The sequence below is a fragment of the Conger conger genome, chromosome 8 (assembly GCF_963514075.1).
Source record: "Conger conger chromosome 8, fConCon1.1, whole genome shotgun sequence".
Taxonomy (NCBI): Eukaryota; Metazoa; Chordata; class Actinopteri; order Anguilliformes; family Congridae; genus Conger; species Conger conger.
In genome coordinates, this window is record NC_083767.1 from 26,960,832 (window position 1) to 27,105,010 (window position 144,179).

The following is a 144,179-nucleotide window of genomic DNA, read 5'->3' on the forward strand; positions in this document are numbered from 1 at the left end:
GACAACACCGCCAGTAATGTGAATGTTATTTCCATCTTCTCTTCACTGTCCGTTATATTTGCCATTTGTATTAATTAGCTGTTGTTGGAAAAACAATACTGTGGCCATTCAAGTCAGTACACCTTTTTTTTTTTTTTTTTTCAACAAAATTGCTGGGGTTGAATACTTCTGGGTTTTGCGAATACTATCTATACCTGTACACCATTTTGTAAATGCATATATTTGAACACCTTAGTATTAACAGTAGTACACCAATTTGCCACAATCACGCTCTGCATTTTCTTTAGAAAAAGCACAGCTCTAGTTATTCCCTATGGAGCATTATACGTCCTAAACCGTAAGGCACTGATACGAAACATGGTACCATGAGTCCTTTAAGCACCCACTACTCCGGTTCATGAAATAATCCAGATTGGCCCATAGGTAGCACTGTTACAAGTACTTTTAGGTTTTAGTTTGTAATTCTTCCGCAATTTTGCCTAGTACGTTCAGTGGCTCATGCAAATGGTCCCGACCATTTTAATTTGCACCTGGCTGGGGGGGGGGGGTTTAATCGTAATACCGCAACATGCAAATGTAAGAACAACCCGCTTACCTAGCCAAACTAAACATCCTGATACACAAGTAAATATCACAGAAAGGCAACAATTAAGGTTTACAGGGAGGTAGGGAGGTACTGGGAGAGGTGCAGCTTGAAGAGGTGCATCTTCAGTTTGCGCTTGAAGATGGAAAGAGATTCTACTGCTCTAACCTACACGGGGAGTTCGTTCCACCACCATGGAGCCAGAACAGACCGTAGTCGTGAGCGGGAGGTGAAAGTTCGGAGAGGGGGAGGCGCCAAGCAGCCTGTGGAGGCCGAACGAAGAGGTCTGGATTTATTGGAAGTAAACTGGGGCAGACCCCTTAACTGCTTGGAAGGCTAGCACCAATGTTTTGAATTTGATGCGAGCCATGACAGGCAGCCAGTGGAGGGAAGTAAGCGGGGGGGGTGACGTGAGTGGGAAGGTTGAAGACTGCTGCATTCTGGGTAAGTTGGAGGGGTCTGATGGCAGACACTGGGAGGCCAGCCAAGAGGGAGTTGCAGTAGTACAGGCGGGACAAAACCATCACTTGGACCAGGAGCTGGGTCGAGTAGGGGATGAGAAAGGGGCAGATTCTCCGTATGTTGTATAGGAAGAACCTGCATGACCGGGTCACCGCCGCAATGTTCTCGGAGAGGGACAGTCTGCTGTCCATCACCATGCTGAGGTTCCTTGCACAGAGTGATGGTGTCAGTTTGGTATCCCCTAGGGAAATGGAGAGATCCAGATGGGGAGAGGTACGAGCAGGAATCAAGATAATTTCAGTCTTACCTGGGTTGAGCTTTAGATGGTGGTTGTCCATCCAGCTCTGGATGTCACTCAGGCAAGCAGAGATACGGGCTGAAGCCTGTGTATCAGATGGTGGGAATGAGATGAAGAGTTGGGTATCGTTCACATAGCAGTGGTAGGATAGACCATGTGCAGTGATAACAGGGCCAAGGGAACGAGTGTAAAGAGAGAAAAGAAGTGGGCCTTGGACTGAGTCCTGGGGAACTCCTGTGGCAAGGGGCCGAGGTGTCGATACCGTACCAGCCCAGGCAACCTGGAAGGAGCAACCAGAGAGGTAGGACTCAATCCAGTCCAGTCCAGTCCAGTCCAGGGCTGTGCCACAGATCCCTGTTGCTGACTGGGAGGACAGGAGGATTGAGTGATCCAGTGTCGATGGCAGCAGAGAGATCTAGAAGAATGAGGACAGAGGATGGAGCGATTCACTGACGGAGAGGAGTGCGGTCTGTCGAGTGGCCAGATCTGAAGCCAGACTGATGCAGGTCTAGCAAATCTAAATCAACCTCAGCTAGTCTTCAGAAGCTTACCATTGTTACTTCTTACAGTGCAGCCCATAAATATTTGCACAGTGACATATTTGTTATTGTTTTTCCTCTGTACACCAGCAAACTAACAGTTGAAATAAAACAATATATAGTTAAAGCGCTTTAGTTTAAGGGTATTTACATCCATAGCTATTTGGTGAATCATCTAGAAATTATATACTTATAAAATAGATTGACGTTAATTAAGAATTATTTACATAATTTCAATTCAATTGCCTAGCTAGATCGCTACTGTACACGTATGTATCCGTTATAAATGCCGTTTGTGGCACGTTTCCGCTAAATTAAGTAAGGTTAACTAATGTCACAGGCTGTCAATTCAATTTTATTGGCACGAAAGCATTCCTTACAACGAAAAAGTGAAATAGCAATACATTAGTGTTAATAATAGATAAATAATAGAAAAGAAAAACAATATAGTGAAACTCACATATATGAAATATAGCGAGAATCGTAATAAGAGAAGCAATAACATTTTATACTACTGTAGGAAAATGTAGCCTGTCAACTGATTTTAATACTACCATAAACAGTAGAATTATCTAGATGTAGCCTACTTGAAGTATAACTGGAACAGCAACTGGCAGCGTTTTGGTCACTCACTGACAAAAAAGGCTCCTGTAATGAAACATAGCCTACTACAAGCATTAACGTGATTCGGCATGTTATGTTGCACTCGGCAACGAACTGGGTGAACCAAGTTATCACAGGGCTTTGCCTGTCCTGAGATGCATATGTTAACGTTATACATTCGCAGTTAATTTGACACTTGGTTTTCTTCTCCATCACTGTCACTTTTCCCTCAGGAGTCTGATCAGGGATCAGTGCCCAGTTGCATAAAACACCTTAAGTGTAATTTCCCCTGAAGGTTTCCCTTAAGTTTCCCTTAAATTTAAGGGAGTTGCACAACGGAACCTTAAGTGTCTCGAGCATTGACATACACATAGACATATATATAGCATAGTGGTTAACGTAAATGACTGGGACACGCAAGGTCAGTGGTTCTAATCCCGGTGTAGCCACAATAAGATCTGCACAGCCGTTGGGCCGTTGAGAAAGGCCCTTAACTCTGCATTGCTCCAGGGGAGGATTGTCTCCTGCTTAGTCTAATCAACTGTACGTCGCTCTGGATAAGAGTGTCTGCCAAATGCCAATAATGTAATACAGTGGGAGCATGAATTATTGGATCCTTTGCTGATTTTGTAGGTTTGCCCACTTACAAAGAATGGAACTGTGTATAATTGTAATCATAGGTACATTTTAACATTGAGAGACAGAATATCACAAAATAATCCACAATAACAACATTATATAAATTTTATAAGTTTATTATCGTATTTTTGCATGAAATAAGTATTTGATCCCCTACCAATCAGCAATAATTCTGGCTCCCACAGACCAGTTAGTTTTCCATTAAGAAGCACTCCTAATCTCAACTCGTTACCCAAAACACCTGTATAAAAGACACCTGTCCACACAATCAATCAGATTCCAACGTTTCCACCATGGGCAAGACAAAGAAGCTGTCTAAGGACATCAGGGACAAAATTGTAGACCTGCGCAAGGCTGGGATGGGCTACAAGAAAATAAGCAAGCAACAGAAGTTAACAACTGTTGGAGCAATTATTAGAAAATGGAAGAAACACAAAGTCACTGCCAATCTCCCTCGGTCTGGGGCTCCACGCAAGATCTCGCCTCGTGGGATATCAATGATCATGAGAAAGGTCAGGGATCAGCCCAGTACTACACATGAGGAGCTTGTTAATGACCTAAAGGCAGTTGGGACCGCAGTCACAAAGAGAACCATCAGTAACACACTACACCTTGAAGGATTAAAATCCTGCTGCGCGCGCAAGATTCCTCTGCTGAAGAAGGCACATGTACAGGCCCATCTGTAGTTTGCCAAAGAACACCTGGATGATCCAGAGGAGGCTTGGGAGAAGGTGATGTGGTCAGATGAGACCAAAATAGAGCTATTTGGCATCAGCTCGACTCGCCGTGTTTGGAGGAAGAGAAATGCTGAGTACAACCCCAAGAACACCATCCCCACTGTGAAGCATGGATGTGGAAACCTTATGCTTTGGGGGTGTTTCTCAGCTAAGGGGACAGGACAACTTCACCGTATCGAGGGGAGGATGAATGGGGCCATATACCAGGAAATTTCCCTCAGTGAGAGCACTGAAAATGGGTCGTGGATGGGTCTTCCAACATGACAATGACCCAAAACATACGGCCAAGGCAAGAAAAGAGTGGCTCAAAAAGAAGCATATGAAGGTCCTGGAGTGGCCTAGCCAGTCTCCAGACCTAAATCCCATCGAAAATCTGTGGAGGGAGCTGAAGCTTTGCATTGCCAAGTGACAGCCTCGGAACCTTAAGGATTTGGAGAGGATCTGCAAAGAGGAGTGGACCAAAATCCCTCCCAAGATCTGTGCAAACCTGGTAAAAAACTACAACAAACATCTGACCTCTGTGCTTGCCAACAAAGGTTTCTCCACCAAGTATTAAGTCCTATTGTTCTATGGATCAAATACTTATTTCATGTGAAAATATGATATTAAATTTATAAAATTTATATGATGTTGTTATTGTGGATTAATTTGTGATATGTCTCTCAATGTTAAAATGTACCTATGATTAAAATTCTACACAGTTCCATTCTTTAAGTGGGCAAACCTACAAAATCAGCAAGGGATCCAATAATTATTGCTCCCACTGTACATAGACGCCGCATCGACCGAGTCCGCCCGCTGCTGCGATGCGAGAACCTTCCTCCATATTGGTCAGGGCAAGACTGTCCTGTAAACACATACAAGTAAAGGGGGAAGTTGCGGTCTTTCTGAATAAAAAGCACTATAACGTTTACATTTCTAAACCGATTTCAATGAGTCGTTTATATATTCAAGGGTTTATGATCTACATTGCGTAGCCTACTTTTTTTCGTTCTCAGTTACTCTGTGACCAAATCTGACCGGTGTTCGTCTGCGTCGTGTGTTTCTTCATTAAAAAGGAGGACAACTTCTCCTGGTTTCAAACCATGTATTTTATCTTTTCAACAAAGAAACGTACCCATCAGGAAATGCTATCTCTTCAAAACAAGACTATAGCCACCTTTAAAGCCCCAAAGTAACAATGACAATAATACATAAAACAACATAACGGGGCTGAGTCATCTCTTTGGACCCGTCCTGTCAAAGTCCTCCGGCTTGAAGTGTTCACTGCAGAGCACTGACGACTCACTGGCTGAGAAACCTTCCCTTCTTACAGCTATTTCCCACTACCTCCTCATCTCCTTATGTTTGGGAAACCTTCAAAGTGTGAGAAAAAAGTTCTCGCTAGCAAACTATTCAGATTCATAACACGTCAGTCGCTCAGCCAAAACGATAATCTTGTCATAAAAATCGGTTTGGAGAAAAACGCCACAAGATGAAAATAGCGATATGGGCCCATTATCAATATTTTACAACTTTAGAAACCAAATAAATTTAAAGTAAATTTAGTTTATTTGATTTCTGAAGGGGCGGCACGGATGGTGCAGTGGGTAGCACTGCCGCCTCACAGCAAGGAGGTCCTGGGTTCGAATCCCCGTCGGCCGGGGCCTCTCTGTGCGGAGTTTGCATGTTCTCCCCGTGTCTGCGTGGGTTTCCTCCGGGTACTCCGGTTTCCTCCCACAGTCCAAAGACATGCACGTTAGGCTGATTGGAGAGTCTAAATTGCCCGTAGGTATGAGTGTGTGAGTGAATGGTGTGTGTGCCCTGAGATAGACTGGCGACCTGTCCAGGGTGTATTCCTGCCTTTCGCCCAATGTATGCTGGGATAGGCTCCAGCCCCCCTGCGACCCTGATCAGGATAAGCGGGTTCAGATAATGGATGGATGGATGGATGATTTCTGAAGTCTCAGCTTTCATACCTACACCTAGCGTTATCCTAACGTTAGCTATTGATAGTTTGGTGTTCAACTAGTTCGCTCTCAAAACAATGTTATAATGCCCAAATACAAACAAAAACAATTGTCGATTATTTGGGCTTCAAACGTTAATAAAAATGTATTTTAACGTTACTTGATCGAATATGGCTTACTATAGTTATCTATGGGCAGATACTTCTCACTGGTTTTGCTCGATTCTACAGAGCCCCCAGAGGGTCACGACGAGAATGATAATTTTTTGCGTTCCCTCGCAATATTTTTTGCATACCCTCGCAATATGTTTTGCATTACCTCGCAATACATTTTACGTTCCCTTGCAATATCGTCATATTATCTTAGGTGCCCTCGCGTGAAGTTGCACATATAATCTGTGGACAGGTAAACTTGTGTGGCAAATATCTAACGTAACAACCGAATGTCACCCAGCGTTGTTCTTTTTAATGATATATGTTAGCTACACGAAGTAGGCTACCGTAATGTTTGTGGAAACAAGCTAGCTAACGTTAACGACTGTTCACTAAAAGTTACAGCATTTCGCTGCAGTGGATAAGGTGAAAACTACAGCAATTGATAGCGGTTTCCGGTTAAGATATAAAAAAACTTTAGAAATGAATGTTTTATATAGGTCTTGTTGTGTTATGATAGTTTATTCATATACAGTGATATGCTGTCGCCTCCTGGTGGCCATCTGCGAGAGACATGTTTAGGGAAGTTGAATAAAGCTACGCCTACCGAATACATGTCTTTGTACCGAGCGTTCTTATTTTAAACGTAAGGCCAACCTAACGTTACATGGTGTCAGAATACTTCGGTGGATTGGGTGAATTAATCATCAAAGATGTTTCACGAGCAATAACCGGAGAGAACTCACGGGAATTCTAGTCAGTTTGTGTATTCCAAGTTCAAGCTAGCTAGGAGCTAAGCTAAATAGCTAACGAACGCGGCAGGACTAGCTAACCTAACGGCAACAATGGAGCGGTTTCAAGTTCCCCCACCACCCAAGTTCGACTTCACAAAGGAGTGGCCCAAGTGGATTCGAAGGTTTGAGAGGTTCAGGATTGCGTCTGGTCTAGAACTACAGCCAGAAGAAAATCAGGTGAACACTTTCATTTACACTATGGGTGATGAGGCGGAAGATATAATGACCTCGCTTCGCCTGTCAGAGCAGGAGGCGAGTGTATATACCAGCGTAAAAGAAAAATTTGATGGACATTTCGTTGTCAGGAGGAATGTTATTTTCGAGCGAGCAAAATTCAACCAGAGACAACAGGAACAAGGAGAGACTGTTGAAAGTTTCATAACAGCGCTTCATTGTTTGTCTGAACATTGTGGCTATGGACAGCTGCACGACGAGATGATCCGGGACAGATTAGTTGTGGGTCTGCATGACAAAAGACTGTCAGAGCAACTTCAGATGGATGCAGAGCTGACGCTGAAGAAAGCGGTCAAAGTGAAATTGTGAAAAAGCAACAAGACATGTTGAAGAGCAATTTCAAAGTAGAGGCTACAAACGTGGACAGTGTTCAAATGAAACAGGTTCAACACAGGCAAAGAAAGGCAGCAGAAGATGCAAGCTATAACTAAACACAAAAACACTCATCAGCCTCAGCCAGGTAATCAGCCAAGGTGCAAGTGGTGTGGTGGAACACCAGCACACAGCAAGATGCAGTGCCCAGCTAAAAACGCAGTATGCAACCTATGTAATAAAAGGGGACATTATGCAAAAGTGTGCAGGTCCGGGACTATTAATGAAGTCAACAGAATGATGAGCATTCCTAGGCATAGTTAGCTCAGAATCTGCAGACACACCATGGTTAATCACACTGAAAGTAGATGACTATGATGCAGTATTCAAAATAGATACAGGTGCAGACGTAACAGTGTTGTCAGATGAGGTGTTTAAGAAGGGACCATTTCAGAGCCTGGAGCAGACGAATAAAATCCTGCAGGGACCAGGTCAGACCCCCATTAGAGTGAATGGAAAATTCACAGCCACACTGAAAACAGTAAGTGCACAGTACAGGAAGTCTATGTAGTTCCGGGTCTGAAGTTTAGTCTATTGGGACGTCCAGGGGCCTCATTTATAAACGTTGCGTAGGCACAAAAGAATGCGTACGCCACTTTCTAAGCAAACTTTGGCATTTATAAAAAACGAACTTGACCGGAAAATGTGCGGTCCTCCACGGAAACTCTGACCCATGCGTACGCACATTAACTGGGGAAATGAGAAACTGTACCTTTAATGCTCGTGACGTAAGACCAGGAAAACGGGAAGTGAAACAGGATTTAAAAAGGTATAAAGATTTGCCGGGAGTTGTGGCTGGGTATGGCTGCTGTAAGGACGTGCTTCGTCCCTGTTATACTTATTAAAGTGTTGTGTTGTTGAATCTCGCTATACGGGTTCTCTCCCTTCCTAAGTGCAACACAACATTTTTCGACGAGAGAAGTCGAAAATGATATACAACAGATACCACTGTAAAATAAATCGAAATTGATTGTTGTTGATTGTACTCTTAAAGGGTTCTGATTTTCTGCATGTTTACACTAGGACTCGGAACTATACTGTCCTCTCAGGTCCTATTTGCACTTGTTCTTGTGTTTAATTTGCACTTTGTTGTATGTCGCTCTGGATAAGAGCGTCTGCTAAATGCCAGGCAATGTAATGTAATGTAATGTAATGTAATGTAATGTAATGAAATATTACCTCTCACGTATCATATACGAAGAGTTAATTTGCAAAAACGGATAAAAGCCTCTCTTACAACGAATAAACAAACAGCTGTTTGATTGATGCTCCCTGGAGTGCCCAAAAAATATGATTTAGGGTGATAAATATAAACGGAGATGTTGTAAAATAATCCCTCAAATATGTAGACGAATTGTTAAACAATACTTCATGTTATTAAATGTATTCTCATAAATAATATGGTGAACAGTCGGACAAATTGCGCTGCACTGATGCGTCAGTCGGGCAGATACGAGCATAGTTTCATATATTGTCATTATATTCATATATTACGTTTTATAATGTGTTTATTGTTATAATTTTTTTTATAACAATATTGTTCGTTTTATCTCTTAATTTTGTAACTGTGTTTTCAATGGTGCTAGACAAATGACGTGTATCATTATTATTATTATCATCGTCATCATCACATTCGTTGTGCAGAACTGTTCGTCATTTACAGGATAATTCCCACACCTGTAGCTTTTCAGAGGTAATCAAATGGCTGAAATCCCTTTACTTGGCCTTCTTTTCAGCGTTTGCCATTGTCGTCTTCGTGAAATGCATATTCATTAGGGGTGTTTCACTGCCTATTTATAGGCAACTGTGGGCGGGACATGAAGCTGGCAGAGTTGCGCCACATTTAGAGTTGATTGTGATTTATAAAGGAAAACTGGCGTGGGACGTGCGTATGCACTGTTTTATAAATCAGAATATTTTTTTGCTTACGCACGTCCTAGGTTTCATGCTTACGCAACCTTTTGATGTGAATCCTAAGCACAGTTTTATAAATGAGGCCCCAGCTATCCAAGCACTAGGTTTAGTGGCCGGAGTAGATTCTGTGTCCCTGAACTCTAGAGAGCGAGTGAAGCAGCAGTTCCCTAAACTATTCAAAGGGTTAGGAAAACTGGGGGGAGAATACAAGATTGAGCTTAAAGAAGATGCCAAGCCGTTCTCCATATCAACTCCACGACGTATCCCACTGCCTCTCATGTCCAGAGTCAGAAAAGAACTCACCCGCATGGAAGAGCTGGGTGTGATTTTGAGAGTTGGGTGACCCACAGACTGGTGTGCTGGTATGGTTCCAGTACCAAAACCAGGCAGAGATGAGGTGTGCATTTGCGTAGACTTGACCAAACTGAACCAGTCAGTCAAGAGAGAAAGACACATGCTCCCGTCAGTCGAGCACACACTTGGGCAGCTAGAGGGTGCCAAAATCTTCTCAAATCGACACAAACTCTGGGTTTTGGCAAATTCCCTTAGCCAAAGAGTCAGCCCTCCTCACGACGTTCCTCACACCTTTTGGGAGATTCTGCTTCAACCGCCTATGTTTCGGCATATCCTCTGCACCTGCACATTATCAAAGGAGAATGTCCCAGATACTGGAAGGTCTGGTTGGCGTACTATGCCAAATGGATGACGTGCTTGTGTACGGAGACACACAGGCGCAGCACGACACACGACTGTTCACAGTGTTAGAGAGACTGCAGGAGGCAGGTGTCACGCTGAGAGGAGAGAAATGTGAATTCTCAACAGACTGTGTCAAATTTCTCGGACAGATCATAGATGCAGCGGGCGTGAGAGCAGATCCCATCAAGGTGAAAGCAGTGAGAAACATGGAGCAGCCCACAGACACGGGAGGAGTGAGACGATTCCTTGGAATGGTGAATCACCTGGGCAAGTATCTCCCTCATCTTGCAGAAAAGACTCAGCCTCTCCGGGACCTGTTAAAGACAAAGAACGTGTGGATGTGGGGATACGACCAACAGAAAGCGTTCAACAGCATCAAGGAGGAGCTGAGCACCCCACCAGGGCTAGCGCTCTACAACGCATCCACATTCCACATCGAGACGGACCACAAGCCCCTGGTGCCGCTACTAGGGTCCAAAAACCTCTACGAGCTTCCGCCACGCATCCAGAGACTCAAGATGAGACTGTTGGCTTTCTGTTACTCCATCTCACATGTGGCAGGCAAGAACTTAGCCACAGCTGATGTACTGTCAAGAGCACCGTTGAGAGAGAGAGAGCAGTTGGAGCAGGAGAGAGAGGTAAATCTGTATGTGAACATGGTCCTGTCAAGCTTGCCAGCCACAGATAAAAGGCTGCAGGAAATTCAAGATCATCAAAAACGAGATGAGATACTGAGCCAAGTGAAAAGGTACTGTCTTGAGGGCTGGCCAGACAGATTCACAATAGATCAAGCTTTCCTTCCTTACATGCAGTTTGCTGGAGAGATAACAGTTGAAAACGGACTACTACTAAAAGGGTGTAGGTTAATTATTCCCAAGTCACTACAAACCGAAATCCTACACAAACTGCATGTAGGGCACCAGGGGATAGCAAAATGCTGTGAAAGAGAAAAACAGTCAGTCTGGTGGCCGGGACTGAGTGCACAGCTTCAGAAAGTGGTTGAGGACTGTGACGCATGTGCAAAGGAGAAAAGCAACTTCAAAGAGACATTACTGCCAACAGAGTTCCCAGACAGGCCATGGGCCAAGGTCGGTGCTGATTTATTTCAGTGGAGTGATGACCAGTACCTACTGGTTGTAGACTACTTCTCCCGTTTCATAGAAGTGGCTAAACTCGCATCAACAACCTCAGCAGCAGTGGTGGAACATTTCAAGTCCATCTTCGCCAGGCATGGCATAGCATCCGAGGTAATGACAGACAATGGTCCCCAGTTCTCCTCGGAGTCCTTCAGACAGTTTGCGGCACAGTGGGGATTCACACACACCACGTCTAGCCCCAGATATCCCCAGAGCAATGGGGAAGCAGAGCGTGCTGTGAGGACAGTAAAAAGCCTACTACAGAAAGACAAGGACCCTTACTTAGCACTCATGGCTTACAGAGCCACTCCTCTAGCAAATGGGTACAGTCCAGCTGAACTACTGATGGGCCGGCGGCTCAGAACAACAGTTCCTGTCACTCCATCGTCCCTGGACCCAGGTTGGACTGACATAACAAAACTCAAAGAGGAGGAACAGAACAAGAGACAGAGACAAAGTAAGAACTTCAACAAAAGACATAGGGCTCACGATCTGTCAAGACTGATTCCAGGTGATCATGTCTGGGTAAAGGACACAAAAGAAAAAGGGACTGTGATGAGACAGGCGGATGCACCAAGGTCATACATCATTGACACACCCAGAGGGACCCTACGTCGGAACCGGAACCACCTTGTCACAACGCCAGTGGCTCCAGCGACGCAGATCATCCTGCCAGAGCAACCTGCTAGTCAGCCAGCGAGTCCATGCCGACCAGAGCAGGGGCCAGCTCAGCCACACAGCCCTGAGCGTATGAAACGCTACCCTGCAAGAGAAAGAAAAGCTCCAGAGTACCTGAAAGACTTTGAGCCTAAATAACAGGTACTCCTGGTAAACTGAGTGATTTCTATGGGTCAGCATAAAACCCCACACTCAGCAGAAGGATTGGGCAGTCTACCCCACCTTCTTAGTTCAGTTTAACCAAGTTCTACTGTTCACAGGATACACATTTTGGTTAATAATAATAATTCAGTTTGAATAAGAGAAAAGTAAAAAAAAAACAGTAAACTTTAATTTAGATGAAGTTACAGTATGTACAGAAGTAAAATGTTTAAATGGTAAATAACATTTCGTTAATAGCTGAGATATCAGTACAGTTCTGTACTTAGAAAGGGGGATGTTGTGTTATGATAGTTTATTCATATACAGTGATATGCTGTCGCCTCCTGGTGGCCATCTGCGAGAGACATGTTTAGGGAAGTTGAATAAAGCTACGCCTACCGAATACATGTCTTTGTACCGAGCGTTCTTATTTTAAACATAAGGCCAACCTAACGTTACAGGTCTATATACAGGTTTCAGGTAACAAGAGGGGTCCGACTCCTTTTGGCTCTAATCATAGCACAACATTTGTGTTGTCACTCTGGCGAGATAGCGTTAGACTAAAGATCTCGTTTTAAGTTAAAGTGTTTTTGCTGCTACATGGTTGTTGATGGTCTTTCATGCCCACACTGTGGGCCACCGTATCAGTTAGTACGTTGCATATGTACGTTAGTTCTGTGTTTTTTGTACCCCAACGAACACTTGCTTCTGTGTTTCAGTGAGTAATCACATTATTGCTGCATCTGTAACCTACAGTAGCCCACAAGCATGAAAGTGTCAATTTTGGTATTAACCACTGTTAATTAGAACTTCACAGTATTGTATTGTAAATATTGTATGTATTTCAGTCATAACATAATGCTACAACCGTAATAATGTTAGCAGTGTTTGTTAAGTGGCTCTGATCCGTCTAAATGTCATACAGTCTGGACTCATTTTTGCTAACATATGCTGATAATTATATGACGTTAGCCATGCATATGGTTTGCCTTCTTTTATGAAAGATTTTGAACAGTGTGGTCCTCAACCCAGAGTGTGATTGTTTTAATTGTGTCTCAACATAGTTTTGTGTGACTTTTTAAATCTTGTGTACAGTATATGTGTACACAGTATAATGTGTTGTCAGCTTTGTCTGCCAAATAAAGTAAAGAATTTCCGCAGAACTAATAACTAACTGTTTTATGTAGACATGGAAGAGGACCTTGAGGACTTCCTTAGGTCAAGGCATGTTGCAGAAGAAGATATAAACAGAATGGACACGGTAATTATATAACTACTCTTGAGAATTACCTTTCAAATGAACAACTTATTGCCTATATTGAATATATTTTCAATATAAAAAAAATTCTGATTATTGTTGTCTGAACAATGTCTGCACCCATTTGAGTTGTACTCAATTAAAAGAAATGTAAGTAACACTACATTCACAGTGGAATATTGTACTTTTTACTCCACTACACTGATGAAGATTTTACATATAAAACCATGACCGTCTTATAAAATATAATGCAGTGTTACAGAATAAACTTCACAATAGTAGGTTAACCTCCACCTCTGTCAATTTTAAAATGCTTTTTACAAGTTTATGCATCAATAATAATCCAGTAATTTAGCAATGTTGAAGTTTGATCAAAATGCTCTTATTGAAAACCAGGAATGTTTAGAATAATGATGAAGTGTGATTTAAATGCTTTTACTAAAACTGTGAAATGGTTAGAATTGAGAATCATGTGCAAAACCTTTCCTAAATGTTTCTATATATCTATATACTATATTTTAAATGCTGTTTAGTACTACAATGATAAGCCATTAATGTTGGAAGAATCATTTTAATGCTGTTAAAATGAATAAGTCAGTCAGCATGAGTAATTAGTCTGTTCAAACACATTGAGCTGCAAAGTACAGTGCAGAGAACACTTAATCAGGTGTTTAAAAAGCCATAACATTGGATATGACCTGTTTTGACTAAGTGATGCAGGTCAAGCAATGTGAGTCTTTGCAGAGAAATGTTTTGAGTTAGTGATCACCAGCCAGTTTGCCTGCGTCATTATAGAGGCGAAAGGTTAAGACAGCTCAGCTTTCATAGAGTGACGGGTTAACGCGGGTTAAGAGAGACAATGATGTTATATGACAAATGATTGGTTAGCTATATTGTATAAAGACTAGGATACGTCCTACTGGCTACACTCTGCGTTGTGTCTTGGGTGCATAAGAAGGCAAGGACAACTGCTTTCTTGCCGGTCGTGGAGGGCATTTATTTCCTGTGTGAACACAATAATTCTCTGTACATCAACTTTCGTGGTCTCTCTGACATGCACACCTCTTCAGTAGCAGAGCGCGAACTGCGTGCGTGATACTATGGTAACTTACATGTTACTAAACCATCCAATGTTTCATGTAATAAAATAAAATACATCTAATAAAAAGTTTCTCCCCAACCATATTTTATATTCTTTTGTTTGTATAAAATGTAAAATGAACAGAAACATACATAGACATTCATACAATATAAAAAGAAAATCGAAATTATCAAACAAACAAATTCACATTAACAAAACCAAAAGGGGGAGCTCACGTACCTGTGTGAACACAATAATTCTCTGTACATCAACTTTCGTGGTCTCTCTGACATGCACAATGTCAGAGAGAGGAAACCGCATGAGAAACCGTCTCTGTGCACCAGCAAGCTAGCTTAAATGCTACAATAGTCTTATCTGGAAGCGCTAAATTAGCCGAGTCAATCCAGATACATTAAAGTGCTGTACACGACAAAATTCACACATTTACACCAGAACAAACACCATGACAATAAGAAACGTTATCTTTGACCTGTTACAAGATAAACCTGCGCCTCTGTTTAGCTATTTACACCGTTTTTACACGTTATTGAACACAGGAGCACATGTACGACCTTACCTCTTCAGTAGCAGAGCGCGAACTGAAGCGGCTGGGCGCGAACAAGAAGTAACAAAACATGCCAAAGATCACGTATCCAAATAAAAGCTGCCTAAGAAAATAATAAAAGTTCCCCAAAAGAAACGTACACAAAACCAGATATGTACATGAAAAACAACAAACAACAACAAAACATAAACAAAGAAGGAAAATGGATTATTGGTGAAATATAACCATTACATTCATATATCGGTTACATCCACCCCTCCTAGATTTCACCAAAATCTAGACCGTACCTCAGAATAATTAGTCAAAACACAGGGACAGCTGACACAATATCTGAAAACTTGGCTAGGATTTACTGTAAAACTCTAAGCTTTACCATCAGCTGTATAAGCCACCTACTATATAGGTTCAGAGAAAACATAAGGGTGATCAAGCCTTAGTCCCTCTTAGATCAATATGATGCCTTTTACACCATATAACATCCTGCCACTTGCGATCACATATCATACTACATGTGAAACACTACATAGGTCACACTGTCCCTTCGATACATTGACAGAATTACAGGTAGGCCTACAAATAAACAAAAAAACATGTTTGGCCCCTTAAAACAGCGTGAGGAGTGACTGGGACTTTCTCCTAACTGAACTTGCCAAATTATTTAAATTAAAAGGCTGTTGAACCATGGATTCAATGAATCGATTGACCCTTCTACTGACTCTGCCTGTCCGTGTCCTAACGACATGCTCTGTGTCTGCTGACAAACACATTTGTGTACCTGTGTCATGACCTGCGTCTCTTGAAGGTACCTGGGTATTATGAACGGAGTCTGCTAGTTGTGACTGTGTCTGTGTCACCATTTGTGTCTGCTGGATGTAACTGGGCGTCTGTGTGCCCTGAAAGTACATCTGACATGAGTGGTGAGTCTGAGTCAGGTTCTGCAACCAAACTGTCAAGGTCTTTGTCTCTGCTTGAGTGACTTTGGTCACTTGGAAAGCTCTGGATTTTAACATCGACAGACCGTTCCTTGTGGTCCAACTCTGGAGTACTCTGACTTGACTGGTCAGGCTCAAACTGCTCTTCACTCAGAATCTCCTGACTCTGGGTGTCGTCTGATCCACTCATTATCCACGCACTGGTTCTGTCCTCTGTATCCTCCTCCTCCAAAGAGTCCAGAGGATCAGTTGCAGACGATCCTTCCTCCGTTCCAGTGTCACACAATTCCTCCTCAGTTGCCTCCACAGGTAGAAAGCTGATGTCCAGGACCAGGTTGCGGTGTACTATCTTGGTGCCACCCTTACTGTCTTCCAGCTCGTATGTATGAGTCTGCAGGTTCCTGTCCTTGACTGTGAACACTGTGGTGTTCCATTTGTCAGCTAGCTTTTTCTTTCCTCTTTCTCACCTTTGTTTGCAATGAGTACTCTGTCCCCCAAGTTCAGATAAGTGCCTTTTACTTTTCTGTTATAGCCCTTTGCCTGCCTGTCTTGTTCTTTGACAGCATGTTTTTGTGCAATCCTGGCCGCTTCATGAAGATGTGACATGAGTGTTTTCACATAGCTTTTGTGATCAACAACCACTGGGTCGTGCAGCACTTGTTTGAACATCACATCCACAGGGAGCCTTGGGACTCGACCAAACATAAGCTGAAACGGTGCGTATCCTGTGGTCTCATGTGCTGTTGCATTATATGCAAAGGTCAGTGTTTGTATCTGTTGGGGCCACTTGTGTTTCTCTTTGAGGGGAAGAGACCGCAACATGCTTCCAAGTGTTCGATTGAATCTTGAATTTGAATTGAATTTGTGTGCTGTAGTGTGTGACTTGGAGACTGAGCAGTTCTGCTATAAGCTCACTTTCAAAATTGGCTCCCTGATCGGAGTGAACACGTTCAGGGAACCCATACGAACAGAAGACATGATCCCACAGCTTCCTAGCTACTTGTTTAGCAGTCTGATTTGTGCACGGGAAAGCGTGAGCCAACTTAGTAAAATGGTCTGTTATGACAAGAACATCCACCGAACGCTGTTTACTGTCCTCTGCACTCCAGAAGTCCAAACACACTAGTTCCATAGGGGCTGAAGTTCTAATGCTCTCAAGTGGGGCTCCAGCTGAGGGGTCTGGTGTTTTGGCCAGTATGCACCTTTGACAGCACTTAACATATTCTTTCACATCAGATTCCATCTTAGGCCAAAAGAACCGCTGTCTCGCTAGCTGCAGGGTCCTTGCCTGCCCCTGATGTCCGGCAACATCATGTATGCCATGTAACTAACGCTTTTTCTTTTAGGCTGTCAGGCAGAACGTACTCTTGTCTCTTTTGTTTACTGATGTGGTCCTTTGTGACTCGGTAGAGAACCCCATTATGAACTTTGAGTCTCTCCCACTGTTTGATGAGCGCTATAGCCTTGACGCCAAAGCCTGCCCTCTCACGCCTGGAAGGGCGCCTCTTGAGAGTGACAAATGACACAATTGTTGAAATAGTGGGATCAAGTTCCTGGCTGCGCAGGAGTTCCTCTAGTGTGAATACCGGGAGTGAGTCTTGCCCTGGCGGCAACAGATCCTGAACAGACTGAACTAGCTCCATGGCCCTTGTCTCAACAGCAACCTCCCATTGGTCATGGACATCGAGCAAAGCCTTGACAGCAGCAGCATCACAGTGACACTGGAGAGGGTCATATTGAGGTTTCACACCCCTACGGGCTGATTTTTCCACCTGGTGACACTGGGCCTTTAGTCGGAAAGTATCTTGGATGCCGTTATGACTAACACCCTCAGCTTCAGCAAGTAGGTGGTTGTACTGTTCTGTGATGACCCTGTGACTGACAGTCTTTGCAAAGGGGTCTCTGCTGAGGGCATCAGCCACGATGTTCTTGGTGCCAGCTATGTGCTTCAGGTCGAATGTGTAAGGGGCGAGCTTAGACACCCAACGCTGTTCACAAGCGTCAAGTTTGGGTTTTGTCATAATATAGGTTAAAGGGTTGTTATCAGTCCATACAGTAAAAGAATGACCTCTTAACCAGTGGCTGAACTTCTCGCACACACTCCATTTCAAGGCTAAAAACTCGAGCCGGTGGGCTGGATAATTCTTTTGAGAACTGCTCAGCGTCTTGCTGGCGAAAGCAATGGGGCGTGCTTTTTCTTCACCAGCTGGTATTTGTGACAACACAGCTCCGAGGCCATCGAGTGAAGCATCAACAGAGAGAATAAGGGGCCGAGAGAAGTATGGGTGTGAGAGGACAACACAGTTTAACAAACTTTCCTTCAAACTACACAGAGCCACCGCACATTCCTTCCGGGGCGCTGCACTGTGGCAACCTGCGGTGTTTTTCATGTTGCCGTGTTCTGTCATTTTTTGTCGTCCTTTGTGTGTTTTATGCACTTTTACTGCAGTTTTCTTTACGACTCGACCTGTTGTGTATTACCATGGCTTCGCCTGCATGGATTATCGGACTTGGCCTGCTGATTTTAAGTGCCTATTTTACTTAAGGACTAAATCACGGTAACGCTGGGGGCAGCGTTGCAATTCAATACACTAGAGACTTCCTACAACAGTGTAAATCTAAAGCTCCGGTCAACCTAAAAGTTGACTCAATACCAAGCTTTTTGCGGACTCACTTTCACACATAATCCAAACGAAAACGGGGGAAGAAAGCCGGAATCAGACAGAGACTGAAAAGAATGAAGAACAAACTTCCCCTGCCCACCTGCTTGCTGATCAACGCCCGGTCCCTGAGGGGGAAAACAGATGAATTGACAGCAAATCTCCGCCACCTCCACGAGTACCGGACTGCCTGTGTGATGGCGATCATGGAGACTTGGTTGGATAGTCAAGCCCCGTCCAGTGAGGCGGAGCCGGCCGGTTTTACCGCATACAGAATGGACCGGGACTCCAGCGTCACAGGAAAGTCATGCGGTGGTGTGTGTCTCCTCATTTGGGACGAATGGTGTGGATCAGTAGTGGTAAGGGAACGTCTTTGTACTCCTAACATCGAACTGCTCTGTGTGTCACTCCGACCATTCTATCTCCCTCGGGAGTTTCCACAACTGTTCTTCACCGTACTGTATATCCATCCCCAAGCAAACACTGCCAAAGCATCAGAGACGATCTATAATCTCTCTCAGAAACTTGAAACCATGTCTCCAGATGCTCCAAAATTTATTTTAGGTGATTTTAATAACTGCTCCTTGCGAAATAGTCTACGCACTTATTATCAATATGTGAAGTGCCACAAGAGAAAAAACAAGACCCTGGACATGTGTTATGGCACTGTAAAGGGTGCCTACTCTGCCTCCTCCCTGCCTCCACTGGGGGCATCAGATCACAATGTGGTGTACCTCCGACCAGCATATCAGAGGCTCCTGAAGAGGGAGAAACCCCAGGTCAAGACTGTAAAGATCTGGAATGAGGACAGCATCTCTTGTCTGCAGGGCTGTTTCGACTGCACCTCATGGGAGGTTTTTAACTGTCCACACTTGAACAAACAGACCGACGTGATTTCAGACTATATACAGTTTTGTGTAGATTCAGTGGTACCCACTAATACATTTAAGACATTTCTAATAATAAGCCCTGGGTATCGAAAAAACTGAAGCACCTTTTAAACAAAAAGAAACTGGCCCACACTCAAAACGATGCGACAACCATGAGAGACATACAAAGGGAAATTAAGAGACAAATTAAGATGGACAAGAACATTTACAAGCAAAAAGTGGAGGACAATATGGCCCTGAGCAACCCCAGACATGCATGGCAGGGCATCAAAGCCATGACTAGCGCTCCCCATAAGGGCAGAGGAAAGCGCCACACTGGACTGGAGGGTGTAGAGGGGCAGGACATGGCTAATCAGCTTAATGCATTCTTCTCTAGATTTGAATGTGATAGCACTGCTGAGACTGAACAGGTGAAGTCTTCCTTAATAACAGCTCATAATATCACCATCAACCAGTCAGAGGTTTTCAAACTGTTCAGAAGCTGTAATACACATAAAAGCCCAGGCCCAGACAATATCTGTGGTAACGTGTTGAAATATTGTGCAGAACAACTGTCTCCCATTTTCAGTTCTATTTTTCAGTCTTCTCTGGATCAGCATACTGTACCACTTTTATGGAAAACGTCCATCATTGTTCCCATTCCCAAGGTTCCTAAACCCTCTGAGCCCAACGACTACCACCCCATAGCACTAACTTCATTAGTGATGAAATGTTTTGAAAGAATAATTAAAAGGCATATAGTATCACACCCAACATTCACTGGACGCCTTACAATTTGCCTACCAGCCTAGTAGGGGGGTAGATGATGCCATTTTAACCCTGTTGCATCTTGTCCACTCACATCTTGAGGCTCCAAAGACGCACGTAAAAATTTTATTCGTAGATTTTTCTTCCGCCTTCAATACGATTCAGCCTCATATCCTGGCCCAGAGACTAGCGGATGAGTTTTCCCTGGATGGTGGTCTGATTCTCTGGCTGCTGGACTTTCTAAGTCAGCGAGTACAGCAGGTGAAAGTGGGCCTTGCACTGTCCAATAAAATATCTACTTTTATAGGCTCTCCTCAAGGCTGCATTTTATCTGCCTTGTTGTTGTTTTTTATACACAAACGGCTGTACCAGCTCCTTCCCTGGAAGATTTTTAGTTAAGTTTGCCGACGATACGGCACTGGTTAGCCTTCTTCAGGGTGATGAGGAGGAGCATGGCCCTGTTTTAGAGGCATTTATCAAATGGTGTGAGGACTCACATCTCCTCCTGAACACTTCTAAGACAAAAGAGATGTCTATTCATTTTAGGAAAGAGCCCACATCCTGTCTGACTAGTATTAGAGGACAGCCTATACAGTCAGTCACGGAATATAAACACCTCGGGGTTGTCTTAGATAATAAGCTGAAGTGGGACAAATATACTGAATCCATTAACAAAAAGAGCCAGCAAAGGCTTTACTTTCTTAAAAAGTTAGCCTTATTTGATGTCAATCTCACCATGCTTAAGATGTTTTACAGTGCCTTTGTTGAGAGTGTTTTAACCTTTGGCTTTATTTGCTGGTTTGGTAATGCAACAGAAGCACAGAAAAAAACCCTGAGGAAAACTGTAACCAGTGCCGGCAAATTGCTGGGCTTTAAACTGACCAGCTTAGAAGAGAGTTACAGAACCAGGTCTCTCAAGAAAGCAGAGAAAATCATCTCTGACCCCAAGCACGCTCTGTGTACAGCCTTCGACCGGTTACCTTCTGGGCGTAGGTTCCGGCAGCCAGCCTTTTCAAAAAACAGGTCCAAACATTCATTCATACCACAGGTGATTAAATCGCTGAATGGTAAGGTCTAACCCAAATATTTTATATATATATATATATATATATATATATATATATATATATATTTTTTTTAAAATATATTTATATTTATTCACTTAGTTTATCTCTGTCTAGCGGGTCCAGCCAGAGCACTACTCTTATTTTGTTATATATGTTGTAACTACCAGCATCTGCTATAGTGCACCGTGTTTTTTTTTATTTTGATTAATTTTGGACTTCAGATCTGATCTGTTGATGTTATATGTCTGTCTCTATGTGCTGTGCCTGTTTTTATGTAACGCCGCCAACAATGATTTTCTACCGAAAACCAATTTCCCCACGGGGACAATAAAGTACCTACTACTACTACTACATTCATCTGTCCAATCAGGGGGTCTGAGCTTTCCATAAGAGCCAGCGTTGGAGTTTTTTCTGACTTTCCCACGCCTCTTTTGTCAGGCAGTGAGGGCGAAAAGTGGCTTGGCTATGGATGAGCAATTTGGGATAAAGTGTTGGTAGTAAAATACCATTCCTAGAAAGGATTTTATCCTCTTCACTGATGGCATGCAGCCGTCGTCCTCCACAGATCCACTTTTGACATCTTTGAAATTACCTCTACTTTTGCTGGGTCCACAGACACTCCATTGCCATCTATAATGTGACTGAGAAACTTGACTGACGATCTCATTAAATGACATTTCTTAGGACTCAATTTCAGGTTGTGAATCTGGAGCCGCTGGAAAACCACCTCTAGCCTCTCTAAAGCCTCCTCCTCAGTGGCGGCATACACAAGTAGATCGTCAAGGTAGCACAACAGACTGCTGAAATTCAGATCTCCAAATATGCTGAGCATCATCCGCATGAATGAGGCGGGACTGTTATACAAAGACCTTGTGGCATTCTGTTGTACTCGTACAATCCCATTGGAGTCGTGAATGCAGTGTATTTCTTGTCCTCTACTGCCATTGGGATGTTATAAAAGCCTGAGGTCAAGTCCATTGTGCTGAAATAGGTGTTTCCTCCGAGGGCGGCCAGACAGTCTGACTGGTGTGGAAGTGGGTGTGCATCCTTGAGTGTTCTTGCATTTAGCCATCTGAAGTCAGTGCACAGCCCCAAACTATCCTTTTTCCACACTAGTACAAGAGGGGAGGCATACTCACTCATTGACTTCTTTATTATCTCCTGTTGTTCCATTTCAGACAGGACCTGTCGCAGTTTCTGGTAGTGAGCTGGAGGTACCTGCCGGTACGGGAGGCGGAATGGTCTGTCATCGGTGAGCCGTATGCGATGCGTGAACCCCTTCGCCTCACCGCAGTCCAGGGAATATTTGGAGAATATGTCATTGTACTTTTTCGAGCAGCTCGACCAACTTCTCTTTCCCCTCTTGGCCAGCATTGCACTTGTCAATATCAATATCAGTGAGCCCGACCTGTTGTAGTCGCTGTTTGAGATCTGTGGGCTGTGCTTTGTCATGCTCTTTCCCTTGTTTGGCTGTTTCAGGTTGGCTGGTTCCCTGGAAAACTTCAAAATCTTCCACAGCTAGACAGGGAGACACGTCCGCCAGTTTGCTGTTCCTCTTTAGGGTGATGGGCTTGTCTGACATGTTGGCAACTTTCATGGGAACCCATCTATCGCCCCACATGGGTGTGATGACACGAGCAACCATGATGTTACGAGACATAGACTTAGACGAGCTGGGCTCAACAATTACTGTGCTGCCTGGTGACATAGGGACATAATTTGGCAATTTACCCCAGACTAAATGTTGCTTTGCCAACAGGGTGACTGACTGCTGCAGCTTTACAGTCCCAATCCTGTCTGGAAACTCCACCGGGATGAATTCGCCATCAGGTCGAGAAACTGTTCACACCCTGGGAGAAGATTTCCACTGGGGACAAGACGCCAATAGTCACTGGTTATTTTCAGCTGATGCATGAGAAATCTGATGACATTTGTGCCTATGATCAAATCATCACTTTGACCGGGCACCACAAGGACGGGCACAACACAGCTCTCTCCATACAGTTTCATTTCCACTTCATATAAGCACTTAGGTTTAGTTAGTGTCCCTCCACAGCCTACCAGCACTAATTCCTGCATCAAAAGAATGGGTTCGGAGAGTACGTTCTCACTCAACATATTTTGCTCTGCTTGCTCGCTGAGTGTGCAGGCCATAGAACCAGAGTCAAGCATCCCCTGTACTTGAAATGTGTTGTTCATGTTAACAGGGATGTAAAACAGTTCATCAAAGGGACCCACTCTCTGTGTATTTTGCGCTATCACCTTAGCACCTGCTGGTGGTGCAGCGCATGCTTTTATATAGTGCTGTTCAATATCACTATTGTTGAGGGTTTCTCCATTTGTGCCCACACATCCCCTCCCTGTATGCGGACCTATGAGTTTAAAGGCCGGGAGTCTTTTGGTGAGAAGGTTCGCTGATTATGACCAGACTGGCGGTTAGGACAGCTTCTCTTTATATGGTTTGGCTGAAAGCATGCCAGGCATAGGCGTTTTTTCCTGCAGTGGGCATGGGTGGAGTGCTCCGAAGACTGGCAGACCCTGCATGAACTGTGCCGAAACTGCTCAGGGGGGATTGAGTTTTGTGCAGCCTGGTTGTTCTGTGACAGGGCGCGGTCAAAAAGACTGACTTAGCATTTTCATGCAGTTATCATTACAATGGGATCTGGGCATCGCACTGTTCTCACTCTGTGGAAGGGACTCTACTGTGTGGCATGTCACCGTATCATCAAGGGCTGGGGTCTGGGCATAAACCGTCACTGGCTTAGGGCGCTTCGATTTTCAATTTCAATTTGGTAGCGTTCAATATGCTCTTGGATCTCACTGGCTGCCCATTTATCTGGTGCTTTAAACTTGAAGACAGCAGCAAGAGTGGGATCTGGGCAATGCTTAATGAACATCATGGCTACCTCCTGACATGGATCTTCCATTCGTCGTCCTAGCCTTTTCAAACCCTCCTCTGCAGCATCAACTGCCTTATTTAGCCGAAGCCAGTACTCTACGGGGGTCTCTCCTACCACAGGGACTGTGCTGTAGAAGTCAGCCATAGGCATACATGAATATGCGACCTCACTAAAATGTCGTTTGAGGATGTCATAGATGATTTTTGGGTTCTCTTGAGGCTTCATAGATGGGCTGCTTCTCAGAGTTATCCTTACAACGTCCTTAGCCTTGCCCATTAGCTTATACATTATTTCGGCATGCTGTTCTCTCAGGGGTGTGGCTCGTTTCCTGAAGTACACTTCCATTAACTCTTCCCACTGTGACTGTGATCTTGTCAGACCCATCTCCCCTGAACACTGGAGGCTCTCTCACATCGGACTGTAGGACTAACTTTGCACCAGTCAAGTTGATATAAGAGGGGTCACTGGATGTCTGGCCTACACTGCTCTGAGCTTGTGTGCCACTAGCTTCTCTTCCCACACTTTCATCCCTTAACTGGTCTCTTATAGTCGGTCCTACTTGCTGAGCAATATGTGTTATCAGGTTATTTAAGGCTGGGTCGCTTGTGTCTGGAAGGCCCGAAAGTATAGCTCCCTGAGTAGAAAGCTGTTGAACCTACATTAGCTGTACCTCGGCTTGGAGTACGAGGTAAACCATTAATAAATGCCCCCCTTCCACTACCAAAGTTAAAATTGTTTGCTTGAACTCTGTCCTTATCCATTTTTCCAGTAACATATGTCATTTTCAACACCTCATACGACAGTTAACTCTACACAAAATATACTGAAATAACCAATTTACCCTCAAAACAGTTAGTGCAACTTTTTCCTTCTTAAAACTTTTTCATACAGTTCTACAATTCTAAAAGTACTTTAAAATGAACGTGTAACATGTGGCAACCTCTGGCGACCAAACTGATGTTGATCTACGGCCCCAGGGACGATGAGTCTGGAGCGGCGTGTAATCCGGGTCACGGCACCACTGTAGCCGGTCTGGCCTGACACTGCCTGGCTACACTCTGCGTTGTGTCTTGGGTGCATAAGAAGGCTAGGACAACTGCTTTCTTGCCGGTCGTGGAGGGCATTTATTTCCTGTGTGAACACAATAATTCTCTGTACATCAACTTTTGTGGTCTCTCTGACATGCACACACCTCTTCAGTAGCAGAGCGCGAACTGCGTGCGTGATACTATGGTAACTTACATGTTACTAAACCATCCAATGTTTCATGTAATAAAATAAAATACATCTAATAAAAAGTTTCTCCCCAACCATATTTTATATTCTTTTGTTTGTATAAAATGTAAAATGAACAGAAACATACATAGACATTCATACAATATAAAAAGAAAATCGAAATTATCAAACAAACAAATTCACATTAACAAAACCAAAAGGGGGAGCTCACGTACCTGTGTGAACACAATAATTCTCTGTACATCAACTTTCGTGGTCTCTCTGACATGCACACACCTTTAAAGGAGGAAACCGCATGAGAAACCGTCTCTGTGCACCAGCAAGCTAGCTTAAATGCTACAATAGTCTTATCTGGAAGCGCTAAATTAGCCGAGTCAATCCAGATACATTAAAGTGCTGTGCACGACAAAATTCACACATTTACACCAGAACAAACACCATGACAATAAGAAACGTTATCTTTGACCTGTTACAAGATAAACCTGCGCCTCTGTTTAGCTATTTACACCGTTTTTACATGTTATTGAACACAGGAGCACATGTACGACCTTACCTCTTCAGTAGCAGAGCGCGAACTGAAGCGGCTGGGCGCGAACAAGAAGTAACAAAACATGCCAAAGATCACGTATCCAAATAAAAGCTGCCTAAGACAATAAAAGCTCCCCAAAAGAAACGTACACAAAACCAGATATGTACATGAAAAACAACAAACAACAACAAAACATAAACAAAGAAGGAAAATGGATTATTGGTGAAATATAACCATTACATTTATACATCGGTTACACATGGAGCACACAGATTCCCCAGATTAATCTGTTTTATTTTAAACTAAAGATTTATAATGAGGAACTATTGACTCTGAATATTTCTTCAACATCATTGCTGCTTATACAACTTCACCCATGTAAAAGGGACGAGAAGGAAAAGCGACAAAAATATTTCCTCAACGGCAGCCTAGGTTATAGATAGGCTGTATCATTCTGAAAGCAGTCATTTTGTATGCTATAATGAGCATTATTTTATGTACTTTAAATAGCCTACGTCTTTCTTACAGGTAAATAATCTGAATACTTCATCCACCACGGCAATTCATGTATAACCAATCCATTTATAAAAATCTACATTTAAATTGCATGTTGAGCCATCTTGTACGCTTTTGTGGTAATTGAGTTAAGGGAATAGTTTCAACGGAAAAACAACATTTTCTAAATATCATTTTTTAGATAAGGGGTGTCAGGTTTTTAAACAACAATGACTTACACATACAGTAGCTAAAAAGAACGTGACATAGGCTTTCACATCATCTCACCTGGATTAGCCCCATACTGCACAAGGCTTTTGTCCAAAAATCAAATATACTGTCTGTCAATAGGGCTATCCAGAACTCTGTACACAGCTTTTGTAGAGATCCCCACCAGGATTCCATTCTTTGGTTGGCTGTGCTAGCCCCCTCCAAATAACTCTATTCTTTGAGCATGGTTGGACCAAAGAAGACGCTGAAAGTCCCGCATATGTCCATTTTCTGTGCCAAGGTCCCCTCTCACAACTTGCGGACATCCTTTAAGGTGCTCAACTGCTTCAACATAATACGCTCCGATTACCTGGGATCACTATTGGTAGTTGAGCCAGATGATTTTTCTGGAAAAGCCATCAATGCAGCCATTAACACAAATGCCAAAAGGCTTGAGTTTATCGTAAGAGTCAATATGCCAGATGAAATGTGGTCCCTTTAAGAAGTAATTCCGCCTCTGGAGAATTACTTATTTTCCTCAGTGAAATCCCTCTGGGATCCAGCTCTTTCATAATCAAGCGGACATCCTCTTTTCTTACTCGTAGGCCATACTTTCTACATTTAGAATACATCCATCTGTACTTTACTTTCACTAATTACATAACTGTGCCTATTGAGCAATAATTCTATATTAGCTTACTTAATGACCAGTTCAAAGTAAAATTCAATGAGCTGATCCATACTGGGGCATTGCGCTGGGAGCAGCTGAGTGGAAATAGACAAATGGCTCAGAAGGAATGGAAGAAGAAAAGTATTGCGAGAGAACACAAAACATATTGCGAGGGAACGCAAAACATATTGCGAGGGAATGCAAAAAAATAATTCTCACCATGACCTTTGGGGGCTCTGTATGATTCCCTCCTATAATTGCTCAATTCTTTTTTCTCAGATACGCATATTCTCATATTTTTTCACAACCTCCTGAATTGTTATCACGGCTATATTTCTAGCGTTAATCTAATCTGTTATTTCCTTCCACATCTTCTGTTTTTGGTCGCTGTCACAGTCGGATTGAGTTCGCTTTTTAAAATGGCTTTTATTTTCACATATTCCTCCAATAGTATACACTTCCCCTCATCCGTCCAATTTGGTTTCTTTTTTGTTTTCCGTATTTTCCATTTTCGCTAAATAAAATAAAATATAGCTAGGCTACTGTAGGTTAGGGCTTAAAACCTAATCTTATTGTATAGTCTACAGTAATTGATCATAACCGTTGAGATAATGCATCCGTGGCTATGGTCGAATTTTGCAGCAAAGCATTTAACTGTTTCCCTTACCTAAGAAAAACGTCTAAGGGTTTATATGCAACACCCTCAGGTAATTCCCTTAGCTAAGGGGAAATAATCCCTCAAGTGTCAGAGTTAAGGGAAACACTTAAGATGTTTTATGCAACCAGGCATAAATGATAGGTGGTTGCTAGGATGTTTCTAGGTGGTTTCTAAAGTGTTGTTAGGTGGTTGCTAGGGTGTTGCTAGTTGGTGCTAAGGTGTTGCTCCATGGCTGTTAAGGTTTGCTAGGCACTTGCTAATGTGTTGCTAGGTGACTGCTATGTGATTGCTAAGGTGTTTCTAGGTGGTTGCTTAGATATTGCTTTGTGGTTCCTGAGGTGTTGTTAGGTGGTTGCTAGGGTGTTGCTAGTTAGTCGCTAAGTTGTTGCTAGGTGGTTGCTATGCTGTTGCTAGGTGGTTGCTAAAGTATTGCTAGGTCGTAGCTAAACTGTTGCTAGGACGTTGCTACAGTTTTGCTAGGTGGTTGCTAATTTTTCGCTTGGTGATTGCTTGGGTGTTGCTCGGTAGTTGCTCGGTGTTTCCTAGGGTGTTGCTCGGTTGTTGCTAGGTGGTTGCTCGGGTGTTTCTTGGTGCTTGCTAATATGTTCCTTGTTGGCTGCAAAGGTATTGCTAGGTGGTTGCTAAGGTGTTTCTAGGTGGTTGCTAGGTGTTGCTACATGGCTGCTAAGGTTTTCTAGGTAGTTGTTAAGGTGTTGTTAGGTGGTTGCTATGTGGTTGATAAGGTTTGGCTAGGTGGTTGCTATGGTGTTGCTAGGTGGCTGCTAAGGTGTTGCTCGGTGATTGCTATATGGTTGATAATGTTTAGCTAGGTGGTTGCTAGGGTGTTGCTGGGTGGTTGTTATGGTGTTGCTAGGTGGTTGCTAATGTGTTGCTCGGTGGTTGCTATGGTGTTGCTAGGTGGTTGCTAATGTGTTGCTCAGTGATTGCTATGTGGTTGCTAAGGTTTGGCTAGGTGGTTGCTAAGGTGTTCCTAGGTGGTTGCTAAGGTATTGCTAGGTGGTAGCTAGGTAGTTGCGAGGGTGTTGCTAGGTGGTTGCTTGGTGTTTCCTAAGGTGTTGCTAGTTGGTTGCTAAGATGTTGCTACGTTGCTGCTAATGTTTGCTAGGTGCTTGCTAATGTGTTGCTAGGTGATTGCTATGTGATTGCTAAGGTTTGGCTAGGTGGTTGCTAAGGTATTGATAGGTGATTGCTAGGGTGTTTCTTGGTAGTTGCTAAGGTGTTGCTGGTGTTTGCTAAGGTGTTGCTAAGGTGTTTTTAGGTGGTTGCTTAGATATTGCTTTGTGGTTGCTTAGCTGTTGTTAGGTGGTTGCTCGGGTGTTGCTAGTTGGTTGCTAAGGTGTTGCTTGGTAGTTGCTATTGTGTTGCTTTGAGGTTGCTAAGGTGTTGCTTGGCTGATATCTCTACGTGGATGTCTTCCCACCACCTGAAGCTTAACCTTGCCAAGACTGAGCTTCTCTACATCTCTGCTAAGTCCTCTCCGACAATCGACCTCTCACTGATTGTTGAGGACTTTGTAGAATCCTCCTCCGATACAGCCAAGAATCTTGGGGTGACTCTTGATAACCGACTCACCCTGGCTCCACATGTATCCTCCACTGGCAGAACCTGCAGGTTCTTCCTCTACAATATACGCCGTATCCGTCATCTCCTGACGGAGAAAGCCACCCAGCTCCTAGTCCAGGTGCTCGTCATTTCCCGCCTGGATTACTGCAACTCCCTCCTAGCCGGTCTCCTAGCTTGTGCCATTAAGCCCCTCCAGCTGGTCTAGAATGCTGCAGCCTGCCTGGTCACCAGTCAGCCCAGGTCAGCTCATGTCACCCCACTCCTCATTGGCATCCACTGGCTTCCGGTTGCTGCATGAATCCGCTTCAAGGCCCTAGTGTATTTTGACGCAGACTAAAAACACACCTTTTCAAACTGTACCTTAGTCCTCCCTCCTGATCCCCCCCCCAGTTTCTGATATCCCTTTTGTCTAACTCACCCCCAAAAAAAAAAAATTGCACTTATGATGACTGTATTATTTATTTAGAATAACACTTAATGTGTATTTTACTAGTTATGGATGTGATGCTTTAACTTGTGGAAGAACCTATGCACTTGTCAGTCCCTTTGGATTAAAAGCGTCTGCCAAATTACTAAAATGTTATTAAACTAACCTTACAACTGGTTAGTTTAGACTAGAGTTTTTAAGACTGCTTTTGAAACGGGATTTACATTGAGAACAGCTGCTGATGTTGCCTTTTGTTTGCCTTACAAAACGCTCGATTGCTGATGCCATTAAAGGAATGGTCAAAGGTCACCGTGGTCAAAGTTTTGCAAAGTTACACAGTAGCCTAATATTGCTACCGGTATGCATAACTTTAAGTCGCTGGAGCCATCAGAACTCGGCAGGGGAAACAGGGCTTTGTAACGTTAGTGTAATTGTGAAGTTATAACAATTCCAACAGTCCAGTCCAAATCCAACAATTGTCATGGCTGTATTTACATTAATACGAGAGCTCTAGCTGGATTTCAGACATGCATGGGCTTTTGGTTAATTTAACTAAAATCACGTAATCAACACTCTATAATTGAATACAGCTCATTCAATGACATGTCTGAGAATAGCAATGTTGACAACGTTACAGAGCTACATATACATAACAGGAAACTAGATAACCTAGCATCACAGCTCCTGGATCCTTTCTTTTAAAGTGTTTGTGCATGGCCGTCGTGCTGCTCCACCTCTAACCCTCGCCAACTGTTCTCCATTTTCTCCTCTCTCCTCAGCACACCTCCCCCACCATCTCAGTCCTCCCTCACTGCTGATGACTTCGCAGTATTCTTTGACAAGAAGATCACAGACATCAGCAGCACCTTCACGGCCACCACCTCTGTGCCTGCCTCCCTTTCTGTACCTGCCCCCTGTTTCTCCTCTTTCTGTCCCCTTACAGATGCTGATGTGTCTCACCTCCTGCTCTCCCACCGCCTTACTACTTGTGCCCTGGACCCCATCCCCTCAAACCTCCTTCAGGCAATCACACCTGACATCCTCCCATTTGTCACCTCACTTGTTAACTCCTCTCTGTCCTCTGGCTGCTTTCCCACATCATTCAAGACGACCTACATCACCCCACTCCTAAAGAAACCCACTCTGGACCCCTCCTGCATTCTGAACTACCGTCCGGTATCTCTCCTTCCTTTTCTATCCAAATCCATTGAACGAGCTGCCTCGAACCAACTCTCTGCTGCTGGACCCCCACCGGTCCAGCTTCAGACCTGGCCACTCGACGGAGACCGCACACCTCTCCGTCGATGAGTCCCTTCAGGCTGCACAAGCAGCCTCCCTCTCCTCTGTCCTGATCCTCCTTGACCTCTCTGCAGACTTCCGTCCTCCTATCCTCCCTGGCATCTACAGGGATCTGTGGCACAGCCTTAGACTGGATTAAATCTTATCTCTCTGGCCAGTCCTGGACCTGGGCTGGAAGAGTGTCAACTCCTCACCCCCTTGTTACAGAGTCCCCCAGGGCTCAGTCCTCGGCCCCCTCCTCTTCTCCATTTACACAAGATCCCTTGGCCCAGTTATCTCTGCTGATGGCATCTCATATCATTGTTATGCCGATGACACCCAACTCTTTCTCCCCTTCCCCCCATCGGACACACAGGTCTCTACCCGTATCTCTGCCTGCCTGAGAGACATCCAGAGCTGGATGGGCAACCACCATCTAAAGCTCAACCCAGGTAAGACGGAGGTGATCTCTTCTCCGATTTTTCCATCTCACTAAGGGATACCACAGTGACCTCATCCCCTAGTGCAAGAAACCTTGGAGTGGTGATGGACAACAGGCTGTCCTTCACCGAGAACATCACTACGGTGACCCAGGCATGCAGGTTCTTCCTGTACAATATCCGGTGAATCCGACCCTCACCACCTACTCTCCTCAGCTCCTTGTCCAAGCAACGGTCCTGTCCCGCCTGGACTTTTACAATACTCTGCTGGCTGGCTTTCCAGCATCTGCCATCAGACCCCTACAACTTATCCAGAATTCTGCAGCCCGTATGGTATTCAATGTTCCCCGACATTCACATGTCACCCCCCTGCTCAGCAACCTCCACTGGCTGCCTGTTATGGCTTGCATCAAATTTAAAACTTTGGTGCTCGCGTACTAGGCAGTTAAGGGATCAGCCCCTGTATATATTCAATTACTTATCAAGACATATACACCAGCAAGACTCCTCCGTTCCGCCACTTTGTGCTGTCTGGCACCTCCCACTCGCCACACCTGCAATTCTCGCTCATGACTCCTATCTGTCCTGGCTCCACGGTGGTGGAATGACCTCCCTGTGGATGTCAAAACGGCAGTCTCTAACCTCTTTCAAACACAGACTGAAGACTCATCTCTTCAGGCTGCACCTTTCCCTCCCTACCTCACCACCATGATTAGCTTTGTATATGCCATAGACTATCATGGCACTTATATAGATATTGTTGTGTTTTGTATTAGCTATTGTATTGTTGTACTCGGGGTATTCTAGCTACCAACCATGCTATGCTAGTTTGTAAGTTAATGTATTTATGCCGCCCTTAGTCACACTCCAAAGCCCAGGTTCTTAATCACTGATGCGGGCGGCCTGTAGCGTAGTGGTTAAGGTACATGACTGGGACCCGCAAGGTTGGTGGTTCAATCCCCAGTGTAGTCACAATAAGATCTGCACAGTCGTTGGGCCCTTGAGCAAGGCCCTTAACCCTGCATTGCTCCAGGGGAGGATTGTCTCCTGCTTAGTCTAATCAACTGTACGTCGCTCTGGATAAGAGCGTCTGCCAAAATGCCATTAATGTAATGTAATGATGTTTTATTGCGCCGAAACACCGTAGAGCTAGACAAATAAACATATAACAAACAGTCAAGATAAATTCATAAACACAATGACAACTTAAAATAAAATAATAAACAAATGAAAAACATATAACATACAACTTTTGCCTGCTTGTGGACTAAGAGAGGATTGTACAGCTTGCGGTTCCTTGCGAGTATAAAGTTATTACAGCTTGCAGTTCTTGGTAACTTAAGAGAGGATATTACAGCTTGGAAGTGTAGCGTAGCAAACGCTGACAAACTAACGTGGCCATCCATTCATTCATCCCCAAACACTTGACAGGAAGTGACATATCACATGCATGACGGGAAAACAATAAAACACATCTAAATCCTTACAATTACTACATAAATTACTTCAGATAAATTACTTCATGTTTTCATACAAAGGTTATAATCAATGTATAAATGTGCAATAATTAGTCACAGTTTAATGCTATGAACCATTGCTATGCAAATTGGCTCAAGTTGCTACATAGTGGAGAAACACTGAAATATTGTGACTGCAAATACAGTATTCTTCAAGGGTTCCGATTGTATCTGTATGGTCACGCTAGAACTCGGAACCGTACTGTCCTCTCGGGTCATCTTCACACTTGTTCCTGTGTTTGATCTGCACTTCATTGTACGTCGCTCTGGATAAGAGCATCTGCTAAATGCCTTGTAATGTAATGTCATGTAATCTGCTGTGTGCAAATTACCATATTATTGAGTTTTTGCTTAAAGAATTTGGATGAACTCTCTCCCGCACTCTCAGCTGGGTTTGCCGCCGCCATGTTCAAAACAATACGACGTGTCGGTTATGAATATCTGGATCCACAAAATTACATGGTCGATGTCATCGGCGATGTCGACTAATCGTTGCAGCCCTAGTGTAATAGAAAGGCATACGTTGCTATCTCTACATAGGCTGTAGGCTACAGCTAAGCTAGCACCGGCAATACGTTTGTGAGCCAGCTTTTTTTCATTTAGAAATGCACTCTGTCTGCAAACAACTCTGTTTCACTGTTTAGATAGATAGATAGAAACCTTTATTGCAAGGAAGTCCCACTGAGACCAAGGTCTCTTTCAGGGGAGCCCTGATTACAATAAAACATTTACAGTGACAGTTTCATAAAAACAAAATTTACAGTTTGGATCCTAGGAATTCACATACACCACGCAAAATATAGGGATAAAATTTCATGGAGGATTTCCTTAAGAACCAACTGAATATCCCCCCTGATGTGGAGCTCCATATCGAAAGAGCACACCAAGGCGGAGGAGATTTTAATGTTCATTTACAGCCTAAGCTCGATGTATGAAAGAATAATTTTAGACAGGTAGGGACATTGCATAAGAAATATGCACATTGATGGGGGATACCGGCATCATGGATGTTTGGAGAGATCTCTACCCTTCTGGTCATGATTATACACACTTCTCTGCTCCATACTCGGTCTATACAAGAATAGACTATTTTTTTATAATTAACAGGGATAGACACAGGGTGAAAGACTGTGATATAGGAACAATGGACCTATCAGACCCCCAATGCCCCCTTTTATTTATCCCTACATTTAGAAAATAGGCCAAAGAATAATTTATGGAAATTAAATTCTAGCCTAATTTATGATCCAACCTTTAAAGAAAGTATGAAACAGGAAATTTGGACATATCTGGAAGAAAATGATAATGGGGAGGTGTCCCCTCCAATTTTATGGGATGCTGCAAAAGCAGTACTTAAAGGTAAAATAATCGCAACAACTCAACTCATGAGGAAAATCTAGACCCGAATATACTGAGGGAAATAAAAAAAATAAAAAATGAGATTAATATTATTTATACCCAAGAAACTGAGAAGATGTTCACTAAGCAGAGATACTATGAATCTGGCCCACGGTCTATGAAATTATTAGCAAGAAGGCTACAGAAACAACAAGCCGATAGCACAATATATAAAATAAGGGACACAAGAACAAATATACAGTGGTGTGAAAAAGTGTTTGCCCCCTTCCTGATTTCTTTTTTTTTTTTTTTGCATGTTTGTCGCACTTAAATGTTTCAGATCTTTAAATATTAGTCAAAGACAACACAAGTAAACACAAAATGCAGTTTTTAAATGAAGGTTTTTATTATTAAGGGAGAAAAAAAATCCAAACCTACATGGCCCTGTGTGAAAAAGTGATTGCCCCCTAAACCTAATAACTGGTTGGGCCACCCTTAGCAGCAACAACTGCAATCAAGCGTTTGCGATAACTTGCAATGAGTCTCTTACAGCGCTGTGGAGGAATTTTGTCCCACTCATCTTTGCAGAATTGTTGTAATTCAGCCACATTGGAGGGTTTTCAAGCATGAACCGCCTTTTTAAGGTCATGCCACAGCATCTCAATAGGATTCAGGTCAGTACTTTGACTAGGCCACTCCAAAGTCTTCATTTTGTTTTTCTTCAGCCATTCAGAGGTGGACTTGCTGGTGTGTTTTGGATCATTGTCCTGCTGCAGAACCCAAGTTCGTTTCAGCAGGTCACAAACAGATGGCCGGACATTCTCCTTCAGGATTTTTTGGTAGACAGCAGAATTCATGGTTCCATTTATCACAGCAAGTCTTCCAGGTCCTGAAGCAGCAAAACAGCTCGAGACCATCACACTACCACCACCATATTTTACTGTTGGTATGATGTTCTTTTTCTGAAATGCGGTGTTACTTTTACGCCAGATGTAATGCGACACACACCTTCCAAAAAGTTCAACTTTTGTCTCGTCAGACCACAGAGTATTTTCCCAAAAGTCTTGGGGAACATCAAGATGTTTTCTGGCAAAATTGAGACGGGCCTTAATGTTCTTTTTGCTCAGCAGTGGTTTTCGTCTTGGAACTCTGCCATGCAGGCCATTTTTGCCCAGTCTCTTTCTTATGGTGGAGTCATGAACACTGACCTTAACTGAGGCAAGTGAGGCCTGCAGTTCTTTGGATGTTGTTGTGGGGTCTTTTGTGACCTCTTGGATGAGTCGTCGCTGCGCTCTTGGGGTAATTTTGGTCGGCCGGCCACTCCTGGGAAGGTTCACCACTGTTCCATGTTTTCACCATTTGTGGATAATGGCTCTCACTGTGGTTCGCTGGAGTCCCAAAGCTTTAGAAATGGCTTTATAACCTTTTCCAGACTGATAGATCTCAAATACTTTCTTTCTCATTTGTTCCTGAATTTCTTTAGATCTCAGCATGATGTCTAGCTTTTGAGGATCATTTGGTCTACTTCACTTTGTCAGGCAGGTCCTATTTAAGTGATTTCTTGATTGAGAACAGGTGTGGCAGTAATCAGGCCTGGGTGTGGCTAGATAAATTGAATTCAGGTTTGATAAACCAGTTAAGTTATGTTTTAACAGGGGGGGCAATCACTTTTCCACACAGGGCCATGTAGGCTTGGATTTTTTTTCTCCCTTAATAATAAAAACCTTCATTTAAAAACTGCATTTTGTGTTTACTTGTGTTGTCTTTGACTATTATTTAAATTTGTTTGATGATCTTAAACATTTAAGTCTGACAAACATGCAAAAAAAATAAGAAATCAGGTATCTTCAAATGAGACACTTTTTTGACCAGCATATTAAGAATAGGGGTGATGATAACAAGAGAAATGAAATAGTGGAGACCTTCACAAAAGCTTATAAAGCAGAAAAACTATCTGGGATTATTTCAAGACTATATAGAGGACTCCTAAAATTAAAACAACATTCAACACTATATATACGGGATAAATGGGAAGGAGATGGTGAGATGGAGATCTCCGATCAGGAATGGTTGGGCATCTGTGGCTTTCAATGGGCTTCTACTAGATCCCTGACTTGGCGGGAATTCTGCTGGAAAAATGTTATGAGATATTTCACCACCCCTGTACAAAAGGCCCATTTCTCTACCAAGGCCCCAGTGTGCTGGAGACAGTGCGGCATGATTGCTGATCACCACCACTTATTTTGGTCTTGCCCCAAAATTAAAGGATACTGGGAAGAGATACTAGAAGCCCTTCAAAATATATTTATGATGAAAATACTCTTTGAAAGCAAAGCTCTATACTTAGGGAATATATCCCTTGATTTGGGGAGTAAAGATAAATATTTAATGGGCATACTTTTAGCAGCAAGTAAAAAAGCAGTGACACGGAAATAGTTACTTCCTGAAAGGCCTAATATCGATAACTGGCTAGATACTGTTATAGAAATGTATGTGATTGAAAAGATCACTTTCTCAGTAAATTTACAAATTGACAAATTTTTGAAATGTTGGGAAAGGTGGGTTGACTATGTGATCCCTTTTAGAGAAGATTTTGTACCAATATAAATGGATGGAAACTGTATGTAACCTTCTGTTTTTATTTTCACTGATTATTAACAAGATAAACGCATGTATATAAGGTAGAATGCATCGGTATTGTATGAGATATTGTATATGTTTGTACTCTCTGTCTCTGATGTGTCATTCCCTGGATGTACATAGTTGTGCAACAAATTGTGGAAAATTAATAAAGATTTAAATAATAAAAAATAAAAAAATGATGAGTGAATTTTATGGCTATAAGGAATTTAAGTATAATGACTGTGTGCAGGTTTTTACAGATGGATCAAAGGATCCAATAACAGAAAACACAGGTTCTGCATTTGCAGTTCCAAGCCAAGGTGAGATATGTAGGAGGAGCTCAAATTACCTTGGTGTATATACGGTTGAGCTGTACGCCATCTTGATGGCTCTAGAATGGATTGATCAAAACAAACCAAAGAAAGTCCTAATCTGTAATGATTCAGTCTCTGCTCAGTACAGTCTCATGTCAGGTGTATCCAGTAAACGACGGGATTTACTTTATGAAATAATGTCAGTACATGCACAAATAAGGAAACAAAGCGCTGAGGTCATATTCATTTGGATACCTGCTCATACAGGCATTTTTGGTAATGAAAGAGTGGACAAACTGGCTAAACAAGCTGTTAAAAAAGAAAACATAGATACACACGTTAGACTCTCAAAAGGACTCTCAGAAGGAAAGGGCATTGTATGGAAGGAAATCAGTAAAGAGTGGCAGCAGAAATGGGATCAGGAGATAAGAGGAAGACAGCAACATTCCATTCAAAATAGAGTTGGTAATTTGAGAAGTAGGGGAGGAAATAGAAAAGAAGAGACAATCATGACTAAGTTAAGAATAGGACACTGTAATCTAAACAGTACACTTCACATAATAGGGAAGCATACAACCGGTTATTGTGATCATTGTCAGGTACCAGAAACTGTAGAGCATGTACTGATTAGTCAGGAAATATGTATTAGGGCTAACAGGAGCAGGAGTAAAGAACATACTGAAGTGTCATGGAAGTGTACAAGGCAGAAGATGCTTGGCCAGCTTCCTAATAAGAACAGGACTGGTGAGGAAAATGTAATATACTGGACACTATAGGAGTTAACTAACTCCAGAAGATGGCAGTAGTGCAACATTAAGGATGCAAGCTGCCGTCAAAACAAAAGAAGAAGAAGAAGAGGAGTAGGGCTTCTCCACACCAGGTGGAGGCAGCAATGCGCTAACCGCGCGTGGAAGAAGAAGAAGAAGAAGAAGAAGAAGAAGAAGAAGAAGAAGAAGGTGAGTTACAAGCTATCTGGTTCCTATTGTTACCTACGTTAATGTTGTTCATATTGCTTGAATGTTTAATATTCTGTTCTGTTAACATTCAATCCTACCTGTTGAATGTTAAGTCAACGACAACATAATTCGCAGCCTGCTTGCAGTTGTCCGTTGAAAGATTGCATTTTCTGTGTTAACATAATTCAACATAACGTTGAACATAACGATACATTCGGCATGCTATTGTTTGTTAGCTAAAATAAAATTATATGAAATGTATGAATCTAGAGAGTTAGCTATGTGCACAATTTTAACTGAATGACGTGTTTGCTTGCTGCCCAAAAACGTCCAGTAAGTTAGACAGCTAGCTAGGTAACTTGGCTGTCCATTCATGCCGAATATAGTTAACTAGCTTCCGAGTTAACAGTCTAGCTAGGTCGACAAAGCTTTTTTTAAATGATATTTTAGATGTAGTCGTTATCGCTCGTTAACGTGACTTACGTTAGCATGTTTGATCGTCAGGTAGCTGACCATACCTTATTGTTCAGTGCTAAAGAAGCATGGTCAGTCGTGGCAGTATAAAGTTACTATTATTACCGGTCCTTACGTTATCATCCAACTTTAGCTAGCTAACGTAAACTCAACGTGTTCCGAACAGAACACCGGGAAGTGACGCTTCCAGCAAAAGTTAACGTCCGTTCAATTGTAGTTTTTCTCCTGAGGAATGTTGTTTATTACGGCTGCTCATTGACGTCATTATCTCAGACGCCAAAACACTTTGATTGATGTGAATAGAACCAATAGTTATAGAGAGAACGGCAAATAACTGCACACCGTCCCTGTGTTCGGAAGACAGTGTTAGCTCACGATGGTCCGAACATCGCCGTAAGCCTGCCGGTTCGTCGCCTCTGGTTAGCAACAGCTTCCCCACCACAGTGGAACACTATTACCATGTTACTGTGTGCTAAAATGAATCGCGTATGTGAGTCGTACCAAGTTTTTAATAAAACGGATTAGTATTAAATTATAGTTTACAAACACAGACATCAAAGCTGACCCGGAAGTAATTTTACTAAACGTGACTAAAGATGCGTGACCTACATATTTACCATTCAACACAAAAACTATGTTTAAACTGAGAGATAATGTCGTTCATTATCTATTTGGTTGTTGATTCAAAGAGAATATTTGATTGAATCCTCAGCAGCCTTGCCCGGTGGTATATGGTGTTTGAAGTAGACCACCATAGTTACAGTACCCATAGCACGTATTGATACATTGTGTGTTGGAAACCTTGTCAGTGCATAGGTAAAGATAATGTCCTCGGTGCTTCTGTGAATTTCCTGTCTTTTTCGGCTTTTGCCAACCATTATGACATTATCTCTCACTTTAAACATACTTTTTGTGTTGAATTTCCAGACTTTTTTTTCACCGGAAGGTAATGTAATCATATCTATATAAACAGTGGTTGCCCTGACCGATGATATCTTGTGTTATCAGAAAGTAAACCATTTCAAAATCTGCATTTTACAATATTCCACTTGCGTTCTGAATAAACTCTGCTAATTTTGCCATAATAACTTGAACTAATAATGACTAATATAATTACAATTTTTGCCCATTTAAAAAGAATAGAGAACCGTAAGTAGTTTAAGACTGTTACCTATCAAATACATAATGGCCCTTACACGTAAACGTCACAGCAGCAAGAGCTTCAATGAAGTAGCCAACAAGCCTTGAACCCCTTGAACCGCATTCTTTTCCGCCTTTTCCGGGCCGAGTCAAAAATGAAATAGTTGAAGTTACGGTACTTGTCTGGAAGCATTGCGATGGCTGATTTTGCTACACTTTCAGCTACCGTTTGGCTTGTGCCATTGCAAGTGGATTCTTTTGTTTTAAACCAACTAGTTGGCTAGGTCACTAAGCAAGTGCAAAAAGAGAAGAGATGGAAGAGATGCATTTGCTTTACTTTCTATATCTTGCAACCCAAGACCATGTAAATATTATGATAGTAACGACAACACATGCTACAGTATATGCCGAAAGCTTAGAAACGCGTCCAAATATTTCCACAGGGCCATTCTGTGTGTGTGTGTGTGGCAGCAGTTATTTCCACAGGGTCATTCGCAGTTGCTGTAGCTTCTCAAATCAGCACCTTTTAATATGACCGTTATTCTCAAAATAGGGTTTGGAACACAAGCTAAAGTGACCACTGATATAAAGATGTCTGTAATCAGTAAAAATTACACAAATCAGCCGCAACATTAAACCCACCTGCTTAAACCAGTTTATTCATGATTAAAAAACTAAAGCTGTCTATAAACACAATATTTCATTATATGATATGTGTACTTATATAAGCAGATAATCATATGTGAATTGCATTGAAGAATTACATTTCTAAATGAAAATGGAAATCTTGTGAGCTCATTGGGCCGGGGGTGCATTGTTTTGTTATTTAAATATGTTGTTAAGTAGTGGTGTTCATGATCATGTCTTAACAGGTGCTAGAATCTTAGAGAAATAAAAACCACCTGGCATATATAGAAATCTGTTTCACTGTGGCACTGCATGTGGTGAAACTTATGTAGGGTTGCATGAGCATATGAAGTTTTTTCTTTCCAGCTTGTCGTAGCAACATTGCCCGAAGTTTAAAAAAAATTAAAAACTAGAACGTAAAACTTATTTTCATTGTCCAGCATGATCGCAGACGGTTACTAGCCAGCTATGCCAATATTGCTAGCTATGATAGCTATCCATGTATTTAATGTAGTGGCAGGCAGTGAAAGAATGAACAGAGATGTCGTCATGCCTCATGCCAGGATGTGCTGGCTGTTGATAGCTGCAAATCTTGAGATAACGTTACATTAAGGCAATGTCGTTTTGTAAGCTTGGCAGTGACTAGTCTGCAGTTGTGTTGGTTTAATGTACATGCTTTACCCGACTTAATTGCATAGCTAGCTAGCTAGAAGTTGGCATTATAGCTAACTTATCCTATTTAACATTACATACCTAGCTAGCTAACGCAATTAGCTAGTAATGTTAACATTACTTTACCAGCAAGCTAAGACATAGAAGCATATAGCTAGCTAGCTATCCCAACAAGACGCACCGATAGACATCCGATGGCTAGAATAGCTACAGAGACTAACCAGAGATGCTCTTTTTTTGTGATGTGAAGTATGTTACTCAATTATCCAGGATCAGACATAATGTTCCTTAGATATTTTGTGAAATCAGATCCTAGAGCAGCTGGGCAACAAAAGCTGAAGTATTGATAGATAGATGGCTAGATAAGTAACACATTAGTTAACACAAAAAAATTTGTATTTAAGTTGACTTAATTATAGCTTTGTACAGTTGTATCGCTAGCTACTAGTAATTAACAAGATAGTTCGCTATCAATAGCTAATCAATAGCTGAGCTGATTGCCATCTTGAAAGCGGTCAGAAATAGCCTGTCATGACAACGAGTGTGTCCCACATTAGCCGGAAAGTGCATACTCCTTAACTCCACTACCACCCTCCTCCACTCTGTGCTCCGGAAATATATATATATATATGCTTTATATAACACCCAGCATTAATGATCGGTAATCTCAGTAATCGGTCATATTTTCCCTTTAAAATTCACCAGAAATGAACATTTCCTAGCTGCTCTTTTAAAAATTATGCCACTGGTTGTAGCCTACATAAAACCAGCGTGACTGTTAACAAGCAGGGCATTTATGTTATTTAAGTAGCCTACATAATTCATGCATGGACAACCAACCGTTTCCAAATGGCATATTTATTACCATTATATTTGTTACAGGTGTTAGTGGTAAATAATTGTTTACCAATGCGAACACTTGCGATAACTGATATATGATGCGCTATATGGCATAGGCCACGTTTCACAGTGAGAAACTGTAAAACGCTTTAAAAGGTTTGTAGAAGAGCGTAAAGATAACTCTTATCAAAATGCTGATATTTTCTATATATCTTTTTAATGAAAACTACCGAACGGATTTTTATGAGATTTTGTGGATTAATTGGAATAGCGCCTTACCAAAAGATGTTTCATGTATATTGGTCCCAGAACGGCGAAACGTCGAGGCTGGCGATTTTTTCGTGTTTTTTTGCATGCGAGTGTGGTTTGGACACGACCATGCCTCTGTTAATTGCTAAATTCAGTGTTGGCTATGGGGAGAATGTGTGTGAGGTAGCTGCAGTGAGGACGTATGGAGCTGGCGATCTGACTTGATCTATATTCCACAGTTCTGGTTTGATTTATATTCCCCTCGCGTCAATTTACAGTTGCTTCCGAAAGTATTCAGACCCCTTCAGTTTTTTGCACATTTTGTATTATTTAATTTTAAATGGATAAAATTTCCATTTGCCCACCAGTCTACACTCAATAACCCTTAATTTCAAAGTGAAAGCATGTTTTTAGAAATGTCTGCAAATTTATAAACTGAAATCTGTATTTGCATAAGTTTTCGGATGCTGTGGCACTTTGTGGTCAGGTACACCACACCCTGTTTGCTTTAATTATCCTTGAGATGTGGAGAATTTGATTGGAGTGCACCTGTGGCAAATTGAATTGATTGGACATAGTTTAGAAAGGCACAAACCTGTGTATATAAGGTCCCACAATTCACACACCATGTCAGGACAGAAACCAAGCCATGAAATCCGAGGAACTCTGCAATAAAATTGTTGTGAGGCATAGAGGGCAAGGGTATAAGCCATTTATACAGCTTTGAGTGTTCCCAGGAGCACAGTGGCCTCAATAATTGTGAGATGGAAGAAATTTGCCTGACAAGGTGTTTTTGCTGCTTTAATTCTGGTAGCTTTTTGCTTAATTGGATATGTTATCGCATAACAGGAGCATCATTTCAGGAAAAAACATGGGGATGGCAAGAAATGTATTCATGAATTTACGGTTGCACAAAAGCCAGCCTGTCTATAGCAGTCTATCACTGGTAATTATTCTAAACTCCAAATATTTACAAGAAGTGACACTGGCAAGGAGTGATTGCATGATTCTTGTTGCTATGAAGAAATACATATTTTTGTTGGTGAATTGCTTGCATCTATCCTTGATGGACGCTATTGTCCAATATGTCAGGCTAGTTGCAGATGAGACTGCAGATGAGATTCTTCTGTGTAGACGAATATCTGTATTTTCAGACCTAAATCAATGACCAATGTGAATCATGGTGATCTGTAAATATAATGATCCTTTTTTGCCATGTATTAGTATCCCCTCACTTAAGTAATGATATTCACTCCAGTGTTTGGGCTTCTTCTGCTTTGATCTTCATATTTCTGCTGAAACTGGTCTACAATTTTATTAACTCTTCATATGGTATTTTTGTTTGTACTGTTTGCGTAAAAAATGGAAATGGTATGTGTTATTTATATTGTGTATGCTTATATCTATATTTTTTATTACAACTGTTGGAGTATAACCAAGTATTTAACCAATTTCTGCCTGGTGCTGATATCTTGTATTTACAGTGCTCTGTTAATGTGCAATTATTTAAGTAACATTAATTGAATTAACTTATTTTGATGACTGCATAACAAAATCCAATACCTAGGGATATGGATACTGTTGACATTGTAACAATGTAGGTACAGTGTGATAACAAAAAATTACAATATTTGTTACACTGTGTTTACACAGGGCGGCCTGTAGCGTTGTGGTTAAGGTAAATGACTGGGACACGCAAAGTTGGTGGTTCTAATCCACAATAAGATCCGCTCAGCCGTTGGGCCCTTGAGCAAGGCCCTTAACCCAGCATTGCTCCAGGAGAGGACTGCCTCCTGCTTAGTCTAATCAACCGTACGTCGCTCTGGATAAGTGCATCTGCCAAATGGCATTAATGGAATGTAATACACACATATTGCGTTAGACTCAGAGCACCTGATTATTTTCTTCTCCTTGACATTTTGGCATCTTAATACTCGTTGTAATTACACAGTTACATGGTTACTACTAATATACCCATCCCCACGGCTTGATATTTTCGAAATACCAAATTTACCCAAGAATCATTTCATGATTAATGAAGGTGAGGGAGTTGACCACTCAAATTTTGCTCAGACTTTGTGTAAATCTAATCTATTTAATGGAATTGTGGCAGACTTATTGGGAGGAACCTCATCGTGCAGCAAGACAATGACTCAAAACACACTGCCAACACAACAAAAAAGTGGAAGGTTTTACACTGCCCAAGTCAATCACCTGACCTTAACCTCATTGAGCATGCATTTCACCTCCTGAAGAGGAGATTGAAGGGAAAAACTCCCTGAATCAAACCACTGAAAGTGGCTGCAGCAAAAGCCTGGAAAAGCATCACACAAAAAAAAACAACTCCAATTTCCCCCTTTTTTTCCCTCCCTATTTGGTAGCCAATTGTACCCTATCTAATCCAATTAGTGTTAGCTGGGGATACACCACTTACAACTCTGTCCCTTTGGTGGCCCAGAGGGAGAACAACACGCCTTCTTCAAGCTGTCTCGTCTCACAGCCTGCAACCATAATTCCGAGGTGCACCGGGGTGCATGCACGCCGCAATGCCTACTAGTCCCTGCTGAGTCCCTCCCTTGGAGCAGCGAGCAATTATGCCGCTCCATGCAGCCAAACTCAGCTTTGGACAGGACTGGGAATCGAACCCCGGTCGTCGGTGTGCAACTAACAAACTGATGCCTGCATCAAGGTCCGTTACTTTGTGCCACTTATTGCAAGCAAGAGATATGCTAAGTAAATAAAGTGTTTTTTACTTCAATTTATTTAAATACTTTCTGTTCCAATACTTTTGCTCACCTAATCATTGGGTGGTCTTGTATCAAAGGTGCTATTTTCTAAGTAGTTTAACATATTTAGGTGTAAATAGCAGGAAATGCAAGCAGAAATGTTGAACTCTTGTCTATTTATCTCAACCCAAAATGTATTGGGTGTATTGCAAAAACAATTGGACTTGCTGTTCCAATACTTTTGGAGGGAACTGTAAGTTTTGAAAATCAAAGTAAAAAGTATTCTGCGAAGGATGATGCTAAATTGGTGGCAAACTGGTGTAGCTTTGAGCTAGGAAGATGCGTTTTGGGATTGTGTGACGTCAACTACCGAAGCTCTGTAGGCCTATATTATGCTTATATTCTGCTAAATTGCTGACTGCGGTCTTATTTACTTTTCTTTCAGAGGTCTGTGCAGCACCAGTGGCTTTGCAGTTGTGAACAGGAGGCTTAATTGGAGAGTTCAACCAGCATTGTTCTTAGACAACATGAGTACAGTAAGTGCTGTGCAAAATGAACCCTTTTGTCTCAGAAAGCAGCTTTCTCTGCTGAAAATGGTGCAAATACTCTTGGGGTCAAGGTTCCTCCGATCGTTTTTCCTTTAATTGTGTGGTGCATTAACTTTGCATAATTATGTCCAGGGCTGAAGCGCATCAATATCACATTGCGATGTAAATGTATTGTAATGCCATATATACCTGTCATCCGGTAGTGTGCTAAACATTTGGACACCCCTGGTCAAAAATCCTTTTACAATTAAATATTCTTCAACCTCCTTGCATGTATGGCATGTTTGAGATCTTTCCACAGATTTTCAATAAATGTGGTGACTGTGGTGGCTGTTCCCTTCTTCCTTCCACTCACACAATATTTCCTGTGTCCCCAGCTTGCACACATCCCCAAAGCATAATGGATCCATGTCCATTCTTCACAGTTGACAAGGTGTTCTTCTTTACAAAGGCTTCACCCTTTTTTCTCCAAACATATCTTCTTTCGTGGTGGCCAAATAGTTCAATTATGGTTTGGTCAGTCCAAATCACATTGTTCCAGAAGGCTTCAGGCTTCTCAATGTTTTTTATTTTTTTATTTTTTATTTTTTATAAACAAAACAAACGTCTAGACCTAACTTTACACTATTCCTTTCTTTTTTTAAATAATATTTTTATTGTCAAAAACAAATTTAGATACACATTACAATTACACAAACAAAAACATATAATACTTATGAATAGAAAGGCGTGTTATCTCCGACAGTGAAGGGTCTGGGTTGCTGCATGTTCAGCTCCCACACCCAAACCCAACCCTGCGGAGTGAGTATCAGTACTATGTGAAAGCAATTAATTGTTTGTGTATATCCTAAATAAGCAAGAAGAATTGTTTTTCTTTTTTTAGAATAAATAATAATAATAGTAAAAAGTTGGCAAAGTTGTAAATAACGGTAACATCCTTCATTTATAGCGTACTTGTATCCTTACGAGCCCAAGGCCAGGTATTGATCTGCCATGCACACCCCAGCGCCACGCGCGCCACAGGCCCCCCCCCCCCCCCCCCCCCCCCAAAGCCACCGAGCCGTCAGCCAGCGGCTAAGAGAGTCCTTGAAACTAATCCTTGGTTTTTACCATATAAATTTTGAAATATGTTTGTTCAGAAATTTTTTAAAAGCTGTAGATAAGTAACATGGTAACCTTTGGAAAAGAAAATGTAATCTTGGGAGAATATTCATTCGTATAACATTTCACATTACATTAATGGCATTTGGCAGACGCTCTTATCCAGAGCGACGCACAACAAAGTGCATACCCATAACCAGGGATAAGTGCACTGAAAGACCCTAGAGGGAAGTACAATTTAAACTACTACCTGTACAACAAAGATAAGGACCAGGGCCTATTTGATTTTTTACAGTTTTTTATTATTATTTTTTTAAACAAACAAACGAACGAACAACGCATAAGTGTGAACAAACCCCTTAACTAGCTTACACTGCTTACCTAGCCAAACTAAGAATACTGATACACAGAAAGTAAATCACAGAAAGACAACAATTAAGGTTCACAGGGAGGTAGGGAGGGACGGGGAGAGATGCTGCTTGAAGAGGTGCGTCTTCAGTTTGCGCTTGAAGATGGGAAGAGATTCTACAGTTCTGACCTCAACGGGGAGTTCGTTCCACCACCGCGGAGCCAGAACAGACAGTAGTTGTGAGCGTGAGGTGGAAGTTCGGAGAGGGGGAGGTGCCAAGCGGCCTGTGGACGTCTGGCAGGGGTGTAGGGTCTGATGATTTTTTGTAGGTAAGCTGGGGAAGACCCCTTTACTGCTTGGAAGACTAGCACCAATGTTTTAAATTTGATGCGAGCCATGACAGGCAGCCAGTGGAGGGAAGTAAGCAGGGGGGTGACGTTGTGAGTATTTGGGAAGGTTGAAGACCAGACGAGCTGCTGCATTCTGATATAAGTTGGAGGGGTCTAATGGCGGACGCTGGGAGGCCAGCCAAGAGGGAATTGCAGTAGTCCAGGTGGGACAGAACCATCGCTTGGACCAGGAGCTGGGTCGAGGGGACCTGGAGAACGATAAACAACGGCAATATAAAGTTACGGGGTTAGTAATTGAGACAGCATGGTATTCAAAGGTGGATAGGGATAGGTCAATGAGGGGAAACACAGAGAATTTCCAGGAGGGGGAGATCAGCAAGCCAGTGCCACCTCCACGGCCAGATGGCCGGGGCGGGGGGGGGGGGGGTGAGAAGGAGAAGGAGGATGAGAGGGCAGCGTGTAATCCAGGTCTTGGTGAGGGCGAGGAACTGTAGGTACAGGAGGGAGGCATAACCAGTAATGAAGTCAGCCTTCCGTGTGGCAGACTGGCAATTCCATAGCCCCCCTGCAACTGTGAAGTTGTCACAGGGGGTCAGTGTGGGGTAGCAGAGGTTGTTGGGGTTTCGTCGCCGTGGAGGGCCATGTCGCTGGAAGCGCCTTCTGTAGGGGATAGAGCAGACTGTAATGGGGTACTGACACTCCATACCATACTAACTGGGAGGGAGCGATGTTAGCATTGCTCTGAGCATGCCTATATGACCTGCTAATTACCAAATGGAATCTAGCGATCTAATAATTACCCTAACAATTGCAGCCTCCAAAGTATCTAACTGATTCTGATCACCTAATCAGAATAACAGTAACGAGCGAAATTGCCGGCGGCTGGTGGAAAACACACTCGATTCACTCACTAATATCAAAATGCAACACAGCTGTTCTAACTATCACGGCAATTTGACTAACAAATCTAGCACAGCTGAGAAACTCACAAGGTTTCTTTAATATCTTAATGCTGACACGCAAAAAACTGAAACAATACTTTAGTTCTCTGGACGGTCTTCCACAACTACACGCGCCTAGTGGAAAAAATGCCCATGCAGGTTCATCTGTGTTGGGAGCGTAAACATTTAGAAAGGTAATTGGTATTCCATTGAGCCTAAAATCAAAACAGACCCACCATTTGTGTCTGTAACTGATTTTTCTAACTTGACTGGGATGGTTTTATTCATCAAAATGGCTGTTCCTCTGCAACCATCTTGCATTTCCTCAGCCTCAGCCTCTTGTCTGCTTTACACTATTCTTTACAGTCTTTAGGCTGATGCCTAAACAAATAAGCAGACTGAAGGAATTTTTTTACAGACTGATAGGTTTACAGTCAGATGCCATGTTCAACTCGTGTTTTGATTACTATGCGGAAAAGTTGAATCCCTTGATCCCTTCACCCCATCAACCATTTGAATCATGTGTATGCTGCACTAGATGCATTTAATGACCACTGACGCCCTGATATGAAAGGTGTGGTGCAGAGGGGGAGAAAAAAGGTCATCTTAGGCCATCTATTTATTATCCAACATCTGCAACGTGACCCATGTTTTTTTTAGTCTGTGTCAAAATATAGGGAGGGATTCTGCTGTCCTGACAGTGGTAGGCAAGTCATTCCCCCACTGAGGAGCCAGAACGGAAGACGGGCGTGAACGTGCAGCTCGACTGCCTGGTGTACATAATGAGGAAACCACAAGGCGAACAGAGCTGGCAGACCGGAGTGGGCTTGCTGGGGTGTAGGGAGCAATTAAAGATTAGATGTAAAGTGGGGCAGTCCCCTTAGCAGCCTGGTATGCCAACACTAGTGCTTTGAAGCGGATGTGTGCGGCAATAGGCAGCCAGTGGAGGCCAATGAGGAGTGGGGTGACATGAGCCAACCTAGGCTGACTAGTGGTCAGGTAGGCTGCAGCATTCTGGACCAGCTGGAGGGGCTTGATGGCACAAGCTGGGTGACTGGCCAGGAGGGAGTTGCAGTAATCCAGACGGGAGATGTGCGCCTGGACTGTGTGGCTTTCTCTATCAGAAGATGATGTTTACAGTTTATATTATAGAGAAAGAACCTGCAGGTTGAGAGTGAGGTGGTTATCAAGGGTCACCCCAAGATTCTTGGCCGTCTGGGAGGAGCATACTACAAAGTCCTCGACGATCAGTGAGAGGTTGATTGTCGGAGAGGATCAGGGATGTCGAGAAGCTCAGTCTTGCCAAGGTTAAGCTTCAGGTGGTGGGAAGTCATCCATGCAGAGATATCAGCCAAGCAGGCAGAGATCTTTGATGACCTGCGTATTGGGAGGGAAGGAAAGAAAGAGTTGTGAAATAAGATGACACTCAACTTCACCATTTCTTATACAAAAATGCCATCTACTGGCAAAAAGAGTTATTTGCAGTTGCTGAATGATAAATTCTTGGTAGAAATGAGTTCTCAACCAAAGGTTTTGTTTTCTAGCTAGAATGCATAAAGATGCTAGTTTGTCATTCATTTCCATTTCAACTATAGTTACGCTGTCTGAATTGCATTTCTTCAGTGAAATCTTAAGGAGAGGTCAACTGTATGCCATCAACACGGTGTTTGTATATTAAGTTCCATCTAGCTTGCGAGATTGCATGTCCTCTCATTTAATAAGAAATATTCCATATCAGCAAGGCAGTTAGCTAGCAAGCTACTTTTAACAGCCTAACTATAGGCTAGTGAATGTTAGCTAGTTAACTTGCTGGCATTAACACTGTAACTGACATTTTTCAATGTAGCTAGAGCTAGCTGGCTAACCTAGTGAGCTCACTGTTGGTTTTTATTCCTAGCCTAATAAACTAGGTAAAATAGCTGCCGATTTGCTAGTAAGTTTTTAGTAAGTTTTCTGTTTATGTATGCTGATCAAGCTGGTCTCTTTTTGGCCACCTTTGTTTTACTGTATCCAACGTGTTTTCACAAACTGAGTGCTTGCTTTCCACTTTGCACTTTGGACAGACCGTGAGACTGGCAGCTGTTTTGCTGGCAGTGTCATCGCATTGCAGCAATCTAATCTTGAGGTAACAAAAGCATGGACTAGCTTTTCTGCATCATGTAAGGACAGTATTTTCAGAATTTTGGAAATATTCCTCAAGTGATAAAAGGAAACCGCAGATAGGCCACCTGTCCTTCTGAAGATTTTGCATCCATGTGTTGAGCAGATGGAAGGGCAGACCCTATATGAGGGGTGGTAGAAGAACTTTGAATCTGGTTCCTGATTTGTTTTTTTATTATTTATTTTTATTATTCTAGTCCCTTCAGTCAGGTTGCTGACGAGGGTTGTCATCTGAAATATGTGAGGGGACATTTTCAAATTAGGACAGCTTTCTGTATCCAAGCTTAACCTTATGGCTGTGTCATCAGGAAGGAAATGGAGAGGTGGTCTCATTTCTAAATGATGAGGTAAGCTCACAAGTGGTCTTGTCGTACTTGGGGAAGAGCTGGAGTAAGGCACACTGGGGTGTGGCAATATACTTGTAAAGATCACACTAGTTCCTACATGCAATACTTTACAATGGTTCAGTAGGTGTAGAAAGAAGCAATGAATGTTTACAAGTTATAACAGATGTCGGATTTAACTCTACAGTACCTACTTACGATCTGCGTTTGCTGCTGCTACATGCAAATCTAAGTGGCTGCTGTAAACTACCAGTTTATTTTGCCACCCCCCTTTGGTAGGAAAGGTGTGCAAAAGAAAGTGGTCAAAGCTTCACCTGGGAGTCTGCCTGTGAGGAGACCACGGCTATAGATCAGTCTTATTCAAAGTCTTTTGATGGAGGTTGAACAAGACCAGATAGCTCTTTGGAGTGATTACTCAAGGCATACACACTACTGAACAAAGGTCAGAGGCTTTAGTTGTCCTCAGAAGAACTGAAGAAGCTCTCTTCAGACAAGGTATCTTCCCTATCAGAGTCATGCTGGTGACTATGAGGCTTGGGCCTACCGGGTCGGTCTTCTCTCCAATTCCGGCTGGAATCAGAGTGTGAGAAGCGACCACGGTGGCTTTTAACCGGGAACTTACTCACATGCCGTTGTTTTATGTTATTAGACTTTAATGGGGCAACTTGGAAAATGCCAGCGGGCTTGGTTGGAACAACATGCTTAGCTGTTTCCAATACCTCGTTCCTGGGCACAATCCTTAAAGTGTCCCAGACCATTTGGGCTTCATTTCTTAATTCAAGGGCTGAGTGTTGGCCCCTTGAAAACAGTGAAACATGAGTTCGGACGCAGGGGTGCAGGTTGTGCACAAAAAGCGATTTGAAAGCTTGATCTTCATCTAAGCCTGGCCCGTTTCTGCCCTGGAAAAACGCATGTTTAAGACGTTGGTAGAAGTCTTTTGGTCGTTCTGTACGGCTATGTTTAACCTCCACAGCTTTGATCATGGCTGTGGCCTGATCAAACCGTGGCAGGTACTCAGCTACCAATGCTTCACAAACCTTAGGATAGCTAGAACGAACCTTTGGTGGTAGTTGTTCCATAAATGTATGGATCTCTCTAGTTGAGGTTTTCCATACAAGTCTTACCTTTTCTCGATCGGTTGCCCTGGGCAGATCCGAGAGAAAGTAGTCAACTTCTCTCAAGTAACTCTGAATGTTAAATTCGGAATCCTTGGGGTCAAATGTGTGGACATACTTCGCCATGGCCTCTAGCTCCTCAAAGTGAAGACCATGTCAAGTTGCACTAGTCTGCCTGTTTGGGGAAGGAGAGACTGAAATCACATTTGAATGTGAACACGTTTCATGCGGAACTCGACGTCCTTGGTTTGGTTTAGGGGGCGGAGCTGCAAAACAGTCATTATTCTCACAATCGTTGGCAGAAGATGAATTGTCACTGTCAGTGTACTGTACAGAGCTGTCACCTATCCTCTCAGTTATAAAGGGAAAGCTAGTGGGATTAGCGTTGCTTTTTGTGTGCCCAATTAATAACGCAGAATCTCCTCTACCGTGTCCACGGGAGAGTTCCCTCACTGGTAAGCATAGAAGGTGCAGTCCTGTACTTGCCTGACTGTTTCTCCTTTGCGGAGATGGACCACCATTGGGATGGAGTCCCCCCTTTCCCTCTCTAGGGAAGAGGTGGACAAACCATTGCAAGGGTGGTCAACAACACTGCAATCTGAGGAGACTGAGGAGTCTCCATCAGAGCAAGCTGTGGAACCGGGATCTGACAAACCCGAATAAATTTGTGACCCCCCTTCCCCCACCTTGTGGTGTAAGGAGGAAGTGGGAGAAGCTGGAGTTGGGCAAGCCTGAGAAAGCAGGCTTACAGAAGAGTGGATGTGGTAGCTTGTGGCATCCACTCTTCAACTGAAATAATTCCTCTCTGTAGGAACAAAGATCTGATTCGGCTGAATGCAGATCACGCAAGTATTGTACTGCTTTCTTGCCAACAGTTTGAAGCTCAAGTAAAACACTGGTGTGTTGTCCTTTGAAGTATGCCATCTCTGATTCTAAGTTTTTGTTGCTCTGAAGAGCAAGACTAATCTGTCTGGCAAAATTCAAGACCAGACAACTTACAATTGGGTCTTTTGAATGGTTGGGGGAGTGACCTTTCTCATTGATAAGTGAGAACATTTCTTTCCTACAATCAGTGAGGTTCATCTGATTCAGGAACGCTATGTAGCCAGGTGCTAAACTGTGGGCTAAAAAGGAAAGGTACTCATCAATAGATATGGGTTCCATATCTCAAGCCAAATAAAGCTAAAATCTAAATCGGTAACTTAAGAGGGTACTCTTGAAGTTAACACTTTGACAAGGGCCTTGAGCTCCTTACAGTTGAATTGAATGAATAGCAATGAATAGCAATGAATTGTTTCCCAATATCACAATCCAACATACAAGTTGTGATGAAGGATAAAGAATTTAAAACGCTCTTTGAGTTGAGTATTCTCTAACTATAGTACAAGGTAGCTATAGCATCACACAGGGACTCGAGTTGCACAAGCGGTCCTGCAATGCAACAACAGCAAAATGACCGAACATATGGCTGATATTCAGACCGTTGAAATTACAATTAAATTAGAATTTAAAAGTAACATTCAATTAATTATTAAAATTACTTTGATAGAGTAATTATAATTAATAAAGTACGGCTAATAATACTATTGTTGATAATACGTATTATACCGGAAGGTAAATGCAAATCAACAAACTACCGTGTAAGATTACGAATGTAATGCCACAATGTTACACGAGGGGGCAGTGTATTGAGAAAGCGGCTCATGCAGGCTTTCAAAAATGGTACAAGGGTGACATCTAGTGGTCTTTTCAGAGAATTGCACTTGTGGCTATTTAGCTGAGAAAAGCCAAAGAATGCCGAGAATTTGTTCTGGAGTCACATGACATGATATGAGCCAAAGCTCATCTTTCTCACGCAGAGCTCCAAATTAGGAAGGGGAATTCGTTATGAAGTCACAAGACATGAAATTTGAGCCAAAGCTAGTCTTCCTCACACGGGGCGCCAAAATATGTAGGGGTCCTCGCACGGGCTCCAAAATATGTAGGGGTCCTCGCACGGGGCTCCAAAAAGATGAGTAATCAATTCACGTACATACGCGGCTAACAGAATACATTCAAATGGTAAGACGGCAAATATAGAACACCGATTCACAATATCAATCAAGTCTAAACTAAACACTGGCTATGCCTGAATGTTTGTTCTCTTACTGAGTCCATACGCATTGGATCCAAAAGATGTGCTGTCCTTATAGTAGCCGCGATGGTGCTGTGAATGCGTGTCCTGGAGAGGTGCGCAAAGCTGGGCATTCCCATCTTAGCCGCGCTTTGCTGTCTGGACCGCTCGGTTGCTGGAAGGATGTTCGCTGGTCCATTTTCCAGGTGGAAGAGTTTGTAGCTGTTGTTCTTTGGTTAGCTTTGCAGGGGTAAACTGATGTAGCGTTCCGCGTACACCAGTTTCCACTCGCTATAGGCCACAAAGTTACCGCGAGGTAACTGGGTGTGTCCGTAGGCCTGGTAGTGCGCTGTGCAGCATTCAGCCTCTGTCCGAGTCTCGGAGCAGATGAGCCGAAGCGAATGGCCAAAAAGGGTGCGTCGAGGAAGGAAATGAAGAAAGGGAAGAGAAGAGGCAGAAGAGAGATCCCAAGAACGTGTCTTGCTCTTATATGGGAAAGTTTTTTTGCTCCCGCCATTACGGGATTGGCTGAACCAAGCGAGACGTCATGCAGGGTGGACGTCGCGGAATTGTCCTGTGGGAATGTGGAAGTTGTAGTTCCTACATCATTCTCCAGGTGTTGGCGCCATTAGGCAGCAGTGATTTTACACTGGACTTGAAAATTCATATTTTTGTTCATTGTTGTAACACACACATGTTTTTGAGCTGCAAAAAGGCTGTTTTGCCTTGCCCATTCTTGCTTTGACACCTGCATCTGTACCGCCCTGCTTGTGGATGATACTCCCCAAGTAGGTAAAGGACTCTACTTCTTCAAGCCTGTTTGTGCCTTTGAGTGTGGCTGATTTATTGCTGGTTACATTCATCCTCATGATCTTTGTCTTCCCCTTGTGGATGTTGAGTCCTACTTGTCAAGATGTAGCTGCTAGTGTTGTGGTCTTATCCTGTGTCTGATAGTGGCTGTGTGGTAGCAGTGCCAGGTCATCCGATGTTGTCTCTTCCAATCTTTACATTAATATCTCCCATGAGGACAGTGACATCTTTCTCTGAGTACTCTGTGTAAAATGTTCTGAATTGTGTCTTAGAACTCATCTTTCACTTCATCTCCACTATTGTTTGTTGGTGCATAGCATTGGATTACATTCATTTTGATCTTTGTTCTGAATGATGCTGTGATGATTCTTGATCCATGGGCCTCCCATCCTATCAGTGCCCTCTGTGCAGGTCTTGATAGCAAAAGCACTACACTTTCTGTCTGTATGGCATCATCTTCTTCATGACCTGAAGACCAGCATCTCGCTGCTCATCAATCTGTCCTGTTTGTGTCCATCTTGCCTTGCTGATTCCCAGCATTGCAAGGTTGTAATTTTCAATTCCTGCTGCTACTTGGGTGGCTTTACCTGCTTGATACATGGTCTTTACATTCTGATGGTAATGTTCCTGGTTGGAAGAAGGGGTCACCGCACAACGTCATAGGTCTTCGAACTGAAGAACCTTCCTCTTCCAGGAAGTTCTCTTGTCCCTTGTCTGCGTTTCTGTAGCAAGTGAGGTTTTTACAGGACAGAGGTGCTAGCCCTACACCCAACCCTCCTTTCTCATCCAGGCTTGGGACCGGCCATGGCGGAGGTATGGTCATTGTACCAAGGTGCTAATTTCTTATGGTAGGTTTCCTCTTCTTTAACATTACGTTAATGGCATTTGGCAGACGCTCTTGTCCAGAGTGACATACAGTTGATTAGACTAAGCAGGAGACAATGCAGGGTTAAGGGCCTTGCTCAAGGGCCCAACGGCTGTGCGGATCTTCTTGTGGCTACACCGGGGATCGAGCCAGCGACCTTGCTTGTCCCAGTCATGTACCTTAACCACTATGCTACAGGCTGCCCTTCTTAAGAGGTGCAATAGTATCCAGGGTCTGCAAAGTACGTAATTTATGTTGCCTGTCAACTGATCAATTGAGTTAATGCTTGCATTTGTGTATGCGTTTTGGTTGGAGCCAAGAAAATACTCACAGTAAATATAATTTATTAAATTATATACGGCAGCAACTCCACCTCCACGACCCGTCAGACGAGGAACGTAACTGTAACTGTAACCAGGAGGGTTGGATTCATTTAGGATAATATATTCATCAATTTTAAGCCAAGTTTCAGTTAAACAAAGGATTTAAATTTGGTGATCAGTAATTAATTCATTTATAAGAGTTGCTTTAGGGGCTAGCTCTGTTTGGTTTGCTGCATTATTAGTAGAATGACAGGGTCACCCCTAATGGGCTTCTTAGCAAGGCTTAATTTAGGTCGGGCTACAGACACTCTCCGTAGCATGAAACCTGGGCAGCAGTTCTTGGGAACAAGCAGAAATCTGTGCTAAACAGAAGGTGCGACAGGAAATTTAATTTCTGAGACTATATGATAGATTTCTAGAAATGACCTACGAGGGGTAGAGAGTGACCTACCATCTCTTTTCAAAAGACTAGGCCTCCCCCAAAAGGTATTCCAATTGTCTATGAAGCCAACACCGTTTGCAGGGCGCCCAACAGTCAACCAGTGATTTTCTGGTGTCAATCTGCTGTAGATTTTGTCACCACGCCAAGACGGGATGGGGCCAGAGCAAATAACTGACCTAGACATCTGTTTTGCCAAAGCACACACCAATTAAAACTTATCTTTCGTGCCCTTGATTGCTTCAACTGGACATTGTTAGCAGTGACATAATTAACAATTTTAGAAAACTTGTTGGTTGTCCTTGCCCCAGGAATGAATTGTATTATGGTCGCTGGTGTTGCTAAATTCACATTTCACATTTCTTAAAATAGTCGGCAGAAGCAGCTATGTAAGCCCAAGTCATGACACTTCCTCAACCATGCTTCACAGATGGGCTTGTATGTTTTGGATCATGATCAGATCCACTCTTTCTCCACACATTGGCCTTTCTTTCCATCACTGTTAATCTTGTTTCAGAACTTTTGTGGCTCATCTCTGTACAAATTGTAATCTCGACTTCCAATTCTTATTACTGATGAGTGGTTTGCATCTTGTGGGATAGCCTCTCTATTGCTGCTGTTTAAGTCTTCAAACGGTTGTCCTTCACCACCGCCCTATGGAGATTGTTTGGGATGCCACTGACTGATGACAAATGCAGTCTTCTCAGGCAAAACCCAAGGCTAAAACCAAGAGTAGACATTCAGATCTATTTATTGTTTAACCAATCAATCTAACAGGACACATCTGGGGAAACAAGAAACGCATGTCAGTCACATGTTCCAGTACTTTTGCTCACCTAAAAATGGAGTCGTCTGACACAAAAGGTGATATGTTTTAAGTTGTTTTACAAATCTAGATCACAATACCAGGAAATAAACAAAGACATTTGGATGCATCATTTGACCTCAAACTTAATTGTCTTTAGTGTATAGCGTAAACAAAGGAATTGACCTTTGGCTGTTCGAATAGTTATGGAGGGGGACTGTATATTGTTATGTTTTTAAACAATCTTCTCCACCTGTTGCTATCTGATGAGAGCACAAGGAGAGGGAGAGGTAGTTGGGAGGGTGACCTCATCTCAGTGACTCAGTGTGACATAGTGTTTTTAGTAGTCTCCCAAAATATATTTCAGGCTCATTGTTTTAAAAATAAACCTGGCCAAATATCATCATAGTGTCATCATGAAAAAATTTGCTAAGGGATGTAGCCTATTTCTATCACTCTCCAAATTGATCTACAATGAAGAGCACTTTTCAAATAGGCTAAATATACACTCAGTGAGTGCTTTATTAGATATTTAGTCGACTTCTGTTTTACTCTACTACTGCTGTAGCCTATCCACTTCGAGCTATGGTGCATTGTGTGTTCAGAGATGCCCCTCTGCATACCACTGTTGAGACTAGAGACTAGTGTGTGTGAGAAAATCCCAGGAGATCAGCAGTTTCTGAGATACTCAAAACACCCTGTCTGCTAAAAAATCATTCCATGGACTAAGTCACATATATCAAAAAATGTTCCCCATTCTGATGGTTGACGTGAAAATTAACTGAAGCTCCTGACCTGTATCTACATGATTGTTTGCATTGCACTGCTGCCGCACAAATGGCTGATTAATTCATGTGAATAATTTGGTGTAATAAAGTAAAAATGTTCCTAATAAAGTGCTTGGTTGAGTATGTATTATTATTATTATTATTATTAGCTATTATTATTATTGCCTAATAAACTGAAGCTTCTTTTAATCATTTGTCACGTACGGTTACTATCAGTCCATACCGTTGGATACAGTTTTTAGAACCATTGTTCGAATGTGAACAGCTGTGCCATTGCACCGTTAATTAACAGCACTAGGTGGTGCAGTACAGAGTGATTTGTTGTAGTGGAATGATATAGTTGGCTCCCTGTCTCTGACAGACACAGAGGAAGCGCCGCACCCCAAACTCTTCTACCACCAGACGCACTGCCAGCAAGAGAAGCAGAGCCACAAACACGCCATCCCAGCGGGTTCACAGTGCCATTCAGGTCTTGGACAACAGCGGAATGAATAGTAAGTCGAGACCAGTAACCAGGATTTCTGTTCCCATCTGTACCATATTGTATGTTTATTAAGGTTCTGTGTCAGAAATGGTTGGTAATCAAAAATCCCAGTTATGTTACGGCTATTCTGTGACACAGGCCAAGGCTTCACTGTTTAAGGCATCCCTGTATTCAGCAGGCTCTCAAGCAGAAATAGATTAGCTGAAACAATCACATTTTATTTGGCAGAAGACATGGCTTAGCCTAATACTACGGTTTTTGGTAAAACACTAGCTTCATGCTTGGTTCACTGTCACACACGTTCCCTAAACTAGCTAACATTACGATTCGGTATGCTTCAAAATTCAAAATGGAGGCTGCACTGTTCCTGCCACAAGACTTGGCGGGCGTCAGTCTCACAGCCTGCAGACTGGTGTCCTGCTCACCAATCTCATGGGACGTACTAGTCCAGTCGTGATTGAAACCGGTTGCAAGTTTTCATTGATAGGCTACTGATTACAAATTGGATTCATCCGAAGTTTAGAAGTGAAAATGTAATCCCAGTTAAATCAGATTGTTAAATCACAAAGATCGGGACAGCAGATCACCTTGGACACCCCTGCCGGTGGCAGCAGGATGGTCCAAGTGGGGGAATTTCATCATTTTGAAAGAGAAAGCATTATGGGAGTTCTAGCCTCAGCAATATAAAAATAATTTGTATCAGAATCGTATTCAGCATTTTGCATTATATTTAACCCCTTCATTCAGATATAAAATCATGCAACACTCACTCATTTTTGCAGTGTTCTAATCCAGAGGTGAGCATCACAGATTTGGAAGATGGCTAAAATGAAGCAAGGCACTTGTGCCATTTACAATACTAACATCATTTAGTTTAGTTATTCCTGAATTTTGAGAATAAAGAAATTCAAAGCAATGTTGGTGAAAATGCAAAAAAAAGAACAAAAATGAAATGCTTGATTCTCAAATGTAGAACAGGTGAATCTATCCATTTTATAAATCTCCTAACTCCTTGGCCACAAGTTTGCAAAACCTGATGGCGGCACACAGAACTACTAAAGATCTATGGAGCAAAATATCAGCCGTGTACCCTTACTTCAAATCTATCCAAATTACTAAATTGTGTATTGCTGTAAATCGTGAAATATACCTCTTTTGCTAGAAATCAACTATTTTGACTGGATACGATCAAAAAAATGGGCCGGCGTGGGTGCAGGTTTTTGTTTTAACCCAGCAGTAACACACGTGATTATACTAATGAACTAATTGTGGTCTTTAATCAAGACCTTGGTGAGTAGAATCAGCTGTCTTAGTCCTGTGCTAAAACAACAACCTGCACACACACACACCGGCCCTTTCTGCATAAGATTGGACACCCCTAGTGTATGCTGATACCTAGCTAGAGTTCTTGTTTTTTTTTTCAGCAGGAGAGTCACATAGTTGCCATTACTCAACATGAAAAAACATTAGCAAACGCTAACAGTTGTATTTCACAGCCAATGCAAATAACAATTTTAAGGAAATATGACATTGCAAATAATTTAAGTATACAAGCAGGAATACAGTGATTTGGTGTTTTGCCAGGAAAAAATACTTGTGAGATTCCGACAGTTGGGGGCAGCCGCGTTTCAGCTTGTAACAGATTACCCATAGTGGTTTAAGGTTTGTTTTTTGAATAACCTCCACCAGGCGGCAAATGTGAGCACTACTCCACAGCTGTCATGAGCCCACCCTTGCCAGCGTGATGGAGTTAATATCATTCTGTATCATCTGTCCATTTGTTATTACATTTTGTTACACTGGTTAAAAAAAGGGACATTTCTCAATGCGAAATGAAAAGAAAGGAAACCAGGTGGGGTTTTTTTATTTTTTTATATTAATTTATATTAATATTAATAGTGGGTTAAACTATGATAGTGTTGACTGTCTTGGGAACATGTGGGAGGGACGAAGTGAGGTTATAGATCATATGGTATACGGAGAATGGTTTCCAACCTTGATATGCTGGATCGTAATGTTATTTTTGTTTTGCTATATTGCAAACAAATGCATAAAACGATTTTAGACTGTGGTCAACAAGTTATTAATTGATGAATGAGTAGATGCATGATCACTAAAACAAACCATTTGGTAATGAAGAATTCAAGGATAGGCTAAAGCAAATGATAATGTGACAAACCTGCATTGTGTTAACCTGCATTAGTTTAATAACAAAAAAAATAAAAATAAATCGATGAACTGAAATGTGTTAAAAAACGTAGAGGAGCCTATAGAGGAATTCGCAAAAGTATGTGAACTGGTGGGCTCCTTGTCTAAATGATGATGGTTTATTGGTGTCACAGACCCCTTTTCTGTTTGGAAGAGTGTCACCCCCTAAGCTCCCTTCCTCAGCAGAATAACATATGGAAGGAGTCCTGTTTGTTTTTTCTACTTATCTGTCTCTTATCTGTACAAAGATAAGGTGAAAACCTTACAGTTTCAGAGAGCTACAAATGCTTGTACTTCTCTCCATGATCATAAAATAAAGCTGCACCAAGATTGAAGTCCTCCTTTCCTCCACTCCAATTATCACATTTGCAGCTCATTAGAAAATGCAAGCTCAATTCCAAACAAGTTTACCTGAAAATATCTATCCTTAAATGATTATTTTGGACAGATAAAACTTTCGGCTTTTACACAAATGTTTACACAACTTGCCTATCCGATTGTATTCCATGAGTGAGAATGGAATACAAATACTAAATACTTTACGTGCTCAAAATAACTGTTCAATCACATTTTCTGGAGGGGAATGGGTGGGCTATGCTATTCAGCAACTGTGAATGGCTGACGCATTGAATCTCATTGTGCGCTAATAGCACTGTTCATTCGAAAGAGTCAGAGGGTTGCTGGTCGATTTCCCCCCCCCCCATCCTAGGTGTGTTGACGTGTCCTTGAGTAAGGCACCTAACCCCAAAGTTGTGGACTTGAGTCACATGACTTGAAATCACAAATTTAATGACTTTAGACTTGACTTGCCAAAAAGAGAAGTACTAGAAAATTGAATTGAGACTTGACATCTATGACTTGGACTTGAGCTGGATGACTCGAGACTAGTTTGAGTGTTTTCAACCAGGCCTGGTTCTACGGGGGTGCACCTTAGATTAATATTTTGCACCCTTCGTTGAATATTGTCATAAAACTTCAAAAAGCGCCACAAATGTTTGGGCAGACTATACTCACCTAATATCACACGCAGCAGGCAGAATTCATGATGGCATTTATTTGGTGTAACAGACGATTGTGACCTATGGGTGGCGCAAAGAAGTTACGATCAATTAGATTAGAGGAAGCATTTATTATAACGTTTAATAATGTTCTCAGATTAATTAATTTTGATTTCTTTAAAAATAAATACATGGTCATATACTGCGGGCGTGACTGTATCAGCATCACAAAACTTTGTTGCCATGCCAGCCAGCACAGTGTGCACTGCAGCTAGCTACTATTGCACCCCTTTGTTTCCAGTTTAATGTTTCCAAATTAGCCAAAATTATTGTTTTACTCTCTTAGTAATATTGAGTGTAAAATCAAGCGTTGTGCCATTCGGACAACAATGTCTCAGCGATCATTTTATGTAGAGACCTACAGTAAACTGCATTGTATTCAATAGGTAAATGTATTGGTGTGAAGTGTTTATTTTAATATGCCTGTGTTTCCAAGGCCCTCAACAACAGATTTTCAGTCAAAAACCTTGTGACTCATTGTATTGTGTGTATACACTGTAAATTAGAATGATTCACAGATCTAGCCTCTTTACCTCTTAAAGTGCACTAAACATAAGCAGATTGATGCATTTAACTGTTAAAATTGACTAATGCCCCCTGACCCCCATACAGGGTTGGGCGCACTACTGAATTCAATTCTGAATTCAAACTGAATTCACTCAATTCAGATGCATCCTTAGTCATTTATTTTGGAACTGGGCCTGTTCTTAGCGTTTATGCGGGATGCACCTCTCTCATATTTAATTTTAAAAAGCAGTCATTAGTCTTCATTTCCTTTTTTTTTTTCCAGATTTTTCCCTTTTTCTCCCAATTTGGTAGCCAATTGTACCTCGTCTGATTCAATTGGAGGTAGTCGTATTAGATGTACCGCCCGTACCCCGTCCCTCGGCGGCCCGAATGAGAGCGACACGCCTTCTTCAAGTCGTCTCGTCTCGTGCCCGTTGCCGTGATTCCGAGGCGCCCGAGGTGCTTATTGTGCGGCGATCTAATAACCCTGCCAAGTCCCTCCCTCTGGAGCAGCGAGCCAATTATTGCTGCCCCACGTGAGCCGGCCAAACTTGGCCTTTTGGCAGGGCCGAGAATCGAACCCCGGTCCCCGGTGTGCAACTGCAGCAAACTGCAACCGCAAGTCTGCTGCGTCTTAGCCTGTTGCGCCACCGCGGCTCCCAATTAGTCTTCATTTCCAATGCGACTTACGCACAAGCATCGCGCCGGGCCATTTAGATACTCAGCTGTAATTGGAGATATCGTCATGTTACTAAAAATACAATGGCAGTTCTACTCAACATTAGCGCCAGGATTTGGCAATCATGGCAACTGCAGCTGCAGGAACGACTCCAAATTTTGTATTGCCGTAAGTAACGATTTTCGAAGTTGTTGGGGAAGGTCTGCTATTTGCAAAATAAAAAATATCCGACAAAATTTGTGCGTCATTTGAAAAGCCACAAAAAGATGTCATTTTGTTTGCTACAGGTAGTATGTGAGTGGTCACACACACACACATGCGATCTGCCCATTTTGAATACATCAGGCTATATTGCCCAAACGTCATCCCATTCTGAAAAATAAAATTGAACATCCTATATTCTGTTTCTGAACTCCAAACAGCAAATGTTCAGTTATGTTGTCCAGTGGGCAAACGATGTCTGGCCCTCTTGGAAGCAGGGATTATGCGGCACCTGAATTAATTACCCTGTTTCCCCCTGATAGTTAATCAAACACTGTTTCAGTGTATGGTTTCACGTATGGTATTAGTCTCTCCATTGTTCAAATTAATCTAGTTAAATCTTTCCGAAGACAGTATGTCTTCATGTATACATTTACTTGTTTCATGAAACTGAAATTAATACCTATAATTTCCTATATTTTGTATTGCACAATGGCAATTGAAATAATGTTTTTAAAGAGGATCACAGTTTCATTACAATTGATTTCTTGAGTGAATGTCTTTCTGAGGACAGGTGCTCAGAGGGGTGCTCAGAGCATGACACACAGCATACTGCACCCAACACAAAACAGGCTTCGATTAGAGCCAGTGGGGGTATTTCACAAAGCTGGCCAACTGAAGTAAGCCTATTTTCTGAACGGCTCTTTTTACTTCAGTCCATGGGCGGAGCTTGTGTGAGTAGCCTCTGCCACACAGTCTGGCTATTTCAAAATAAGATGGGGAGTCTGCCCAAGGAACTGTCCAAGAACCAAAGCACCCCCATCATCTGAGAAACATGGTGGTTGTGGTGTTAGTGTTGGCATGTATGACTGCCACAAATGCTGGCTCATGTGTCTTCATTGATGATGCAGGATGAATGCTGAAGTGTACAGAAACATATTTTTTCCTGCATTCAATACCATTTCGATGAACAGGACTTTTACCTACTCCTAAACAAATGCTTGAACCTTCCCAGCCTTGAGGTATACATTACTGGACCTCTACCAGCAATCTGGAGTTCTGAACTGTTCTCTTGAGCACTGGATCTCAGTGACTGGCTTAAAAGATCTTGTTTGCTGGAAGGACTTAATTACATTGAAAACGTTGATCTTTTGTTTGCCCAGGATGGAGTACTTCATCAACATGGAGCAAAGACCTTTCTGGACCACATTGGCCATGCATTACGTCACCCCTCTTCAAGGCCAACAAGACCATGGAAAGATCCTGGCAATCAGCTGACTGTTGCCCATACCAGTGGCCTTATTTCATCCGTTATAGGGCTGTCTACACAACAGAACCTCACAGCGCCTAGGTCCGCATGCCAAGTAACATCACATTGGAGACCCTGTTCTCTGCTTCACCCTTGGCATGTCAAAATATTTATTTCACTTCTCCCTCCCACCCTCCAGCTAGCCCAACCTTCATTTCTCCCCCCCACACTGCATTTTCCAATCTCTTCAATATTTAGTCATTCTGCCTTTAGATATACAGTGGATAGAAAATGAATACACCCCCTTCAATATTTTTATGTCTTGTTGTGTCACGGGATGTAAATTTAATGGATTAAAATGGGACTTGTTTTTCCCTGACCCAAAGAACACAACATACCATATGGATGCAGTGAAATTATTTTAATTTGAAAAAAAGAGTGCATTTAATGGACAAAACTTGAAATTTCCTAATTTTCTAAGTATACACCCCCCTGAGTCAATACTTGGTGGAAGCGCCTTTGGCAGCAATTACAGCTACCAGTCTTTTTGGGTAGCTCTGCACAAGGTTGGCGCACCTGGATTTGGAGATCTTTCCCCACTCCTCTTTGCAGAACAGTTCAAGCTGGGAGAGGTTTGTTGGTTTGCGCTGATGGACAGCAACCTTCAAGTCATTCCACAAGTTTTCAATTGGATTTAGGTCAGGGCTTTGGCTTGGCCATTCCAGCACATCCACCTTGTTCTTTACAAGCCACTCAGTGGTAGCTTTGGCCTTGTTCTTTGGGTCATTGTCGTGCTGGAATATGAATTTTGGACCCATTCTCAGTCTCCTTGCAGACTTCTTCAGGCTCTTCTCCAGAATATCCCTGTATTTGACCCCATCCATCCGCCCTTCAATGTTGACAAGTTCCCCAGTCCCTTTAGATAAGAAACATCCCCATAACATTATGCTGCCACCACCATGGGGATGGTGTTTTTTTGGTGATGAGCGGTGTTGGGTTTTCGCCAAACATAGCGTTTGGCATTCATGCCAAAAAGTTATATTTTGGTTTCATCAGACCACAAAATGTTCTGCCAGTTTGTTGCAGGTTCCCCAAGGTGTTCTTTTGCAAATTTCAAGCGGGCCTCCTGGTGGACCTTTTTGAGAAATGGCTTTTTTCTTGCCACCCTTCCATACAGGCCAGATGTGTGCAATATCTTTGATATAGTTGTATGAGGCACAAGTTTCCCTCGGTTGGCCATAAAATCCTGGAGCTCTTTCAATGTTGCCATTGGATTCTTGGTAGCCTCTCTTACCAGTTGTCTTCTCTCCCAGTCATCCAGTTTAGACGGACGCCCTGATTTTGGCAGACTGTGAGTGGTGCCATGCACTTTCCATTTCTTAATTATGGTCTTAACAGTGCTCCAAGGTATCTTCAAAGCCTTAGAAATCTTCTTCTATCCCTCACCTGATGTGTACCTTTCCACAACTTTGTCAGACTTCTTTTGCGAGATCTTTGGAGCCCATGCTTCTGCCTTTCAGTGAGACTGCTCTTGCATACTAAAGGACCATGGTAAACAGCTGTTTTTATTCATGTCATCAAGTTAATTGCTGTGATTTCACACAGGTGTGGGGCAGTTAGCTATTGTTTGGTCTTGAAGGCAATTTGCCATTTCCTGAGAGTTTATGGGATGATTCAGTAAAGGGGGTGGATACTTATCAAACCAATTTATTGCAATTGTTCATTTTTAATTAATGTTAAAACAATTTTTTTAATTGGTTTATCACTTTGAAAAGGTTAAGTACTGTATGTAGATTTGTAGAAAAAACACAGATTAATTGAACTGTAATTACAGGATATATATGTCAAGTAAATCTGAAAAAATGTTCAGGGGGTGTATGCATTTTCTATCCACTGTACCTATGACGAACATGTCTGCTAAATGTAGGATCAATTATTTTATTTCTGGAATGCGATTTAGACTTTATTTCTTGTAGATATGTGGCTCAACTCTGATGGTGCTGCTGTCCTTGCTGAAGCCTGTCCCCTAACTACATTTCCTTCTACTCTGTAAGGCACATTGAGAGAGGTGGTGGTATTGCCCCTATTTTCTTAGATTAATACAACTGTACTAAGATCAGCTTTGGCGCGTTCTCCTCATTTGAGTATATTGCCTTCACTATCACAGCCCAACCAACTCTACTCATAATAACAATATACCGCCCTCCCAAACTCTGGACCGGGTTTCTCTGAGTTTTCTGTACTTATGTCACTCATTATCACTAATTATGATTGAATAGCTGTAAATGCCGATTTCAACATCCATGTAAATAACACGCCAAACCTAAATAGCCTATATTTAAATCAGCATATTACAGAGCCTACCCACTACCTTGGTAACACTCTTGATTTAGTTATCTCAAAAGGGATTACTGTCTCCGATCTACTGGTACCTGATATCAATGTGTCTGATCATTACTCTGTATTTTTCAATGTCCTAATGGGTACAATAAGGAATAATTCTGAAACCACAATTACAAAACATCATCTAGACACAACAGCGGAACTGCAGTTTGGGGAATTCATAAGCTCCCTAGATTAAGATGTATCTATTCTCTCTTCCGCTGTCACTGCCGCCAAAGCAAAATACTATCAGACACAAATTCAGAACTCCGCTTCTAACCCCCGGAAACTGTACTCCATTTTCTCCTCTCTCCTTAACGCACCGCCTCCTCCACCTCAGTCCTCCTTCGCTGCTGATGACTTTGCTGATTTTTTAGATGAGAAGGTCACAGTCATCCGCAGATCCTTTACAACCACCGCCTCCCTTACTGTGCCCCCCCCCCCCCCCCCCCTCTAGGCCCATCCCTTCCTTTTCCACTTTCTCCCCCCTTACAGACTCTGATGTTTCTCAGCTCCTGCTCTCCCACCGCCCTACAACCTGTGCCCTTGACCCTATCCCCTCTTCTCTTCTCCAGACTATCACACCTGACATTCTCCCCTTGTCAACTCCTCCCTGTCTTCCGGCTCTTTTCCAGCATCCTCCAAGAGGGCCCATATCACTCCACTGCAAAAAAAAAAAAAAGAGCCTACTCTGGATTCCTCCATCATCCAGAACTACCGCCCGGTATCTCTTCCTTTTCTTTCTAAAACCGTAGAACGAGCTGCTTCTACTCAACTTTCTTCTTTCTTTTCTCACAACAACCTGCTAGACCCCCATCAGTCTGGCTTCAGATCGGGCCACTCGACAGAGACTGCGCTCCTCTCCGTCAGTGAGTCGCTCCATGCCGCACGAGCAGCCTCCCTCTTCTCTGTCCTCATTCTTCTAGATCTCTCTGCTGCCTTCGACACTGTGGATCACTCCATCCTCCTGTCCGCCCTGTCAGCAACGGGCATCTGTGGCACAGCCCTGGACTGGATTGAGTCCTACCTCTCTGGTCGCTCCTTCCAGGTTGCCTGGGCCGGTACGGTATCGACACCTCGGCCCCTTGCCACAGGAGTTCCCCAGGGCTCAGTCCTAGGCCCGCTTCTTTTTTCTCTTTACACTCGTTCCCTTGGCCCTGTGATCACTGCACATGGGCTATCCTACCACTGCTATGCGGACGATACCCAACTCTTCATCTCATTCCCACCATCTGATGCACAGGTTTCAGCCCATATCTCTGCTTGCCTGAGTGACATCCAGAGCTGGATGGACAACCACCATCTAAAGCTCAACCCAGGTAAGACTGAAATGATATTCATCCCTGCTAATACCTCTCCCCATCTGGATCTCTCCATTTCCCTCGGGGACACCACACTCACGCCATCACCCAGTGCAAGGAACCTCGGCGTGGTGATGGACAGCAGACTGCCCCTCTCTGAGAACATTGCGGCGGTGACCCGGTCATGCAGGTTTTTCCTATACAACATATGGAGAATCCGCCCCTTTCTCACCCCCTACTCAACCCAGCTCCTGGTCCAAGCAATGGTTCTGTCCCGCCTGGACTACTGCAATTCCCTCTTGGCTGGCCTCCCAGCGTCCGCCATCAGACCCCTCCAACTTATCCAGAATGCAGCAGCTCGTCTGGTCTTCAACCTTCCCAAATACTCACACGTCACCCCCCCCTGCTTACTTCCCTCCACTGGCTGCCTGTCATGGCTCACATCAAATTCAAAACATTGGTGCTAGCCTTCCAAGCAGTTAAGGGGTCTTCCCCAGCTTACCTCCAAAAAATCATCAGACCCTACACCCCTGCCAGACCTCTTCGTTCAGCCTCCACAGGCCGCTTGGCACCTCCCCCTCTCCGAACCTCCACCTCACGCTCACGACTACTGTCTGTTCTGGCTCCACGGTGGTGGAACGAACTCCCCGTTGAGGTCAGAACTGTAGAATCTCTCCCCACCTTCAAGTGCAAACTGAAGACGCACCTCTTCAAGCAGCACCTCTCCCCATCCCTCCCCGTCTTTGTGATTTACTTTGTGTTTCGGTATTTTTAGTTGGCTAGGTAAGCAGTATTTGGATAGTTAAGTTTGGTCACTTTTGCTTTGTTGTTTGTTTGTTTGTTAAAAAAAAAAAAGAACATGGAGAAAAACTAAACTTGAGGTCCACCGTAACATTCTGAATGATAGCATAGCCACGTACACCAAAAGCTGTTCGCACCTAAAGTCATTACTGAAAATAGTGGAAACTCTCGGGTTCTATGCTTTACCATTGACAGGTTACTAAATTCATCTACCCTTGAAACAGTCAAACCTCTGTTTTGAAATGTGAAGAATTTGGAAGCTTTTTTTAAAAACAAAGTCACCTCGGTTAGAACAGGCATTGTGAGAACAACAAATAAACTTGACACACCTCATAATAACCCGCCGACTCTTAGATGCTTTATATTACGCATACTGAACTCTACAAGATTCAAACAAAAAAAATCAAACAAACCCCTCCACCTGTGTTCTTGACCCTGTCCCTAGCAAATATTTCAAGAATGTCTACAGTAGTTTGTCTCCTTCCATCCTAAAGATAATCAGCACGTCGTTAGAACCGCAGTAGTGAAGCTTCTACTAATAAAAGCCAAATCTAGCTAACATTCTTAATTATTACAGGCCTATATCCAATCTGCCATTCATGAGAAAAGTTTTAGCGTTTTTTTAACCTTCTGGGGTCCGAGGGCAAAATTAGGAAAACTGGTGACTGTGCCATGCCCTGACATTTGTGTAATTTTAACTTTATATACAGTGATTCCAAAATGTTTAATATCTTTGTTTTCAGCAGAAACTCAGCTACAATAATATGGCAACAGTAAACAGTAGTCAGAATCATACGTTGGTTGTAAATTGCTCTAGAATCACACACGTTGTAATTATTAGTTTTGAACATGTACAGGAATGCTGTAAAATCCATTTTTGGTTCACTGAAGTTTGTTCATCGAGGTCTTGAGTATCAAAAGATGACAAAATATTGTAGCAAGTCCAATTAGAAATATATAATATATTAGTTGTCACTACTATTTTTCAGCACCAGTTGACAATGGGAGGGCTAATGGCCTTTCTCCCATGAATATTTATGTGGTATGCGGTCCTGCCAGGTAAGTAGGCTTTTCAGAACTGGCCTGACCCCTCCCTACCTCTAAGGCAAAGCCTTTCTACTCAGCAATACTCAGTGAGCCATCACAATTTTGCATGCCATTTTTCAAAACCGTTCCCGTTTCGCTGCATCACACTCTTTGAGTATTCTGTTTTTTCCCCAATGTTCATTCTGCAGAGCATGCATGTCTTGCAAAAATCCAGAGGTATTATTTTGAGATGTAATTGTAATCTGCTGCCTTCGACACTGTGGATCACTCCATCCTCCTGTCTGCCCTGTCAGCAACGGGCATCTGTGGCACAGCCCTGGACTGGATTGAGTCCTACCTCTCTGGTCGCTCCTTCCAGGTTGCCTGGGCTGGTTCGGTATCGACACCTCGGCCCCTCGCCACAGGAGTTCCCCAGGGCTCAGTCCTTGGCCCGCTTCTTTTTTCTCTCTACACTCGCTCCCTTGGCCCTGTGATCACTGCACATGGGCTATCCTACCACTGCTATGCGGACGATACCCAACTCTTCGTCTCGTTCCCGCCGTCTGATACGCAGGTTTCAGCCCGTATCTCTGCTTGCCTGAGGGACATCCAGAGCTGGATGGACAACCACCATCTAAAGCTCAACCCAGGTAAAACTGAAATGATATTCATCCCTGCTAATACCTCTCCCCATCTGGATCTCTCCATTTCCCTCGGGGATACCACACTCACGCCGTCACCCAGTGCAAGGAACCTCGGCGTGGTGATGGACAGCAAACTGTCCCTTTCCGAGAACATTGCGGCGGTGACCCGGTCTTGCAGGTTCTTCCTATACAACATACGGAGAATCCGCCCCTTTCTCACCCCCTACTCGACCCAGCTCCTGGTCCAAGCGATGGTTCTGTCCCGCCTGGACTACTGCAATTCCCTCTTGGCTGGCCTCCCAGCGTCCGCCATCAGACCCCTCCAACTCATCCAGAATGCAGCAGCTCGTCTGGTCTTCAACCTTCCCAAATACTCACATGTCACCCCCCTGCTTACTTCCCTCCACTGGCTGCCTGTCATGGCTCGCATCAAATTCAAAACATTGGTGCTAGCCTTCCAAGCAGTTAAAGGGTCTTCCCCAGCTTATCTGCAAAAAATCATCAGACCCTACACCCCTGCCAGACCTCTTCGTTCAGCCTCCACAGGCCGCTTGGCACCTCCCCCTCTCAGAACCTCCACCTCACGCTCACGACTACTGTCTGTTCTGGCTCCACGGTGGTGGAACGAACTCCCCGTTGAGGTCAGAACTATAGAATCTCTCCCCACCTTCAAGCGCAAGCTGAAGACACACCTCTTCAAACAGCACCTCTCCCCATCCCTCCCTACCTCCCTGTGAACCTTAATTGTTGTCTCTGTGACTTGTGTATCGGTATTTTAGTTGGCTAGGTAAGCAGTGTTTGGATAGTTAACTTTGGTGACTTTTGCTCTGTTTGTTTGTTTGTTCAAAAAAAAAAAAAAAAAAAAAAAAAAAAAAAATGGCCCTTGTCCGTATCTTTGTTGTACAGGTAGCAGTTGAAATTGTACTTACCTCTAGGGTCTTTCAGCGAACTTATCCCTGGTTATGGGTATGCACTTTGTTGTACGTCGCTCTGGATAAGAGCGTCTGCCAAATGCCAATAATGTAATGTAATGTAATTGTTAGAATTGTTCATAAATTCAGAACAGAGTGGCAACACCTCGAACGTAGATACAGTATGCTAATATCGATTGCACGAGGATACCCCGTTTTAGAATTCTAGCTATGCCACGACTCATGGCATATGTATTATTTTGAGATACAATGGTTAGTGTGTGGGATTTTACAAACTCGCATATTGCTGAAAGTTGAAATGAAGCTGGGTAAGTTGCAGTACACACAGAAGAAATGCAGTTATTCATGACGTCCAGTCTTCAGTGCCATTTTCCGTAATGAAAGGTGTTCAGTGATGAAAAATGTTTCCCTCAAAAGAAGTGAATAGCCTGTGCTTCTGTATGTCATTGTATCGCGCTTTACATTTGGCGTTCTCGCATATGGCATCGCCCCTCCCCTGCCTGAAAATAAGTATCACATTTGAATGAGATGGACTGGAATTCGAGGTGAGTGAAACTCACATATTAATGAGTAAAGATTAATAAATCACAGTCGTCTTATTCATCTTATTTTAAACATTTTAAAACTCTTAATATTATGTGTTAATAGGTGCATTGCCAATGACCGCCGACAACACCCCAACATTTTTAAACAAGAACAATATCCTGGAAAAATTCCAATCAGGCTTCAGATCTGATCAAAGCACAGAAACCGCTCTAGTCAAAATAGTAAATGATCTTAGACTTGCTTCTGATTCAGTGTCCGTCCTCATCCTCTTAGATTTAAGCACAGCGTTTGATACCATTGATCATATCATCCTAATTGACCATCTTGCAAACTGGGTCGGGCTCTCTGAAAATGCTCTAAATTGGTTTTGAACCTCTAACTGGTAGAACATTTTTTGTTAGCCTGGGCTACCTATCTGTAAAACATGACTTACCCTTTGGTGTAGCTCAGGGAAGTTGTCTTGTTATTTTCATTGTACATGCTTCCATTAGGTCAGATCATCAACCAGTATGTCAACTTTCATAGTTATGCAGATGACACCCAATTATACATCTCTGTTGAGCCAACGGAGCCTGACCCAGATGGCCTATGCTTGCTGACTGCATGTTTGGCTGCCATAAACAAATGGATGAGCGATAACTTTCTACAACTAAATGAAGGTAAATAATTGAAGTCATTTTTGCTAGGACCAAAATTGGTGAGCGAAACCATTTTCAGAAGTTTAAAAGCCCTAGGTGTCATCTTAGATTTAAATTTTAAAGCTCATATTACAAAGATGGCCTTCTTTCATTTGAGAAATGTTGCCAAGGTACGGCTGTTTAACACAAAAGGATGCAGAGAAATTAGTTCACGCTTTCATTACCAGCAGACTAGACTACTGCAGTGCCCTCTTCACTGGGCTGCCTAAAAAGTCAGTTAAATCGGAATTCAGCTGCTAGATTTTTAACAAAGACCAAAAAGAGGGAGCATATTATGCCTGTCTTAATCACCTTACACTGGCTCCCTGTTTCCTCTAGAATTGATTTCAAGGTACTTTTACTCACCTACACAGCACCAACATACATTTCTGGCCCTCTTTCCCCAAAGTACTGCACAAAACGAGCGGGGAAGCCACTTTTTTTTGGTCACAACTCTGCCTAACCCCCAATTGCTCCCGATGAACTAGTCAGTGCCTTGTGTGGCAGCCAGTCACCGTTAGTGTGTGAATGGGTAAATGAGAGCATCAATTGTAAAGTGCTTTGGACGAAAGCAGTTTATTAAAAAAAAATTGAAATATTGTTTGAGTAGGCAATGCAAATTTGAAATGATTTTTGGGGGATTTACCGCTGTGGGTATGAGCAAATGTGTTTTACATGCTAACAGTAAGCACTGACCACAACTTATATTAAGGATAAGGTACAGTAATCCAGATGCACTGTTTATAAAAGTTAAAGCACGTTAGTTTGGGGGATGTCTTGTGCATTGCTCGATGTAGTTTTTGAGTGTTTGAAATTGGCAACAACAACTTAACCCCCTGTCACTAACTAGAGTTTAGCTGATGCTAACCATGCAGTGTCCATCTTAGTTAATGTTAATTTACCTAATGTTAACATCAATGTTAGCAACACTGTCTGTCGTCTTTAAGGTAGCCTATGTGTGTGGAAACTATGACTAGACCACATTGTTACATTTTTGTTGTCGTTGTGGTTGGCGAGAATTTCTTTAAAGGGAAAACATTAGGCTATCCAGTCATAGCACTTGATCTTGTCGAGACGGGCATTTTGACAGACAGACCACTTTTTACTGTACTGTCCGGCAGGTTATCTGTCATACCAATTATAGTATCCATACATGCTAAAAAGACTAAAGGTTTGGGAGAATCCTTTCTTTTGAGATGGCAATATAATTTTGTTGATGGGTAACGCGTTATATTGTTGTTGCTAGATAACGTTGAATTGATACCGTTATGTTCAGTTGTGAATTGAATCTTCAGAAGTGTTGAATGAGCTTGCGTGTTAATTTCTAACAGTGATAGGGCCACTTTCACTGCAGCTACTTCATAGCTGTGGATTAGTCCCATGCGTTATAGTATTTAACCAAGCTGTGGAATTATAACCTATTATTCACAATGATCCTGCTCACAAAAAAAAAAATGGATATTGGAATTTTTATTTATCTTTTGTATCAGCAGAAAAGTTAATTAAAAGATGTATTTTTGAATGAAGTATTCATCTTTATTGCCTTTATTGCCTTTATTGTGCATGCATAAAACAACCTCAAGCTAAATTTAAAAGCTAATGGCTAAATGAGCCATTGTAATTGAGCGAATAGTCGGTTTCAATAATTGATAGATTATTCAACTAATAGTCTAATAGCTAAGGGACATTTAACCAAATATCAGCATTTTGACCCAGCAGATTTGTTCACATTTTCAGAAGCAAACCGAACCAAAATTCATGAATGTTTTTGTGCTCCAATTATTCCATCACTGAAAAATGTAAGTTTATTTGAAACTATACCTCTGTTCACAGACCATTAGAGTTCCGATTCCTTGAGACATGCGAGTTGCGATCTTTCTGTACAGGTTTGGCAGCTGTGCAGAATACAGAGGTACATTTCAAATCAGTTTGGCATCCTCAAAAGCACAGTCCACAAACATGTTCGCATACAGTCCGCTCCAAAAGTATTGGAACAGCGAGGTCAATTCCTTTGCTTTTACTATACACTGAAGACAATTGAGTTTGAGGTAAAAAGATGTACTTGAGATGACATCTGAATGTTAGATTCCTATTTTTAGGTGAGAAAAAGTATTTGAATATATGACTGGCGTGTCTCTTGTTGCACAGATGTGTCCTGTTAAATTGATTGGTTAAACAATATATTGTTAATGGATGTCTCTTTTGTGTGTAATCTGTTGATCCCTGTTCTCTGTAACTAGCTGAGGATGTGGTGGACCTGACGTGCGAGGCTTCAGAGGCTGCTGTGGTCGACCTCACCAACAACGACTCTGTGGTGGTCAGTTCAAGCCCTTTCTTCCTTTGCGCATGTCCCTTAAATGTTGCATCCATGGACACATTCTCTTAACAGCTTGACTAACAACATCTTTCTGTTTTCGGTTTGCCATACCCTATCCAGCTTGTTGATGAAGGTAAGCCTCTTCTGTATTACAAAAGCCGTCTCTCTCTCTCTCTCTCTCTCTCTCTCTCTCAAAAAAAAGATGATTTAAAATAAGCACTATAGGGAGGTAAAGTGGATGTTTTGGGAACGATACTTCCGATATACTGCTCCCTATGAAATAGAGCGACCAAAGCTAAATATATACAAACTATGTAGCATTGAAGTCTGGCTTCAAAGTATGTGTTTCATGGTTTAAATATATAGCTATATGCTGAATATGATGGGATTTCGATTCATAAAAAGTCCTCAATGTTTTCCGCAGTGGTTTATAGTTAAGTTGGGGCCCCCTGAACAAAAACATTTTAATAAATAAAATCCAACTGTGTCACAAGGTGACATCGAATAGCGCAATCTGCTGGTTGAAAATAACATTGCGCACTTTGTCATTCAATCGTTGTTAAATGGGACCAACTTTGAGGTGAGTGAATTATTAAACTCCATAAAATACCAGCATAACCAGTCTAATATTTGTCTGTTTCTCGACAATTATCAGTAGATTAGGAGCTAGTTAGAGTAGGCAACCCCTGCTTGATATCATGCAAACCTCTAAACACGGAGTAATTGGGAAGAATCCAGAGTGGTAGACGGACAAAAAAATACTCTGGCTGGCTTTACAAAACTGAACATGATGAGTAGAACATTATTCATTTTCATTTCATATGATCGTGAATGAGAATGAATAGGTTACATTATAAATCATCCACAAAGACCCATTCAGATAACCACACCTGTAGGTATACTGTATTTATGTATACATGTATTTATATGTATTTTTTACTGAACTACAATGTGAATTGCTGCTATTTTACATTTAATTTTGTAATAAACCATATAGCGTTTTTTAAATGTTGCCATTGTGTTCCTTGGGATGTTTTACAGAATATGCAGAGGGTTAAACGTGGCCCATCAAATATATGGCCCATCTGAAAAGGCCATTTGTAAATGGTAAAGGAGGTCCCCTGTACAAACTACAGGCGTGATGCATTGGACTCACACATGAGTTCAAAAGCACTGAAGTCAAGTTAATTTTGTATTTGTTATTTATTTATTTTGTGTGCATGTTTGTTATATATTGCACAGAGTATACAAGTAAATATAAAAATGAAATAAATGATTTGTGCAAGTAAGAATGTGTTTGCCTCCTTCAAAAAAACACGTGCCTGCTTAACCTGTCCCTTGAGACTGGCCAGCCAAGGATAGATAACGTCATCTTTGTCGTTGCGTTTGGTACACACCGTGCGCTAGTAACCATGAACTTTTAAAAAAACTAATGAAAAGCTGCATGTCGATTATTTGCTGAGGAGATGGAGCATTTTGTGGTTGCAGAACACTGCTTCATTTGCTTATATGAAGTTGTTGCTGCTGCCGTCTATGATGAAATTTGCTAGCATAGCATTTAGCTGTATACCAGAAATGCAATTTAGCGGCACATTCTCTTTACTTCCCCATTCTACAGGAAGCTTGATGTATGTACGCCGTATGGTTCTGGTCTTTACAAATGAAAATAGACAGGAGATGACACAACCTGCAATGTTGGGTGATCAACTGCCCCATGGTGAATTGCTTATCGGTTTGTCTGTCCCCAACTGTCTGACTCAGGTCCTCAGGTCAGACGTGGGGAAGGCTGTGAGAGCTACATTCTGAGCAGTGATGAGGAGGAAGAGGTGAATGTCAGTAGCAGTGCTGCTTTCCTGTCTTCACTGGAGGCTAACAGTGCAATGAGGTTGGCCTATCCCTTGTCTGGGACATTTGTCTGTCTATGTAATATATGTGTATATGTATATTTCAATTCAATTTCAATTCAATTTTATTTGTATAGTGCTTTTTATAAAGGGCCTTTGTCACAAAGCAGCTTTACAGAATTAGAAACCGGGCCCCAAGAGGAGTACTCGGGCAACAGTGGCAAGGAAAAACTCCCTAGAAACAGGAAGAAACCTTGAGCTGCTGCATTTTGAATTAGCTGGAGCCCTTTCAGAGAGCAATTTGCACATCCAGACAATAGAGCATTGAAGCAATCTAATCTTGAGGTAACAAAAGCATGCACTAGCTTTTCTGCATTATTTAGGGACAGTATCTTCCGAGTTTTGGAGATATTCCTTAAGTGATAAAAGTCAACCCGAGAGATGTAATGTTTAATATGTGCATCAAACGCAAGATCTGGATCAAAAGTAACTCCAAGGTCTTTGATGACAGCACTTGAGGTGATGCAAATTCCATCAATGTTTGGCATTTTATCAGATAATTTACATCTCAAGGACTTGGGCCACACTACCATTATCTCAGTCTTATCTGAGTTTAGCAAAAGAAAGTTATGATTCATCCATTTCTTTGTCTTTAAGACAAGCTTCCATTTTTGACAGCTGGACAACTTCCTCAGGTTTGACTGATAAATACAACTGTGTCGTCAGCATAGCAGTGGAAGTTAATGCCATGTTTGCAAATAACTTGTCCCAGGGAAAGCATATATAGAGAGAAAAGCAAGGGCCCAAGCACAGATCCTTGTGGTACTCCGTATCTAACCCTGGATTGATAAGAGGAGTCATTGTTAAAGTGCACAAATTGATATCGATCCGATAGATACGATCTAAACCAAGAGAGCGCCTGTCCATGGAGGCCTACACGATTTTCAAGTCTATCCAACAGGATCAGGTGATCAACGGTGTCGAATGCTGCACTTAAATCTAGAAGCACAAGTACAGAGATGCAGCCACTGTCAGAAGCGAGGAGTAGGTCATTGAGTACTTTGACCAGGGCTGTTTCAGTGCTGTCGAAGGGTCTAAAACCAGATTGAAAAACTTCCAATATATGATTGGGGTGCAGAAATGAACAAAGTTGTTTTGAAATTACCTTTTCTAGTACTTTAGACAGGAACGGGAGGTTCGAAATGGGCCTGTAGTTGGACAAATCATTCACATCTAAGTTTGGCTTCTTAAGAAGTGGTTTGATGACTCCCAAGTTTAAGAGTCTGTGGTATGTGTCCAGATGCTAAAGAAGCATTGACAATAGGTAGGAGTGGTGCTCCAATCACTGGTAGTAGCTCCTTCAAAAGCTTTGTTGGGATAGGGTCTAGAAGACAAGTAGAAGATTTTGAAGAATTAACTATGATATTACATTTAAATGAGCTCTATTGGAGTAAAAGAGTTCAGATAGGCCATCGGTCGTTCCGAGGATTCTGCATATATGTGTTGAGTGGATGGAACGACAGACCCAATAGGAGGGGTGGCAGAATAACTTTGAATCTTGTCCCTGATTTTTAAAATTTTGTCATCAAAGAAATTCATGAAATCATTGCTACTAAACGATATTGAGACACAGGGATCAACATTCTTAATAACATTCTTAGTCAATCTGGCAACAGTTTTAAACGGGTGCCTAGGATTGTTTCTATTTTCATCAATTAAGGTAGAGATTAAGGTAGAGAATACGATGAACCTGCTGTGGAGAGGGCAAGTTTATAGGAGGAATACTTGCAATTTCGTAGAGCGCCATTTGCGCTCAAGTTGGCATGAAGCTTGCTTGAGAGCATGAGTATGGTCGTTGTACCAAGGTGCTAATTTCTTATGGCCAACTTTTCTTTTCTTAAGAGGTGTGATAGTATCCCAGGTTCTGCAAAGTATGTTATTTATGTTGTCAGTCAGCTGATCAATTGAGTTAATGCTCATTGTGTATGCATTTTGGCTGGAGCCAAGGAAATCCCCACAGTGTACAAATGAGTCTGGGAGCTCATTAATAAAAGCATTTGCAGTCCTGGAGGAAAGCTTACGGCTAAGGTAGGAACTGGTGACACATGAAAAACGAGTGAGATTTGAAAAGTAATTAAATAATGGTCTGATAAGACAGGGTTATTAGGCATGACTGCTATGTTTGCCATTTCTGTGTCATAGGTTAAGACCAGATAGAGAGTATGGTTATGGGAATGTGTGGACTGATGTATATGTTGATCAAAGCCAATAGATTCAGTGATGGACAGGAATGCTGATCTGAGATGATCACCTTCACTATCCATGTGAATATTAAAATCCCCTGCAATTGCAACTTTATCTGAATTAACAACGAGGCTGGAAAGGAAATCAAGTAAGAAACCACTGTATGGCCCTGGTGGCCTGTATACAATTGCAAGGACAAAACTGACTTTTTTGTACGTGCAAAACTGAGAATATGAAAAAGAATATGTGGATATATATAACATTTTAAAAAATCACTTTCATTGTAATGTCTGTGTTAACAAAAATTGGTTTAACTAACTTCATTTTATGTCCTACCAATTGCGAGCACTACAAACATGGCTTAACCCACATTCGTTAGTGCCATGGAGAGATATAGAAGTTGAATTAGTAAAACCATTTAGGCTTTAAGACATTTTGTTCTCAGGACTACCTTTGCACAAATGTGCATTAAACTTTGGGAGCATTATCACAAGTACTATCAACAATTTTAGAGCAGTTGAGAATTTTTTTTTGTATTCTAATAAATGGCACCTACACACTGCAATCTGGCGTAATTATAATATTAAATCAGGCAATAGAGCATTTATTTCTGAATCATGGACACAAAAGGGTATAAACAACTTTGCAGATATTTTGAATGATGAGGGACTTATTAGTTTTGAGAATATGAGAAGACATTTTGACATACCAGGGTCCTCCTTTTTCCTTTACCTAATCTGCACAGCCTTAAAGGCCTATGGGGTACCCTGGGGGGTCAAGTTGGGAAATCAACCTATTATTGAATGGGTGTGGAATAACCCTTCAAGAGGCCTTGTCACGTATATATTCAAAACTAATGAACTATACACACAAGAACTTAACTTGGAGAACTCTCTCCAAAGTCAGACATAAACTGGGATAGCATATGGGGGAATAGATTTCTCTCTTCAAACAATTGTAACCATCAACTGATCCATTTTGAAATATGTCATAGAACTTACTGGACACCATACAGAAGATACTCTGCTAAAATTACCAGAAATCCAAATGGTACTCTAGGCACTGGAAACACAGTTGGTACATTTATGCATATGGTGTGGGAGTGTCTGGAAGTTCATTCTTTCTGGGAAGGTATCACAGACATACTCTCAGACATTATTGGGAAGGAGATTCCTCTTGATCCAGTAATTGTTGTTCTAAATAATGATTTCAACATTCAAATCAACGAACAACAAAGGAAGATTTGGTTAGCAGGCTTAATGGCAGCAAAAAAGATGATTGTTCAAAGATGGCTGCCTTTACAGAAATGGCTGGCTTATTTTCAAGATATTGTCATGCTCAAATTAACAGCGAGAATTCACAAGGCCAAGAATAAAACGATAGAAACCTGGCTAAAAGCCAAACACAAAATTATGAGTTACTTAAACAAATGAAAGCTTAACCTTATCCAACAGGACTGTGATGCTTGCGGTTTGCCTTTCTTAGTCAGGTCCAGAATTATTTAACAAAATAATTAGCAAAAAAGACTGTAGAAATCAAATTATACCATTACTCAGAATTATAGTAATTTCCAACATGTGGAAAATATTTTACTTTATTAATGATTCAATGGAATCAACCAAAATGAAACATTTTTCAAATTATACATTTCTTTAAAAAAAAAAAATAATAATAAGGTTTCAGAATTACTGGCACCCCTTTTTTAGTACTTGGTGCAGCCTCCCCTGGCAAGGATAACAGCACTGAGCCTATTTCTATAATGTTTAATGAGGTTGGAGAGAACACATTTGGAGGGATCTTGGACCATTCCTCCATGCAGAACCTTTCAACATCCTTCATATGCTTAGGTTTGCGCTTATGGACTGCCCTCTTCAATTCAGACCACATATTTTCGATGGGGTTTATGTACGGAGACTGAGATGGCCATTGCAAAACATTGATTTTGTTTTCACGGAACCATTTCTGGTGATTTTGAAGTATGTTTGGGATCATTGTCTTGTTGGAAGGTCCACCTATGGCCAATCTCAGCTTCCTGACAGAGGCAACCAGGTTTTTGGCTAAAATGCCCTGGTACATTACAGTGGTTGGTGGTGTGTTTAACCGTTTATGTATTACCTGACTTGTGTAGGTCAACAACCATTTTGATTTGACAGTTCTTTGACTTTCCCGATGGTGATGGTGAAAGGGATTTTACATGTGTGTTACATCATTCTTATACCCTAGGGAGACAGGAAGTGATGGAAGGCCTTCCTTAAGACTGAGATTAACTTAAATATGTAGAATTTTACTGCAGATTTAACTTTGTTTGGTTTTATTTAAAATCTTTAAGGGTGCCAATAATTGGCACCTACATTTTCCATAAAAAAATAGTATTACTCAATGAAAAGAAAATAAATAAGAATAATTGTATTAGGATAAAAGTATATAGCTTTCCCATAAGTTTGGACATAAAATATAGCTAGTTATCTGTGTTGTTTATTTTATACAGCCTTTTTTGCTCATTTTCATCAAGGGTGCCAGTAATTCTGGACCTGGCTATGTATGTAATATGACTTGAACTTGGAACGTTGACCTAAGGGAGGAGAGGAGGTGACTGCCAGATGGGGAGGGGGGTGGGATAGGGTTGGAAATATATTTGTTAAATTTGAATTCTGTATTTTGAATCATAAATAAAAAATTGATCACAAAAAAATTGGTTTAACCGACCACAAAACAGACTTGAGAAAAGTGCCCAAAGTTTTCAGCCCGACCCAATATGAGCCCTGTAAGAACTGATAACTTAACAATGCGGGATAATGTAACAGCTGCAAAATGCAATAAAAGTTGTGATAACTCAATGCTAAATCTCATAAAACTGCTTTGCAGATAACGGAATAACTATTATAATAACTTGCGTAGAATAAGTTATCACATTATGAAGCTAGTAAAATATGTAATATTTTGGGTTAATAGTGTTGTAACTATTACATTATAAAGTGGGTATTTATTTAAATGAATAGTGTTATAATGATGTGTAGTTAATTACGGTTCATCCATATATACAGTCCCCTCAAAAGGTATTGGAACAGCAAGGTCAAGTCCTTTATTTTTGCAATACACTGAATACATTTGGAGTTGAGAGAGGTCAGAATTTCAGCTTTTATTTCCTGGTATTTACACCTAGATGTATTAAACTACATAGAACATTGCACCTTTTGTATCAGACCATCCAATTTTTAGGTGAGCAAAAGTGTTGGAACTTCTGACTCTCTTGTTGCCCAGACATGTCCTGTTCGTTTGATTGGTTAAACAATAAATAGTTCTGAATGTCTACTCTTGGTCTTTGCCTTGGGCTTTGCCTGTGAACTGTATTTGTGTTAGTAAAGATAAACCAACTTGAAGACCAGAGCGTTGTCTTTGGGATAAAAGCAAGCCATTTTCAAGCTTAGAAAAGAGGGGAAATCGATCAGAGTTAATTGCACAAGCATTGGGGATAACTTGTACAACAATTTGGAATGTCACGAAAAAGAAAGAAACCACTGGTGTACTGAACAGAAGACCAAGGAAAACAACAGCATTTGATGACAGAAACATTGTGAGAGCTGTGAAGAAAAACCCCAAAACCTCAGTCAGTGACATCACAATCAGTCACCAAGGCATCTCAATCAACTGTTCAAAGAAGACTTTGAGAGCAGCAATATAGACCACAAGATGCAAACCAAACCAATAATCAGAAGGCGAGATGACGATTTGCAAAGAAGTACAGAGATGAGCCACAAAAGTTCTGTGACCAAGATTAACCTCTAGCAAAGTGATGATCCACTCATAATCCAAAACATACAAGCTCATCTGTGAAGCATGGTGTGGAGGAAGTACCATGGCTTGGGCTTGCATGGCTGCTTCTGGAGTGCTCAATATTCTTTTTTGATGACGTAACTCATGATTGTAGCAGCAGGATGAATTTAGAAGTCTACAAAAACATGTCTGCCAGATTACGGAGAAATGCGTCCAACCAAATTGGGAGGAACTTCATTACATTACATTATTACATTACAGTAATGGCATTTGCCAGACGCTTTCCAGAGCGATGTACTGCAAAGTGCATACCCATAACCAGGGATAAGTGCACTCTCTTCTCCAAACTATCACACCTGACATTCTCCCATTTGTCACCTCCCTTGTCAACTCCTCCCTGTCTTCCGGCTGTTTTCCGGCATCCTCCAAGAGGGCCCACATCACTCCGCTGCTAAAAAAGCCTACCCTGGATCCCTCCATCATCCAGAACTACCGCCCGGTATCTCTTCTTCCTTTCCTTTCTAAAACTATAGAACGAGCCGCTTCTACTCAACTTTCTTCCTTCTTTTCTAACAACAACCTGCTAGACCCCCATCAGTCTGGCTTCAGATCGGGCCACTCGACAGAGACTGTGCTCCTCTCCGTCAGTGAGTCACTTCATGCCGCACGAGCAGCCTCCCTCTCCTCTGTCCTCATTCTTCTAGATCTCTCTGCTGCCTTCGACACTGTGGATCACTCCATCCTCCTGTCTGCCCTGTCAGCAACGGGCATCTGTGGCACAGCCCTGGACTGGATTGAGTCCTACCTCTCTGGTCGCTCCTTCCAGGTTGCCTGGGCTGGTTCGGTATCGACACCTCGGCCCCTCGCCACAGGAGTTCCCCAGGGCTCAGTCCTTGGCCCGCTTCTTTTTTCTCTCTACACTCGCTCCCTTGGCCCTGTGATCACTGCACATGGGCTATCCTACCACTGCTATGCGGACGATACCCAACTCTTCGTCTCGTTCCCGCCGTCTGATACGCAGGTTTCAGCCCGTATCTCTGCTTGCCTGAGGGACATCCAGAGCTGGATGGACAACCACCATCTAAAGCTCAACCCAGGTAAAACTGAAATGATATTCATCCCTGCTAATACCTCTCCCCATCTGGATCTCTCCATTTCCCTCGGGGATACCACACTCACGCCGTCACCCAGTGCAAGGAACCTCGGCGTGGTGATGGACAGCAGACTGTCCCTTTCCAAGAACATTGCGGCGGTGACCCGGTCTTGCAGGTTCTTCCTATACAACATACGGAGAATCCGCCCCTTTCTCACCCCCTACTCGACCCAGCTCCTGGTCCTCTTCAAGCAGCACCTCTCCCCATCCCTCCCTACCTCCCTGTGAACCTTAATTGTTGTCTCTGTGACTTGCTTAGTGTATCGGTATTTTTAGTTGCCTAGGTAAGCAGTGTTTGGATAGTTAACTTTGGTGACTTTTGCTCTGTTTGTTTGTCTGTTCAAAAAAAAAATAAAAAAATAAAAAAATTGGCCCTTGTCCTTATCTTTGTTGTACAGGTAGCAGTTGAAATTGTACTTACCTCTAGGGTCTTTCAGCGAACTTATCCCTGGTTATGGGTATGCACTTTGTTGTACGTCGCTCTGGATAAGAGCGTCTGCCAAATGCCAATAATGTAATGTAATGTAATGAAAGACCCTAGAGGGAAGTACAATTTCAACTGCTACCTGCACAACAAAGATAAGGACCAGGGCCTATTTGATCATCAGATTTGTAATTTTTATTTATTTATTAATTTTTTTTATCGTAATACCGCAACACGCAAATGTATGAACAAACCCCTTACCTAGCCAAACAGTGCTTACCTAGCCCAGCAAAACATCCTAATACACAAGTAAATATCATCAGAGTTGCAGTAGTCCAGGTGGGACAAAACCATCGCTTGGACCAGGAGCTGGGTCGAGTAGGGGGTGAGAAAGGGGCGGATTCTCCATATGTTGTATAGGAAAAACCTGCATGACCGGGTCACCGCCGCAATGTTCTCAGAGAGGGGCAGTCTGCTGTCCATCACCACGCCGAGGTTCCTTGCACTGGGTGATGGCGTGAGTGTGGTGTCCCCGAGGGAAATGGAGAGATCCAGATGGGGAGAGGTATTAGCAGGGATGAATATCATTTCAGTCTTACCTGGGTTGAGCTTTAGTTGGTGGTTGTCCATCCAGCTCTGGATGTCACTCAGGCAAGCAGAGATACGGGCTGAAACCTGTGTATCAGATGGTGGGAATGAGATGAAGAGTTGGGTATTGTCCGCAGACCAGTAGTAGGATAGACCATGAGCAGTGATAACAGGGCCAAGTGAATGAGTGTAAAGAGAGAAAAGAAGTGGGCCTTGGACTGAGCCCTGGGAAACTCCTGTGGCAAGGGGTCGAGGTGTCGATACTACCAGCCCAGGCAACCTGGAAGGAGTGACCAGCGTGGTAGGACTCGATCCAGTTCAGGGCTATGCCAGAGATCCCCGTTGCTGACAGGGAGGACAGGAGGATGGAGTGATCCACAGTGTCAAAGGCAGCAGAGAGATCTAGAAGAATGAGGACAGAGGAGTGGGAGGCTGATCGTGCGGCATGGAGTGATTCACTGACGGAGAGGAGTGCGGTCTCCGTCGAGTAGCCAGGTCTGAAGCCAGACCGTTGGGGGTCGAGCAGGTTGTTCTTAGAAAAAGTTGATTAGAAGCAGCTTGTTCAATTGTTTTAGAAAGATACAGGGTGGTAGTTCAGGATGATCGAGAGATCCAGGGTGGGCTTTTTCAGCAGCGGGGTGATGTGGGCCCTCTTGGAGGATGATGGAAAACAGCCAGAGGGAGGAGTTCAGAAGGGAGGTGACAAAAGGGCGAATGTCCAGTGTGATAGTCTGGAGGAGAAAAGAGGGGATAGGGTGAAGGGCACAGGTTGTAGGGCGGTGGGAGAGCAGGAGTTGAGAAACATCAGAGTCTGTAAGGGGAGAGAAAGTGGAAAAGGAAGGGATGGGCCTAGAGGGGGGGAGACGCACAGAGAGGGGGGTTGTGGTTGCAAAGGATCTGCGGATGTCTGGTCTTCTCGTCGAAAAAGATATGTGAAGTCATCAGCAACGAAGGAGGACTGAGTTGGAGGAGGCGGAATTCTGCAGAGAGAGGAAAAAATAGAGAACAGTTTCCGGGGTTTAGAAGTGGAGTTGTGAATTTGCGTTTGGGAGTGACTGGTAGGTTGTCAGGTCTGATGGGTCTCTGGATTTTTCCCCACTTCCTCTCTGCTGCAGGGAGGCTGGCCCTGGAGGTATGTAGGGTGTTGGATATCCAAGCACTGGGAGGAGATGTGCGAGGTGGCCTTGAGACAGTGGGACAAAGAGAGTCAAAGGCAAAGGAGAGATGAAAGGAGGGCGGCAGATACAGAGTCAGGGAGTTTACAGAAGGGTTCCAGAGGGGAGAGAGAAGCGGTCACAGTGGTGGCAAAGGAAGAGGCTGAGAGGGAGTTGAGGTTAAGGTGGGCTGAGGAAGTGGGGGTGGGAAGAGGGGCGGGAGGATGGGGAGAAAGGGGTAGGGAGAATGAGATGAAGTGGTGGTCATATGTATGCAGAGGGGTAACTGTGAAATTGGAGCATGAGCAGTTCCTCACGACGATGAGGTCTAGGACATTGCCCACCTTGTGGGTTGGAGGAGAGTGTTGCAGGGAGATGTCAAAGGAGTGCAGTAGTGGTTGGAAGGCAGCAGCCTGAGAGGCTTCAAGGTGGATGTTGAAGTCTCTGAGGAGAATCAGTGGGGTGCCACCCTCAGGGAAGGAGCTGAGAAGCTGAGAATGCAGCAAGACAATGACCCAAAATACACTGGCAACACAACAAAGGACTTCATGAGGGAGAAAAAGTGGAAGGTTTTAGACTGGCTAAGTCAATCACAGACCTTAACTTGATTGAGCATGCATTTCATTATTACATTATTGGTATTATTGGCATTTCACCTCCTGAAGAGGAGTTTGAAGGGAACCCCCCCCCCATCACAAAAGAAGAATGCAACAGGTTGCTGATGTTAATGGGTTGCAGGTTTGATGCGGTTATTGCAAGCAAGGACATGCTACCAAATATGAGGTGTTATTTACTGATACCATAGGTATCATCTTTTAAGTCGTTTTAACACATCTAGGTGTAAATACCAGGAAATAAAAGCTGAAATTCTGAACTCTTGTCTCATGTTCATCTTTTTATCTCAACCCCAAATGTATTCAGTGTATTGCAAAAACAAAGGAATTGGCATTGCTGTTCCAATGCTTTTGGAGGGGACTGTATATAGCCTACAATATGTACGTATATGGGTCTACACATAATTAACATTTGTCCAAAAGTAATTGACCAATTAAAGTTATGGCCAACTACTGTCAATTCACAATCACACTGATCGTTTCACCCACAAATCACTTTGATTATCTCTGTAGGAATAAATGTTATAATGTTGTAATGTAATGCATACAGTCATGTAGATATGGTTTCAGGAGCTTCAGTTAAAGTTCACATCAACCATCAGAATGGGAGAAAAATGTCAACTAACTGACTGGAATGATTGTTAGTGGCAGACAGGGTGATTTGAAATTGCTGGAAAAATTTCCACACACTAGTCTCTAGAGTTTGCAATGAATGGTGGGAAAAACAAAAAAAATCTAGTAGCCTACCTGCATAACTGAAAATTTGAAAATGAAAGCCAGTTTTAAACACCTTGTGTTCCCAGACTATTTATATTGTATGGTGCTTTTTTATGAAGGAGATGGCATTATCATTGCTTGTGAGTTTGTCAGGTAAAAATATTAAATTAGAGGCTGGTAGACTTTTATTTCTATTAAGGCGAAGTTATACTTGTATGGATGGGCGCCATGGTTTGGGATTGAATGACCATGAGAGTTCTGACTGTAGCCAGTAATTCCACCAGGCAACACTTAATATCTGGTCAGAGCAGGATTGGCGTGGATTTGCTCAGGTGGGATCAATATCTCAAAACTCTTTCTACTTCCAAATGAAACCTGTCTTAAAGGCAAGACATCTCTCTTCTCCTGCAGGGCCACCCCAGGAACCATAAGCTGCCCAGTCTGCTTGGACACATATGAAGAGGTAAGTTCTCTGTGCTAAAGCTATGCCAGTCCTTTTGTTTGGCAAAGGGATGTTGGATGTACCTGCTAATGTGTGCCTTCCTGGGTGATTGAAATACAGTGTAAAGATTGGATGGGCCTACAGTTATGATTGTAACTGCCCTTGTGGCAACTGCAGAGCAGTTTTCTTGAAAAAAGTATATGTGCCCAAGAAATAAACTCAATAAACAGTTATTCAAGTGTATTAACGATATAACTGCTCTCATTCCACAGATTGTGGGAAGTGGGAGGCTAGTGGTATCCACCCGGTGTGGCCACCTGTTCTGCAGCCAGTGCCTCCGTGATTCGCTGGCTAAGTCTCATGCCTGTCCCACCTGCAGGAAGAAGCTGAACCACAAGCAGTACCACCCTATCTACATATGAGCCCATGGCCTTGCCCCACTCCCCACCTAGATCACAGTCTGCCTATAGAGTTCTCTTGCACTTTGAGCAGACGTTTGTTTATTGCCCGACCCGATTCATACCCTTATTGCCTCTTTCCTTCTTACAAAAAAATGTTTTGACCGCATTTACTGTCCAGGCAGTGTGAAGTGCAAGAATGTCCTCTTGTAGCATCACCACATTTAAATTATATTTTGTACAGCATGTTTGCTTTCTCAAATGTTCAATTGTCACATTTCAGTTCCTGCTCTGAAGATTATCTGTAATTTCTATGCATGAACATATTTTGTATTGCTATTTGGGTTCTGTGTGGTGTGTGAATCTGAACATTGGTTTCAGTTCATTTTTAACCTGATCAAATTGGTTAAAACATACATTTGGGAATTTAGTTGAATATTTTCTATTTATTGGAAGATAACAAAAGATTTGTAATAACTAGTTTATCCACTGACGTGACACTCCTCCAGCCCAGGACACCTGGGAGGACCGGCCAGAGATAATATAATGGTAATGGTCCTTCATCAGGTTGCATAAGGAACAAATTGGTTCAAAAGCATGGCAGTGGTGTTGATGTTTGAAGTTTGGCCACACACTGTCAATTGACTGAATTGAATTTGTCAAAATCAAGCAAAATCACCATCAGAACTTGTAGATGCTGTTGAAGACCATTCTGCTGCTGTTTGAATATGACCAGATTATTACTTCAATTGGACAAGGTGACATGACACCCCTTCTGTGCTTGGTGGCTACATTTTTGTTTATAGCCTCCTGGCTAATTTAAAATGACTTGTAGTAGTAATACCTGGATTTATAGAAGGTTATTTGATGTAGGATTTTTTTTTCCTCTTGATCTCATTTGATGCTGTTATGTTTCAGTCATTTTCATAGAATGTTGCATTGAGGATGCATACACATCTCTTATTTTATCTGCTATTTGCTCCATTTATTATCACCCAAAGTGTACTGGTTTGAAGGTTTCCATAGCGGCATGTATGATATCAAGTGTCTGATATCCACAGGACTGCTTGGGTTGACTATTAATCCTGGTCATGAGCCTTGAGGGTCCCAGGTCACTCTCGAGTTGACTACCGACTGAAATTATGCTGCCTTGCCTTCACATCTGTATATATTTGTGTTTTAATTATGTACATAATGTTAATAAATTACAATAAATGTGCAAGGAAAGAACTAGAATTGGTGTAAACCTTCTTTTTCCAGATCTTGCCTTGTCTGACACACTTGGACTTGTGTTTAATATGTAGCAAATGCATTGGAAGTGTGCAGATTTTGCATTATATTTACAGAATGTAATTCTTATATTATAAGGCATCTGCTTGAAACCTGTTCACTTTGTAATGTTTCTGATGTTCTGTTCTACGGAAATAAGACTGTGCAATTAAGCTACATGGCACTAATGGTCAAGGAAATATATTCACTTTAACCCCTGTGTGCTGATGCCCTATTTGGCCAATACTTGCCCAGTTATGTTGTGTTAAATTTAAAGATTTATAACTTCAGGGACTTGGAAAATGGCTTAAATTAAACCATTAGATTGGTTGCAGTTCACGTGTGCTGTGAAATTATCGCCAAAGCTGCTGCCAAAACATTATGGACAGTACCCCTCTCCTATGACAACTGAAGTAGACTGATTTCAGAGATAGGCTTTGACATAGACCGAGAGTCCACATTGTGCTATACGAAGGACCCTATTGTTATTGGAAGGATTATTATTAGGGCCCAAGCACCGTAGGGTGCGAAGGACCCTATTGTTATTGGAAGGATTATTATTAGGGCCCAAGCAAGAACAAGTGCAAAGAGGACCTGAGAGGACAGTACAGTTCTGAGTCCTAGTGTAAACATACAGAAAATCAGAACCCTTTAAGAGTACAATCAACTTTCAAACTAGCATACAACAATTGCAGCTAGAATACAACAATACAACAACCAATAAAAAAAGAATACCTAAACAAGTAACAATAACTATACATAAGTGCCATTACAGTCTAAGGCTAATCATGGTAGTGAGTTGGGGAGGGAAAGGTGTAGCCTGAAGAGATGGGTCTTCAGTCTGCGCTTGAAGGTCAGAGACTCTGCTGTTCTGACATCCACCGGGAGGTCATTCCACCACCGTGGGACCAGGACAGACAGCAGTCGTGAGCGTGAGGTGCAGGTGTGGCGAGAAGGAGGCGCCAGACGGCACAAAGTGGCAGAACGGAGGGGTCTTGTTGGTGTATAAGTCTTGATAAGGGATTGAATATATACAGGGGCTGATCCTTTAACTGCCTGGTATGCGAGCACCAAAGTTTTAAATTTGATCCGAGCCATAACAGGCAGCCAGTGGAGGTTTCGGAGCAGGGGGGTGACGTGAATGTCTGGGAACATTAAATACCAGACGGGCTGCAGCATTCTGGATCAGTTGTAGGGGTCTGATGGCAGATGCTGGAAGGCCAGCCAGCAGAGAATTGCAATAGTCCAGGTGGGACAGGACCATTGCTTGAACAAGGAGCTGAGTGGAGTAGATGGTGACAAAAGGTTGGATTCTCCGGATGTTGTACAGGAAGAACTTGCACGCCCGGGTCACCGTAGCGATGTTCTCAGAGAAGGATAGCCTGTTGTCCATCACCACTCCAAGGTTTCTTGCACTAGGGGATGAGGTCACTGTGGTATCCCCGAGTGAGATGGAGAAATCAGAGAAGGGAGAGGTTAAAGCAGGGATGAAGATGACCTCCGTCTTACCTGGGTTGAGCTTTAGATGGTGGTTGCCCATCCAGCTCTGGATGTCTCTCAGGCAGGCGGAGATACGGGTAGAGACCTGTGTGTCTGATGGGGGGAAGGAGAGAAAGAGTTGGGTTTCATCGGCAAAACAATGATAGGAGATGCCATGAGCAGAGATAACGGGGCCAAGGGATCTCGTGTAGATGGAGAAGAGGAGGGGTCCGAGGACTGAGCCCTGGGGGACTCCTGTAACAAAGGGGCGAGGGGTTGACACTCCTCCAGCCCAGGACACCTGGGAGGACCGGCCAGAGAGATAAGATTTGATCCACTCTAAGGCTGTGCCACAGATCCCTGTAGATGCCAGGGAGGCGAAGAGGATGGAGTGGTTGACCGTGTCGAACGCCGCAGAGAGAACAAGAAGGATCAGGACAGAGGAGAGAGAGGTTGCTCGTGCAGCCTGAAGGGATTCATTGACAGAGAGGAGTGCAGTCTCCGTCGAGTGGCCAGGTGTGAAGCCAGACTGGTGGGGGTCCAGCAGGTTATTCTGTGAGAGGAAGGAAGAGAGTTGGTTGGAGGCAGCTCGTTCAATGGATTTGGATAGAAAAGGAAGGAGAGATACCGGACGGTAGTTTTGAAAGGTTATTGGAAGGATTATACGGGCCCAAGCACCGTAGGATGCGAAGGACCCTATTGTTATTGGAAGGATTATTAGGGCCCAAGCACCGTAGGGTGCGAAGGAGCCTATTGTTATTGGAAGGATTATTATTATTATTATTATTAGGGCCGAAGCACCGTAGGGTGCGAAGGACCCTATTGTTATTGGAAGGATTATGATTATTATTATTATTAGGGCCCAAGCACCGTAGGGTGCGAAGGACCCTATTGTTATTGGAAGGATTATAATTATTATTATTGTTTTTTTTTTTTCAATACGGCCCAAGCACCGTAGAGTGCGAAGGACCCTATCGTTATTGGAAGGATTATTATTAATAGGGCCCAAGCACCATAGGGTGCGAAGGACCCTATTGTTATTGGAAGGATTATTAGGGCCCAAGCACCGTAGGGTGCGAAGGACCCTATTGTTATTGGAAGGCTTATTATTAGGGCTCAAGCACCGTAGGGTGCAAAGGACCCTATTGTTATTGGAAGGATTATTAGGGCCCATGCACCATAGGATATGAAGGACCCTATTGTTATTGGAAGGATTATTAATATTATTAGGGCCCAAGCACCGTAGGGTGCGAAGGACCCTATTGTTATTTGAAGGATTATTAGGGCCCAAGCACCATAGGGTGCGAAAGACCCTATTGTTATTGGAAGGATTATTACGGCCCAAGCACCATAGGGTGCGAAGGACCCTATTGTTATTGAAAGGATTATTTAGGGCCCAAGCACCGTAGAGTGCGAAGGACCTTATTGTTATTGTAAGGATTATTATTATTATTATTAGGGCCCAAGCACCGTAGGGTGCGAAGGACCCTATTGTTATTGGAAGGATTATTATTATTATTAAGGCCCAAGCACTGTAGGGTGCAAAGGACCCTATTGTTATTGGAAGGACTATTATCAGGGCCCAAGCACCGTAGGGTGCGAAGGACCCTATTGTTATTGGAACGATTATTAGGGCGAAGCACCGTAGGGTGCGTAGGACCCTATTGTTATTGGAAGGATTATTAATATTATTATTTGGGCCCAAGCACCGTAGGGTGCGAAGGACCCTTTTGTTATTGGAAGGATTATCAGGGCCCAAGCACCATAGGGTGAAAGGACCCTATTGTTATTGGAAGGACTATAATCAGGGCCCATGCACCGTAGTGTGCGAAGGACCCTATTGTTATTGGAAGGATTATTAGGGCCCAAGCACTGTGGGGTGCGAAGGGACCCTATTGTTATTGGAAGGATTATTATTATTATTAGGGCCCAAGCACCGTAGGGTGCGAAGGACCCTATTGTTATTGGAAGGATTATTATTATTATTAGGGCTGAAGCACCGTAGGGTGCGAAGGACCCTATTGTTATTGGAAGGATTATTATTATTATTATTATTAGGGCCCAAGCACCGTAGCGTGCGAAGGACCCTATTGTTATTGGAAGGATTATTATTATTATTGGGGCCCAAGCACCGTAGGGTTCAAAGGACCCTATTTTTATTGGAAGGGTTATTATTATTATTAGGGCCGAAGCACCGTAGGGTGCGAAGGACCCTATTGTTATTGGAAGGATTATTTTTATTGTTATTATTAGGGCCCAAGCACTGTGGGGTGCGAAGGACCCTATTGTTATTGGAAGGATTATTAATATTATTATTAGGGCCCAAGCACCGTAGGGTGCGAAGGACCCTTTTGTTATTGGAAGGATTATTAGGGCCCAAGCACCATAGGGTGCAAAGGACCCTATTGTTATTGGAAGGACTATAATCAGGGCCCATGCACCGTAGTGTGCGAAGGACCCTATTGTTATTGGAAGGATTATTAGGGCCCAAGCACTGTGGGGTGCGAAGGACCCTATTGTTATTGGAAGGATTATTATTATTATTATTATTAGGGCCCAAGCACCGTAGGGTGCGAAGGACCCTATTGTTATTGGAAGGATTATTATTATTATTATTATTAGGGCCGAAGCACCGTAGCGTGCGAAGGACCCTATTGTTATTGGAAGGATTATTATTATTATTAGGGCCCAAGCACCGTAGGGTTCAAAGGACCCTATTTTTATTGGAAGGATTATTATTATTATTAGGGCCGAAGCACCGTAGGGTGCGAAGGACCCTATTGTTATTGGAAGGATTATTTGTATTGTTATTATTAGGGCCCAAGCACCGTAGGGTTCGAAGCACCCTATTCTTATTGGAAGGATTATTATTATTATTAGGGCCCAAGCACCGTAGGGTGCGAAGGACCCTATTGTTATTGGAAGGATTATTAGGGCCCAAGCACTGTAGGGCGCTAAGGACCCTATTGTTATTGGAAGGATAATTATTATCAGGGCCCAAGCACCGTAGGGTGCGAAGAACCCTATTGTTATTGGGAGGATTATTTAGGGCCCAAGCACCGTAGGTTGCGAAGGACCCTATTGTTATTGGAAGGATTATTATTATTATTATTATTATTATTACGGCCCAAGCACCGTAGGGTGCGAAGGACCCTATTGTTATTGGAACGATTATTAGGGCGAAGCACCGTAGGGTGCGTAGGACCCTATTGTTATTGGAGGGATTATTAATATTATTATTAGGGCCCAAGCACCGTAGGGTGCGAAGGACCCTATTGTTATTGGAAGGATTATTAGGGCCCAAGCACCATAGGGTGCAAAGGACCCTATTGTTATTGGAAGGATTATTATTATTATTAGGGCCCAAGCACCGTAGGGTGCAAAGGACCCTATTGTTATTGGAAGGATTATTATTATTATTAGGGCCCAAGCACCGTAGGGTGCGAAGGGCCCAATTGTTATTGGAAGGATTATTAGGGCTGAAGCACCATAGGGTGCGAAGGACCCTATTGTTATTGGAAGGATTATTTAGGGCCCAAGCACCGTAGAGTGCGAAGGACCTTTTTGTTATTGGAAGGATTATTATTATTAGGGCCCAAGCACCATAGGGTGCGAAGGACCCTATTGTTATTGGAAGGATTATTATTATTATTAAGGCCGAAGCACTGTTGGGTGCGAAGGACCCTATTGTTATTGGAAGGATTATTATTATTATTATTAGGGCCCAAGCACCGTGGGGTGCGAAGGACCCTATTGTTATTGGAAGGATTATTATTATTATTAGGGCCCAAGCACCGAAGGGTGCGAAGGATGTAATTGTTATAGGAAGGATTATTATTATTATTAGGGCCTAAGCACCGTAGGGTGCGAAGGACCCTATTGTTATTGGAAGGATGATTAGGGCCCCAGCACTGTAGGGTGCGAAGGACTCTATTGTTATTGGAAGGATTATTAGGGCCCAAGCACCGTAGGGTGCGAAGGGACCCTATTGTTATTGGAAGGATTATTATTAGGGCCCAAGTACCGTCGGGTGCGAAGGACCTTATTGTTATTGGTAGGATTATTATTAGGGCCCAAGCAACGTAGGGTGTGAAGGACCCTATTGTTATTGGAAGGATTATTATTATTATTAGGGCCCAAGCACCGTAGGGTGCGATTCTTATTATTCTTCCTTTTTCTATATGCAAATGGCCATTTTTGAGGTGCTTGCCATGTGTAAAAAGTAAAAATTTTGCACACACGTCAGAACTGAGGACCACCAGGATCTATCAGCTGCTCAGACCTGGGCGTGGCCGAGGGACTCCACAGCGCCCCCTATCATTGTTTTCTTATATTGTTGACACTGACTTTCACATAAATGCACCAAAACTGGTAGACATGTGGGTCTCCTCAAGACAAACACATTTCTCACTTTTATCCCTTAGCTTTTCCGAACAGGAAGTCAGCCATTTTGGATTTTGTGCGTTTTCACACGTACCAAACTTTTAAATACTCCTCCTAGGGGGTTCATCGCATTCACACCAAATGTGGTCAGAATGGTCTCAGGATAGTCATGATTCTGAATTGGTAGGATCTCAAATGGTACGGCAATGGCGAGGCGTGCAATTTTATGTCTCGCCATGCCAACAGGAAGTGGCCATAATTTCATGGTCATCATTGTCTGATCTGGCTGATATTTTACAAATACGTTCATTGTAAAATGTTCATACGTTCAATAATAATGAGTGTAATCACATCCATATACCAAGAACGGGTCAATGTTATAGCGCCACCATCTGGCAACAGGAAGTGAGGTTATCATATTTGTATGCGTTACTGCTAGGGCATTCATCACATTCACACAAAATGTGGTTAGCATGATCTTACGATAGTCCTGACCCTAAATTGTGAACAGATTTTTGATATCTTGAACGGAATAGCAATGGCGAGGCGTATAATATGCACGTTACGTGCAAAAACAGGAAGTGGGCTTCATTTCGTTCTACATCGTCTGATCTGACTGATATTTTACTAATATGTTCAGTGTTGGAGTCCAATCACATCCATATTCACATTCATCTAGGTGTGGCTACACAGCGCCCCCAATTGTTCTTTTCTAATATTGTGGACATATACTTTCACATAAATGCACCAAATCTGGTAGACATTTGGGTCTCCTCAAGACACACACATTTCTCATTTGCATCCCTGAACTTTTCCAAACAGGAAGTCAGCCATTTTGGATTTTGTGTGTTTAAGTGTTTTTTTGCGTACCAAGCTTTGAAATACTCCTCCTAGGGGGTTCATTGCATTCACACCAAATGTGGTGAGAATGGTCTCAGGATAGTCCTGATACTAAATTGAAAGGACATTATTGATATCTCCAACGGTACGGCCATGGCGAGGCGTACAATTTTACGTCTTGCCATGCCAACAGGATGTGGCCATAATTTCATTCTAGATAGTCTGATCTGGTTGATATTTTACACACACACATTTTTGGAGTGTAATCACATCCATTTACCAAGAATGGCTCAATGTTATAGTGCCACCATCTGGAAACAGGAAGTGGCCTTAATTTCACTCTAAATGTCTTATGTGGCTAAGAATGTAGAAATAGGGTTATTGTTGGAGTGTAATCAAATCCATATACCTCAATATTATAGCGCCACCATCTGGCAACAGGAAGTTAGGCTAATATCACAGTTTTGTGCGTTCCCCTGCTAGGGCCTTCATCACATTCACACAAAATGTGGTCAGCATGATATTATAGCCCTGACACACAACTATGAACTGATTTTTGATATCTTGGAATCTTATGGCTATGGTCAGGCTCACAATTAAGCTGCGCAAACAGGAAGTGTTCTTACTTAAATTCTACATTGCTGGATGTGGCTATAACTTTGCACATATGTTCATTGTTGGAGTGTTGTCACATTCATAAACCAAAAAAGGCTCACTATTTTCGCTGGAGACTCATTATATCCAGTCTTAAAACTTCAACGCAAGTTGCAGCTGATGTAACTTTCCCCCATTTCTAATACGCGGTTGCCATCTTTCGGCAAAGGTTGGTTTTGGTTCTCTTTTTCTTGGTTCAAGTGATTTCTCAACGACAGGTTTTGTTTCTTTTTGCGATCCAGTAAGCATAACGATGTATGAGCAACAGCGGCAGCCTACGTGACAAAATATACTGACATTGACAACACCCAGCCCCCAGCAACATTTTTTCTCATCTAACTTAATTATATGGATTGAATAACTAAAATAAAAGACAGGCTTTTACTGGCAGGAAAGTATCATATATTTAAAAAATGATCACATATAATGCATATCTTGCATTGATGTTAAATGTTATTTTGTTAAAAATAACATTTAACATTTTAAGGAAAACCAAGAAGCCTTAAGGAATTCGAGGCGTTTCTATTTGACTTCATTGAAGAGAAGTGAATGTTGTAACCCATTCAAATCTAATTCGCGTCAGAATACACATAATAGTCTACACTGTCAACATGAAATATATAGAGGTTTAAATCCTATGCTGGAATTGGCTCCAGCCCCCCGCGACCCTGTTCAGAATAAGCGGGTTCAGATAATGGATGGAAAGATGGATGGTTTAAATCGATCCTATATTGGTACTTTTGTTATGATGGCTGGTGCAAAGTGCATTTTCGGTACCGTTTACCATAATCGAATGCTGGCATTTATATTGTTCAACTGACCAAGTACCGTTAAAAAGCATGTTGTAGGTTCCCTTGTGGAAGCAGTCAAGCTGACAACACAATCTATTCTACTCACAGACTAACTTCCCCCATTTCTGATAAGGGTATTCCATCTATTGGCAAAAAGTGATTTGTCATTGTTAGGTTTTTGTATTTTATAGCGAACCAATATGCATAACGACGTATGATTTGCAGCTGCAGCCTACGTGACAAAATGTATTGACAACACCCAGCCCAATGTTTCTTTTTTTATCTATCTTCATTAGGATAGGAATTGAATAACTAAAATAAATATTAAATACATTTACAGACTTAAAGACAGGCTTTTACTGGCACAAGAGTATCATATACTTAAAAGATTAACACATAGGCTTTAATGCATATCTTGCATTGATATTAACTGTTCTTTTGTTACTAAATTGTATTGTAGCATTTTAAGGAATATAAAAAAACAGCCCTTAGGACAGTTAAGGTGCAAAACGATCCCCGGTGCAGCCTCAATAAGATTGAATAGATTCTTTAAGCCAATGGTTCTATTTTGAATGCATATTTATGGCCTAATGAATTTTCAAGCATAAATTGTGCCTCCTGGCATAAATACTATGGAAATTAACCTCTGCTCTCCATCATTGTGCGGGTAAACATTACAGGACTGTAGCATGTTAAGTGTTTTTTGTTTATTCTACATTGTCTGATGTGGCTGAAATTTCACACATTTCATTGTAGAATGTAATTTCATCCATATACCAATAAAGGTTGACTGTTATAGCGCCACCTGCTGGCAACAGGAAGTATGATCATTTTCAATGTACATCGTCTGATGTAGCTGAAACTTTACACGTAATTGTTGTTGAGTGTGTTAAAATCTACATACTAATAAAGGCTCAGTATCATAGCACCAGCTGGCAACAGGAAGTGAGGTATATATTAGAGAGGACAACCGAAAATGTTATTTGAATGAACATTCCATTGTTTACATTAATCGGAGTTTGAAAACGATGACGTAAAAACGGCTCTTCCTAGTTGACTTTGCGCTCATATATGGAAGTTGCTGGCAGTTCGAGCTCTCAGAATTATGACTGACAGGCAGGTCGATATTTTTCACTGGACATTAATTATATCCTGTCTTAAAACTTCAAAGCAAGTTGCAGCTGATGAGTGAATCGTTTAAATGGCCCACAAACTAACTGTCACTGTAACCGTTATAATGATATAAGTTAAATAAAACTCCCAATTATTTTGTGTATTGCCCTGTGTGGATCTGGTCATGGAACCTTATGACAATCAGATTAGATGAACTACATACAGAGAAACAGGCAACATGGCTCAGGCAGTAAGAGCAGTTGTCTGGCAGTTGGAGGGTTGCTGGTTCGATCCCCCGCCCGGGCTGTGTCGAAGTTTCCCTGAGCAAGACACCAAACCCCTAAATGCTCCTGACGAGCTGGTCGGCGCCTTGCATGGCAGCCAATTGCCGTTGGTGTGTGAGTGTTTGTATGACTAGGTGAATGAGAAGCATTAATTGTACAGCGCTTTGGATAAAGGCGCTATATAAATGCCAACCATTTACTTGTTGGCAAAAGCAGCATGTAGTTTAACATGTTGTGTGTGTGTGCGTTTGCGCAATCGTATTTTTGTTATATATATAAGAACGGACTCTGCAGAGAGTTGAGCCACTTCCCAGTAAACCAGGAGTACCACTACCAGTACCTTTGGCTTTTCCAGTCGTGTAATGGGGAAAACAGCATCTGCATTAGCAACAGCATGATTACATTCTGACAACATTGTTGCAAGTCACTCGACTCAAATGTATTGATGTTGCAAAGGTCAAAAAATGGTTACAGTGGGATCACTTAATTTGTTTTAACAATTGGTTGTGACACATGGTTATGTCAATGCTGTCAAAAAAGAAACCCATGTTGTTATGTGTGTTATAGGAGCACATTTTAAATTGTGTCTCAGTGAGTAAACTAGTTTATGGGAAAAGTGAGTTTGTAGGCAGTTAGTAGAGTGAGGTCTTTAAATGTGTATGTACCTGTGTTTTTATTTGTACAAGTCTGGTACTGGTTTAACAAAGACCATATGTATTAGCAATTTTTCCATGTAATTTAAATGCTACATTTGTAGTGAATAGAATGCAAGGGAATCCAAGAAACATAGAAACATAACTTTATTTGTATAGCACTTTTTGAGCATACAGCAGAAAGTGCTTTATAGCAGTGAATGTAAAGAACAACAAAGTGGAAAGGGAAATACTAGCCCCCTGATAGCATCTGAGGTAAACAACTCCCTAGTGGAGAGAAAAACCCTCAAACAGTGGAAAGACAAAACTCCCCAATGGTAGGAAATCTCGAGAGGAACCCGGCTATAGGGGGATGCCCAACCTCTGTGGGCCTAAAGGTTTAGTTTGATAGTCCATAGAGGAATGCAGGTCAGATGGGTGTGGTGGGACCCGGGTGGAGTGGAAAATGAGCTCAGGGGGACGGAGGGCAGGAGTCTCAGGAAAAAAGAAACAGAAAGATTTGGCACTGTACATAGTAGCAGTACACATACTTTGTGCACATGATTTAACCATGCACAGAGCAACTCATGCAAGAATGCCTGTACCACCACAGTGACTAAGGTTCTCATAACCCCACTGGCACGCTCACTGCCACCAGTCAACAATATACTACCAAACAATAGTACACACCTTGCACAAGCCTCCAGCACCACACAGCACCTAGGTGACTAAGGTTCTGAAAACCCCACTGGCACCGTTAATGCATGCTCAGTGCCACCAGTCACGTGTGGATTTGTAGAACCACCTGCCTGACATGCCAAACACCTCCAGAACAATACAGTGCACAGAACAACTATACTGCCAAACAATAGTACACACCCTGGACAGACTTCCAACAACACACATAGCAGTGGTGACTAAAGTTCTTATAACCCCACTGGCACCGTTAATGCATGCTCAGTGCCACCAGTCATGTATGGATTTCTAAAATCTCTCCCCACCTTCAAGCGCAAGCTGAAGACGCACCTCTTCAAGCAGCACCTCTCCCCATCCCTCCCTACCTCCCTGTGAACCTTAATTGTTGTCTCTGTGACTTGCTTTGTGTATCGGTATTTTTAGTTGACTAGGTAAGCAGTGTTTGGATAGTTAACTTTGGTGACTTTTGCTCTGTTTGTTTGTTTGTTTGTTCAAAAAAAAAAAAAAAAAAGGCCCTTGTCCTTTTCTTTGTTGTACAGGTAGCAGTTGAAATTGTACTTACCTCTAGGGTCTTTCAGCGAACTTATCCCTGGTTATGGGTATGCACTTTGTTGTACGTCGTTCTGGATAAGAGCGTCTGCCAAATGCCAATAATGTAATGTAATGTAAAACCACATGCTTCACATGCCAACCGTGGCCAAAAATGGCCAAAAGTGAAAAGTTGAATGTTGTGAAAACACCAACACCAACTATTTGTAAATGAAATGTAAATTGCTTCATGCGTACACTGCACAGAACAACAATACTGCCAAACAATAGTACACACATTGCACAAGCCTCCAGCACCACACAGCACCGGTGACTAAGGTTCTGATAACCCCACTGGCAGCGTTAATGCATGCTCAGTGCCACCAGTCACATGTGGATTTCTAAAACCACATGCTTCACATGCCAAAAACGGCCAAAAATGAAAAGTTGAATTGTGAAAACACTAACACTCACTATTTGTAAATGTAATGTAAATTGCTTCATGCATACTGAAATACGCTGGCAGAACTGTTACCTGTATACAGTAGTGGCATGAGCTTTTTACATAAACGTGATCAATTAATGATCCGTTTTCAGTTGTGGGTTCAGTGACATGTTGGACATATCCCTGGCTTGCCATGAAGGCGGTTATTGATGTTGATTTCAAGGCACCATCATTGAAGTCCCCCATAATGACTATGTTGTCAGATAGTAGAGATAACATAGCCACTAATTTCTGTAAATTAGTTTTAAAAAGAGATATGGGGTAGGATGGTGGTGTAGGGTCCTCGCACGGGCCACCAAATAACGTAGGGATTTTACTCTACGAAACCGTGGCGCCAGTTAATGTTACGTAGCAGCATAACTGCAAAAAGTTATCAGAAATATCTAACCACAAATTTAGTATTTTGATTAATAATTAAAATAACCAATATTAATGATTGAACATACCGATTGGAAGGTTGGAAGTTCTTCGAAAGACTGCTTTAACTCGGCTCTCATGTCTGTGACGCCAAAACAGACACCAGGTTTAATAATATAAAACACAGAACAGAAACTAACGGGAAGTTAGTAGTGTGTGTGTGTGTGTGTGTGTCTTGGACAAAGGAAAGGTAAATTGGGCGTGTCAGTGATAGAGTTAGCTGTGAGAAGAGACTACTTGCGTATTTTCTCTAATTACATACGCGAAAGACGGCGAATCAATTCAGGTATATATATGGCTAACAAATACATTCAAACGGTAAAACGGCAAATATAGAACACAGATTCACAATCAGTCAAGACTAAACTAAACACTGGCTATGCCTGAATGTTTGTTCTCTTACTGAGTCCATACGCATTGGATCCAAAAGGAGCCGCGATGGTGCTGTGAATGCGTGTCCTGGAGAGGTGCGCAAAGCTGGGGCGTTCCCGTCTTAGCCACGCATTGTTGTCTGGTCCGCTCGGTTGCTGGAAGGATGTTCGCTGGTCCTTTTTCCGGGTGGAAAAGTTTGTTGATGTTGTTCCTTGGTGAGCTTTGCAGGGGTAAACTGATGTAGCGTTCCGCGTCCACCAGTTTTCACTCGCTATTGGCCACGAAGTTACCACAAGGTAACTAGGTGTCCGTAGGCCTGGTAGTGCGCTGTGCAGCATTCAGCCTCTGTCCGAGTCTCGGAGCAGATGAGCTGAAGCGAATGGCCAAAAAGGGTGCGTCGAAGAAGCGAATGAACAAGAGAAGGAAGAAAGAAGGAAGAGAAAGATCCCGAGAACATGTCTTGCTCTTATACGGGAAAGTTTATTGCTCCCGCCATGACGGGATTGGCTGAACCAAGCTAGACGTCATGCAGGGTGGACGTCGCAGAATTGTCCTGTGGGATTGTGGGAGTTCTACATTACGTTACATTACATTACATTACGTGGCATTTAGCAGACGCTCTTATCCAGAGCGATGTACAACAAACTGCAAATCAAACACAAGAACAAGTGCCAAGGGGACCTGAGAGGACAGTACAGTTGTAGTTCCTACAGTGGTCTGTAAATGACAAGTATGGAGTTTGTCATGACAGTGCAGCAAAATACATTCCAAATTCAAGTTTGGCAAATGTATAATATTAAAAGACAAGGCAGCATTAGTATACATGCCAACACCACCATGTTGTTGGTCCTGTATTGCTTTGATAGCAGAGTCTGTGCTAGAATAAGCCAAGCAACGTGGACTGCTATTAAAATCATATCCTTCAATGTGAACATTTTCAATTCTGAAGGTAGCAGGTAGCCACGTTTCAGTTACAGCAAGGCACGTGGCATGCAAAGTCTGTGTACACATTTAAATCTTCCAAATGCCCTTGCAAACTCTGAATATTCAGCATAAATACTGAGAAATGTTTTGTGGGCAATGAATGTGAAACATTAGTGACATATAAAATGTGGCATTTCACGAAGTGCCTGCTAAACCATATCTTTACAATAAATGGCTTTTTCATTAAAATGTTGAAATTAGCCCAGACAAGCTTTTAACTCGACTTAATGCTACATATGCCTGTCCTGCTGCAAAAACTTTGTCCAAGGACACAACAGCTTGGTTAACAGTTAAACCTTGCACTTTGTGAACAGTACAAGCCCAAGCCAATGTCAAAGGAAATTGCCTGCGCAATCCACCTTTATTTGAAACCCTGTCTTCTTCTGGCAATATTGGTGTGGAACACATTAATTCAGTACATACAGAGGCGTAACGTTTCCATCGTTGTAAGCCAACTTGCTTGTCGTCAAACTGTACATATAGTTTTGGGAAACTTGTTGCTTGCCTTTTGTACTATATGTGTTACTGTACCACACACACCATTGACCAAACCATCTGCAACATCTATATTCTTCAGAAGCATGACACACATTTCTCCCCAAGACTAGGCTGTTAGGCATGTATTGTACACTTCAGAGTGATGCCCATTCTTTAATTCTATTTTTCCCGTTTTAGGATTTCTTTAAAAATCCTGAGCCTCAATATATACTGTATATATTCAGCACAACTTTGAATTAACTGGCCAATGTTGTGCTCATGTACTTGGTCATTTCTCTGTTCACCAGTTTCACAGTTTTTCAACATTGTGATATCATTGTCATTAAGGTAAGTTTGTTTGCTACGTGTCCGCAACCGATTCAATAGCTGTGCAAATGAATGGTCCTTCTGTCTAACAATTGTAGTCAACTCCACCAGACTGAAGTTTCTACTCCTCAAGTCCAGACCAGCGTTATCCACAAAGTTGTTTGCCTTTCACTGGAGGCAACTGAAAAAAGTCCAACAGCAACAACACTGACACTACCAAATGGAGAAAAGTCCCCTGTTTGTTTAATTTGACGTAGTCTACCATGAATATACGTCAACAACTTGTGATCTACCATTGAAATCTCATCAATAATGAGCATTTCAAGATGACAAAATTTGGCACGGAGAGTGTTAAGTTTCTCCTCACCCAAAGGTGTGTAGGGTAACTTCATGTCTGTGCCAATACAAAATGTATTATGAATAGTTGCAGCACCTAAATTGTATGCTGCAATTCCAGTGGGAGCAGTCAACAAAACACTGGATTGTCACACAATTGTGCCAACAGTCGAATCGCCTCGTACTGTATGGTTTGCCAGTCCCTGCTCCACCAGTGATGAAAACATGAAATGGTGGAGGATTTTTGCCTGACTTTTCCTAAGCACCACTGCCTAACTTTGTAAAAAATACACATCTGTGTCTCTTTTAGAGACCTAATAAAATGCAGACCATCAGCCCTGGACATGACCATGTGGTTCTTCTCTAAAGAAGCAACCTGTGGACTTACTGACAATTCTGGAATATGTTCCAGTTCACTGTCACGTCTGAACCTGCTCCCTACGTTCCTGCTCACATTCTAACCTTTCCGAGCTCACACCACATATCCTCAACTACACCCTCACTATAAACAACATTTTGAGCAGTATCTAACACATCTGCATCCAGGTCAAACATGTTCCTATTCCTATCAACAACTTGTTTCACTGTCTGTTCAACACCATTACTACAGCAGAGATGTCCATTACTGTAGTACTGCTCAAAAGTTTCAAATCCTGGTGGCTTCAGTTCACCGTCTACTCGATAAGGCAAAAACAATTGCAAAACGCTTTGATAAAACTTTTCTGGAGTCTTAGTAACAGAGAACCGTGCACAACGCACAACCGCAGGCTGTGTACGTGTTCTCTTTGCCACAAATCTCAAGTTATTCTCTAACTCAATTCTGCTCTTACACCTTTCACTTCTACTCAAAATGCGATACTCAGACGCAAATGTTGCCAAGCACATGTCGCTGAAAACACCTGCAACAGGTCTGCTCTTGTACCGATCGACAATACTTGTCATCCACATATCATTTTGAGAGAGATCCCCTGACGCTATTCTTTGCTTCAAAACACTTAGCGGCAAACTCATTTTTACTATGCCATCACCTGTTGGAACAAACTGCACTTTCCGTGAGCTCTGCTTTAGATGCATATTAGTTAATCTGTACACTGCTTCTTGTGCACAGACATCTCTATTATGCACGCAAACACTGCCTAGTTGTTTTAATGCAGCCTTGGCATCAAGATTGCCATGCTTTGCTGCCTCTCGCTGGGAATTACTCAACCCATTTCCCTCTCTGCCTTTAATATAAGAAATGATAAATACATGCATATGCATCTACAACAAACTGAATGTCCATATTGGCATTCCAACATTTAAGGAGACTTACTGTACTGATTTACCCAGACTTCATTCACCTGCCTCTTCAATACAATGTGAGTATTTCGTCCAACACATTGATATGCTGCCTCAAAACTCTCCTGGTCTATACCTACACTGTCAAACAAACTTTCAACCGAGTGAAATGTAGCCTTTTCATCTGCAACAGCTGATTTCACTGTTGTCAATTTTCTGTGCCGTTTCTTTCCTCATTTTCAGGACATTTCCTGCCTCCTCTGCACACTCACATGGTGCTTCATTGTCGGCTACTTTGCAATCACAAGTTGTCTGTGTTGCTATTTTTACTCCAAACGTCCGCATAGATGGCGGCCTGGGAAAATTAAAACGACAAACTGTATTCTTTTTTTCTTTTTTCTTTTTTTCTTTTTTATACAGGTCTTTGAATGCCTCTTACTGTGTTGCTGTACAGATGTCACAACATCCAAAAGGGTGTCATCATTACAAGGCAACTCACAAGTGACATATCTATCAATAGTCAATGACCTCTTCATCTCCGTTTTTATCTATGTGAGGTGCTTTGTCAATCCAAAATAAACAATGCACGAGGGGACCCACGCTGTTGAAATTCAACCCGGTAAAAGTAGTCCACCACCTTGCCAATTTGTTCACATGAACACAAGCACCTCTTTCAAAAAACAATGCCACCTAAAATCAAACATGCGGGCTGCAGTGACAGGATTGCGCCTTAAAAGGTCATATCTATCTGCCCACTCTAAACCCTCAGCTGTTTCATGCCTATGTTCACGATGCAAAATACTATTTAATAGGTTTGTCCACCGCATATCTGCTGATGAAAAGGAACAAAACCGTGTCGGTATGCCCAATTGCCTTATCATTGCAAATAGGTCTTTTTGCACTCCCTGCCAAAAAGGAGTTCCACGAATGAGACGCAAAAACCAATACCCCGCATCACTTTGGAGCATTTTCTTTATCGACTGCTCATCTTTCAGCATTTGATTGCTGACTTTCAGTCTTACCCTTTCTCAGAGCTATTGACACATTTGAAACGACTTGTTCAATTTCTGTCAAATATTGCGCATAAAAGTTAGTCAACATTTTGAGCAAACCTACCATCCGCATGCAAAATTCTAACGTTAAAATAACGTGACAAGGTCAATCGAATTTGCCGCAGATCATGAAAGGTAGGACCACCTTGTGGAAACAACACAGGGAAACACTTGGCTTCATTGGTCTTATCCAAAAGCACCTTCACCGGATTATTCCCTTCTGCTGGGGCAACATTTAAAATACTGTCAAAATACTGATCAAAGTACTTCTTGCCCAATATCCACAGGCTGCAAACATGTATCCATATACATGCAATGTTGCCATCTATCATGCAAAAGCTCATCTTCAACAACATTCCCAGGAATCTCTCCCTTCCCTTCTACAATGGGATCCCTGAGAGTACCCTCTTCAACATTGTCCATACAAAAGTCGTTCAGCCAATCCCTATTAAATTGTATGTTTCTGTAATATTTATTTGTAGTTTTTAAAGACAGTAAACCCTGTCTAATACGTTTGGCATCTACAAATTGGCAGTTATAATGGCCTTTGTAAGTTAACTTGCGTTTCAATTTTACACGTAACAAAGAGCCCTCCATGTCTGATCGGGGTCGGACATTTGCTGTGTGGACAATGTTAGCTGGTACACAAGTCCCTCGTCCATGCACTCCATTTTGGCCACCTTTTGGTAATGCCAACAATTTCATGAATGGAATGTGCAATGCTATTAAATGTTTGCTATGTAAAACTATAAATGCTAAACTATTTAAACAACTGAGTGCAACGGGAATACAATGAACCGCTAAATTGTTAGCTGTGCTTTCAACTGGCATTTCACCTCGACTTAGTTTGCTATGACAAGTGACAGATCCACAACTGCCCTTTTGGTGTATCCAACCACTGACATGGCGCTACACAATAAACATCACACTTGTGCAAAAACTCGTCTGTAATGCACTTATCAGCTAACAGTGCCTTATACATTTGCTTCCCATATGTCTCCCTCTTACATTTAACTAGCTGATGCCTGAAAAGTAATCTGACATGCACTACAAACAAAATCTGGACCATTCTTTACTTTCTCCAAAAACTGATTCATAACAAATTCAAAAACCTCCTGTTCTTTTCTCAGTTGTTGCCTTGTGTATATTGTAGTTCCTCACATTTTCCCTGTGCAATACACTGCCACGATATCTCAATTTACTGGACTCTTTTACTGACTGCCTATGCTTGGCATTCCTTGCATACTTAGTCTTACTGGCCTCTTGTACCGCTTGCCTATGCTGTATATTGCTTCTATACTTCACCTTACTGGCCTCTTGCACTGCTTGTCTATGCTGTACATTTGTCCGATACCTTATTTTACAGCATTCGTTTTTGCTGTGTTTATACTCTTCTCTTTCATGATATTTCAACCTACTTCCAAGTTCCAAGTTCATGCGTAATTTACACTTCTTAACTTTCTTTGAGTAGTAATCCTGAAAAGAACCTGTTTTTACATGTGCCTGCTGTTCACCTGTTGGAATTTGCTTTCCTGTGCTGGCCTTTCCATAAACACCACTACAACTGCTTTGTCTTGTACACACACCCGTACACTCAAAGGACCTTTGTACTTTGCAAAACTCATAACAATGTTGCCCATGTGCCAACATACTTGATTCTCGACTTCAACACAATCTGCCACTGACGTATATTCCCTTCTTAGACATTGCACATATTCCCCACTGTGCAATTCAATATGCTTCACTACTGCAAGCCTGATTGTTCTGTGCATTTTTTGTGACCCACACACAACCTGTGCTACTGCTCTGAAAAAGCAGTTGCCATCACCAACAATACTACTACTACTAGTCTGACAAGGAGAACCTAATGGCCCAACATCTGTTGGTACAACCACATCCTCCATGTGAACCTCCATATTTAATTCCTTACTTATCTTCTGCGCAGTTGAAATTGATAAAGGATTAAAAGAGAACATGGCGTTCCTGGTCTCATTAACAATGCTAACATCCGACACCTGACCATCAACTGCATCACAGTTAGATGTATGCAACACCTTCTCCACCACTGAAAATGCAGCACACTGCTGTGAAGCATCAACACATTTCTCCCCATTCAGCTGCGCAACACCACCATCTGTGCACTGCCATTTCCGCTTTTGCCCCTGTCTTCTTTGACCTGAACTTGCTGCCAATGTTGCACGTACATCTGTAATCTCAAATAACTTCTGCCTTCCCCCAAGAGACGCAGCCTAATCCTGAATGTGCCTATGCGCACCTTGGCGGGATTTATAAAACAGAACTATGCTCGAACCATCACTATCTACCACACCTGTAGCACTGCGTGCATGAGAATCAACTGCATATTGATTGTTCCCATAAATGATGGCAAAGGTACTACTGCTCACTGTCATAAAACACATATCATATTTCGCAAACCATCAACTAAATGAGTGCATCGATGACATTTGACTCTATCAACTCACCATCAACCATATCAACATCTCCAGAAACAAAATCTCCATATTCAAATTGAAAGCTATGCCTGGCAATAGCAACTTAACATGGCAAATCTGGAATGCACAAAAATTTCAAAGCACAAGGATCACTAATTAAGCCATTGTCAAACAAAAATGTATATAACTGTTCACCCAAAATGACAACCTCATCTAGATGTTTAAAATCCCATGAACACACTCAACATTATGTATTGCCATAGCAATCAAGCTAATTGCAACACACTGCCTTCCATTATTTTTGAACCTCATAGCACCTTGACCAACATTGACAGAATCACTTTCTCCACTGCTATTTCCAGCTCCACCATTTGTATTCACTTCAGAACCCTTAGAAACAACATCTGCTTCTGCTAGTTTAACTGACTGCACTAACTCCATAGACTTGCACTTTCAAAGACCTGATTAAATTTGTCAGGTGCAACATCAAATCATAAAAACAACTGTTAAACACAACCACAGATGTACCCAAATTTGATGCCAATCCCAGCGAATTGCGAGTACTGGGATCAACCACAAAATAATCTTTGTGCTTAATGAGACATACAGCTCCTCCAAGGTCTAGCAAACACAAATCATAACTCAGCAACACTTTGTGAGTAGTGAGAAGCAGGGGCGAGAGACCAAGACCGACCGGGAAAGGATCACAAAGTTACCAATGATAAAAGTTGGATAACCACTAAAATAGACGGGGAAAGAACGAAAAAAGGGAACCAAACTCCCCGGCGATTCTGCCAACAGAAAATAAAAGCTGACCTGAGCTATACTGGTCAGATGAAACAAAATGAGATATTTTACTGGCAGGTTTGGAACGGGCTAAACTTCATGCACTCGCCACTCGCTCTTCAAAACAGAAGCAGAACCCAGAACAAAAAAACAAGGGAAGGTTTTCAGGAACTAACCAACCCAAAGGAAAAAAACAAACTAGGTCCCTAAAATTCCCTATTTCTCATTTCTCATTTCTCATTTCTCATTTCTCATTTCTCATTTCTCATTTCTAGGTCTGGTCTGGTCTGGTCTGGTCTTGATGATGTCTTGACGATGTCTTGACGATGTCTTGATGATATCTGTCTTGACGATGTCTTGATGATATCTGTCTTGATGATGTCTTGATGATGTCTGTCTTGATGATGTCTTGATGATGTCTCGATGATGTCTCGATGATGTCTGTCTCGATGGTGTCTCGATGACGTCTCGATGATGTCTGTCTTGATGATGTCTCGATGATGTCTGTCTTGATGATGACTTGATGATGTCTCGATGTCTCGATGATATCTGTCTCGATGGTGTCTCGATGGTGTCTCGATGATGTCCGAGGATGTCTTGATGTCTCGATGTCTGTCTGGATGATGTCTTGATGATGTCTTGATGATGTCATGATGATGTCATGATGATGTCTTGATGATGTCTGTCTCGATGATGTCTCGATGATGTCTGTCTTGATGATGTCTTGATGATGTCTCGATAATGTCTCGATGATGTCTTGATGATGTCTCGATGATGTCTGTCTTGATGATGTCTGTCTCGATGATGTCGGTCTCGATGATGTCTGTCTCGATGATGTCTGTCTTGATGATGTCTGTCTTGATGATGTCTGGATGATGTCTGGATGATGTCTGTCTCGATGATGTCTCGATGATGTCTTTATGATGTCTTGATGATGTCTGACTCGATGATGTCTTGATGGTGTCTTGATGATGTCTGTCTTGATGATGACTCGATGATGTCTCGATGATGTCTGTCTTGATGATGTCTGTCTCGATGATGTCTCGATGATGTCTCGATGATGTTCGATGATGTCTTGATGTTGTCTGTCTCGATGATGTCTGTCTCGATGGTGTCTCAATGATGTCTCGATGTCTCGATGACGTCTCGATGATGTCTGTCTTGATGATGTCTGTCTTGATGATGACTTGATGATGTCTCGATGTCTCGATGATATCTGTCTCGATGGTGTCTCGATGGTGTCTCGATGATGTCTCGATGATGTCCGATGATGTCTTGATGTCTCAATGTCTGTCTGGATGATGTCTTGATGATGTCTTGATGATGTCATGATGATGTCATGATGATGTCTTGATGATGTCTGTCTCGATGATGTCTCGATGATGTCTGTCTTGATGATGTCTTGATGATGTCTCGATAATGTCTCGATGATGTCTTGATGATGTCTCGATGATGTCTGTCTTGATGTCTGTCATGATGATGTCTCGATGATGTCTGTCTCGATGATGTCGGTCTCGATGATGTCTGTCTTGATTATGTCTCGATGATGTCTTGATGATGTCTGTCTCGATGATGTCTCGATGATGTCTTTATGATGTCTTGATGATGTCTGACTCGATGATGTCTCGATGGTGTCTTGATGATGTCTGTCTTGATGATGACTCGATGATGTCTCGATGATGTCTGTCTTGATGATGTCTGTCTCGATGATGTCTGGATGATGTCTTTATGATGTCTTGATGATGTCTGACTCGATGATGTCTTGATGGTGTCTTGATGATGTCTGTCTTGATGATGACTCGATGATGTCTCGATGATGTCTGTCTTGATGATGTCTGTCTCGATGATGTCTGGATGATGTCTGGATGATGTTCGATGATGTCTTGATGTTGTCTGTCTTGATGATGTCTGTCTCGATGGTGTCTCGATGATGTCTCGATGTCTCGATGACGTCTCGATGATGTCTGTCTTGATGATGTCTGTCTTGATGATGACTTGATGATGTCTCGATGTCTCGATGATATCTGTCTCGATGGTGTCTCGATGGTGTCTCGATGGTGTCTCGATGATGTCTCGATGATGTCCGATGATGTCTTGATGTCTCGATGATGTCTGTCTCGATGATGTCGGTCTCGATGATGTCTGTCTTGATGATGTCTGTCTTGATGATGTCTCGATGATGTCTTGATGATGTCTGTCTCGATGATGTCTCGATGATGTCTTTATGATGTCTTGATGATGTCTGACTCGATGATGTCTCGATGGTGTCTTGATGATGTCTGTTTTGATGATGACTCGATGATGTCTCGATGATGTCTGTCTTGATGATGTCTGTCTCGATGATGTCTGGATGATGTCTGGATGATGTTCGATGATGTCTCAATGATGTCTGTCTCGATGATGTCTGGATGATGTCTGTCTCGATGATGCCTCGAGGATGTCTCAATGATGTCTGTCTCGATGATGTCTCGATGGTGTCTCGATGGTGTCTCGATGGTGTCTGTCTCGATGGTGTCTGTCTCGATGATGTCTCGATGGTGTCTCGATGATGTCTCGATGATGTCCGATGATGTCTTGATGATGTCTGTCTTGATGTCTCGATGATGTCTGTCTGGATGATGTCTTGATGATGTCTGTCTTGATGATGTCTTGATGTCTTGATTATGATGTCTTGATGATGATGTCTCGATGATGTCTCGATGATGTCTCGATGATGTCTCAATGATGTCTGTCTTGATGATGTCTTGATGATGTCTCGATGATGTCTCGATGACGTCTTGATGATGTCTCGATGATGTCTGTCTTGATGATGTCTCGATGATGTCTTGATGATGTCTGTCTCGATGATGTCTCGATGATGTCTGTCTTGATGATGTCTCAATGATGTATCGATGATGTCTGTCTCGATGATGTCTCGATGATGTCTCGATGATGTCTCGATGATGACTCGATGATGTCTGTCTCGATGATGTCTGTCTCGATGATGTCTGTCTCGATGATGTCTGTCTCGATGATGTCTCGATGATGTCTGTCGTGATGATGTCTGTCTCAATGATGTCTGACTCGATGATGTCTCGAAGGTGTCTCGAAGGTGTCTCGAAGGTGTCTCGAAGGTGTCTCGATGATGTCTCGATGATGTCTTGATGATGTCTCAATGATATCTGTCTCGATGGTGTCTCGATGGTGTCTCGATGGTGTCTCGATGATGTCTCGATGTCCGATGATGTCTTGATGATGTCTGTCTTGATGTCTCGATGATGTCTGTCTGGATGATGTCTTGATGTCTGTCTTGATGATGTCTTGATGTCTTGATTATGATGTCTTGATGATGATGTCTCGATGATGTCTCGATGATGTCTCGATGATGTCTGTCTTGATGATGTCTTGATGATGTCTCGATGATGTCTCTGATGTCTCGATGATGTCTCGATGATGTCTCGATGATGTCTGTCTTGATGATGTCTCGATGATGTCTCGATGACGTCTCGATGACGTCTTGATGATGTCTCGATGATGTCTGTCTTGATGATGTCTCGATGATGTCTTGATGATGTCTGTCTCGATGATGTCTCGATGATGTCTCGATGATGTCTTTATGATGTCTCGATGATGTCTCGATGATGTCTGTCTCGATGATGTCTCGATGATGTCTGTCTTGATGTATGTCTTGATGATGTCTGTCTCGATGATGTCTCGATGATGTCTTTATGATGTCTTGATGATGTCTGACTCGATGATGTCTCGATGGTGTCTGTCTTGATGATGTCTCGATGATGTCTGTCTTGATGTCTGTCTTCAATCTCCATGACCCCAACTAGTCTGGCTTCAAGAGTGGCCACTCCACTGAATCCGCCCTGCTCGCGGTCACTGAGGCACTCCACTCTGCTAAAGCAAAATCCCTCTCCTCTGTCCTCATCTTCCTCGACCTATCAGCCGCCTTCGATACAGTCAACCATGAGATTCTGCTCTCATCGCTGTCTGGGATGGGTGTCACAGGTTCTGCACTCGCTTGGTTTTCCTCCTACCTCTCTGGTCGCTCCTACCAGGTGACTTGGAGGGGCGCAGTCTCCGACCCTCAACCCCTACGAACTGGAGTCCCGCAGGGCTCGGTTCTTGGGCCTCTCCTCTTCTCGCTATACACCATGTCTCTTGGTTGTGTTATCTCTTCCCATGGCTTTTCTTATCACTCCTACGCTGATGACACCCAACTCTTCATTTCCTTCCCCCCCGACACCCAAATCACCACACGGATCTCTGCCTGCTTGGCTGATATCTCTGCGTGGATGACTTCCCATCACCTGAAGCTCAACCTTGCCAAAACGGAGCTTCTCTACATCCCTGCTAAGTCCTCTCCGTCAATCGACCTCTCATTGACTGTTGAGGACTTTGTAGTTTCCTCCTCCCGTACGGCAAAGAATCTTGGGGTGACTCTTGATAACTGCCTCACCCTGGCTCCACAAGTATCCTCCACTGCCAGAACCTGCAGGTTCTTTCTGTATAATATACGCCGTATCCGTCATCTCCTGACTGAGAAAGCCACCCAGCTCCTAGTCCAGGCGCTCGTCATTTCCCGCCTGGATTACTGCAACTCCCTCCTAGCCGGTTTCCCAGCGTGTGCCATCAAGCCCCTCCAGCTGGTCCAGAATGCTGCAGCCCGCCTGATCACCAATCAGCCCAGGTCGGCTCATGTCACCCCGCTTCTCATTGGCCTCCACTGGCTTCCCATTGCCGCACGCATCCGTTTCAAGGCCCTAGTGTTGGCATTTCAGGCTGCTAAGGGGACTGCCCCACCTTACATACAATCCCTGATCACTCCCTACTCCCCAGCTAGACTGCTCCGGTCTGCCAGCTCTGGTCGCCTTACGGTTCCCTCTCTACGTGCACCTGGCGGTTGAGCTGCACGTTCACGCCTGTTTTCCGTTCTGGTTCCTCAGTGGTGGAATGACCTGCGTACCACTGTCAGAACAGCAGAATCCCTCCCCCTATTTCGACGCAGACTCAAAACCCACCTTTTCAAACTCTACCTTAGTCCTCCCTCCTGACTTCCCCTGCCCCTCCTTTCTGATATCCCTATCCTTGTCTAACCCCCCCCCAAAAAAAAAAAACTTCTGATGACAACTATGTTTAGAACAGCATTTCCTGTGTTTCTGGATGTGATGCTCTGACTTATGGTAGAACCTATGCACTTGTAAGTCGCATTGGATTAAAAGCGTCTGCCAAATGACTAAAATGTAAATGTAAATGTCTCAATGATGTCTCGATATTGTCTCGATGGTGTCTCGATGGTGTCTCGATGGTGTCTCGATGATGTCTGTCTTGATGATGTCTGACTAGATGATGTCTTGTGGATGTCTCGATGATGTCTCGATGATGTCTGTCTTGATGATGTCTGACTTGATGGTGTCTCGATGGTGTCGATGATGTGCGATGATGTCTTGATGATGTCTTGATGATGTCGGTCTTGAGGATGTCTTGATGATGTCTGTCTTGATGGTGTCTCGATGGTGTCGATGATGGGCGATGATGTCTTGATGATGTCTTGATGATGTCTGTCTTGAGGATGTCTTGATGATGGCTGTCTCAATGATGTCTCGATATTGTCTCGATGATGTCTCGATGATGTCTCAATGATGTCTGTCTTGATGATGTCTGACTTGATGGTGTCTCGATGGTGTCGATGATGTGCGATGATGTCTTGATGATGTCTTGATGATGTCTGTCTTGAGGATGTCTTGATGATGTCTGTCTCGATGGTGTCTCGATGGTGTCTCGATGATGTCTGTCTCGATGATGTCTGTCTCGATGATGTCTGTCTTGATGATGTCTTGATGATGTCTGTCTCGATGATGTCTCGATGGTGTCTCGATGATGTCTGTCTTGATGATGTCTCGATGGTGTCTCGATGGTGTCTCGATGATGTCTGTTTTGATGATGTCTCGATGATGTCTTGATGATGGCTGTCTCGATGGTGTGTCGATGGTGTCTCGATGATGTCTCGATGATGTCCGATGATGTCTTGATGATGTCTGGCTCGATGATGTCTCGATGATGTCTGTCTCGATGATGTCTGTCTCGATGATGTCTCGATGATGTCTGTTTTGATGATGTCTCGATGATTTCTCGATGATGTCTCGACGATGTCTGTTTTGATGATGTCTCGATGATGTCTCGATGATGTCTCGATGATGTCTGTCTTGATGATGTCTTGATGATGTCTCGATGATGTCTGTCTCGATGATGTCTTGATGATGTCTCGATGATGTCTTGATGATGTCTCGATGATGTCTGTCTCGATGATGTCTGGATGATGTCTGTCTCGATGATCCCTCGAGGATGTCTCGATGATGTCTGGCTCGATGATGTCTCGACGATGTCTGTCTCGATGATGTCTGTCTCGATGATGTCTCGATGATGTCAGTTTTGATGATGTCTCGATGATTTCTCGATGATGTCTCAATGATGTCTGTTTTGATGATGTCTCGATGATGTCTCGATGATGTTTCGATGATGTCTGTCTTGATGATGTCTTGATGATGTCTCGATAATGTCTGTCTCGATGATGTCTTGATGATTTCTCGATGATGTCTTGATGATGTCTGTCTCGATGATGTCTCGATGATGTCTCAATGATGTCTTGATGTCTCGATGATGTCTCGATGATGTCTGTCTTTATGATGTCTTTCTCAATGATGTCTCGATGATGTCTCGATGATGTGTGTATTGATGATGTATGTCTTGATGATGTCTTTATGATGTCTCGATGATGTCTCGATGATGTCTGTCTCGATGATGTCTCGATGATGTCTGTCTTGATGTATGTCTCGATGATGTCTCGATGATGTCTGTCTTGATGATGTCTGACTTGATGGTGTCTCGATGGTGTCGATGATGTGCGATGATGTCTTGATGATGTCTTGATGATGTCTGTCTTGAGGATGTCTTGATGATGTCTGTCTCGATGGTGTCTCGATGGTGTCTCGATGATGTCTGTCTCGATGATGTCTGTCTTGATGATGTCTTGATGATGTCTGTCTTGATGATGTCTCGATGGTGTCTCGATGATGTCTGTCTTGATGATGTCTCGATGGTGTCTCGATGGTGTCTCGATGATGTCTGTTTTGATGATGTCTCGATGATGTCTTGATGATGTCTGGCTCGATGATGTCTCGATGATGTCTGTCTCGATGATGTCTGTCTCGATGATGTCTCGATGATGTCTGTTTTGATGATGTCTCGATGATTTCTCGATGATGTCTCGATGATGTCTGTCTTGATGATGTCTGACTTGATGGTGTCTCGATGGTGTCGATGATGTGCGATGATGTCTTGATGATGTCTTGATGATGTCTGTCTTGAGGATGTCTTGATGATGTCTGTCTCGATGGTGTCTCGATGGTGTCTCGATGATGTCTGTCTCGATGATGTCTGTCTTGATGATGTCTTGATGATGTCTGTCTTGATGATGTCTCGATGGTGTCTCGATGATGTCTGTCTTGATGATGTCTCGATGGTGTCTCGATGGTGTCTCGATGATGTCTGTTTTGATGATGTCTCGATGATGTCTTGATGATGTCTGGCTCGATGATGTCTCGATGATGTCTGTCTCGATGATGTCTGTCTCGATGATGTCTCGATGATGTCTGTTTTGATGATGTCTCGATGATTTCTCGATGATGTCTCGACGATGTCTGTTTTGATGATGTCTCGATGATGTCTTGATGATGTCTCGATGATGTCTGTCTCGATGATGTCTTGATGATGTCTCGATGATGTCTTGATGATGTCTCGATGATGTCTGTCTCGATGATGTCTGGATGATGTCTGTCTCGATGATCCCTCGAGGATGTCTCGATGATGTCTGGCTCGATGATGTCTCGACGATGTCTGTCTCGATGATGTCTGTCTCGATGATGTCTCGATGATGTCAGTTTTGATGATGTCTCGATGATTTCTCGATGATGTCTCAATGATGTCTGTTTTGATGATGTCTCGATGATGTCTCGATGATGTTTCGATGATGTCTGTCTTGATGATGTCTTGATGATGTCTCGATAATGTCTGTCTCGATGATGTCTTGATGATGTCTCGATGATGCCTTGATGATGTCTGTCTCGATGATGTCTCGATGATGTCTCAATGATGTCTTGATGTCTCGATGATGTCTCGATGATGTCTGTCTTTATGATGTCTTTCTCAATGATGTCTCGATGATGTCTCGATGATGTGTGTATTGATGATGTATGTCTTGATGATGACTTTATGATGTCTTGATGATGTCTGTCTCGATGGTATCTTGATGGTGTCTCGATGTCCGATGATGTCTTGATGATGTCTTGATGATGTCTTGATGATGTCTGTGTTGATGATGTCTGTCTTGATGATGGCTGTCTCAATGATGTCTCGATGATGTCTCGATGATGTCTCGATGGTGTCTCGATGATGTCTGTCTTGATGTTGTCTTGATGATGTCTCGATCATGTCAGTCTTGATGATGTCTGACGTGGTGATGTCTTGACGATGTCTTGATGATGTCTCGATGATGGCTCGATGATGTCTGTCTTGATGATGTCTCGATGATGTCTGTCTTGATGATGTCTGTCTCAATGATTGTCTCGAAGATGTCTCGAAGATGTCTCGATGATGTCTCGATGATGTCTCGATGATGTCTCGACCATGTCTCGATGATGTCTGTATTGATGATGTCTTGATGATGACTGTCTTGATGATGACTGTCTTACTGATTTCTTTATGATGTCTTGTTGATGTCTGTCTCGATGATGTCTGTCTCGATGATGTCTCGATGATGTCTGTTTTGATGATGTCTCGATGATTTCTCGATGATGTCTCGACGATGTCTGTTTTGATGATGTCTCGATGATGTCTCGATGATGTCTCGATGATGTCTGTCTTGATGATGTCTTGATGATGTCTCGATGATGTCTGTCTCGATGATGTCTTGATGATGTCTCGATGATGTCTTGATGATGTCTCGATGATGTCTGTCTCGATGATGTCTGGATGATGTCTGTCTCGATGATCCCTCGAGGATGTCTCGATGATGTCTGGCTCGATGATGTCTCGACGATGTCTGTCTCGATGATGTCTGTCTCGATGATGTCTCGATGATGTCAGTTTTGATGATGTCTCGATGATTTCTCGATGATGTCTCAATGATGTCTGTTTTGATGATGTCTCGATGATGTCTCGATGATGTTTCGATGATGTCTGTCTTGATGATGTCTCGATAATGTCTGTCTCGATGATGTCTTGATGATGTCTCGATGATGTCTTGATGATGTCTGTCTCGATGATGTCTCGATGATGTCTCAATGATGTCTTGATGTCTCGATGATGTCTCGATGATGTCTGTCTTTATGATGTCTTTCTCAATGATGTCTCGATGATGTCTCAATGATGTCTCGATGATGTCTCGATGGTGTCTCGATGATGTCTGTCTTGATGTTGTCTTGATGATGTCTCGATCATGTCAGTCTTGATGATGTCTGACGTGGTGATGTCTTGACGATGTCTTGATGATGTCTCGATGATGTCTGTATTGATGATGTCTTGATGATGACTGTCTTGATGATGACTGTCTTGCTGATTTCTTTATGATGTCTTGTTGATGTCTGTCTTGATAATGTCTGTCTCGATGATGTCTTGATGTCTCGATGATGTCTTGATGATGTCTGTCGTGATGTTGTCTTGATGATGTCTTGATGTCTTTATGATGTCTTGATGATGTCTGACTCGATGATGCCTCGAGGATGTCTGTTTTGATGATGTCTGTCTTGATGATGACTCGATGATGTCTCGATGATATCTGTCTCGATGGTGTCTCGATGGTGTCTCGATGATGTCTCGATGATGTCTCGATGATGTCCGATGATGTCTTGATGATGTCTGTCTTGATGATGTCTCGATGATGTCTGTCATGATGATGTCTCGATGGTGTCTCGATGGTGTCTCAATGATGTCTCGATGGTATCTCGATGATGTCTGTCTCGATGATGTCTCGATGGTGTCTCGATGATGTCTGTCTCGATGATGTCTTGATGATGTCTCGATGATGTCTGTCTTGATGATGTCTGTCGTGATGATGTCTTGACGATGTCTTGATGATGTCTCGATGATGGCTCCATGATGTCTATCTTGATGATGTCTTGATGTCTGTCTTGATGATGTCTGTCTCAATTATTGTCTCGAAGATGTCTCGAAGATGTCTCAATGATGTCTCGATGATGTCTCGACGATGTCTTGATGATGTCTTGATGATGACTGTCTTGATGATGACTGTCTTGATGATGACTGTCTTGATGATTTCTTTATGATGTCTTGATGATGTCTGTCTTGATGTTGTCTGTTTCGATGATGTCTTGATGATGTCTCGATGATGTCTTGATGATGTCTGTCTTGAGGATGACTCGATGATGTCTTGATGTCTGTCTCGATGATGTCTCGATGATGTCTTGATGATGTCTGTCTCGATGATGTCTCGATGATGTCTCGATGATGTCTTGATGATGTCTGTCTTAATGTCTGTCGTGATGATGTCTTGATGATGTCTTGATGTCTTTATGATGGCTTGATGATGTCTGTCTCGATGATGTCTGTCTCGATGATGTCTCGATGATGTCTTTTTTGATGATTGTCTCGAAGATGTCTCGAAGATGTCTCAATGATGTCTCGATGATGTCTCGACGATGTCTCGATGATGTCTCAATGATGTCTGTATTGATGATGTCTTGATGATGACTGTCTTGATGATGACTGTCTTGATGATGACTGTCTTGATGATTTCTTTATGATGTCTTGATGATGTCTGTCTTGATGTTGTCTGTTTCGATGATGTCTTGATGATGTCTCGATGATGTCTTGATGATGTCTGTCTTGAGGATGTCTCGATGATGTCTTGATGTCTGTCTCGATGATGTCTCGATGATGTCTTGATGATGTCTGTTTCGATGATGTCTCGATGATGTCTCGAAGATGTCTGTCTTGATGATGTCATGATGATGTCTGACTTGATGATGTCTCGATGATGTCTGTCTCGATGATGTCTCGATGATGTCTGTATTGATGATGTATGTCTTGATGATGTCTTTATGACGTCTTGATGATGTCTGACTCGATGATGTCTCGTTGATGTCTCGATGGTGTCTCGGTGGTGTCCCAATGATGTCTGTCTTGATGATGTCTTGATGATGTCTGTCTCGATGGTATCTCGATGGTGTCTCGATGTCCGATGATGTCTTGATGATGTCTCAATGATGTCTTGATGTCTCGATGATGTCTGTCTCGATGATGTCTGTCTCGATGATGTCTCGATGATGTCTCGATGTCTCGATGTCTCGATGATGTCTCAATGATATCTGTCTCGATGGTGTCTGTCTTGATGATGTCTGTAGTGATGATGTCTTGATGGTGTCTCGATGGTGTCTCGATGATGACTGTCTTGATGATGTCTTGATGATGTCTGTGTCGATGGTATCTCGATGGTGTCTCGATGTCCGATGATGTCTTGATGATGTCTTGATGATGTCTTGATGATGTCTGTGTTGATGATGTCTGTCTTGATGATGGCTGTCTCAATGATGTCTCGATGATGTCTCGATGATGTCTCGATGGTGTCTCGATGATGTCTGTCTTGATGTTGTCTTGATGATGTCTCGATCATGTCAGTCTTGATGATGTCTGTCGTGGTGATGTCTTGACGATGTCTTGATGATGTCTCGATGATGGCTCGATGATGTCTGTCTTGATGATGTCTCGATGATGTCTGTCTTGATGATGTCTGTCTCAATGATTGTCTCGAAGATGTCTCGAAGATGTCTCGATGGTGTCTCGATGATGTCTGTCTTGATGTTGTCTTGATGATGTCTCGATCATGTCAGTCTTGATGATGTCTTTCGTGGTGATGTCTTGACGATGTCTTGATGATGTCTCGATGATGGCTCGATGATGTCTGTCTTGATGATGTCATGATGATGTCTGACTTGATGATGTCTCGATGATGTCTGTCTCGATGATGTCTCGATGATGTCTGTATTGATGATGTATGTCTTGATGATGTCTTTATGACGTCTTGATGATGTCTGACTCGATGATGTCTCGTTGATGTCTCGATGGTGTCTCGGTGGTGTCCCAATGATGTCTGTCTTGATGATGTCTTGATGATGTCTGTCTCGATGGTATCTCGATGGTGTCTCGATGTCCGATGATGTCTTGATGATGTCTCAATGATGTCTTGATGTCTCGATGATGTCTGTCTCGATGATGTCTGTCTCGATGATGTCTCGATGATGTCTCGATGTCTCGATGATGTCTCAATGATATCTGTCTCGATGGTGTCTGTCTTGATGATGTCTGTAGTGATGATGTCTTGATGGTGTCTCGATGGTGTCTCGATGATGACTGTCTTGATGATGTCTTGATGATGTCTGTGTCGATGGTATCTCGATGGTGTCTCGATGTCCGATGATGTCTTGATGATGTCTTGATGATGTCTTGATGATGTCTGTGTTGATGATGTCTGTCTTGATGATGGCTGTCTCAATGATGTCTCGATGATGTCTCGATGATGTCTCGATGGTGTCTCGATGATGTCTGTCTTGATGTTGTCTTGATGATGTCTCGATCATGTCAGTCTTGATGATGTCTGTCGTGGTGATGTCTTGACGATGTCTTGATGATGTCTCGATGATGGCTCGATGATGTCTGTCTTGATGATGTCTCGATGATGTCTGTCTTGATGATGTCTGTCTCAATGATTGTCTCGAAGATGTCTCGAAGATGTCTCGATGATGTCTCGATGATGTCTCGATGATGTCTCGACCATGTCTCGATGATGTCTGTATTGATGATGTCTTGATGATGACTGTCTTGATGATGACTGTCTTGCTGATTTCTTTATGATGTCTTGTTGATGTCTGTCTTGATGATGTCTGTCTCGATGATGTCTTGATGATGTCTCGATGATGTCTTGATGATGTCTGTCGTGATGTTGTCTTGATGATGTCTTGATGTCTTTATGATGTCTTGATGATGTCTGACTCGATGATGCCTCGAGGATGTCTGTTTTGATGATGTCTGTCTTGATGATGACTCGATGATGTCTCGATGATGTCTCAATGATGTCTCAATGATATCTGTCTCGATGGTGTCTCGATGGTGTCTCGATGATGTCTCGATGATGTCTCGATGATGTCCGATGATGTCTTGATGATGTCTGTCTTGATGATGTCTCAATGATGTCTGTCTTGATGATGTCTCGATGGTGTCTCGATGGTGTCTCAATGATGTCTCGATGGTGTCTCGATGATGTCTGTCTCGATGATGTCTCGATGGTGTCTCGATGATGTCTGTCTCAATGATGTCTTGATGATGTCTCGATGATATCTGTCTTGATGATGTCTGTCGTGATGATGTCTTGACGATGTCTTGATGATGTCTCGATGATGGCTCCATAATGTCTATCTTGATGATGTCTTGATGTCTGTCTTGATGATGTCTGTCTCAATGATTGTCTCGAAGATGTCTCGAAGATGTCTCAATGATGTCTCGATGATGTCTCGACGATGTCTCGATGATGTCTCAATGATGTCTGTATTGATGATGTCTTGATGATGACTGTTTTGATGATGACTGTCTTGATGATTTCTTTATGATGTCTTGATGATGTCTGTCTTGATGTTGTCTGTTTCGATTATGTCTTGATGATGTCTCGATGATGTCTTGATGATGTCTGTCTTGAGGATGTCTCGATGATGTCTTGATGTCTGTCTCGATGATGTCTCGATGATGTCTTGATGATGTCTGTCTCGATGATGTCTCGATGATGTCTCGATGATGTCTTGATGATGTCTGTCTTAATGTCTGTCTTGATGATGTCTTGATGATGTCTTGATGTCTTTATGATGGCTTGATGATGTCTGTCTCGATGATGTCTGTCTCGATGATGTCTCGCTGATGTCTGTTTTGATGATTGTCTCGAAGATGTCTCGAAGATGTCTCAATGATGTCTCGATGATGTCTCGATGATGTCTGTCTTGATGTTGTCTGTTTCGATGATGTCTTGATGATGTCTCGATGATGTCTTGATGATGTCTGTCTTGAGGATGTCTCGATGATGTCTTGATGTCTGTCTCGATGATGTCTCGATGATGTCTTGATGATGTCTGTCTCGATGATGTCTCGATGATGTCTCGATGATGTCTTGATGATGTCTGTCTTAATGTCTGTCGTGATGATGTCTTGATGATGTCTTGATGTCTTTATGATGGCTTGATGATGTCTGTCTCGATGATGTCTGTCTCGATGATGTCTCGATGATGTCTGTTTTGATGATGTCTCGATGATTTCTCGGTGATGTCTCGACGATGTCTGTTTTGATGATGTCTTGATGATGTCTTGATAATGTCTCGATGATGTCTGTCTCGATGATGTCTTGATGATGTCTCGATGATGTCTCGATGATGTCTTGATGATGTCTGTCTTGAGGATGTCTCGATGATGTCTTGATGTCTGTCTCGATGATGTCTCGATGATGTCTTGATGATGTCTGTCTCGATGATGTCTCGATGATGTCTCGATGATGTCTTGATGATGTCTGTCTTAATGTCTGTCTTGATGATGTCTTGATGATGTCTTGATGTCTTTATGATGGCTTGATGATGTCTGTCTCGATGATGTCTGTCTCGATGATGTCTCGCTGATGTCTGTTTTGATGATTGTCTCGAAGATGTCTTGAAGATGTCTCAATGATGTCTCGATGATGTCTCGATGATGTCTGTCTTGATGTTGTCTGTTTCGATGATGTCTTGATGATGTCTCGATGATGTCTTGATGATGTCTGTCTTGAGGATGTCTCGATGATGTCTTGATGTCTGTCTCGATGATGTCTCGATGATGTCTTGATGATGTCTGTCTCGATGATGTCTCGATGATGTCTCGATGATGTCTTGATGATGTCTGTCTTAATGTCTGTCGTGATGATGTCTTGATGATGTCTTGATGTCTTTATGATGGCTTGATGATGTCTGTCTCGATGATGTCTGTCTCGATGATGTCTCGATGATGTCTGTTTTGATGATGTCTCGATGATTTCTCGGTGATGTCTCGACGATGTCTGTTTTGATGATGTCTTGATGATGTCTTGATAATGTCTCGATGATGTCTGTCTCGATGATGTCTTGATGATGTCTCGATGATGTCTCGATGATGTCTGTCTCGATGATGTCTGGATGATGTCTGTCTCGATGATCCCTCGAGGAGGTCTCGATGATGTCTGGCTCGATGATGTCTCGACGATTTCTGTCTCGATGATGTCTGTCTCGATGATGTCTCGATGATGTCAGTTTTGATGATGTCTCGATGATTTCTCAATGATGTCTCAATGATGTCTGTTTTGATGATGTCTCGATGATGTCTCGATGATGTTTCGATGATGTCTGTCTTGATGATGTCTTGATGATGTCTCGATAATGTCTGTCTCGATGATGTCTTGATGATGTCTCGATGATGTCTTGATGAAGTCTGTCTCGATGATGTCTCGATGATGTCTCAATGATATCTTGATGTCTCGATGATGTCTCGATGATGTCTGTCTTTATGTCTTTCTCAATGATGTCTCGATGATGTCTCGATGATGTGTGTATTGATGATGTATGTCTTGATGATGACTTTATGATGTCTTGATGATGTCAGACTCGATGATGTCTCGTTGATGTCTCGATGGTGTCTCGATGGTGTCTCAATGATGACTGTCTTGATGATGTTTTGATGATTTCTGTCTCGATGGTATCTCGATGGTGTCTCGATGTCCGATGATGTCTTGATGATGTCTTGATGATGTCTTGATGATGTCTGTGTTGATGATGTCTGTCTTGATGATGGCTGTCTCAATGATGTCTCGATGGTGTCTCGATGATGTCTGTCTTGATGTTGTCTTGATGATGTCTCGATCATGTCAGTCTTGATGATGTCTGTCGTGGTGATGTCTTGACGATGTCTTGATGATGTCTCGATGATGGCTCGATGATGTCTGTCTTGATGATGTCTCGATGATGTCTGTCTTGATGATGTCTGTCTCAATGATTGTCTCGAAGATGTCTCGAAGATGTCTCGATGATGTCTCGATGATGTCTCGATGATGTCTCGACCATGTCTCGATGATGTCTGTATTGATGATGTCTTGATGATGACTGTCTTGATGATGACTGTCTTGCTGATTTCTTTATGATGTCTTGTTGATGTCTGTCTTGATGATGTCTGTCTCGATGATGTCTTGATGATGTCTGGATGATGTCTTGATGATGTCTGTCGTGATGTTGTCTTGATGATGTCTTGATGTCTTTATGATGTCTTGATGATGTCTGACTCGATGATGCCTCGAGGATGTCTGTTTTGATGATGTCTGTCTTGATGATGACTCGATGATGTCTCGATGATGTCTCAATGATGTCTCAATGATATCTGTCTCGATGGTGTCTCGATGGTGTCTCGATGATGTCTCGATGATGTCTCGATGATGTCCGATGATGTCTTGATGATGTCTGTCTTGATGATCTCTCAATGATGTCTGTCTTGATGATGTCTCGATGGTGTCTCGATGGTGTCTCAATGATGTCTCGATGGTGTCTCGATGATGTCTGTCTCGATGATGTCTCGATGGTGTCTCGATGATGTCTGTCTCGATGATGTCTTGATGATGTCTCGATGATATCTGTCTTGATGATGTCTGTCGTGATGATGTCTTGACGATGTCTTGATGATGTCTCGATGATGGCTCCATAATGTCTATCTTGATGATGTCTTGATGTCTGTCTTGATGATGTCTGTCTCAATGATTGTCTCGAAGATGTCTCGAAGATGTCTCAATGATGTCTCAATGATGTCTCGACGATGTCTCGATGATGTCTCAATGATGTCTGTATTGATGATGTCTTGATGATGACTGTCTTGATGATGACTGTCTTGATGATTTCTTTATGATGTCTTGATGTTGTCTGTTTCGATTATGTCTTGATGATGTCTCGATGATGTCTTGATGATGTCTGTCTTGAGGATGTCTCGATGATGTCTTGATGTCTGTCTCGATGATGTCTCGATGATGTCTTGATGATGTCTGTCTCGATGATGTCTCGATGATGTCTCGATGATGTCTTGATGATGTCTGTCTTAATGTCTGTCGTGATGATGTCTTGATGATGTCTTGATGTCTTAATGATGGCTTGATGATGTCTGTCTCGATGATGTCTGTCTCGATGATGTCTCGATGATGTCTGTTTTGATGATTGTCTCGAAGATGTCTCGAAGATGTCTCAATGATGTCTCGATGATGTCTCAATGATGTCTGTATTGATGATGTCTTGATGATGACTGTCTTGATGATGACTGTCTTGATGATGACTGTCTTGATGATTTCTTTATGATGTCTTGATGATGTCTGTCTTGATGTTGTCTGTTTCGATGATGTCTTGATGATGTCTCGATGATGTCTTGATGATGTCTGTCTTGAGGATGTCTCGATGATGTCTTGATGTCTGTCTCGATGATGTCTCGATGATGTCTTGATGATGTCTGTCTCGATGATGTCTCGATGATGTCTCGATGATGTCTTGATGATGTCTGTCTTAATGTCTGTCGTGATGATGTCTTGATGATGTCTTGATGTCTTTATGATGGCTTGATGATGTCTGTCTCGATGATGTCTGTCTCGATGATGTCTCGATGATGTCTGTTTTGATGATGTCTCGATGATTTCTCGGTGATGTCTCGACGATGTCTGTTTTGATGATGTCTTGATGATGTCTTGATAATGTCTCGATGATGTCTGTCTCGATGATGTCTTGATGATGTCTCGATGACGTCTCGATGATGTCTGTCTCGATGATGTCTGGATGATGTCTGTCTCGATGATCCCTCGAGGAGGTCTCGATGATGTCTGGCTCGATGATGTCTCGACGATGTCTGTCTCGATGATGTCTGTCTCGATGATGTCTCGATGATGTCAGTTTTGATGATGTCTCGATGATTTCTCGATGATGTCTCAATGATGTCTGTTTTGATGATGTCTCGATGATGTCTCGATGATGTTTCGATGATGTCTGTCTTGATGATGTCTTGATGATGTCTCGATAATGTCTGTCTCGATGATGTCTTGATGATGTCTCGATGATGTCTTGATGAAGTCTGTCTCGATGATGTCTCGATGATGTCTCAATGATATCTTGATGTCTCGATGATGTCTCGATGATGTCTGTCTTTATGTCTTTCTCAATGATGTCTCGATGATGTCTCGATGATGTGTGTATTGATGATGTATGTCTTGATGACTTTATGATGTCTTGATGATGTCTGTGTTGATGATGTCTGTCTTGATGATGGCTGTCTCAATGATGTCTCGATGGTGTCTCGATGATGTCTCGATGATGACTGTCTTGATGATGTTTTGATGATTTCTGTCTCGATGGTATCTCGATGGTGTCTCGATGTCCGATGATGTCTTGATGATGTCTTGATGATGTCTTGATGATGTCTGTGTTGATGATGTCTGTCTTGATGATGGCTGTCTCGATGGTGTCTCGATGATGTCTGTCTTGATGTTGTCTTGTTGATGTCTCGATCATGTCAGTCTTGATGATGTCTGTCGTGGTGATGTCTTGACGATGTCTTGATGATGTCTCGATGATGGCTCGATGATGTCTGTCTTGATGATGTCTCGATGATGTCTGTCTTGATGATGTCTGTCTCAATGATTGTCTCGAAGATGTCTCGAAGATGTCTCAATGATGTCTCGATGATGTCTCGATGATGTCTCGACCATGTCTCGATGATGTCTTGATGATGACTGTCTTGATGATGACTGTCTTGATTATGACTGTCTTGATGATTTCTTTATGATGTCTTGATGAAGTCTGTCTTGATGATGTCTGTCTCGATGATGTCTTGATGATGTCTCGATGATGTCTTGATGATGTCTGTCGTGATGTTGTCTTGATGATGTCTTGATGTCTTTATGATGTCTTGATGATGTCTGACTCGATGATGCCTCGAGGATGTCTGTTTTGATGATGTCTGTCTTGATGATGTCTCGATGATGTCTGTCTTGATGATGTCTCGATGGTGTCTCGATGGTGTCTCAATGATGTCTCGATGGTGTCTCGATGATGTCTGTCTCGATGATGTCTCGATGGTGTCTCGATGATGTCTCGATGGTGTCTGTCTCGATGATGTCTTGATGATGTCTGTCTTGATGATGTCTGTCGTGATGATGTCTTGACGATGTCTTGATGATGTCTCGATGATGGCTCCATGATGTCTATCTTGATGATGTCTTGATGTCTGTCTTGATGATGTCTGTCTCAATGATTGTCTCGAAGATGTCTCGAAGATGTCTCAATGATGTCTCGATGATGTCTCGACGATGTCTCGATGATGTCTTGATGATGTCTGTCTTGAGGATGTCTCGATGATGTCTTGATGTCTGTCTCGATGATGTCTCGATGATGTCTTGATGATGTCTGTTTCGATGATGTCTCGATGATGTCTCGAAGATGTCTGTCTTGATGATGTCATGATGATATCTGACTTGATGATGTCTCGATGATGTCTGTCTCGATGATGTCTCGATGATGTCTGTATTGATGATGTATGTCTTGATGATGTCTTTATGACTTCTTGATGATGTCTTTATGACGTCTTGATGATGTCTGACTCGATGATGTCTCGTTGATGTCTCGATGGTGTCTCGGTGGTGTCCCAATGATGTCTGTCTTGATGATGTCTTGATGATTTCTGTCTCGATGGTATCTCGATGGTGTCTCGATGTCCGATGATGTCTTGATGATGTCTGTCTCGATGATGTCTCGATGATGTCTCAATGATGTCTTGATGTCTCGATGATGTCTGTCTCGATGATGTCTGTCTCGATGATGTCTCGATGATGTCTCGATGGTGTCTCAATGGTGTCTCGATGTCTCGATGATTTCTCAATGATATCTGTCTCGATGGTGTCTCGATGGTGTCTCGATGATGTCTCGATGATGTCTCATTGATGTCTCGATGATGTCCGATGATGTCTTGATGATGTCTGTCTCGATGATGTCTCGATGATGTCTCAATGATGTCTTGATGTCTCGATGATGTCTGTCTCGATGATGTCTGTCTCGATGATGTCTCGATGATGTCTCGATGATGTCTCGATGGTTTCTCAATGGTGTCTCGATGTCTCGATGATGTCTCAATGATATCTGTCTCGATGGTGTCTCGATGGTGTCTCGATGATGTCTCGATGATGTCTCATTGATGTCACGATGATGTCCGATGATGTCTTGATGATGTCTGTCTTGATGATGTCTCGATGATGTCTGTCTCGATGATGTCTGGATGATGTCTGTCTCGATGATGCCTCGAGGATGTCTCAATGATGTCTGTCTCGATGATGTCTCGATGATGTCTGTCTCGATGATGTCTGTCTTGATGATGTCTCGATGATGTCTTTTTTGATGATGTCTCGATGATGTCTCGATGATGTCTGTCTTGATGATGTCTTGATGATGTCTTGATGATGTCTGTCTCGATGATGTCTTGATAATGTCTCGATGATGTCTTGATGATGTCTGTCTCGATGATGTCTCGATGATGTCTCAATGATGTCTTGATGTCTCGATGATGTCTCGATTATGTCTCGTTGATGTCTCGATGTCTTTCTTGATAATGTCTTTATGATGTCTTGATGATGTCTGACTCGATGATGTCTTGTTGATATCTCGATGGTGTCTCGATGGTGTCTCGATGATGTCTGTCTTGATGATGTCTTGATGATGTCTGTCTCGATGGAATCTCGATGGTGTCTCGATGTCCGATGATGTCTTGAAGATGTCTTGATGATGTCTTGATGATGTCTTGATGATGTCTGTCTTGATGATGTCTCGATGATGTCTCGATGATGTCTGTCTTGATGATGTCTGACTTGAAGGTGTCTCGATGGTGTCTCGATGATGTGCGATGATGTCTTGATGATGTCTTGATGATGTCTGTCTTGATGATGTCTGTCTTGATGATGGCTGTCTCAATGATGTCTCGATGATGTCTGTCTTGATGTTGTCTTGATGATATCTCGATCATGTCAGTCTTGATGATGTCTGTCGTGGTGATGTCTTGACGATGTCTTGATGATGTCTCGATGATGGCTCGATGATGTCTGTCTTGATGATGTCTCGATGATATCTGTCTCGATGATGTCTCGACGATGTCTCGATGATGTCTCAATGATGTCTGTATTGATGATGTCTTGATGATGACTGTCTTGATGATGACTGTCTTGATGATGACTGTCTTGATGATTTCTTTATGATGTCTTGATGATGTCTGTCTTGATGTTGTCTGTTTCGATGATGTCTTGATGATGTCTCGATGATGTCTTGATGTCTGTCTCGATGATGTCTCGATGATGTCTTGATGATGTCTGTTTCGATGATGTCTTGATGATGTCTCGAAGATGTCTGTCTTGATGATGTCATGATGATGTCTGACTTGATGATGTCTTGATGATGTCTGTCTCGATGGTATCTCGATGGTGTCTCGATGTCCGATGATGTCTTGATGATGTCTGTCTCGATGATGTCTCGATGATGTCTCAATGATGTCTTGATGTCTCGATGATGTCTGTCTCGATGATTTCTGTCTCGATGATGTCTCGATGATGTCTCGATGGTGTCTCAATGGTGTCTTGATGTCTCGATGATGTCTCAATGATATCTGTCTCGATGGTGTCTCGATGGTGTCTCGATGATGTCTCGATGATGTCTCATTGATGTCTCGATGATGTCCGATGATGTCTTGATGATGTCTGTCTCGATAATGTCTCGATGATGTCTCAATGATGTCTTGATGTCTCGATGATGTCTGTCTCGATGATGTCTGTCTCGATGATGTCTCGATGATGTCTCGATGGTGTCTCAATGGTGTCTCGATGTCTCGATGATGTCTCAATGATATCTGTCTCGATGGTGTCTCGATGGTGTCTCGATGATGTCTCGATGATGTCTCATTGATGTCTCGATGATGTCCGATGATGTCTTGATGATGTCTGTCTTGATGATGTCTCGATGATGTCTGTCTCGATGATGTCTGGATGATGTCTGTCTCGATGATGCCTCGAGGATGTCTCAATGATGTCTGTCTCGATGATGTCTCGATGATGTCTGTCTCGATGATGTCTGTCTCGATGATGTCTCGATGATGTCTTTTTTGATGATGTCTCGATGATGTCTCGATGATGTCTGTCTTGATGATGTCTTGATGATGTCTTGATGATGTCTGTCTCGATGATGTCTTGATGATGTCTCGATGATGTCTTGATGTCTCGATGATGTCTCGATTATGTCTCGATGATGTCTCGATGTCTTTCTTGATGATGTATGTCTTGATAATGTCTTTATGATGTCTTGATGATGTCTGACTTGATGTCTTGTTGATATCTCGATGGTGTCTCGATGGTGTCTCGATGATGTCTGTCTTGATGATGTCTTGATGATGTCTGTCTCGATGGAATCTCGATGGTGTCTCGATGTCCGATGATGTCTTGAAGATGTCTTGAAGATGTCTTGATGATGTCTTGATGATGTCTTGATGATGTCTGTCTTGATGTTGTCTCGATGATGTCTCGATGTCTGTCTTGATGATGTCTGACTTGAAGGTGTCTCGATGGTGTCTCGATGATGTGCGATGATGTCTTGATGATGTCTTGATGATGTCTGTCTTGAGGATGTCTTGATGTTGTCTGTCTCGATGGTGTCTCGATGGTGTGTCGACTATGTCTGTCTCTATGATGTCTGTTTTGATGATGTATGTCTTGATAATGTCTTTATGATGTCTTGATGATGTCTGGAAAAATTCACAGAGCGACAGATCTCCCTCCTAAAAGCATGATAACCAATCACAAGTCAAAATCAGACTCCGCCTTAGTGAGCAGGCTGGTTCCTCCAAAACTCTCGACGATGTGTGCTAAAAGTTTATCAATATATCTGTATTAAAGTATGATATGTACCCTGTATAGTTTCAAACTGATTAACTGCTAAATTGTGCTAGGATTACACAGTGAGCCCAGCCAGCTGGCAGGGGGGGGGCCCGTCTTGAACTGTGTAGACCAAACTGTCAAGGACACGGGCAGAGCAAGATATGACTGTACAGCTGATTTCTCCGGGACTCTCAATGTTTTATGCCAGAAGTGTATCTATTTGACCTTGAACATTAATTATAGCTGAGCTTATGAAAACGCAAGAAACCACAGTGAAAACTGTTGAAATGAGAGCAAAGAATGCTACGTACATTTATTCCCTTAGAAGAGAATAATGAATCAAATGTTTAGTATGTCTGTATATTAGAAAAGTATATTAGAAGTGAATATTAATGAAATGTTTAGTTTGTCTGTATATTTTCAATGATTTCTGCTGCTTAGTTCATCTTATAAAAAGCGAAAGATACAGAGTGACGTGTATGGATGACGTGTTAGAGGGAGGGCATCCAGAACTTTATGAGGTCTGGTAGTTTGCCAAGAGCAGGTGCGGGGTGAAGTGAGGACACGTAGTTGGCAGAATGCCCTGAACTTTGTACAGAGTTGGCAGAGCATAAGGACCGTTGGCAATTTGCCACAATGACGTTGTGGGAGGAGCGTTGGGAGGAGTTACGATAAGAAGAGTGTGGGTGATTTGCCAGAATGAGGTTTGAGGAGGAGTTGTAGGTGGAGTAACTTTGTATAAAATGGGTGTACAAATGCCAGTCGGGGTTCAGTTCTGGAGAGCTGATCCGGCTTTATGCACGTGTGCTAATAAAGTCTGATTTTCCTGAAGATCTTGCTGCCTGGTGTCGTCTTTTCCCTCGCGAAGATGTTTTTCGACAAATTGAAGATTTGGACTCTGTCGTTTCCTAGACACGACATTTGGGGGCTCGTCCGGGATACGAAAGAGAAAGAGAAACTCCCGGCGACTGGAGACCAGGGTGGAGAGTACTTTTTGATAGGCTGCAGCTGCAGCTTATCAGGGAATTAAAGTATTCAAGGACTCTGATCTCCTCTCCCGGACGCCGGAGGCAACATTCTCTCGTATAACTAACCCAGCAACTAAATTAAGGGGAAAAACGTAGCAAACTTTTCAGAAAACGTGCGCGAGGTGAACTGTGAGTAAACGGTGTGGGAATTTATTAATTGTGTTGGAAAATGTTTTTTTAGCAGAACTTGTATTAAGTCTAAAAAGTATATTGATACTGCGGACTGAAGTTATATTGTTGCTGCTAACGATTTTAAGTTATGTGATAAGAGGTGCCAGAGACTTGGAAGGAAAGAAACCCAAAAAGGGGATCCTGCAAGCTATATCTAGGTATAATGCTATAATGCTTGAGCTACCTCAAGGTGCAATGTAAGAGAAAAATTGCTGTGATGTAAGAGAAAATACTGTTACGCTGTGCTGATGCTTCGAAGGCTTGTGCGAATATAATGTTGTATTGAGGCAACAAAGGTAAAAATAACGCTGTGCTGAGGCTTAGAATGCTTGTGCGTGTGCGGATATAACGTTGTATTGAGACAACGGAGGTAAAAATCGTTATTTATGTATGTGTAAGATAAGAAACGCAAAGAGTGAATAAAAGTATTAACGGGAGAAAATACAGGCTCTGGCGGAAAAATAAAGATAAAATATATAATAATATAGATAATAATAGGGAAAATAAAGGTTAAAGACATAATAATATAGATAATAATAGGCGGAAAAAATATAAATAAATAGATAATAATATAAAAGTATTACGGGCAGTATATGAAAATGAAAAAGGGAAAGAAAACTGCGATTGAGATAATAGCGGGGGTGTATCTTAAATGTATACAGGAGATAGAAACTATCTCCGATAAGTGAAAACAAAAAAAGAACTAAGAAAATGGTGGCAAGATGGCCGTTTGATAAGAAAAATATGCGGAGGAGAAGGAGAGCGTAATGGCGGCGGGTAGAAACTGAAGCGAAGAGGCGACTCCGCCTCCGTATGACGTGTGGCCTTGGGAAGGAGGAGTGTGGAGAAGGGGGGTCAAAACAGGTGCAGAGGGACTTAGCTGGGTGATACAGAACTATAATTTTTTTTAATAAAACAAGAACAACACAGAAACCCATACGGTTTCGCGATAAGGAGGAGCTCCCCAAAATAGTAGGGCCATTATTAATTAGGGTTGCTGTACCTCGATACATTCCCTGGTCCACTCAGGGCATGCAACATGTAATAACAAATCTCCCTGAGTTACAGAATGGAGTGAGCCACTGGTTCAGGGTGCTGGAGAAGGAGATGAGCGGCCGAATCTTGGCTGTCGGGGGCCTGAAGGCTCTCCTGGGGAAGGTTGTGGGGATGGAAACAATGCTGGATATATTCGAGCAGGCTGGCGTTGTCAGAGCCCAGATGCAAACCTTCAGCAGTGGACAGTGGGCCATTTGACAATGTACGTGCTGCGCAGGTGGAGGCTGATAACTGAAAGGGACGCACAAACAGATCCCATAATGCCGTAAAGCCATACGGGAGGGGATGTCACCAGGAGTGGGGTGCCGCCTCGATGAGGTGGTGGGACTAAACACCATGACACACAGGGAGTTTGTGGATCATGTGGCGCACGCTGTAGAGACAGCGAGAAGAGGAAAAAAGCTGGAAGATCAAGCTAAAGACATTCAAAGAAAACTACTGTGCAGCTGAAGGAGCTGGAAGCCAAAGAACAAAAGCACCCCCCACACCTGAACCATGGAGCAGCCCAATGGTGCCCCGCCAGCGGTGGTCTACAACTTCTCCGGCATCCCTCACCCAGTGGCCATGCAAGGTAATATACAAGGGGGGGAACTACAAATGGGTGGGAACCAAATGAAGGGAGGGCCAGGGAATGGTGGGCAAACCAATCAGTGGAAAGGGCAGCAGAGTCAGCGCAATTTTGATGATGCTGGTAGGGGTAGTATTTATGATAGCTGGTATTTATCTGATTCTAATTGGAGTAGATAATCAAAGTAAAAATAAAAGTAAACTTGGTGAACTTAGACAGAGTAGTAACACATAGAGCCAGACGCCTTCCTAAAGGTTCTTTGTCTCTTTTTATTTTCTTGCTCGTGTGAGCTTGTGGGTGAGGGACGTTGTCCCCGGTATTTGTATTTTGGTTTGTGTTTTTTCCTGAGCTGCGTCTCATGGTTCTTTATTTCCGTGCCTAGTGTTTTTTCTGGGTTGTATGTTGTTATTTTGGTTTTGGTTTTTTAGGGTCACTTTATTCCAGCTTACAGCTGGGAGTGCCAGAAGCACCAACAGTGCCCCAGCGGACCCAGTACGAGAATTGCAAGCCGGCTCACCGGTGGAGGGACGTGCAGACCACATCCACTGGTTGGAAGATAAAGCCGGCTCACCAGTGGAGGGACGTGCAGACCACATCCACTGGTTGGATCCAGGAGCCCACCTGTTACATGGACTATGGCAATTCCTCGTGCTACGAATCAACATGTTAACAAAATTAAAAGAAGTGTGTGATAATTTTAATAGTTGAGTCACTTAGGATAATACATACAGCTGTGATACGGCTATGGCCAGTCAAATTACGCGGGATGCACTTGTGCAGAGAGTGTTGGAGGAACCATGGAAACGCCGTTATATTGAGGAGTCTGAGGCAATTGGATGCTGCTATAGCAGCAGGGGATGTGCAGGAACCCAACTTAGTATGGTGCATTGGCCAAGGGAGATATTCGGGGCCATAGGTTTTGACCCCGAAAGGGTAGGAATGTAGGGGAAAATTCACAGAACGAAAGATCTCCCTCCTAAAAGCATGATAACCAATCACAAGTCAAAATCAGACTCCGCCTTAGTGAGCAGGCTGGTTCCTCCAAAACTCTCGACGATGTGTGCTAAAAGTTTATCAATATATCTGTATTAAAGTATGATATGTACCCTGTATAGTTTCAAACTGATTAACTGCTAAATTGTGCTAAGATTACACAGTGAGCCCAGCCAGCTGGCAGGGGGGGGCCCCGTCTTGAACTGTGTAGACCAAACTGTCAAGGACACGGGCAGAGCAAGATATGACTGTACAGCTGATTTCTCCGGGACTCTCAATGTTTTATGCCAGAAGTGTATCTATTTGACCTTGAACATTAATTATAGCTGAGCTTATGAAAACGCAAGAAACCACAGTGAAAACTGTTGAAATGAGAGCAAAGAATGCTACGTACATTTATTCCCTTAGAAGAGAATAATGAATCAAATGTTTAGTATGTCTGTATATTAGAAAAGTATATTAGAAGTGAATATTAATGAAATGTTTAGTTTGTCTGTATATTTTTAATGATTTCTGCTGCTTAGTTCGTCTTATAAAAAGCGAAAGATACAGAGTGACGTGTATGGATGACGTGTTAGAGGGAGGGCATCCAGAACTTTATGAGGTCTGGTAGTTTGCCAAGAGCAGGTGCGGGGTGAAGTGAGGACACATAGTTGGCAGAATGCCCTGAACTTTGTACAGAGTTGGCAGAGCATAAGGACCGTTGGCAATTTGCCACAATGACGTTGTGGGAGGAGCGTTGGGAGGAGTTACGATAAGAAGAGTGTGGGTGATTTGCCAGAATGAGGTTTGAGGAGGAGTTGTAGGTGGAGTAACTTTGTATAAAATGGGTGTACAAATGCCAGTCGGGGTTCAGTTCTGGAGAGCTGATCCGGCTTTATGCACGTGTGCTAATAAAGTCTGATTTTCCTGAAGATCTTGCTGCCTGGTGTCGTCTTTTCCCTCGCAAAGACTCTGTCGTTTCCTAGACACGACATTGTCTGTCTTGATGATGTATGTCTTGATAATGTCTTTATGATGTCTTGATGATGTCTGACTCGATGATGTCTCGTTGATGTCTCGATGGTGTCTTGATGGTGTCTCAATGATGTCTGTCTTGATGATGTCTTGATGATGTCTGTCTCGATGGAATCTCGATGGTGTCTCGATGTCCGATGATGTCTTGAAGATGTCTTGATGATGTCTTGATGATGTCTTGATGATGTCTGTCTTGATGATGTCTCGATGATGTCTCGATGATGTCTGTCTTGATGATGTCTGACTTGATGGTGTCTCGATGGTGTCTCGATGATGTGCGATGATGTCTTGATGATGTCTGTCTTGAGGATGTCTTGATGATGTCTGTCTCAATGGTGTCTCGATGATGTCTGTCTTGATGATGTCTTGATGTCTGTCTCGATGATGTCTGTCTTGATGATGTCTTGATGTCTGTCTCGATGATGTCTTGATGATGTCTCGATGATGTCTCGATGATGTCTGTCTAGATGATGTCTGTCTAGATGATGTCTCGATGGTGTCTCGATGATGTCTCGATGGTGTCTCGAGGATGTCTGTCTCGATGATGTCTTGATGATGTCTCGATGATGTCTGTCTCGATGATGTCTGCCGTGATGTCTTGACGATGTCTTAATGATGTCTCGATGATGGCTCGATGATGTCTGTCTTGATGATGTCTCGATTATGTCTGTCTTGATGATGTCTGTCTCAATGATTGTCTCGAAGATGTCTCGAAGATGTCTTGATGATGTCTGTCTTGATGATGGCTGTCTCAATGATGTCTCGATGATGTCTCGATGGTGTCTCGATGGTGTCTTGATGGTGTCTCGATGGTGTCTCGATGATGTCTTGATGATGTCTCAATGATGTCTTGATGATGTCTGTCTTGATGATGTCTCGATGTCTGTTTCGATGATGTCTCGATGATGTCTTGATGATGTCTGTCTCGATGATGTCTCGATGATGTCTCGAAGATGTCTGTCTTGATGATGTCATGATGATGTCTGACTTGATGATGTCTCGATGATGTCTGTCTCGATGATGTCTCGATGGTGTCTCGATGATGTGCGATGATGTCTTGATTAAATCTTGATGATGTCTGTCTTGATGATGTCTCGATGATGTCTGTCTCAATGATGTCTCGATGATGTTTGTCTTGATGTCTGTCGTGATGATGTCCTGATGATGTCTCGAAGATGTCTCGATGATGTCTCGATTGTCGAGGACCCGGCCCTAGGCCCCCCTGATGAGAGATTGACGGGGGATGGGTTAGAAAGGAATGCATTGTTAACCCCTCGCACACGCCATCGAGGTGGTAGTAAGAACGCCCGTAAGAAGAAAAATATGTGGTTCAGAGAATGAGCAATGAGTCGGGGGACTTAGATTTAGGGTTTTAAGGAGCAAGGTTAAAGTTCTGACTGAGAATACCCCAACGCTACAGGGGAGGGGCACAATGCCTGGCTAAAGAAAAACAAAAATAAGGAAAATGGCATGGACGTCAATACCGAAAGAAAATTAAGAGGCTTCACGGGCCTCTCTGAGGATAACACAAATAATTTATCGAATAGATTTAAAGGACTGACTATAGAGGAGTTGAAGGATGATTTACACTCAGCTATTGGCTGGATGTCCTTTGTAGACCCCTTAAGGCGCCACAAAAAGGGGCACCTAAAGAGGGTGTTGGGATGGTGGCAGGCTTTAACGTCTGGCTTACATGAAATCAAAGTTTGGAGGAAGTCAAGGAGAGATTATGAAACTGACACAGACACCAGTGATGAATAGGTTCATTAAAAACAACATAAGGGCTAGTGTTTTTCCACTCATATATTAAGATGGGGGAAATTCCCAAACCAGAGGGGCCCATGAAATAAAATATTGGGGACAGTTCTTTTGAGGTATGAGAAAATGACAATTGGAAAAACAGAAATAATTAATATGATCATTAAAAAACAGGTTATATAAAAGATAAATGTCTTCCCGCTTGACATAATGGAGGCATTTCTTATCAAAAAAGGTACACTTTTGTATGCAAAAAAGATATATAAGGGATAAGTTTTTAGACCTTAGAGCAGGATCCCAGAATTTGGCTTCAGAAGATATCTACGAGCTGGTGAAGAGAGAGCAACACAAGACAGCTGTAGTCAAGCTGGAGTGGCGCGCTCCCTCTGCGCGCCACTCCAGGATATGGATATTGAGAGAGGAGTGACGTACGCGGTGCGGACTCAGCCCAAGAGTTGTGACAGCAGGACTGATGTCGAAGAGGTGTTCACGCGCATCCCTCATCATACAGAAAAGCTGGTGAAAGAGTTAAAGGGCTTTTACAACATGCTTGGAGCCGTGAACTGCACCTGGAGGCCAACAGACGGGACGCGGGGTTCCTCCACGCTACAGAACACCTTCCTGCTGGACCCACGCAAGAACCTGAAGCCTCCCCCCCTAACCTCAGTGTCAGTGAGGAGAGGCATATGCTGCGGCTGCACTGCAAAACCCCCGACGTGTTCGAAGAAATACCAGTGCACATCCCAGACAACAGGCAGGAGAAGTACGAAGTGCAAAGTCACGTCTTTCGAAAGTCTGGGTCCTGATCCTGCCCCAGATTCCCAAACCAATGCAGCTGTTCAAAGACTCTCGATGATGTCTCGAAGATGTCTGTCTTGATGATGTCATTATGATGTCTGTCTCGATGATGTCTCGATGGTGTCTCGATGATGTGCGATGATGTCTTGATGTCTTGATGATGTCTGTCTTGAGGATGTCTTGATGATGTCTGTCTTGATGGTGTCTCTGGTGTCTCGATGATGTCTGTATGATGATGTCTCGATGATGTCTGTCTCGATGATGTCTCGATGATATTTGTCTTGATGTCTTGATGATGTCTGACTCAATGATGTCTCGATGGTGTCTTAATGGTGTCTCAATGGTGTCTCGATGTCTCGATGATGTCTCGATGATGTCTCGATGATGTCTGTCTTGATGATGTCTGTCTTGATGATGACTCGATGATGTCTCGATGATGTCTCAATGATATCTGTCTCGATGGTGTCTCGATAGTGTCTGGATGATGTCTGGATGATGTCTCAATGATGTCTCGATGATGTCTCGATGATGTTCGATGATGTCTTGATGATGTCTGTCTTGATGATGTCTCGATGATGTCTGTGTCGATGATGCCTCGAGGATGTCTGTCTCGATGATGTCTCGATGATGTCTGTCTCGATGATGTCTCGATGATTTCTGTCTCGATGATGTCTCAATGATGTCTCGATGATGTCTCGATGATGTCTGTTTTGATGATGTCTCGATGATGTCTCGATGATGTCTTGATCATGTCTCGATGATGTCTGTCTTGATGATGTCTTGATGATGTCTCGATGATGTCTGTCTTGATGATGTCTGTCATGATGATGTCTTGATGATGTCTGTCTTGATGATGTCTGTCACGATGATGTCTCGATGATGTCTCGATGATGTCTGTCTTGATGATGTCTGTCTCGATGATGTCTCGATTATGTCTCGATGATGTCTTGATGATGTCTGTCTTAATGTCTGTCGTGATGATGTCTTGATGATGTCTTGATGTCTTTATGATGGCTTGATGATGTCTGTCTCGATGATGTCTGTCTCGATGGTGTCTCGATGGTGTCTCGATGATGTCTCGATGGTGTCTCGATGATGTCTGTCTCGATGATGTCTCGATGGTGTCTCAATGATGTCTGTTTCGATGATGTATTAATAATGTCTCGATGATGTCTGTCTTGATGATGTCTGTCGTGATGATGTCTTGACGATGTCTTGATGATGTCTCGATGATGCCTCGATGATGTCTGTCTTGATGATGTCTCGATGATGTCTCTCTTGATGATGTCTGTCTCAATGATTGTCTCGAAGATGTCTCGAAGATGTCTTGATGATGTCTCGATAATGACTGTCTTGATGATGACTGTCTTGATGATTTCTTTATGATGTCTTGATGATGTCTGTCTTGATGATGTCTCGATGATGTCTCGATGTCTGTCTCGATGATGTCTTGATGATGTCTGTCTCGATGATGTCTCGATGATGTCTCGAAGATGTCTGTCTTGATGATGTCATTATGATGTCTGTCTCGATGATGTCTCGATGGTGTCTCGATGATGTGCGATGATGTCTTGATGATGTCTTGATGATGTCTGTCTTGAGGATGTCTTGATGATGTCTGTCTTGATGGTGTCTCTGGTGTCTCGATGATGTCTGTATGATGATGTCTCGATGATGTCTGTCTCGATGATGTCTCGATGATATTTGTCTTGATGTCTTGATGATGTCTGACTCGATGATGTCTCGATGGTGTCTTGATGGTGTCTCAATGGTGTCTCGATGTCTCGATGATGTCTCGATGATGTCTGTCTTGATGATGACTCGATGATGTCTCGATGATGTCTCAATGATATCTGTCTCGATGGTGTCTCGCTAGTGTCTGGATGATGTCTGGATGATGTCTGGATGATGTCTCGATGATGTCTCGATGATGTTCGATGATGTCTTGATGATGTCTGTCTTGATGATGTCTCGATGATGTCTGTGTCGATGATGCCTCGAGGATGTCTGTCTCGATGATGTCTCGATGATGTCTGTCTCGATGATTTCTGCCTCGATGATGTCTCGTTGATTTCTGTCTCGATGATGTCTCAATGATGTCTCGATGATGTCTCGATGATGTCTGTTTTGATGATGTCTCGATGATGTCTCGATGATGTCTTGATCATGTCTCGATGATGTCTGTCTTGATGATGTCTTGATGATGTCTCGATGATGTCTGTCTTGATGATGTCTCGATGATGTCTCGATGATGTCTTGATGATGTCTGTCTCGATGATGTCTCGATGATGTCTCAATGATGTCTTGATGTCTCGAAGATGTCTCGATTATGTCTCGATGATGTCTGTCTTGATTTATGTCTTGATGATGTCTTTATGATGTCTTTGATGATGTCTGACTCGATGATGTCTCGTTGATGTCTCGATGGTGTCTCGATGGTGTCTTGATGATGTCTGTCTTGATGCTGTCTTGATGATGTCTGTCTCGATGGTATCTCGATGGTGTATCGATGTCCGATGATGTCTTGATGATGTCTTGATGATGTCTGTCTTGATAATGTCTCGATGATGTCTCGATGATGTCTGTCTTGATGATGTCTGTCTTCATGTCTGTCTTGATGATGTATCGAAGATTTCACGATGATGTCTCGATGATGTCTGTCTTGATGATGGCTGTCTGAATGATGTCTCGATGATGTCTCAATGATGTCTCGATGGTGTCTCGATGGTGTCTCGATGATGTGCGATGATGTCTTGATGATGTCTCGATGATGTCTGTCTCGATGATGTCTCGATGGTGTCTCAATGATGTCTGTTTCGATGATGTATTAATAATGTCTCGATGATGTCTGTCTTGATGATGTCTGTCGTGATGATGTCTGCCTCGATGATGTCTTGATGATGTCTTGATGAGGTCTCGATGGTGTCTGGATGATGTCTGTCTTGATGATGTCTTGATGATGTCTTGATGAGGTCTCGATGATGTCTGTCTTGATGATGTCTTGATGGTGTCTCGATAATGTCTCGATGGTGTCTCGATGATGTCTGTCTCGATGATGTCTCGATGGTGTCTCGATGATGTCTGTCTCGATGATGTCTCGATGATGTCTCGACGATGTCTCGATGATGTCTGAATTGATGATAACTTGATGATGACTGTCTTGACGATGACTGTCTCGATCATGACTGTCTTGATGATTTCTTTATGATGTCTTGATGATGTCTGTCTTGATGATGTCTGTCTCGATGATGTCTCGATGATGTCTCGAAGATGTCTGTCTTGATGATGTCATGATGATGTCAGACTTGATTATGTCTTGATGATGTCTGTCTCGATGATGTCTCGATGATGTCTCGATGATATCCGATGATGTCTCTATGATGTCTCGATGATGTCCGATGATGTCTTGAAGATGTCTGTCTTGATGTCTCGATGATGTCTGTCTGGATGATGTCTTGATGATGTCTTGATGATGTCTGTCTCGATGATGTCTGTCTCGATGATGTCTCGATGTCTGGATGATGTCTGGATGATGTCTTGATGATGTCTGGATGATGTCTCGATGAGGTCTGTCTTGATGATGTCTTGATGATGTCTCGATGATGTCTGTCTCGATGATGTCTCGATGATGGCTTGATGTCTCGATGATGTCTCGTTGATGTCTGTC

General features: G+C 42.6%; 1 protein-coding gene across 2 annotated transcripts; it reads left to right on the top strand.

Moving 5' to 3' along the window:
- The first annotated feature begins 38,263 nt into the window (after positions 1-38,263).
- On the top strand, positions 38,264-89,680 carry rnf4 (ring finger protein 4). Of its 2 annotated transcripts, none has more exons than XM_061252941.1 (8): positions 38,264-38,293; positions 45,473-45,565; positions 58,442-58,574; positions 75,016-75,092; positions 75,213-75,225; positions 76,854-76,977; positions 88,016-88,067; positions 88,319-89,680. In XM_061252941.1, exons 2-8 carry the CDS (start codon positions 45,557-45,559, stop codon positions 88,466-88,468), a joined length of 558 nt encoding a protein of 185 aa, XP_061108925.1. In that variant the 5' UTR covers positions 38,264-38,293; positions 45,473-45,556; the 3' UTR covers positions 88,469-89,680. The 2 variants fall into 2 exon arrangements, with proteins under 2 accessions (XP_061108925.1, XP_061108927.1); XM_061252943.1 differs by having other exon boundaries at positions 38,278-38,296.
- The last annotated feature ends 54,499 nt before the right edge of the window (positions 89,681-144,179 follow it).

Excerpts from the sequence above, each read along its gene's own strand:
- rnf4 (XM_061252941.1), top strand. Across the intron at positions 58,575-75,015 it reads GGACAACAGCGGAATGAATA|CTGAGGATGTGGTGGACCTG; the intron begins GTAAGTCGAGAC and ends CTCTGTAACTAG. Across the intron at positions 88,068-88,318 it reads GCTTGGACACATATGAAGAG|ATTGTGGGAAGTGGGAGGCT; the intron begins GTAAGTTCTCTG and ends CTCATTCCACAG.